Here is a 142,553-nt window from a genome sequence, read left to right on the forward strand (position 1 = left end):
AAGCTTGGTGTGGGTGGAGTGGGCATACCTTTTCTGCTACCATGGGTCATGGACAGAGTGATGGGAGTTACTACGTCACTGGGCCCCGGTGGAGGTCATGAGGCTCAACACATTTCTAGGCAGTAAATTTAATGTTTCAGAGAGTTTGGAGGAGGTAATCACAGTAATACAGAGAGAAGGCAAGACCCCAAGTCAGAGCACTGAAAATATGGATGGTGAGAGGATGGGTTTGAGGTAGAGACTGCAGAACCTAGCTACAGATGGAGTGTGCGGAAAGGCAGCAGTCATGGGTGACTCTGAGTGTCCAGACTGGGTGGACTGGGAGGCGAGTGGTAGCCTGAAAAGGAGCAGGGGGTGCTGGAGGCTAGTTAGGGGAAAGAGGAGTGAGTTAGAGTGATTTGGGGACACTCAGGTGGACATAACCAGGAGGTATTGGAGCCAAGGGACAGACTTGGTGAGGAGGGGTGACTTTGAACTCTAGGGAGTGCCGACATTTAAGGATGGCCAGAGGAAGAGGTATTCAGAGAGGGAGAAGGAGTGGAAGTGGAGGAAAAACAATGTTTCAGAGAGGGAGTATTATAGGGAGGACTTAGGCCCTTTTTTCTCTTTGTCAGGGAGAGGGCCAGTGTTTTGGAGGCTCTGCTGTTCTACTCCATTAGGAGGAAGCTCTGGGAGTTCAGCACTCACTTGCACATTCTGTATCTGCTGAAGAATTTCATAACGGTCTCAACATAACAACCCCTCACGGAGCTCTTTTTCTCCTTTAAACCTTACAAGGCATTTTTATTCCCTTTGAACCTCTTTGGTGGGTTTGGCAGGGCAAAAATCTTTACTTCTGTTGTGTAGACAAAGAAGCTGTGACGTGAGCAACAGAAGGAATCAAATTGGGACCTTCTACCCTCTCATCCAGAGCTGGTCCAGAGGGCCATATTGCTGAGCTGATGCGTTGGAGTGTTTCTGAGTGGATCATTTGCAGACATCTTCATCTTCCAAGTGCTTCTGGGGATCCCTGTTCTAGCCACAAGAAACATTGTTATTCAACAGGCACACACACGCACATGCCTTTAAATTGCTTTCTAATGCAATTAAATCTGGAAGCAGGAAGCAGGAGCAGCTACATTTCTAATAATCAATTAACTCAGTTCTGGTTAGGGAAAAAATGAACGTTGTTCATGTATACCACTTTAGAATTTGTTATCTTTGTACAGTGAATCATATTGACCAAATTCTGTTGTCAGAATTGTTGTCAGTGGTGTTTTTAAGGATCAACAGTAGACGCGAACTTTCTTAGATGTATTCAATGCCTACAGACAAATCCTGCCATTTTCCACCTGAACTTACTGGGGTGATGATTCATCTGGACTCCTTAGGAGGACACACTTCAAACATATTTCTACTTCAGGGAACGTAGGAATGATCTTCTGGAGCTAGAGTTCATTGCTGATATTTGGGCCCTAAGGAACATTTATCTAGAGGAAAAGTGCTCTGCCCTCTCACCATGGGTGAAGGTGGGAGCAAACACCCTAGTCCAGGTCGTTGGTGTCCTAGCAGAGCAGGCTTGGTGACTTTTAGTCAATATGCTTGAGAAACTAAAACATCCATGGTTCAGGTCCCCACTGGGCACAACCCCCTACCCAATCTCCCCACCCTCAAACTAAGTAATTTGCCACTGTGCCAGAAGGATCTTTACGAAACACAAATCCAACCTGCAACTTGTAACAGTTATAGGGAGTTTTTGTCTACCCAGCTTCCTTCCTCCTTTGGTAACAGTGCCTTAACTTTTTTTGTGGGGGAGGGTTGTTGGTGGGAGGAGGTAATTGCCTGTGTTCTCCTTGGAGCTATTGATCTAAAAGCCCCTGTCTTCCTTCACTGGAGCTGGGCCAATCAGATGTCCTCTCCCCGGAGTTTGAATCCTGACTGGACACCAACAGAGAAACAAGCTGGATCTGATTTGTTCTGCCCCCTGGAAGAGATTGTCTATTGATGCCTGCTGCCTAGAAACATACCCAGCCTTGGCTACTGGCCTCCCTGGTGGTTTGGCATTTTCTTCCATTCTGTGAGCTTCCCCATAGCCTTCCAGTAAATTTCTTTTATGCTAGAATTGGTTTCTGTTGCTTGTAACCAAGTAACTCTGACTGACACAGAAATTGATACTTAGAGATGGGTGTTACTATTAGCAGATTCTAAAATGTGGCATTGCCCAAACTCAGGCAGGATATAGGACACTAAGAGTTTCCTATCCCCAGATCCAAATCTGGAAATTTCTATTATGCTTGCTAGCTATAGCCTGTTGCATTTGGATACTGGAACCACCTGCCTCTTGCAGCAGGAGTTTAAGGGCCTTGATAGAAAACTCTAGAATTGGAAAGGTGTGGGCTGATTTTGCAGGCTTAGTAAAGTCACACAAAGAAACAAACTTTGTCTAAACTGGCCCATATGAAAGCAGAATGGGAGGGCTTTCTGTCTATGGCCAGGACCCCAAGATTTCTGCACCAAGCTAATAATGGTGGAGAAAAGGCAGGGCGATTGGAAGCAGTGGTGTGCTAGAGCCAGCTCACACTGGCTCAAGTTGGCAGTGCACATCTGTGCCCCATTCTGCCTCAGGGGTGTCACACTGGAACCTTCACACAGGCCATGGTGGAAGTATTTACACCGGATAAATCAGAAAATGCTACATATTAGGGAGTTTCGTTTTTCTCCTGAAGAGCTGATTGTCAAATGCTTACCAGTGCACCACTGGTTGGAAACATAGAGATGGGGGTAAGCATGGGAGCTGGGAGAAGCCTAACATCCCCTCCTCCTACCTCCCTTCCTCCCCTAGAGGATCTTGTTCCTGCACTCCCAGAGGGCAAAGAAGACATTGCTCCAGTGCAAAGAGCCGTCCAATGGATAAGACTGGGGTAAGAGGCAGGTGAACTGTGCCTCCAAACTCAAGCCTATTGTTTTTCAACAATATCTTTGTACAGTGGCTGGCTGAAGTCCATCCAGCTGAGGGCTGGGGGTGGGAAGGGCAAGAGGTCTATTGCTAAAAGGCAATAACGTCCAGGTTCCAAGTCTGGATTGAAGGACCATAACCCAACAAGGTCTGACAAGTTAGTAAAATGCAAGAGCTAGAAATCCTACTAGGGTTTTAAGGGAGTCATATCTCCAGAGAAACTTCAGTCCAGGCAAGTAATGGGCCATGATTGCTCCAACATAGAGGCAATTTCAGGGCCCAAGGTGCCAATGGAAAGTGCAATAAGCTGCCTATTCCCAAGGAGGAATCTCCTCCCAGTGCTCCTGTCTCTGGAGGAAGTAGGACAGTAGACAAGGAATTCTTCCAGAAAGTAGGACCAAGAAAACCTTCCACTGCCAGGTCAAGGAGTACACGCTTCAGGGGATGCTGTGGACTGGCACTTCTGGGTGTGGTTTCTCCTCTAGATAGAATTTTTAAAATTAAAGCTACACGTTTGTCCTATACTACTGTAAGTTGATTGGTTAGCATTCGGGTTTTGGGCCATGAGGAGCTACCTCTGGACTGATCAAAAAAGAAAGCACTTCACTTATTTGACAAGTATCTGTGAATTTACTTCGATACTATTCTAGTTGCTGGGAATACATCAATGAGAAAAATGGATAGAGTCCTTGCCCTCACAGAGCTCACATTCTACGGGGGAAGACAGATGACAAGCAAGTGCATACGTGATATCCCAGAGGGTGCTAAGTGCTATGGATGTGGCTGGTAAATAGGTAGGTTGGTGAAAGAAGAACTGAAGAAAGTGCAGGGACGAGTCATGGGGATATAGTGACTGAGAGAAGAGCAAGTTCCAAGGGCCTGTGCTCCGAGGCAAGGGCTGCCTGGTGTGTTTAAGAAACACAAGGAGGACCGCATGGCCAAAGCATGGTGAGTGAGGGAGAGAGTGGAGGAAGTGAGGACCAGGTTATGTAAAACCATTGTAATAATATCTACCCAGAGTACCATAGGAGCCATGGGTGGATTTTGAGCTCTGGCTGCTGTTTATTTTTTTTTTATTTTTAATCGCACTCTGTTGCCCTGGCTAGAATGCCGTGGCGTCAGCCTAGCTCACAGTGACCTCAAACTCCTGGGCTCAAGCAATCCTCCTGCCTCAGCCTCCCGAGTAGCTGGGACTACAGACATGCACCACCATGCCCGGCTAATTTTTTCTATATATTTTTAGTTGTCCAGCTAATTTCTTTCTATTTTTAGTAGAGAAGGGGGTCTCGCTCTTGCTCAGGCTGGTCTTGAACTCCTGAGCTCAAATGATCCTCGCGCCTTGGCCTCCCAGAGTGCTAGGATTACAGGCGTGAGCCACCATGCCCAGGTCTGGCTGCTATTTGAGAATAGACTGTTGAAGATGAGAGTAGAAATGGGTGGGGGACCTGTTAAATAATACTAGTGAGAGATGATGGTTACTTGGATAAAGTTTACAGAGTTAAAGTGGTAAGAAGAGATCAAATCCTAGAAGTATTTTGAAAGTCAAGTTGCCGGGATTTGCTGATATCTATTTTTGAAACATTCTCGACTTGAAGCAGAATGTAGTAATTGGACAAGGCTCTAGATTGCCCACCTTTGGGAAGAGGGAGAGTGTTGTTTTATGTGAGATAGTTTCATTACGTTAGGAAGGCATTTTTGATATTGCATGTCTGGAAAGAAGAATGTGTGCTGACATTGGGCAGTTAAGAGGTAGAATGTAGTGGGCAGCTATTGTTATAGCCTGTTCATCATCCACTTCTTTCATATGGTCACAGAACTCTTTTTGGGAACTGTTCTTGGCTGGGCTTCTGATTCTGAGGGTGAGCCCATGATCCAGGAATGGCCGGTGTGCTGCATGTTCTGGACACGACGTTTGTTTAGCAAAAGGGATGTGATACAGTCAGGGCCAAGGACATGCCTCCCTGGATTTTTTCTGGGATTATTGGGAAGGAATCAAGTTTCCCTTCTCAGATATGAGCAACCCACAGGGTAATTTTTGCCACGCTCTGGAGGCAGCCTGCCTGCGAATGGAGCCAATACAGAAGAAAGCACAGTCAAGAGGGAGAGATGATATCCTGATGGCATCACTTGAGCTCTAGAATCCAGCTATCCCTGAATCCAGCTGCATCTCTGGGTTTCCTGTTTAGTAGATGAAAATGTTTTCTTTTTTTTTTTTTTTTCCATTAACTAATTTGGGTTGGATTTCTATCACATGAAAGCAGGGCTAATATGTGGTCAGAATGCACAGTTTTGATGAGACATTTCTGTACTGATTAGTAAATAGCTGCTGCCTCAAGCCTTTCTAGTCCCCCCCCCCCACTGCCCCAGCTGTCCTGGTCCCTCCTTTGGGACCTCCCTTAGCCCTGCTCCCAGCTAACAACTAAAGGGTTAGTATTAATACTGAGCACAACAGGGGCTTCCGGAAGCCTGCTTCGGCAATATGGTCAGTCCTTGCTAATTGGCTGGTGCCAGACAAGTTGTTATAAATTTTATTATCACCATGATACCATCCAAAATAATTCAGAGGGAGACAAAACTTTGTCCCCGTTGTGAGCATATTCTACCCACTCCCCCACTCCCTGCCATGCTTGCTGCACAGCAGCCTGGTCACATTTCCCCAAACTCTTCACCCACGTGCACATCTCCTGTGTCTTTTCCAGTTGTTATTCTCTTTTCCTAGAATTTCCTTTTTTATCACCCACTATCGACCTATTGAACTCTTTCTCCTCCTTTTACAGCTCAGCTCAGATGATCCAACTCAAAGATACAAATGTCACCATTGAGAGTAGCGGAGAGTAACTACTTCCGTGAAGAGGGAGGAGAACCTAAGCTGAACCATTTAAAGTTTCTTTTTTTTTTTTAAATTGTGAGATAGAACATAGATACAGAAAATGCATAAGGAAAATATGTGCAGCTTAACACATAGATGTAAAGACAACACTCACAAAGAGAACCACGTGGGTGAGTAATTAGAACACCATCAACATCTAGCCACAAACGCCTCCTTCCCTCTAGTAGTAACCTCTACCCTCACTTGCTTTTCTTTATGAATCCCCAAACAATATAGTTTAATTTTGCCTGTTTCTGAATCTCATATAATAATGTAGTAGATATAGTTTTGTGTCTGGCTTCTTTCACTTAATATTATACTTGTAAGATTCATTTAGAGATGCATGACTGTATCTCATCTATTTTCCTTACTGCATAAAATTACATTTTAAAATACACAATTTATTAAATTTATTTTACTGCTGATGGACATTGAGTTGTTTCTAATTTGAGTCCATTATGAAAAATGTTGATAAGAAATCTTCTTGTACATGTCTCCTAGCACATGTGTGCATGGATTTCTCAGGTTTCATACCTAAGAATGGAAAACCTGATTCATGGGTTTATATATTCAACTCTTCTAAGTAAAGTCAAACTGTTTCCCAAAATACAGTCATGTGCTGTATAACAACATTTCAGTCAATGACGGACTGCATATATGATGGTGGTCCCATAAGATCATACGGAGCTGAAAAATTCCTACTGCCTCGTGACATCATAGCCATAGAAAAGGAGTAGCAGTGTATTATGCATGTGTTCGTGGTGATGCTGGTGTAGACAAACCTACTGCACTACTGTATGGAAGGATAGCACATGCAATTATGTTCAGTACATAATACTTGATAATGATGATAAATGACTATGTTACTGATTTATGTTCTCATTATGCTGTAGTTTTTTATCATTATTTTATTTTATTTTATTTATTTTTATTTATTTTTTTTTTTGAGACAGAGTCTCACTCTGTTGCCCAGGCTAGAGTGAGTGCCGTGGCGTCAGCCTCGCTCACAGCAACCTCAAACTCCTGATCTCAAGCGATCCTCCTGTCTCAGCCTTCCGAGTAGCTGGGACTACAGGCATGCACCACCATGCCCGGCTAATTTTTTCTATATATATTTTTAGCTGTCCATATAATTTCTTTCTATTTTTAGTAGAGATGGGGTCTCGCTCTTGCTCAGGCTGGTCTCGAACTCCTGAGCTCAAACGCTCCGCCCACCTCGGCCTCCCAGAGTGCTAGGATTACAGGCGTGAGCCACCATGCCCGGCCTTATCATTATTTTAGAGTGTGCTCCTTCTACTTACTAAAAAAAAAAAGTTAAATATAAAACAGCCTCAGGCAGGTCCTTCAGGAGCTGTTCCAGAAGAAGGCATTGTTATCATAGGAGATGACAGCTCCGTGTGTGTTACTGCCCCTGAAGATCTTCCAGTGGGACAAGATGTGGAGGTGGAAGAAAGTGATTTGATGATCCTGACCCTGTGTAGGCTTAGGCTAATGTGTGTGTTTGTGTCTTAGATTTTAACAAAAATGTTTGAAAAGTAAAAAAGACAATTTAAACTAGAAAAAAGCTTGTAGAATAATGATATAAAGAAAGAAAATATTTTTGTGCAGCTGTAAAATGTGTGTTTGAAGCTAAGTGTTATTATAGAAGGGTCAAAAAGTTAAAAAAAATTAAAAGTTTATAAATGAAAAAAGTTATAGTAAGCTAAGGTTAATTAATCACTGAAGAAAGAAATTTTTAAAATAAATTTAGTGTAGCTTAAGTGTACAGTGTTTATAAAGTCTATAGCAGTGTACGATAATGTCCTAGGCCTTCACATCCGTTCACCTCTCACTCACCGACTCACCCAGAGCAACCTCTGCAAGCTCTGTTCATGGTAAGTGCTCTACACAGGTGTACCATTTTTAATCTTTTATGCCATGTTTTTACTGTATCTCTTCTATGTTTAGATATACAAATACTTACCATTGTGTTACAGTTGCCTACAGTATTCAGTGCAGTAACATGCTGTACAGGTTTGTAGCCTAGGAGCAATAGGCTGTACCATATAGCCTAGGTGTGTAGTAGGATATGCCATCTAGATTTGTTTAAGTACACTCTTTGATGTTCCCACAGTGACAACATCTACTAATGACACACTTCTCAGAATGTATTCCTGTCATTAAGCGACACATGACTGTGGCTGTGCCAATTTACAGTCTCTCCAGCAGTGCGAGTACCTGGTGTTCTCCACCTTTGCCAACACTTGATATTTGTTAGACTCTAACATTTTTGCAGATCTAATAGATGTGTGGTGGTATTTCACTGTGGTTTTAATTTGCATTTTCCTGATTTCTCATTAGGTTGCACACCCTTTTAATAAGCTTATCAGTTATTCAGATTTCCTCTTTTGTCAAGTGCCTCTTCAAGTCTCTTGCCACTTTTTCTATTGTGTTGTCTACTTTGTATTGATTTACAGAAGTTCATAAAAATCTCCTCTCTGAATATTAGTCTTTTGTTGAATAAACCTGTTTTAAATATTTTCTTCCACTCTATGGTTTGCTTTTTCATTCTTAATGATATATTTTAATGAACCGATGTTCTAGATTTTAATGTAGTCACATTTATCAGTCTTTTCTTTATTCTACGTTCATGTAGATATTTTCCTCTATTATCTTCTAAAAGCCTTGTAGATTTGCCTTTCACATTTAGATACATCTGAAATTGATTTTTAAATATGATTTTAGGTAGGGTCTAATTTTTTTCTTTTTCTTATGAAAACACAATTGTCCCAGCACCATTTATAGAAAGACAATTTTTTCCTCACTGCTCTGCTATGGGGTCTTGGCCATATATTAAGTGTCCATATATATGCTTGGGTCTGTTTTCTTCTCTTATTGATTCTCAGCTAAATTGTATTATGTTCTGAAAACATACGCTATGTGCTTTTAATTCCTTGAACGTTTTTTGAATCTTATTCTTGGCCAGGTATATGGTCTATTTTTGTGAATATTCCCTAAGTACTTGAATATGAATTTTGCTGTGACTTGATTAATATTAATATTTACATGGTGCATTTTTTTCTATCCTTTTATTTTTACCGTTTTGGTAACATTGGGTTTTAGGTGTAGCTCTCTGTAAACATCATTTATTTGAATTTTTTAAATCTTGCCTGACTTTCTTTGTCTATTTCCTGGAGTCCATTTGCATTTCATGTAATTTATGACATATCTGTATTCAAATATACCACTTTACTCTGTCTTTTCTACTTGTTTCTCTTATTCTGTATTTCTCTTTGTCTCTTTCTTTCTTTTTTTTTTTTTTGAGACAGAGTCTCACTCTGTTGCCCAGGCTAGAGTGAGTGCCATGGCGTCAGCCTAGCTCACAGCAACCTCAAACTCCTGAGCTCAAGCGATCCTCCTGTCTCAGCCTCCCGAGTAGCTGGGACTACAGGCATGCGCCACCATGCCCGGCTAATTTTTTCTATATATATTTTTAGCTGTCCATATAATTTCTTTCTATTTTTAGTAGAGGTGGGGTCTCGCTCTTGCTCAGGCTGGTCTCGAACTCCTGAGCTCAAACGATCCGCCCACCTTGGCCTCCCAGAGTGCTAGGATTACAGGCGTGAGCCACCGCGCCCGGCCTCTTTGTCTCTTTCTTACCTTACTTTTTTGATTGGCTAATTATTTCTTAGCATATTTTCCCCCACCCTAGTTTGGAAAGGATATACTCTGTTCTTGTTAGTGGTAACCCTAGTCGTTAAGTCATTCATTCTTATCACAGTTTAATAGTAATAAAAACCTTTCTTTTCCTTCTTAATAATAACAACGTCTTAGAACCTTTATCCTATTCAAGTTCTCTCAACTTATATGTTTTTGTTGCCTGGTATTTATCCAGCATTTTCTATATTTTCCATGGGAGAAGTGATTTGAAGAATTTACCCTGTCACTACTGGAAATCTTGGAATTCCCTTTTTAACTTATTTTTGAACCTTCAGCCTGTGTTCAGCTCCAGACTATGGATCTGTCTTACACTGCGTCCCTGTGCTCAGGAAAGTGACTTAGTTTTGTATTAAGGCAAACGTTCTGGCACACCAGGGCTCTGCTTACACCTACCCTTCTGTGTTGACTGGGTGTTCCTGAATGTTCTTCACCATCCATGTCTGTGTGTTATGCAGTTTAACGGTGTAAAAAGTCAAGTCAGTGTTTATGGTAGAGGCATATTTTTGAGAACCTGCAGGTTCCAGATATTCATACAGTCAACATCATTGTTCTGTCTTATTTCCCTTCAGTGCTAAAGCATCCTCACATATTCTGGGCCAGAGAGATTCCAGTGCCATCTCCTATGTGAGAAGCGGAGAAGGTAGTTCTGGCCCTCAGGTTTGCTCCCCTAGAAATCTAATCCCTGCCTTGTAACTGGACAACCAGGTGAACTTTAAACTGGATCTAGTGAAATTTTCAAGAGAGAATCTTCCATTTACATTAGATACATTTCTGAAAACTCTGTGTAATGCAAGATATATGTATGTTTGTGTATGTATGAGTGCATATATATGTGTGAGTATATAAATAAAACATCCTTTTTCCAATGGCTCACATTATAATTTGGGAAATGCATCAGTGTGGGAAAAATGTGAAACCTACTAGTTTCCCAGGGCTCCTGTGACAAATTGCCACAAACCAGGTAGCTTACAATAACAGAAATTTATTCTCTTACATTTCTGGAGGTGAGAAGTCTAAAATCAAGGTATTGGCAGAGCTATGCCCTCTCTGAAGCCTCCAGGGAGAACCCTTGCCTTCCTTGCCTCCTCCTAGTTTCTGGTGGTTGCCAGAAATTCTTACCATTCCTTGGCTTGCAGATTCATCCCTCCAATTTCTGCCTCTGTCTTCACATAGCTGTCTTCTTTGTGCCTGTGTGTGTCTCCACATGGTATTGTCTTCTCTGTGTGTCTCTATCCAAATTTCCCTCACATTATAATGACACCAGTCATTGGGTTAGGGTCCATTCTTCACCTTAATTTGATTATATCTGCAAAGACCTCAATTTTCAAATCAAGGACACATTCACTGTTACCAGGGTTAGGACTTCAAAATATCTTTTTAGGGGACACAATTCAACCCACAACATGGGACAGAAGATGCAATAAGAATACCTTTGAGAATATTATCTACTTAATAAAACTAGTCTGATGGTTGGGTAAATTTAATTCTTCCACATCACATTATAAAAATAAACCAATGCCCAAGCTCTCTGTTCACCCAGCTATCTTATAAACACTTGGGGTAGTATCAACTCAGATGGCTTTTTCATTGACTGTGTAGGGTTTAAACATTGAAGAAACTGCACAGCTGCACAGTTAATGTCTGTGCTCCTTGGTTCAGTGGCACTAAGGGAGGAAGAGCCATGTGATTGAACTCTTCTTTTACATATAAACCAGGTATCCAGAGAATAGCTGGGTTGTGCTGAGATGGCCTGTGCCCTCTGCTATCCCACCATCATTTTATTAATCCATATCTGTGGTGCTGCCAAACCCCAACAAGCATCTGGAAAGCCTCTTTGACATCTGATGGGCCAGCAGTGACTGAGGAGGGAGAGCAAGGCCCCAGAAGATCTGTGTCCATGAGGCATGTAAGGTGGATCCACCTCTATGCTTTGTAATGGTACAAAAGGAAAATATTATCAAATGATCAAATATATATCCATTGAGTTGACCTGATCTTTGTGATTGTGGCTGGGAATGTCCTAAAAGTTAATAGAAGATCACAGCTGTCATTAAGATCCTTATGTCCTATGTTGTCATGTAGACTCTCTGCTTCCCTTCACCTGAAGACCTGCTATGTGCCTTTGGCCTGGATATACTCCTCCGCCAACCCTTACTCCATTCATTGCGTAACTCCGATTTGTCTTTTGGGGCTTAACTCCTACTTTATCTCTTGTTCTTGGAGCGGCACCTGTCATATAGTAGGTACTTAATAAGATCTGTAGGATGAATGAAAGAAACTATCTATTGGCCATACCTTTTATCTACCAGATCTTCTTTCTCAACATGCCCCTTTCCTTTTGATTATACTAATTATGTGGTCCTGGCCCCAGGGGAACGTAAAAACCCTCTTCCTTAAAGTCTGATTATGGGATGTGAAACAGGCTCTGGAATGTATCCACAAGGTGCCTCTGTAGCAACAGAGCAGAAAGGTCTGGCTATTGCAGCCTCTGAAGAGAGTGTTTTTCCCACCTGAACAGGGCAGGGCACAACTCACACCACGAGATGCGAGACATATAGAAAGTGTCCATTTCGTCACCCCTCCCACCAGTCTTACAAGGGGCAGGGGGGTACTGAGTTTTGAAGGGGAAAGACCATGGCCCCAATCAGCCAGGCAGTCAGTGGAAGAGTGAGGATTAGAACCTGCATCTTCAGGGCTCAGGAAAGTGCTCCTTCCTGCACCACCTGGCCTCAAGCTCAAACTACAAAACATTAGGATCCCTGAAAGTGAGTATTGTGTGATACACGTCAGTATCACACAATTGAGAAAAAAAGTGATGCTTTAAGATATAACATTGGTATTAACATACCTTTAAAAATATTAACTTTAATGGACATCTCAAAGGCCTTTCATGACATAGACCACAGTGTTTTCCTGGGCTTGAATAGTTGTTCAGAAGCTCTCAACATGCAGTCATGCAAAATCCTAAATAACATTGCTAGTCTTTATGTGGCACTTCACAGAGGACTACCTTGGACCTTCAGTGACGTCCTTGCAATATATCTTTGGAAGTTCTGGTTCTGAGAAATTTGTCTCAGTAAATATAATCTCTGGTCACAACTAAAATAAAAAGACAAGGGACATTGTTTGGAAAGTAAGAGAATCCATCATCTAATATTAAAACTCAGAAGGGAAGTCACAGTGGAGGTGCTCTTGGCTTCTGACTCCTTTTGGTCTATGGAGCCTTTTTCAAAGGTGAGTGCCAGTTGCATTCCCTGCCCAGTTTGACATTGTGACCAGTGGCATGCATTGGTGAGGGTGCCATCTGTAGTGGGAAAGAGTTATCACAGAGCAGAAGAACACATCAGAACAGGACATGTCCATGCTAGATTGTCCTCACTAGGGCCCAGGGGCAGTCACCTCCTTACTGGTGGCTTCATCTTCATTTTGCATTGAGCTAGATGTGCTCATGTTGACTCTATCACTAAGGCCTCTAGTGACACTGTCATAGGATGGCGGGAAAGATGTGGCAGATGCAGTTGCAGATTTGTCTGGGAGTACACAATTTTCATTTGCCATGAATGCAACAAAGCCCTCATCTGGGAGTGAGGCAGCCTCCTCCTCAGCCCTGGGCACACGTGGAGGGTTGGAGAGTGTCAAGGAGCGATGCCGCACATAGCTCCGATAGGCTTTTTGAATGACAGTGGCTGAAATGTCTTCTTGCTTCCACCGGAGGGTGGTTGCTATTGGTTCATAGGACGATTTTGAAAGATTAGTTGCCATAAACTTCTCTTCCATATTTGCTTTCAGAGAATCCAACTCCCCGGATTCTCCTAGCACGTTCTTGGTGAAGGCGAAAAGGATGTCCAAACAGTGGATCTTATCTCCAGGGACCAAGGGCAGGTCCATCTGCATTAATATAGTCCGATTGGGCTTTGGGATTTGCAGGGGACCAGAGAGAGTGTCTGCAAAGTCGGAGAGGGCAGAGAAGGTAATAAACTGGGTGGCCTCGGGATCGAACTTCTCCCAGGTCTCATAGAACATGTCAAAGTCGTCCTCGTTCAGAGGCTCGGTGCTCTCCTCTGTGGCCACATTGAAGTTCTCCAGAATCACTGCAATGTACATGTTGACCACGATGAGGAAGGAGATGATGATGTAGGTGGTGAAGAAGATGATGCCCACGGCTGGGCTCCCACAGTTCCCTCGGGAGCCATTGCTGTTGAGCAGATTGGGGTCGCAGTAGGGTGGGCCTGTGTTGAGGATGGGGCTGAGGAGGCCATCCCAGCCAGCCGACGTGGTGATCTGGAAGAGGCACAGCATGCTGTTGGCAAAGGTCTGGAAGTTGAACATGTCGTCGATGCCGGCCTCCTGCCTCACATTGGGAAAGCTGGACATGCCGAAGATGGAGTAGATGAACATGACGAGGAAGAGCAGCAGCCCGATGTTGAAGAGGGCAGGCAGGGACATCATGAGGGCAAAGAGCAGCGTGCGGATCCCCTTGGCCGCCCGGATCAGTCTGAGGATGCGGCCGATTCTGGCCAGGCGGATGACCCGGAAGAGCGTCGGGGAGAAGTAACTTTCAAGTGACTTGAGAATTGCAGAAAACACCAGGCCTTTAAGAGGGGGGAAATGACCTAATTAGTATCTCCAACCATGATCTCTGACGAAGTTGGCTGTGACCACACACCCTCATTTCTGCTTGGTACGGACCCCACTTGAGCAACCATGTGCAAGGACTGGGCCCTCCCAGCCTGGCATGGTGGTTGTCACAAAGTGGGGGTTTACTAAATGTACGTTGCCTAAATCCTCTCTACCTCAAGTAAGTCTTACCCTTCCTACCATGTTCTTATCTTTCTCTCCACCCAGAATATCTTCTCAGTCAACCTCTGTGATCAAAACCCTGTCTTTTGTAGCCTCGTTCAGCTGGAAGTGACTGCAGCACATTCCACATGCCCACAGTCCTTTGCCTGTTTTCATCTGTGACACAGACCCTGCTCCTCCCTGAGATGGCAGCCGGTGGGCCATGCCTTTTCCTCCACCCTGGTCCTGTGCTCTGTGACGGCCAGGACCCCCTGTGATTCATCTCCCTGTCTCCCACTGTGAAGATTGACTCAGTTCCTGGCACGTCGTCCCGTGGATAATTGTACAGCGCCTGGTGTGTTAATTACCAGGGGGCCTGAGGAGCGGGGCCACTTGCTGACAGCTAACGCAGAATGGCTTTGAATGGCCAGCTGTCTGCATAATGGCTTAATTCGTTTCTTTCATTTCCAGCTGTGTTTGAATTCTGTGTTGAGGTCTGGAGAGGGGCTTTTTTTAGGGTCAGGTACTGCCCCCAACCCCAACTACAAACAAGGTTGGAAAGAGGAAGAATGTGTATGTCCCCCTATATGATGACTAATTTGAAAAATTTTGAAACTTGGTCTTGGGGACCTGTGGAGACATATTGGGACCAAAGGCCTCCACCAAAGATGAGGCAAGGCCTTTGGGTGAGAGAAGTGAGGTGAGTACAGATGTGGTAGCAAGCTCTTGCTCTTCACAGGGCTCCCTTGACCTCTTCCCCTACCTGTCCTTTGTTGTGTGTATACAGGTGGTCACAGTATTGTATTGGAAGAAGGAAGGAAATGGAGGGGACTTGGAAAATAATTATATATAATTATAATCTTGGATTATAAAATCTCTGTGAAAACCTTTCTCTCTCTCTCTATTTTTTTTTTTTTTTTTTTGAGTCTTGATCTGTCACCCTGGATAGGGTGCAGTGGCATCATTGTAGCTCACTGCAATCTCAAACTCCCAGGCTCAAGTGATCCTCTTGCCTCAGCCTCCCAAGAAGCTTGGGACTACAGCACATGCTACTATGCCAAGCTAATTTTTCTATTTTTAGTAGAAATGTGGTCTCACTCTTGCTCAGGCTGGTCTGGAACTCCTGAGCTCAAGCAATCCTCCTGCCTCAGCCCCCCAGAGTGCTAGAATTACAGGCGTGAGCCACTGTGCTGGGCCGAAAACCCTTCCATTAAAGTCCAGTTTAACTGGCATATTTTCCCACAACCTACTAAATTTTTCTGCCAGACAACTGGTCTATGTCTTAATTTGAATTGCCCCAGGATCCTATTTCAAAGGAAAATGAGTCCTCATACTTGTAACAATTAGATACTCAATGTGTGTCTCTGGTGAGAAGGAAGAGAGGGAGACAAGAAGGGAGGGCAGAGAGGTTGACGTGTGGGTTCCTTTGCTTGCTTTCTAGCTCTCTCTGTAAGTGATTTCTGCCCCACGGAGAGGCAGAATGCTGCATAGGTCACAGGAACTGGCAGTTAAGTTGTTCCCATCATAGAACTAAGTATTTTGGATATATTTTATTTCTATATTACTTACACATAAGTGAGCTCCCTTCTCTAATATAAAATCAAAATGGCCTTTAGAGTTTCTGACTTTGGAAGACAAACAAAACAAAACAAAAACAATCAACCAATCAACAAATACTCCTGTTATGGTAAATGAAATAGGCCAGAAACAGAAGGACAAATACTACATGATCCCATTTATATACAGAATCTAAAATAGTCAAACTTATAGAAACAGAGAGTAGAATGGTGGCTTCCAGGAGCTGGGGGGAGAGGAAATCAGGGAGGTGTTTGTCAAAGGGTACAAAGTTTAAGCTATGCAAGATGAGTAAGTCCTAGATATCTACTGTATAGCATAGTGCCTATAGTTAATAATACTGTGTTGTATACTTAAAAATTTGCTAAGAGGGTGGATCTTATTTTAGGTGTTCTTAGCACCCAGTAAATAGATAGATAGATAGATAGATAGATAAGGCCAGAGGAAACTTTTGGAGGTGGTGGATATGTTTATGGCATTGATAATGGAGATGGTTTTATGGGTACATACTTACCTCTAAATTCATCAAGTTGTAGACATTAAATATGTACAGCTATTTATATATCAATCGTATCCCAATAAAGTGGCTTAAAAAATGCAACAGCAGCATGAAAACAAAACAAAAACAAAAACAAAACCTCCTGAGCAAATAAATGCAACCCAAGGTTGTGTTTCAGCACCAGGGTGGAGAGACTGATTAAAAGTTGTATTTAACAGGAAATTTTAAAAAAGGTAACACAATTTTTTTCCTTTTAGTAGTCCTTGGGTAGTTATGATAATAGTTTCCACTTTTTGTTTTGTTTCTTTGAACAGGGATTTTGGTCCAAAGTTTTGTTTGTTTCTAGTATCTGCTTCTGCCTCCCTCTCTATCAGATTGGCTTCCATAATTTTTATGTTCTTTTGGGGAAAAAAGTAAAACATGTTTAATTTTATTTGACTTTATGACATTGCTTTCAACAAGCAAATGTTAAATGTGTAAGACTTAACTTATTGTACTAGTGTTGTAATTTTCCAAGTTAAAAGTGTCCCTAAAGGCCACTTCCTATCTGATTTTTCCCAGTAAATGAGGCAAGCAATTCTAAGATTTTCCATAAACATCTAGCCATCTAAAATGGAGAGATGAATCAATCTGCCTATACAAACAAGCTAGCTATTAGAGGGTGGTTGGGTATGCTACTTCTAGGATTTCAGGGTGTCTTCAAACTGAAATCTCAATATTCTCAGTATGAAAAACCTGAGATCAAATGCCTATGTAAGGAAAGTACTATTCACCCAGTAAACCCAAAACAAATGGATAATGCTGGCCATATTTTGCCTTTCTGACATTTCCTTGGGAATCTGCAAGAATATCCCCTTTCCCCTCCCCCAGTAAGACCATTTAAGTGTATGTTAAACAACTACAGAATACTAAATAAAAAGTTTGGCCAAAACCAACCATGAAAAAAAAAAAGTTGTATTTAGATGCTATCAGCTTTTGATAGTAAATCAATGAGAAATTCAATCTATATCCGTGCCCTGACATGAAAAGTAAGTGGTCAGAATATAAGCGATCAGGGTATATTTATCATGCAAAGTGAAGCTGGTAAGCTGGGATTTGGCCTTCGTAGGGCCAAACTTTGGCTCAACCACAAGAAGTCCAGGGATAGTCTCTTGGCTGTTGGTGGGAGGCAGCAAGTTCATTAAAAGAACACAGCCTGGTCTAAATTCAGTTCCACCCCTTACAAACTCTGTGACTTTGCATACTTTTTTAAATCTGAGTCTCAATTTTAAATGTATAAAAAAAGGATAATAACACCTCCTTCCCAGGGCAGCTGTGAAGATTCACAGAGCCCAGCCCAGTGCTCAGAACTCAGTGAGTACTCAATTATGGCAGCTCTGCTCCCCACGTTAGTCTCTGACTCTATTAATTTTCTCTGAACACCATTGGGCCCAAAATACTGGGCCTGTCACTCAACAACACCCAGACTGGGCCTTAACAACATTGATCTCTTGGTATTGATCCCTTGAGTTTTCTATCACTTATATTCCCTAATAGGACAGTTATATAGAAATTGAACTCCAGAGCCCAGACTTAACAATATTCTTCTTCTTTTTTTTTCTTTTTTCTTTTTTTGAGACAGAGTCTTGCTCTGTAGCTCAGGCTAGAGTGCAATAGCATTGTCATAACTCACAGCAACCTCAAACTCCTGGGCTTAAGAGATCCTCCTGCCTTAGCCTCTCAAGTAGCTGGGACTACAGGCATGTGCCACTATGCCGAGTTAATTTACCAATTTTGTGTAGAGACGGGGGTCTCACTCTTGCTCGGGCTGGTCTAAAACTTCTGAGTTCAAGCAATCCTCCTGTGTTGGCCTCCCAGAGTGTTAGGATTACAGGCATGAGCCACTGCACCTGGCCAAGAATCTTCTTTGAACAATCTCTTCCTCAACTTTCCTCACTGTGATGGCAACCCACCTCCCTTTCCAGAACCTATTTTATGATTTATCTCACATCATAACACCAATCCCTGCTTTCAAGACTGTAAAAGTAAGGTCCACTGGAAATTCCATCATCTTATGGTCTCAGGTTCTCAGAAGGAGTGATTGTTCCCTGTCAGCCCCGAGGTTCTGGCCATGGGCTGTGCCCACGTAGGTACGTGAAAACACTTCCTGACAGCGTGGAGAAGGCCAGCAGAACCTCTTTATTGCACTGAAAGAGCATCCCAGGGGCACTTTAAATCTACTGCTCTTGGAAGGCTGCACATACAGATAAGATACATTTTTAAAAGTTTGTTGGTTGCCCCCTGGGTTTTGAAAGAGTAGCCAAAACGACCCTAAGCAGAGGCTAGGCTTCCCCACCAAGTGGCTGCCCGCTTACTCGCAATGGAGAGAACCACCACGATGAAGTCAAACACATTCCAGCCATTGGTGAAGTAGTAATGCCTCAAGGCAAACATCTTCATGACACACTCGCCCGTGAAGACAGCCACAAAGAACTGGTTGATTTTGCCAAGGACTTTTGTCTTTTCTTCACTCTGCTCATCAGTCTCCACCATCATGGTGATCATGTTGAGGCAGATGAGAACCATGATGACGATGTCAAAAGCTTGTCTGGTCACAATGTCAAAGACGAAGCCCTGGTACTTGTTCTGAGAAAACAAAAGATGGTAGAGTCAGAGCCTTTGGGCCAACATAAACCAGGCTGGAGGGACTGGGTACTCCATAGATGAGTTTTGTTTCCCTCATACTCCTTTTCCAAAATCTCACTTTCAGCTGATTCTACCTCATCGCCCCAGTTTAAGTTCTCATTACTTCTCCCGGCCCCTTGTTATCACCAGACCCTTCCTTTGTCCTGGTCCATGCTCATCCCTCCATTTGCAATGCCCTTCTAGTCCCCTATCTTGAGTATCTAAATTTCAGTAGCTCTGAGTAATCCATCTCTCTCAAGCCCCAGTGACTCCAGGGAGCTTTCTATAATCTCATTAAGCCAAATTGCCCTATTCCTTCTTTGGCTCCCACGGCCTTTTCAGACAGTTTTGAGTTCTAGCATTTCATATATGCTTCTCTTCTCCACTAGACTTTGGACTCTTTGAGGTCGGAGGCCCCTGGAGGGATTCACCATCTGCTGACTAAAGAGCCCTTGGGCTTTGAATAAACATCAGAAGTAGAACTAATGTCTTGGCCAACAGAATGTATGTCTCCCTAATTCATTTAGAGAAAGGCCTGCTCCTTTGTTGAAGGTCTTTGAACTTTGCCCTTGTGTGGGGAGGGGCTAAAGGATTTGTGCCACATCTTAGCCACAGAAATATTATGTAAAGGGACAAGATGCCAATTCCATTCACTGGACTGGATGGCTCAGAAATCCTTTGAAGAAGTTCAGCATAATTTCTGACATATCAACATCTTCACCCCCAAACCTGTTCGTCCCTTCCCAACAGGGGTGCTATCTTGGGGCCACCTGGAGGTTTGATGTTTTCTATCTCCTGGCAGAGGGCTGAGGTGGTATCATGTATGGTTTGGGTGTTGCTTTTAATGGAGGAATACAAGGGCATGACTCTTGAGGTCTTTGTGAAAAAAGGAGTCAGAGTAGAGCTTGGCCCTAATTTTTGTCCAATCTTTAAACTCCAGAGAGGGATGACATTTGGTTCCTATTAGGCCGTTTGACCATGACCATGACTGGATCTTGGATCCCAGAAGAGTTAGGCTTTGGCCATTTCCTCTCTTATCGCTCTGGAGTTTTGGAGTGGCATGCAGGGTGAGGCTGGTGATCCCCTGCAACCTAGATTGTGTTATACAACCACACAAACGGTTCATCTCTAGGCTCTAACTGCTCTTACTATCATTTAGCTTAATCTGCTTCTAATTCTGTGCTTGAACCCTAAAACTGTTGGGAGAACTCAGTATTTCCCCAAACAGGTTTGTTTGGAGCACCTGTAGGAGGTATGTTTACTCCAGAAGGCCAGAGTTTCTTCTTCTTTTTTTTTTTTTTTTGAGACAGAGTCTCGCTTTGTTGCCCGGGCTAGAGTGAGTGCCGTGGCATCAGCCTAGCTCACAGCAACCTCAAACTCCTGGGCTTAAGGGATCCTACCGCCTCAGCCTCCTGGGTAGCTGGGACTACAGGCATGTGCCACCATGCCCGGCTAATTTTTTTTTTTTCTATATATATTTTAGTTGGCCAGATAATTTCTTTCTATTTTTAGTAGAGATGGGGTCTTGCTATTGCTCAGGCTGGTCTCCAACTCCTGATCTTGAGCGATCCACCCGCCTTGGCCTCCCAGAGTGCTAGGATTACAGGCGTGAGCCACCGCGCCCGGCCCAGAGTTTCTTCTTTTAAACTTCTCATTCCTTGGGCTTGGGAACCTTCATCACCCTTATCTTCAAACTTGACCTGGATCTCCTCCTCCACAAACAGCACTGGCCAGGCCCCTACCTGCCACGAGTGGAGGCTGTCAGGTTGGATCCACGGACATGCTCTGCTGCTAGAGGAAAGCTCTGGGGCTTACCAGAGGACGTGGGATGGGCTTCTGGGGCTTCTTGGAGCCCAGCTTCTTCATGGCATTGTAGTACTTTTTCTGTTCCTCTGTCATGAAGATGTCCTGGCCCCCTAAGTGCAGAGAGGGCCACACTGTCATTGTTAAAACAACAGGAACACTCAGGGATACCAAAATCAGCACACACAGAGGAAAAAGACTGTCTTAGCCTTCTCCTCTCCTCTGCAGACAGACATGCCAAGCCCAGGATCAAGAAGTGTCTTGCAACAACCAATGACAGAGCAGAGGGACTGCGTTCCATCTCTGACTCCCTGCCTGGGTCTCTGAAGCAAAGCTGTTTTCTATTCTCTAGGAACCTAGAGATGGTGCCTGGACAGAGTGTGCGAGGGCTTGGGAACAGGACTCAAGGAGGAGTACATGTTGGTTCAGATCTGAGCCTTGGATGCAGCCTGTTCTTTCCAGTTGAATTCACTGGGCTTTTAGAGCCCAGTCCCTGCCAGGGGGTGAGGGATTTCCTCAGGGCCTCTGGAGCAAACACTCTGGGACATAGGCTCTCAAGCCTTTTCTGCAGAGGAGTAGCTGAGGAAAATTACTGCCTCATCCTTGGGTCCTTGGTCTTAGAGAGACATTTGATTGGTTCTCCTGAGGCCCTGCCAGTCATAATACCCTCTGCTGCTGTAGTACCAGAAATGGCACCATTGAAGATGTCTTCCTCCCTTAGGATTGGGTATTAGTTTTCTTTAGGGACCTTTGGACTTGCTTCATTCAGACCTCACCTTTCATTTCCTGACATAATTTGAAAGCCACCCATCTCAATGGCATGTTTGTGTAAATTAGCCTCTGCAAATGCTGGGAAAATGGGCTGAGATCTGTGGGGTTTGAGGAAAGATTTCAGAAAATTTGTAGACACAAAGGGCTTCCTAAGAGGATCATCTTGGTGGGAGCCGGGGGCAGTGGGTGGGGCCATGCTAAGAATTCTGGGCAAGGATTCAGCCCGTGCAGTTTCACGCCCAGCGTGATCACTGGCTCATCTCACTTAAGAACCTAACATGGCCAGCTCTGTCTCTGGGCCTCAGTCTCCTCCTCTTAAGATGGGAGAAAGGATTGATTGGATGATCTCCAAACTCCCCAGGGTACTGATCACACTTGTCCACTCTGTCTTGCTCCCACAGACCTGTCCTGCCCTCTTCTAATGCCCAGGACCCTGGCCGAGGAGTTCCTGTAGACAAGATGCCTGCCCAGTACATACCTATTCTAAATTATAATAGGAACGCTTAGCATCTATGCCCACTGCATGTTCAGCCCTAAACTAGGTACTCTTTGTACAGGGTTTTATTTACCTCTTACTACAATTCAGAGAGTGCTTATTATTAACCACATTGAATGGATGAGAAAACTGAGACTCAGAAAGGTTTAAAATATTGCCACCATCACCCATCGGGCAAGTAGTTGAGACAGGAATGCAAACCCAGGCTTCAAGGTTAGTGCTATGTGACTTGTCCATGTGACTTCTTTTCTCTCTGGATCTCAATTCACACAAATCTAATAGGGTGCCCTATCTACTTCAGAAGTATGGAGAGTATTAAGTGAAAGGATAACATGAATGTATTTTATATCTTTAATGCCTTCATATTCTATAATTAATATTATAAATGTGAGAAGTTATTTGGAATTAGGTTCCTATTAATCAGAGTCAGCACCCTTGGAGGCAAAAGCCTTCCTCCCCTTTCCAAGGAAGTTGGGATTCTGCCAACGCCGGGGCCCTGCTCTTCCTGAGGTATCCTGACTCAGTCCTCTGGGGTTCAGAGCCCCCAGCAGAGCAGCAAGTGCTGGAGAATGTTTCCCCCTGTTTATATTTCCCAAGGGCTAACCCGAGACACACCCAGCATACCTGGTTCCCATTGGGAAGACCAAGGTCACTTTGGGAAGAGGGTTGGGACCCAAGAGTGAGGATGGGAGGAAAGCACTCTACTGACAGAGAGAAATCCAACTCTTCCAGCAGCAGCCACCCCAGGTACCAGGAGTGAGGGTGGCAATCAGGGGGCCAAGGTGGGCATTGGTGTCAAAGGCCGAAATTGGGCTTCTGGTCAGGCATGAAGGGCTATGAGTAGTGTTGGCTTTAGCCATGAGGCCAGAGTGGGCCAGGGACAGGAAAAATAAGATTCACCTCTGTGGCAGAAACACCCGAGCTGCACTTATCTTTTTTTTCTGTTGATTGAAGTTGTCAATTATGACCCCAACAAAGAGATTCAGTGTGAAGAAGCCACCAAAAATGATGAAGATGACAAAGTACAAGTACATGTACACATTGTCCTCCCACTTGGGCTGCATGTTGACCTGTGACCAGACAAGGCAGAGGAGAAGGAGGATGGGTGTCTTAGTTTAGGTTAACCCTACAAGCCGGCCCTGAGACAAGGACCTGGGTGCAGGTAATTTATTTAGAGGTGATCCCAGGAAGCAGGAAGGAGGGGATGGGAAGAATAAGCAGGAACAGGAGAACAGCTAAGGAAGGAGATGAGGTTTGGCAGCCATGATTGTGGGCAAGGGGTGCTCAAGCCTATGGGGCCTCTGAGGAATTGCATAGAACACACCTTGGAATTGCACCACCAAGGGATAGGGAAACTGGAGTATTTATCTACATGCCCCTAAAACTTACTGGTAACGGTTGCCCCTGGGGACATTAAATCCCTTGTCCTTGGGTGAGGGGCTGCTGAGCAAGCTCAGAAGCACAGAAGACAGTCTTCAGACAGAGGATCAGAAAGGCAGCCTGTGGGTGAACTGGGAGGTGGGCTGAGGGGCAGAGGAGGGCCTCGACCGTGTCTGCTACAGTGGGAAGGGGTCCTTCCCCAGCAGCATCTCCTCACCTGGCTCTCAGGACTATACCTGAAATTCCATCTACTTCCTTCCCATGCCCCTTTATTCTAGCCACCACTCTCGATCCCATCCCTGTCCAGGGAGTGTCCTCACATACACTGTCCTTTAGAGGTTATCTGGTGCTTTCTTCAGTGGCAAACAGAGGAAGACCTTGAGAAGCCTGGGGCATGTATGTGGAAGGGGAACAGGCTAGGTGGGCTGGAACACCCAACAGAGGGCCAGCTGGACATTGCTGCCGGGAGGGAGAGTGTGAGGCTGCTGGGTGATCACCCCTTCTGGTACCAGGGCAATCTTCATTTCACTTTAAACACAGACTTACATGGGCAGGACACATGGAGGGGAAGGCTGTAGGCACAGTGGGCTGAGACTCACCTCTCGGGAATCGACAGCTGCGTACATGATGTCCATCCAGCCTTTAAAGGTTGCCTGGAGACAAGGAGCAGAGGCCACTCAGTGTCTGCTCATCCACCTACAGTGGAGCCTTCTCAAGCCATGGCGGCCCAGTGAGAGAGGGTAGGATGCCCACCTAAGAAGTCTTGAGGGGGAAAGGGCTTGGGCAGGAAGAATGAAAGTAAAGGCTCCTGGGGTGACTTGGCTAATCTCACATGATGATTTAAAGTAATTCCACAAGTGGCTGTTTCAGAATAGAGTGGCATTAAAGGCATGGAGTCTTCCAGAATATAGCATGGACTGGGCACCTACATGTCTGGCTCTGGTGCCAACTTCTACAAGGCTGCTCCGTGCACTTGATCAAGGCTCCCCCTCTTGAGGCTGCCATTTTCTCAACCACTTTCCTACCTCATACACATGACATAACAGTGGGGTATCTTCCCATCTTCAAGAGGGGGAAGTTGGGAATAGAAGACCTCCACATTCCTGTCTTCAGATTTAGCATTCTCGAGGTCTAGAAACTGAGTTGTGTTCTCCAGCATGTGCAGGGAGTGAAAGATGTCTCATGTCTTGCACTCCTAGACCTGTTACAGTACTTGATGGACTGTTTTGATTCACTTGTTCGTCTGTTTTTCTCATATAGTATCAGTGCCTGGAGCCAGTTCTGACTGTATCTCCCAGGGCTGAGCACAGTGTGTGGCACACCATAACTCCTCAGAGATTGTTTGTTGAATGAATGCATGAACACATGATAGAATGCAGGAACTCCTGGGTAACTGCATGGAAAATGTATAAGTAATTGTATCAACAATTGAATGAATAGAGGGCTGAATGAACAAATGGATGAAGGCAAGCGATGAATGAATGAATGGTGAAAGCAAATGTGAATATGTTTGACTGACATTATCTATCATTACAACAGACCTAATTTGACATAATTAATTATCATCTAGGAAATTATATGAAGTAGAAGACTGAACATGTGGCTACGCCATGCCTATTTTGTACAGGTAGTATGTTCTATGTCATCACCTGATGAAATCCCATGGCAACCCCATCCCTTTATTCTGTTCTATGAGCCCACACTTGTCTAACTGCACCACTGTGAGATCACACTCATTTAATAAGGCCCTCTAGCCTCGTGGTGTAGTCTGCAACAACAGGGAATGACCTCAGTTCTCACTGAGTGCTACTCTTTGCTAAGTCTCTATATAGCATCTTCTGGGAGATCCCAGACTCTCCATTTTATTGAGTAGCCAAAGGACTAGACATGGTTGATGTCACGGTTGACTCACCACCTGAAGAAGTGCAAGGTAACCCATTGCAACATTATCAAAGTTGACTTTCACATTGACCCAGAAGAAGTTGCTGGTGTAGTTTTGAATCACACAATCAGACTTGTTATTCACAATTGACAAAGGCACAAGAGAAAAGTCTTCCTTCGTGGTGTTGATGCACCTCCCAAACTTCCCTGCGAAGAGGTTCACGCCCATGATGCTGAAGATGAGCCAGAAGATGAGGCAGACAAGGAGGACATTCATGATGGATGGGATGGCACCCACCAGCGCATCCACTACCACCTGGTGGGAAAGAGAAAAGGACCTGGAACCCTCAAAATGTCCTAGTCCTCCCTGCTGGGTCCCATTTGTACACTCACTCAGGCTGCTTCATGAGCCAGTGGCCTTTGGATGCAAGAAGAAAAGTGGTTTAATTAGTGCAATAATTCAGCCTCAGAAGACTGAGAGACACTGGGCAGCTGAAGATGGGTTTAAAGCTTCTTCCCTAAACCTTATTCAGGGCAGGTTTTAGTGTCTTTCCTCAGCATTGAGGAGCTATATGAGTTTATAAGCACAAACATACTCATTTAGGGGTGTGAATATGTGTGTTGTACTTATACATACAGACTTCTAGAACCTTGCTTTATTCTCCTTAAATACAACACACAAAATACAGTTTAAAGAGTACTTTGATCAAGAATTACTGAAAACCTAAATCCATATTCACAAACTTGCTCATTTGTAAGTCTGCAAACAAGGACCCGGATATAAAATAAAATTAAGTTTAAACTATTTCAATCTTAAGCTCCTAGTTAATAAAGGTACCTGTTTGTAAAGGTACAAGTTAATTTCAAAAGTCCACTTTTGCTTATGAAGTGGACTTGCTTTGAACCAATGATGGTGGAACAAAGCAAAACCTCACTTTCTGCTCTGGGAGGCTTTTGTGATCATGAGGAAGGGACAGAGACAATCACCTGTCCCCTGACAAGGCTCAGGCTGTGGGCATTCATCCTGAGGGAGGGCATGAGAGCAAAGTGGAGGCTGATAGGGATGGATGAGGAAATGTGGATGGAAGGGAGAAATCCACAGGATCTGATGACTGAGACAGGTTGGAGAGAAAATGCATTCCAATGGGCAGTGGCTGAGGTGCTGAGCTGATGATGTCACTGCACTTCAATGGAGTGTTAGAGGAAAGACTCATTTGTCATGGAGAGACAGAGTACTTGGTATGTTCTGGAGATGCTGGGAATAAGAATAAGAGGCAGAATTGGGAGATTGAGATAATAGATGCTTGTGGAACCATGAATTGGAATCACTTCACTAAGAGCAAAAGTGAGGTCTGGGTCCTGGTGGCTGTGCTATTTATGGGTGACAAGGAAAGAGGGGCTCACAAAGAGACTTAAAGGAGAACTAGGAGAGTTAGGACGTGCAGCACCACCGAAGTCAGAGCAGGAAGTGAAGACTCACAACTGACCTTTGGAGGTGTGGCCTGGAGCTCGTGGTTGGTGGTACAGAGGGTGTTAAGTGGGCAAGGATTACCAAATGCTGCAGATCAGAGAAGTTTTCAGATTGGTCTTACCCTCATGCCTTCAAATCGAGACAGAGCCCGCAGCGGCCTCAAGGCACGGAGAGTCCGAAGGGCTTTGATGGGAGCTATCTCAGAATAGTCCAGGATCTTTGCTGTGAGGCTTGTCAGTGAGATCTGAGAGTAGGAGAGAGAGCAAACAAATCACACTAGGAGTCCAGAAAGGCAGTTGTGGTGGAAGGAGACAGGAAGTCTCTGCCCAGCCTCCCACCCCTACTCGTCTAAGCCTTCGTCCTAGCTCCCGCCTTATTACAAATAGCAGTGAGAGGTCTAGAAAGAGTTCAGTCCCTCTTTTATTAAATATTTCATTCATCTGTCATTTGAACACTGGACAAGAAAAACTCAGTCTCCCATGTCACTATTCCCACGTCACTATGTAGGTGGCCAAGCTCCCGGTCTATCAGATCAACCTTCCTTTCCCTCTCAGGGAACCAGCCAGGTCCCACCAACTTTGAAACTTTGATTGACTTTCAGATACTTGGAGAGATGAGGTCCCTTCATGGGGGCTATTGTGAGGGATGTAAAGTTAGTCTCAATTATATTTGCTCAGAAAGGTGGGGTGGAAAGAATCTTGGTCTGGGTGGGGTCTAATTCCCACTTGATCCTTGATTTTTCTGTGACCATGGGTCAATGCCCTGCAGGCTTAGGATACTTCCACCCCTTGTAAAATGAGGAAGTCAGACTAAGAATTCCAGAGTTCTCAGAGCTCTTCAGTTCTTCAGTAAGAGTGACTGGCATGGGTCCATGAGATCTGGCTTCAATAGATATCTGAGACAAAATGACTGAGTTATGAGCCCCTGTTGGTCTGTCAGTTTTCTTTAAGTTGTGGACCAAGAACTGCAAACTAATGTGGAAAAATGGTCACCCCTTCAAGGAACTTTGAAGGTGCCAGGAAGACACCATGTGTATACGCTTGAGCCTCATGAAGGGTATGCTGCAGTCTTGTGAGGCCCTAGCTGCACCATGGATGGTGGGCTGAATTCAGGCCAGCTTCTCCTGGCAGCTAGGTGGGATGTGCACAGGAACTTCAGAATGGGAGGGCTTTCCACTTGGGTTCAAGAGCCTCAAACAAAGCCCATTCTCTGAATGGGTGGCATATTCCACCAGCACAAATAATTGGAATGGGAGAGACCCCCTTCCCCTTCATTCATGCAAGGCTCCAGACACCAGCAGGTGGTGCCCAGCTTCCTGGCTGGCTGAGAGAAGGAGGTTCATGGCCAGTTCTATGCTGGACCCTATTCAGTCTTTTGCTAAGCCCCACAGAAGCCTGCCTCATGTGTGAAATCTGCAGCTGGGGCAGATAGGGGCTGGCACCTCTCCAGCAAAGCCCACCCACCCAGGTCCAGCTCCACTCCCATAGCTCAGGGCACTCGCCACCCAACTGGTTTCCAGGCCCCGGTATTGTGTCCATTCATCCAATCTCCACTGCAAATCTAATTATGATCATATCTCTCTCTCTTACTCCCAACCTTCACTGGTACTTTACCACCCTCAGACCCTCAGGGTAGGCTCCACCCTCCTTAGCCTGTATTATATGATTACAATCCAGTTTTCCAGTTATATTTTACCCATAAATTCTACCAAGTCAAACTGTTCCCTGGACACACTTGCATCATTGCCTTCGCTCAGGATCATCCTTTAGCCAAGATTAGCCTTCCCCAGTTCTTTTTGCACCTCTTTGCTTCTCCTCATTTATACGTTTTGCATCTAATGCCACCTCCCACGTGAAGCCTTCTCAACAAGCCCACCTCATGAGTGGAGGAAGGCTCATGTCTCTGTGTCCCCCAAGGCACTAATTGTCCCCAACAGTGCTCACCACATCCCTCCTTACAATGCACATATTTTCCTGTCTGTGTTGTGTCTGCAGGAAGACTAAAGTGTAAACACCTGGAGATAGGGAGCATTTATTTCGTGCTTTTGTCTCTTTTAGAACACTTCATAAGATAATCCTATATTCAGTAGTTATAAATAGATATTTGATAAATGGAAGAAAAGATAGAAGCATGTTGGGATAGACAGAAGGAAGGAAAAAAAGAAGGAAAAACAACTGGATGGAAAGTTGAAGGATGATTGAATAGAAGGATGGATTAAAGGATACAAAGATGGATAGGACAGATCTAACATACAACACGAGGACTATAGTTAATAATAGTATATTGTAGTCAGGATTTTTTACTAAGTGAATAATTATAGCTGCTCTTGCCACAAGAAGAAAAGTGGGTAACTATGTGAGATGATGGATATGCTAATATGTTCCACCATGGTAACCACTTATATATATATATAAATATATATTAATACATAATATGCATATCACATCATGTTATATACTTTAAATATACACAATAAAACTTATTTAAAAAATAAAAAATAAAGGATCACAGAGACAAATAAATATGGACAGGAAGATAGGTGAACAGAAGGATGAAAGAAGGAAATCAAAGAGAAAGGAAAAAGTATGGAAGTATGGAATAGTGGATGGATGGATGAGATGGATGGATGGAGGAAGGATGATGACTGGGTAAAATGACTGACAAAAAGATGAAGAGTTGGATAGAAGGGAGGAATGGAAGAAATTAGTAGATTATTGGAAGGTTGATTAAATGAATGGATGGATGAATAGAAGTGAAAGCGATGAATGAACAGATAAGTAGAGAAAAGGAAGGATAGATGAATGGGTTAAAGAATGGAAAGATGGAAGAATGGATGGATGGAAGGATGAATAAATAGAAGGATTCCTAGATAGAAGATGCATAAAGGAGGGACAGAAGGTTAGATGATTGAATAGTTGGATAGAAGCATGAATCGAAAGATAGAAAGATATAAACGTTAAGGACCAATGAATGAATGGATGGAAGGAAGGTTAGCATGAATGGTTGGGTGGAAGGGAAGATGGAAAGAAGAATGGAAATGGACAGATTGAAGAATGGAAGTGGAGAAGGACAGATGGAAGAAGGAAAGATGGATCGATATTTGTGAGGAAGAAAAAAGGAAGAGTGAATGTTGGCCAGATGGTAGTAAGGATATATGGAAGGAAGGACAAATGGTTGGAAGGAATAATCATCAGGAGGATGGATGGAATGAGCAGGTAACCATTTAAGGTGATGAGGACGGAAACTAGTGAGACTTACATAGGCAGGAGTGACTGTGCCCCTACCAGGGGTGGGGAGCCAGAAGAAAACATTTTCCCATCATTTATAAATAATTATTTTATATGCACAAAATTATCACCTGTGACTCAGATTTCAGGCCTCACAGCTAATCCCTCTGGTACAGTGGCCTGATGCTGCTAGTGCACTGGCATTAGGAAAGGAGAGAATTGAATGCACAGGCCTGCTGTGGAGGACTTGCCAACATGGGAGGCTGGACAGAATGTTCTGTACTGGACTCCATCCAGCTTCAGGAGGCCAGCACCAAATACAGACACATTTCCTGACACCTCTGATGTGCAGACCTTGGTGCTGGTGGCTGCTGGAGTGGGGGAGGCAGAGACAAACACAGCACAGGCCTCGCCCTGTTTGCAGGAAGCCTCTGCTACACTGCAGTGAACAAATAACCAGGTAGCCATGTTGCAAAGCCAAGAGGACAGAGGCCTACACAGAGATATAGCAATGTGGTGGTTAAGATAAGGGAGAAATGACTCCAAGGAATCACATGTCTAAGGGTTAATGTCCACAGGTTACTGTGAGTCTGAACACATGAGCTCCAGCTCATTCTCCCTTCAGAGGGACCCTCTGGTCCTGTCAGTGCCACTGGGGAGGAGCCAGTGGTACAAACTCAGTGGTTCTCAGCCAAGGCGGCCGCACATTGGAAATGCCTAGCCCCACCCGAGACCAATCAGATCAGAATCTCTGAGATAGTGCTGTTTGTTCATTGTATTTTTCAGAGCTCTTCAGGTGATTCTGAAGTACAGAGACCAAGGACTGTGGAGTCAGCAGATGGGCCGATTCTCTGTGCTCACCGGCCATGGCTCCCCTGGGTCCAGAAGCCCTGTCTTCGAAAGCAAAGCCATGAGACCCCCAAGAGCCTCATATGTCACCTCGCCTTGGATGTAAACATGCAGAGGACTGCAGTGGTCTTTCTGGATGGAGGCCTAAGAGCAGGGGACTGACCTGAGGGTCACCATTGTATCAGAATCATGTTCTGCCTGGACCTTTCTACTCACAGGTGTTCAGGGCTACTCTCAGACTCCTTGCTGAGTGCTCAAAGCTTTTCTCTGGAGTAGCCCTTGGGGGCCAGATCTCTGAGCTTCCTTTGCACTGGCTGTGGCCATTCGTCAGAAGTGAGGACCCCAAACCCACGTGTGCCCACTGAGCCACTCACGTTCACAATGAGGAAGTCCAGCCAGCACCAGGCATTGGTGAAGTATTTTTTGAAGCCATAGGCCACCCACTTGAGCAGCATCTCAAACACAAAGATAAAGGTGAACACCCTGTCGGTATACTCCAGCAACGCTTTCACCCTGGGCTTCTCGTCCAGGTAATAGTCTTCAAAGGCCTGGAAGAAAGGAGCAGAATGGCAGGCTGCCCAGATGCGCAGCACTGGAGCCCAGACCAACAGCAAAGGGCCCAGCCAGCCCTGCCGGCAGCCCTTGCGAGCGGCTTCGGTAGCCAGCTTGCCTGCAGCATTTTGTTTCCTCTGCTCTGGGGAGGTGAGTGGGATAGTGAGATACAAGCACGACTTCCTCAGGGCCAAGTGGGAAGTGCAGCCCTGCTGACACCTTGCAGGATTACTGAGTGCAAGTGAGAAAGGAAACCTTCTCGCATTAAATTTTGGAAGTAAACCAAAGGGATGCTAACAGTGACTCGGTTTAAAAATAAAAGCATCAAAAGATGTTCACAGGCAGTTCACACAAATGAAAGAAAGAATCACCAACAAACCTCTGAAAAATGTTCCATTTCACTGGTAATCAAAAAAATTCAAATTAAAGGAAGATGCTATTTTTCTTTTATCAGGGTGGTGAAGATGAAAAAGGATGGGGAAGCCCAGTGTTGGTGGGCAGCTGCCACTCCTAAGTGACCAGAAGGAGTGAAGACCAGGCCAGGCTTGTGGGAGGTCAAATTGGTGATATAACTCAAAGATTTCTGAAACTCAGAAATTCTGCCTTCAAGCACTTATCCTAAGGACACTGGACGCTGTTGGTGCCCACCCAGGTCCCCGTTAGGGGCCAGTGCTCTCATCCCCCAGCTGCTGGGAGTGTTGGCTGCTAACAGCTCATGGATGCAGATGTCCCCTTTTCCTGAGGCTTCCTTGGGCTGAAGGGAACTGTGTCCACCTTAGGAGACACTTGGCAGGTTATGTCCTTCCCTGGGCAGCCCTCAGCCGGTGACACTGACATGAAAGTTTTTAAGGGTCCTTTTAGCCTCAAGGTGGGACAACTCTGTGGTGCCCTTTGTGTCAGGGCTGTCCGTGGGATCAGTGATGGCTGGATTTCCTCTGGACCCACATATTTTCTTATCTTCCAGTTCTGTGTACAGCACTCGGACAGGAATCTGTCCAGCATCTCTGAGGGAGTATACACAGGGCTGTCCAGTGCATATTAGAAGCAAACCTAGGGATTGGTTGAATAAATTATGGCACATTCCTATAATGGAATATATTGTAGCCATTAAATCAGATAGCATGAAAATATTTACTGAGAAATTACAGAATACATAAATATGGCTTTATTTTTGTAATATTTACATACTCTGTGCATAGAAGGATGGGAAGGAGGTATACCAAAATCTTTTCAAAGTGAGCTTCTCTTTGAGTGATAGAATGGGTATTTTTTTCTTTACCTTTTTCTATAATTGCCAAGTATTTTTTTTTTTTTTTGCACTTTGTCATGTTATTTTTAAAAAGTACTCAAAGTAAAAGCATAAAGAAGACTAAATCTGGTGCCAGCCTGTTCAGTCCGTGGGGACAGAGGTGGGAGTGATGGGGAGAGCGGCTGGGGGGCTGGGATGGGCTGGAGCTGGAGCAGCTGCTGCAGGTCTGAGCTGCCCTGGGGAGGGAGGGGCAGCAGCAGGGGTGTGAGAAGGGGAATAGAGAGAGAAGGGAGGGAGAGCAGAGAAGAGGAACCAGGAGAGAAGGCCCGTGAGCCAATGAGTTAACACGCAAAGCATCTGGTCAGCAGACATGAGCATACTGTTTTTACTCAGAAGGACAGGAAGGAGGGGGGTAGGCGTGGAGAAAGCACTGCTCAGCCTCCCCTTGCCCCTACAATTTGGCCCCTGCATGTGCTACAGTCCAGGTGACATCTTCAGAGGCTGCCATACCTGCCCTCCTGCACCTGAGATGGCAAACCAGGCCCTGCCCTCTTCTCGCCTGGCTTTGTGTCATTCCACCCTTGTCTTTCACCTGTGCTCCTCCCTAAGGCTGAGGCTGCAACTGAGCAGTTGTGGCGCCCCTCCTGGGCAATCTGGCATTTAAGTGGGTACCCTGATAGTAGATTGTTTTCAGGGAGTAAATGCCACACAAGGGGCAAAACAAATGAAACCCCTGGGAACTGTGAGTCAGGAGAGCAGAGGGCTCTAGTCCTAACTAGCTGGGGCACCAGGCTCCAACCGCCTCATCTACAAAATGCGGACAAGCAGGGATGATAGGTCCCTTTCTGTGTCTACGCCGACCTTGATCTATGGGGATGAGTGGTAGGGACTGTGAAACGAGCCCAAGCCACTGTATAGAGAGAACCTTCCTTCTCTGTCCTACAGCGCCTGGCATTTGGCCAGAGGCTTAGAGAGTGTCTCCTAACTCTGAATCTTGCCATGAGACCTTGTTGTTCAAAGTGTGGTTCATGGACGGCAGCGCCAGCATCACCTGGGAGCAGGTGGGAAATGCAAGTTCTCAGGCCCCACTACGGAGCCACTCCATCAGAACCTGCATTTTAACAAGCTCCCCAAGGGATTAAAATTTAAGAAGTGCCATTATAATGACCTTCTGTGAGCTTTGAAGGAGTAAGAGGATTTGCATGTGGTTTGATAAGACAAAGAAGGCTTGTCCCCTTTGTAGAGGACTTTAGGGAAGGTCGGTGCATTTTAGACGGTGGAAAGACAGGGGCTTTGAGATCAAATGAGGGCAAAGTTAGCTTTTGTCACTGACAAATTGAGTGGCCTTGGAAAAGTCCTTTGAACCCTCTGAGGCTCAGTTTCCCCACCCCTAAAGTGCGATGTACACACTCAGTCACTCAAATGCTTACAGCCAGGTTTAGCAGGCTGCGACGTGGGCACGTTGGCATGCCCTGCTGCTGAGAGGGGCCCTTATGCTGGGCTGCAGCTCTCCCGCTAGCCACAAGCTGGGGACTTTCAGCCCAGGAGTCAGGAGAACCCGCTGATGCAGCTCCAGGGCCTTTGGATTATGGGAGATCCCATCTGGGGGGCTTCAGGGCAGGGGCTGCACCTCCCCTTACCAGAGAGCCACTGCTGAGCAGGATCATGAAGATGATGAAGCTCTCGAACCAGCTGTGCTCCACGATGCGGTAGCAGGTCTTGCGCACCTGCCAGCCCGTGGCCCATGGAAGCTTGGTGGTGTTCACTTTACAGCAGGGACAGTGGCGAATGCATCCTGTGGGGAGAGGTGGCTGATGGTGAGTGAGGGCCCATTGGGAAAAGGGGATCATTTCTGCCTGAGCCCTGCAGAGAAACTGCTCTGTTGGGAAACCCTCGCTACCCCTTTGGGAAAGATTTCTTTCCTGGAGTATTAAGGAAAAGGGATGTCTTCCAGGTGGTCCCTCAATCCAGCTCTTCAGGTTCCTCCCTGTCATTGGTCTGACCCACTCTGGGTCCTCCCCAACCATCCTCCTCGTAGATAGCAGTGGTCCCTGTCCTCATGCCCACCTATACCTGGAAGACTGACAAGCCACGGGGCATGGGCCTGGTGGTGTCCGAGGGACTGAGCTTTGAGCCCAAGCTGAATCGAGGGGCTACCACACGGCTGGGATGGGGCCTGAGTCCAGCCCAGCCCAGTCCAGCCCAGGGTCAAGTGAAAACTAGAAACTCGGCCGGGCGCGGTGGCTCACACCTGTAATCCTAGCACTCTGGGAGGCCGAGGCAGGTGGATTGCTCGAGGTCAGGAGTTCGAGACCAGCCTGAGCAAGAGCGAGACCCCGTCTCTACTAAAAATAGAAAGAAATTATATGGACAACTAAAATATATATACAAAAAATTAGCCGGGCATGGTGGCATATGCCTGTAGTCCCAGCTACTCGGGAGGCTGAGGCAGGAGGATTGCTTAAGCCCAAGAGTTTGAGGTTGCTGTGAGCTAGGCTGACGCCACGGCACTCACTCTAGCCCGGGCAACAGAGTGAGATTCTGTCTCAAAAAAAAAAAAAAGAAAAAAGAAACTCAATGAAGTGGTTTTTTAAAAAATTTCTATTTAAAAAAATTATCGAGGCCACAATTACCCTCATAGTATGAACTACTTGTTCATTCACTGCACAAATGTTTATGGAGAATGTAATGTGCCTCGCTGTTCTAAACGTTGAGGAAAAAAGAATAATAAGATACAGATTCTGCCTTTAAGAGTTACACAAAAGATGAGGGAAACAGACACGCCATGACCCTCCTCTGGGTCATTGATGGTCCAGATCAAGAGTTTTTGGTGGTGTGTATGGTGGTGACTACCTTCTCTCTGTCCAACCTCAAGAGGCCTGGTTGTAACTCAGGGTGATGAGGAAGGCACAGCACCTTCCTGCCATGTCTGCCACGGCATGAGATGCGGACACTGCAGCCAGGTTGCTGCCAGTTGTGGCACCTGCATCTGATGCTGGCACCCTCCAGCCTGAGACTGAGGCAGTGAGGGGCCCTGCTTGTCCGTCCCTGTGGACCCCAGAACAGGGCCCTGGACACAGAGGTGCACAGGTGCATGTTTGCTGAATTGGATTCTGGTCCTTATTAACGTCAGTGTGAGGAGGCCGGCGGCTGCCCCTTTACCTTCTGTGAAGCAGTCATCTGGTTCTTCAAGTTCATCTGCCAGCTCAGGGATCTTCCTCAGGATCTCCTCAGGGTCCGGGCAGTCCACCGTGCTGCCCTCCGAGGAGCTTGTGTCGTCCACTCCCTGCAGGGCAGAAGCCCAGGGCAGTGAACTCAGCTCTCCGAGGGGCCCGGGGAATCTGCACACGGTCACTGCAGGTCTGGCTGGCCAAGAGTCCCGAGGTGCAGGGGAAGCCCCTCGTGGCCTGGGCCCACCGCTGGCCCCATGTCTGGTGACTCGCCAGCTGAGGCCGGGAACACTGATGCTCTCCCTGGAGCCCCAGAGACTTAGCTGTGAGAGGCTGTAAACCCCCAGGCCCCTGATGGAGAGCTGGCGATGGCCCGAGACACCGTAATTACACCCATAACGACTCTCAGCATTCTCTGTGCTTGAATATTTAATCACGGAGCAATGCTGCAGGGGCCTGCTGCCCTCCTGGCAGCTCCAGCCCTATAATGTCTCCAGATGAATTCAATTAGGAGTTGAAGCTGCTCTCATATTAGTAAACCTGATAGCTTGGCTAATGGACCCAAATGGTGGGGCGGGTCCCCATCTGTCGCTCTCAGGTCCCTCCCTGCTTAGCCAGGGTCATGGACAAGAAAACAAAAACAAAACCAAAGCCAACACCCAGAAGTTGTGTACTGAAAACATTGAGTAGGGAAAACTAGCCAGGGAGTTCTTAGAACTCATAGAAGGAAACATGGCATCCACGTGCAGAACGGGACAACCCTCACTCAGTGGCAGCCAAGTGGTTTGTGTCCACCCCTCAGCCCCAAATCCCGTCTCAGTCCACCCTCTTATCCTACCCCGCTGTGGTCAGCTTTGCCTGGTCACGCAGCCAGTAGCTGACATTCCTCAGGCTGAAGAGCTTGATAAGTTTGGGGATGAATTACGGCTTCCTTATCTTTGCCAAGTCCAGTGCCTGTCACACAGTCAGCACTCAGCCGCTAGGTGTCAAATTAAATTCTTGAATTTAAGACAGCGATATTAAAGATACTAAACCTTAATAGACACCTCTTTCCCTATAACTTGTTTTCTTCAAAGATTTGTAAGCAAAACCGCAAAGTGTATTTTTACCTCTTACAAGATGATCCTAAACCCCAAATCTTCCTGCTCAGTCTCTGTAAAGCTGTCAGTTCACCACTCACCTATAGACAGCCTGTCCCCAGCCCCAGCCTGTTTTTGGCTAGAGAAAATGATGTGGACAAAAGAAAGCGAAGGAGAGTCACAAGGGAAGACTCCCTCATGTGCCAACACCTCCAACTTTTATCTGCTGGCTCTAAAAGATTTTTGACATTCTTTGTGTATTGTCTTTTGTTTCCTTTTTTCTTGGCTGTCATTTTCTGGGCACTTACTTCATTTTGGGTAGGAGCTAAATATTTGACAAGCAGCATTTCATTTATCCTCAAAATGATCGTACCAAATAGGCATTACCATTCAGTTTGGTAGGCGAAGAAACGGAGGCTCAGAGATGTTGAGGAACTGGTCCTAGGTCCCATGGCTTGTGGAGCCTCACTCTTTCTTCCCAGCCCTATCACCAGCCTGGAGTGAGATCGTGGTGATGGCATGATGAAAGCTAAAATCGTCCTGATTAGCCAGAGGTTGGGAGGGACTTAAACAATTCCCAGGATGAGAGATGAGATTGTATGTCTGAGGCAGTCTGAATTACCCCACCGCTACGCCCACCCTCCAGCACCTCCCCACCCGCTGGTCAGTGTCTGGCTGGCTGTTCAACCTCTCCAGGAAGCTCACATACCTACCTCTGCAGGGGCCTGGGGAACATCCTCCTCTTTCCACTTCTCACCCAGGTATGGATTCAGGTCCTCGGATGACATTCCAGAGCCTGGGCTCCTGGGTGGCAGGTGGTGCTCACACCTCTCGACTTTCTGCAGCTGTTCCTGCTAGTGTGAGAGTGTCCCACCTGGCCACCTGGCCCCAGCCTTAGATGACCAGTTCTAAATTTAAAGGGATCTTGCACATCACAGACTGCCAGAGCCAAGGACCTCATATACGCAACGAATACACATGCAACTAATATACACGCATACATGCACTTGTGTGAAGTGAGCACAAAGGCTCTAGCCAGATAGATCTGTGTTTAACTTTTGGCTCCATTACTCACAAGGTGTGTGACCTTAGACAAATTATTTAACCTCTCTGATTTTCATTTTCCCAATCTGCAAAATTGAGAAGGCAGGATCTACCTCATTCAGTTATTTTGATGACTAAATATGTTAGTTCTTGTAAAACACTCTGCATGAAGTGCATGGCTCAACAGATGTTAGCTATGACCACTATTACATGTCAAGAGGTCACATTAGTACTGAACTTGGCCATCTGGAGCCCCCTCAAGAACCCCAAAGTAACTGAAAATGCTTCTGAGTGGCAGACAGCCGTCACAGAGTTCATGTCCTTTACTCTGGGTTGGTGATGCCCTGCCCTCGGCTGTCACCCAGACAAAGGCATGTAAAATATGGCAGTTGATAACAGCAGCTGCTGGAACACAAGTGACAGCTGCAGGGAAGAAGGCTATGGACGAGCTACAGACTCAAAGCACAGCTTTCCGAGGCCACTTAGTGGCCTGGACAGCAGCTCTGCATGTCCCTGAGGCCCCACAGGGACGGCTGCCTTCCCACATTGTGCGGAAGTGCATGCCCTGAGCCACTGACAAAAGGTTAATGAGGGTTGGGGGTTAACATATCAGCTTACAATAGTAAGGAACAGTGCAAAATATTTAAAAACATGTATTGTCAATAGACTTAAATGTGCTTTAAATTTGTTGGTGTCAAAAGGAATAAGTGTCATTTTCCTATAACAAAACTCATTGGGAAAAGCTGGCTAAATGAGTCATGTAATAATCGGGACTTCTTAGGGTGCTGATGAACATTAGATGAGACTTGCTCTTGGACAACATCCTGTTCTTAGAGGAATCTCGTTAGCACCTCACACACAGAGCCTGAGTTGGGCAGCGCGAATGGGGCAGGTGTGTGAAAGATGATTCCCAAGGGCCTCAGAGTGGCCTGGGGCTCCTGCTGCCCCTCCCTCCCTGCCCTGTTGCCTGTGTGGGGAATTCTGACCTTTCTTCCAGGCCCTGCTCAAATGCTTCCTCCTCTGGAGAGTCTGGCACAGTCTAGGCGTCTTTATGTCAAGGACGGCTATGCCTGACTTGCCAGGGGCTCTTCCAGGCTGTGCCAGCCCTGAAGTTGGGAAACCTCTTTATCATAATTTCCCTTCCTCCCTGGGCCACTCCAGCCCTGGGGCCCCTTCCCACTTCCTGTGGCTCTCCCAATGGGAGAACTCTTACCTGCCCTTTGGGGATCACCTCCTGCTGGGAGCTCCAAGCATCCTCCTCACCATCATCCTCCAAGTCATCAAGATCAGATTCACCCTCAGCAATGGGCACAGAGACCCGCACATTAGGGTTGGTGATGAAGTCACTGTACTCATCCCTGGGGCCTCTGGGTGCCGGGAGCCCTCCCAAGCTCCCCAGGAGGGCATTGGCAGCAATGTGGTTCTCAGCTTTGGTGATGGAGAGGGGAAGCTTCACCACCAGCTCGGGCTCTACCTTGGGCCGGGGGAGCAAGCAGGGCCTACTGAAGAAGCTGCAAAAGGCCTGCCTGGTGCGAAGGCCAAACACCCGGATCCGTGTCAGGGCCACCTGCAGGTTGTTCACCTCCCCATCGTCCTCTGGGGCTGCCAGGTTGTCGGCACTGAAAGAGTTCAACAGCAGGGCGATGAACAGGTTAAGCACCTGAAGAGAAGGAACAGAGGGGAAGATCAATCAATCGATGAGCTGAGCCCCACCTCGGCCCACCAGGTCAGCAGCTGGATGGCAGGACAGCCACAGCCTGGGCCTCCCCTGCCCACCGGGACTGCTTTCCCTCTTGCGGGAATGGACACTCCAAGAGCAGCAGAGGGGAGCCTTGAAGATGTGCCGGAGTGCCCTGCCTCATGGGGACAAGGCTTGAAAGCACATTCTCCACCAGGGTGGAGGGTAACACTGCTGAGAAAAGGACATTCAGGGACAACAGAGAGGAGCAGGCATGGGCCTGCCCTGGGACCACCCTCATCTGCCAAAGTCCCAGCTTCTATTCCTGACTCCAGAATCCTGGGCACATCTCCTCGCTGCTTCCGGCTTCATACTCTTCACTTGTGAGCAGGGAGTAGGGACTCTCTACCTTTCAGAGTGACTGTGAAGACGGAATGATACGAGGGATGTAGAATAAGTGCTCAGAGGCAAATGTCCTGTCTGAGAGCAAGGGGCACCTGTGGCTCTGCAGGGGTGGTGAGCCCAGCCTGGAAGGAAGGGCTTTCAGGCAGCCCTGCACTCAGGCAGAAGATGTAGGCAGAAGGCATCTCTAGCTCAGGGGCCAAGGTGGAAAGACTTTGAAGGGTCTGGATTTGTTGTTTCATCACTTCTCTTGGTTTAGCTTTCTCCTCTCTGTAAAATGATTCTGAGAAAGGAGCCCAAGTTGGTTGACTTCCAGGGATGTGTGACAGGGGCTTCTGGAAGACCACATTCTCCCACACAGCCAGCCAGTGCAGGGAGGGCAAGGACCCCTGTGACCAGAGTGGGTGGGGAAAAGTTGAGGGTGGAGGGCCAGGCTGGGGCAGAGAAGGGTGTTAGGGCTAACTGGTAGGCATGTCTCCAGAGGGGATCCCCCCAAACTGGGGGTAGATGTTGCTGTTGTCATTGTGGCCGTGGATGTTCTCCATGACCCAGGTTCTCTCTTGTGTCTTGTCTAATTGTGGCCACCCCCATGCTCCTAGCTTGCAACTGTACAGCTTGGAGAAATCAGTCAGCTCTCACTCCCTTGAAGAAAAATATCATCTGAGCCCCTCTAGAGTGAGGAACGAAATTTTTCCTTTAACAACAACTACCATTTATTGAGTTCCTGCTGCAGCCCAGACACTGCACTAGGCAATTTGCATATGTCATCTCCTGTAATTTAATTCTTCAGTAAACCCATTGAGTAAGCATGATTTTCTTTGTTTTAGGGAAATCGGAGCTTGGGGAGATTAAGTCTCGTGCCCTGGGTCACCCATCTAGTAAATGGCGGGGCTGAGATTCAATACCAGGTCTTTCCGGTAGCATGTGCTTATTCCTGCAAGCCAGGCTGCCTCCTAAGACACACCTCTTATAATGTGCCCCACATGACTTTGAAAAGCTCAAAAACTCTTCAACCAGGGAGGTCCAATATGGGCATAAAAATGCGGAACAGCAAAGCTTTTTAGGATAACCCAGAAGCCTGGGCTATGCCCACAAGACAGTGGCCCCAGTGCGGCTCGCCACTCACCACCAGGTTTCCCAGCACCATCACTGTCAAGAAAAGCACGAGGCAGATGGATTTGTCGCCGACTTCCATGCAGGCCCACATGTTCTCAATCCACTCTCCACAGAGGATCCGGAAGACGATCAGGAAGGAGTGGAAGAAATCGTACATGTGCCAGCGGGGCCAATCTTCATCGGGCGCGGAGATTTTCCCCCGCTTGGTGCGGTAGTTTTCCCCTAGGAGCTGCTTGCCAACCAGAGCGAAGACAAAGACAATGATGGCCAGGATGATGGTGAGGTTCCCCAGCGCCCCCACTGAGTTTCCGATGATCTTGATGAGTGTGTTTAAGGTTGGCCAGGACTTGGCCAGCTTGAAGACCCGCAGCTGCAGAGAAACAGAAACTGCGTCAGGTCCGGGAGGCTGGGCTCACTACCTTTAATCTGAAGTCTTGGCTGGAAACCAAAGGTCTGGGAAAAACAAAGCATCTGTTAAGACAGGGCATTCCCTGGAAGTTGCTTTCAGAGCCCTTTTTTCCTGTAAGTTACTAAAAACTATGCTCAGCCTTCTGTGGTCCCTAAGTATCAATGTGCTCCACTGACTGTGGCAAAGTCAGGGGTCTTATATTGGGGTGGTGGTCTTGCCATCTTTATGCTGTTCTATAGCCTCAGGCCTGATCCCTCCTGAATGTGCCTATTCTAGGGGGTATGATAGGACTCACAAATAAGTGAGAATAAGCTCGCTTTGGACCTGAAGAGAGGCTGGCTAGCCTCCTTTGGGTAGGGCATGTTCCACTGCGTTGGATAAGTATTTGTGTGCCGCCTCTTAGGGCATTTCTCATCTTGGGGCAGTGGACAACCTCTGTTGTTCTGAAATTGCAAGTGTCTATGATTTCATGGACCCAGCATTCACATATTTATTTAACTGAGCAACAAACCTAACCCCCTCATTGCACGCCAGCCGCACAGGTGCACGGCACTGTGCTAGCCTATGAGGTGTATGAAGAAAGGTATCTGGGCTCCTTCATGGAACTAATGGCTTAGTTACTGAGACAAGACAAAGACTAAATGGAGTTTATTGTAAACCCAAATATTCTAAGTCCCACAAGAGAGCAAAAGCTCCATGCATAAAAACGTATAAACACTTAAAAATATATTTGTATGGTTTTCTAATTTGTTAGAAAGAAATATCTGGACTTGACTGTCAGTCCAATCAGCCGAAGTGTGTTTTTTGGAGCAACTGCTAAGAGCCAGGTGGTCTGGCTCAGGTACTGGGATGCCATGTTGAACAGAACAGTGCAGCAACAGTTTTATCACCCACCCAGCAGTGAGTAGCAAATCCAAGGGAGGTTTAATCCTCCTATGCAGTCAGTACCATATGCACCGCTCTATGTGATGGGGGTCAGGGGGGTCTATGTTCACCTAAGACCTAATCTGCAAGTTACTCTCCTCATACAAAAGCAGAGCTTAAAACACCTGTGAATTGGTCACAGAAACAGCTGATAAACACAAATAAAAACTGCCCATAGAAACTAGACCTCTTTTGTGGAGGGTATTGGGGGGATGCAAAATTTCTTTAACAACACAGTTAATAAGTCTCCATTTTCATAGTGAACTCTGAGCAAGAGCAGAAGCAGAGGCCGGTATCGGGCCTGACATGGGGTGACAGCCACCCACCGCACCACAAAGCCTTGGGGGCATGATTGGGGGCACGACTGGGGACAGTGAGGGGCACATGAACGTGCTCTCTGGCATCTGAGCACAAACAGTAGGCGTTGCCCCTTGCCTTAATCACACCTGGCTGATGGTTTCCACTGGCTCCTTAGTTGAGGGGGAGAGGAATTTATAAATTAATATTAGAGTCTCCTTATTTAATAGAGAGCCTTCTTAGACAGCAGTTTGTTGTCCATAACAAAGCTTACACTAAACTGGAAGCAAGTTGTGTACAATTCTCATTATAGGATATGAATTGAGTCATCTTCTATTTATTTTTTATTTTTTTGTCTTTGTAAAGGGCAAGAAAATAGGATCTCTCCACTTGCTGTTCCAGAGATTTCTGGGCTTGGGGACCCTACTCTTAGCTAGTCAGTCAACACACATTTGCACAGTGCCCGCTGCTGGCACTCAGCTGGCTCTTGCCGATGCCTAGAATGAGTGTCCAGGAGAGCGGCCCCACCTGCACTCATGCTCCCAGGTCCTTTGCCTCTGCCCCCAGCCACTTGCTTTCTGTAGTCTTTGCCCAGCTTAGCATTACATCTAAAGAATGTCTTCGTGTTGTTACATAATAATTTATAAATAATTACTTTTAGCAGTTGCTGAATATTCCTTCACATTTAACTAATTATTTCTCTAGTGAATCTCAGAATTAATATAAAAACTTCTATTTAGTGGGAAAAAAGACTGAAAGGAAATAAACCAAGTTGGTAACTGGATATATTTGGATAGAAACTGCCTTGAAGTCAATTTCTAATCTTAGAGTTGAACCTTACTATATTTTCAACTTCAGTGAGAATGCTTTACTTCTAGAATGGAATAAAAAGAAAGTCTAATATCTTTCCTCTACTGGGAGGTCACCACTTGGTGACGAAATGGGCTGTGCATTGTAAAATTTCAGAAGACGGGGTAACATGGCAGAGCATGTTGGATCCCCTTTGGGGCCCCCTTTCCATCATCTAAAAATGCTGGGTAATAAAATCTTAAGTGCACTGATGACCTGCCAATAAAGTAAGCAATTTTTCAGCCAAAAATTAAATAAATATGGGAATTCAGAGAGATAAATAGATTGCTGAAGCCAGCTTTTTCTCTGAACACATTTGCAAAATGGAATGACTCTAAGTGTAGTTTTTAATGGTCTCATGAGGTACGGGGAGCAGGAGACAGTCCAGGGCTTGCCCAAGGTAGTGAGTGTAACAGGAATTTCTCCCCATATTAAGACTAGATCCCAAAGAGCTATACCCTCCATGTAAAGAGAAACTAGGCAGAAGCCCAGGAGAACGCAAGGAAGCTTGCACGTCTCTGTGCTGGATACCAGGTAACGGGAGAAAGTTGACGCTGAGGATCTGGAACCACCAAGCGGTGCTCACACAGGATTTTAGCTGGAATTCACACTGTGTAGGTATCTTAAGCTGAGAATTTAATTTAGTACAATCGTACAAAGTGCCCTGCAGAAGTAAATGCCAATACTCTCTGGAGGAACCTGCCTTCATCCTAGGTCTCAAAGCATTCCCTCAAAACGTGCCTAAGAGTTGCACCAAACAAAACAAACAGACAGAAAGACAAAACCAGAAAGAACGAGGCACCAGGAGTGAGTGAAATCCAAGAGAAACCATACGTGTGGAAACAGCTATCCAGTGTCTCCAGATAATAAAGTTATTAGCCAGAGATAAGAGTATAATTAGAGATCATATACTTACAGAAGGAAAATAAAAACCTGAAGATATGTATAGAGAATAATAAACCATAAATAACAATAAGAAGTTTTACAAAAGAAACTTCTAGAAAAGAAAAATAAAATACTTAAAACTAAAAACTTTATGGAGGAGTTTCACATCTGATTTGACACAGTTTAGGAGAGAAATAGTGGGTTGAGGATATATCAGAAGAAATTATCCAGAATGCAGCCCAGAGAGACATAAGACGGAAAATATCAAAATGGTGTTAGAGACAGAGGACAGACTGGGAGAGTTTAACACACACCTAATCAAAGTCCAGAAGGAGAAGAAATAGGATGGAGTAAAGGCTATATTTGCCCCAGTAACTTCTGCAAACTTTCCAGAACTGAAGAAAATCACAAATCTATAGAGTTAAGAAGTCAATGAGTCCTAAGCACTATTAAAAAAAAAAAAAAAAAAAAAAAGAAGGAATCGACATCTAGACACACTGTAGTGAAATTGCAGAGCACTGAAGAGCAAGAGAAGATTTTAAAGCTTTTAAAGATTTTAAAGGAACAGCCATTCGTTTCTCTTGAGTAATGTAGAAATTGGTGTATTGCAAAGAGGTATTGGGGATTGCCGTCTCAAAGGCATCAAATGTGTGGCAGCAGCTTAGTGATCCTGTGGTGAACAAGGAAACTGATTAAGGTAAAGTGCTGATATGTGTTATTCAGTGGCAAAAGTATTGTTTGCAATGATTCTGGGGCAGAACATGAGCCTTAGGAACAAGCAGCCCTAGGGGAAGGGTTTGTAAAACCTTAGTATTGTGTGTAAGTTTATGTTCGTCAAGAGTACAAGAAATAGATAAGCCTAGGAAAGATTTTTCTGGTTTGTAAGAAATAAAAGGAAATAGAATCCAGAAATTTATAGCTTTGAAGATTTAGGCAAGTGTTCTGCTTCTAGATCCCGAACAGTAAGCGATGGGATTAAGTCTTCGAGCATTGAAGACCAGTTAAATATTCCAATGAAATGAAGCAACTCTTAGCCAAGATTATAGTAATGGTGCAGCCACTATTTCTCTCAAGCAAGAAAGGCAAGGGGAAAGGAAAGCAAAGAAATAAAGAGTTGAGAGCTTTTGTTAAAGAACACACTTTGCGTGAGTAGCACAAGAGAGGTCTGAAGCCATCTAAATTTTTTGAAGGAATTGTATTGTAAAACAAACCATCATCTCTAACTGAAAAAGGCTTTGACTGTTAAAATTTTAAAACAAACCTTGGATTTGCATTTTTCCACAAGGAGGAGGCAAAATGTGAAGGCTACACAGGCCTTCTTCAGATGTGGCAAAGTCACCTCTTGGAGTCTCACCTAGAGCTCCTGGCTTGCATCAGACTATGATATGAGTGAGAAATAAACATTTATTGGGTTAAGATACTGAGTTTGGGGGATTCTTTTGTACAACAGCTAGCATTATTTATCATTGATTAGTAAAAAAATGTTTTAAAACAAGATAAAATTAAAATACTTAGCACAAGAATAAGTTGGGGAGGGATAACTGAAATGAAAAGTTGTCCGGGAAGGTAAAGATTTTAGCTAACTTTTGACTTTAAGTTAACTATTTATGCTGTAATTTCTAAGGTAATTACTCACAGAATAAAAACAGAGTATTTAGTTTTCAAATTAGTAAAGGGGGAAAATTAGACAAGAAAAAAATAAACAATCCAATATAAATCAAGAGAGAGCAAGCACAAGAATGAGCACAGGTGAAACAAACAGAAAGCCTCAAATATAATGAGGGACACATATCCAAACATATCAGTATTCACCATAAAATGAGTAGACTAAATGCTTTGGCTAAAAGACAAAGATTGGATTGTCACAAATAAATAAGAATCCAAAATCTGATTGTATGTTATTTGCAAGAGACATACAAAAACCCTAAGGATACACGACTGTAAGTAAATTCATGAGTAAAAATATATACGGTGAATTCTAAACCAGAAGAAAGCAGGGTTATTTCATGAATATCAGGCAAAAGAGACCTTTTTCAGGCAAAAAAAACCATTTCTAAAGAAAAAGAAGGTCAATCTTAATGCTATAAATTTCACTTTTCTAGGAAGTTATAACAACTTAAAATATGTATAATTTTATACATAATATTATTAAATATGCATTTAATAATACAGCCCCAAGACAGAACCACAGGAGAAACAGACCACACTATAATCATAATAAGAGATATTTTTATACATCATCCTCTCAGTAATTGCTAGAACAAGCGGCAGACAATAATAAGCAAGGATATAGAATGTAAGTCCCATAAAATGAACTTTCTCTACCTACTAGTTATATACAGAGTATTGCACCCTACAACTGCAGAAGATACATTCTTTTCAAGTACATAGGAACTTTTTCAATATACGGTGCCAAAAGAAAACTATCAATACATTTCAAAGCATATGTTCTCTGACTATAATACAATTAAGCTAGAACTCAATGGGGTGAAGATAGCTAGAAATATCACATATGTTTTGAAATGAAAAACCATGCTTCTAATTAACCTTTGAGCCAAAGAATAAATAAAAGTCTAAATAAGGAAATATTTAGAAAAATAAGGAAATTCTACACATTAAAGTAGTTCTTAGAAGGAAATTGAAGTCTTAAATAAATATATTGGAAAATGAAATAGACTGAAAATTCCATCTTAAGGAGTAAAAAAAGAACAAACTATGTAGAATGGAGGATGTAATTAAGATAAGATGCACGGTTAATTAAAATAGTAAAACATCAATGACATAGAGAAGATCGACAGCTAAAAGTTGGTTCTTTGAAAAAACTAATTAAGTTAATGATCTTTGGCAAGACGGATGAGAAATGATGAGAGAAAGCACAAATCATTATTAATAAGGAGGAAAAAGGTGACATAAGTATAGGTGATATAGATTCTCAGAAGATAAAAGCATAGTATGCACAACTTTATGTCAATAAACTTAAAAGTTTAGATAAGAAGGAAAATTCTTAGAAAAATATAACTTACCAACATCAATTTGAAAAATAGAAGACCTGACTAGTTTTATAACCATTAAGGAAATTAAATCAGTAGTAAAAAACATTGACCTGCAGATGGCTTTACTAGTGAATTTCACCAAACCTAAAAGGAGCAAATAATTCTAATTTTACTTAAAGATAGGGTATAAATAGAAAAAGAGGAATATCTCTCAACTCTTCTTATAAAGATTAGCATAACCTTGATACCTTGATTTCAAAACCTGGCAAGGACAATGCAAGTAAAGAAAATTATGGGTCAAATATTACTTATCAATATGGATGCAAAAATGTTAAGCAAATTATTAGCAAACTGAGGCTTCAAATGTTTTAAAAATGCATCATAATCAAGTTGGATTGATTTATCTCAGGAATGCAAAGTTGATCTAACATTTGAAAATCAATTAATATAATTCACCACTTTAACAGATTAAAGGAGAAAATCATGTCATTATCTTAATACATGCAGAACTATTGTCTGATAAAATTAAATAACCATTCATGATAAATATTCTTAACAAAAGAGAACTTCTTAAACTGATAAAGGTTTTCTTTCTTTCTTTCTTTCTTCTTCTTCTTCTTTTTTTTTTTTTTTTTGATAAAGGTCTTTTTCTTTAAAAAAGCCTGCCGTAAGGCTTGGTGAAAATTTTGAAAGCATTCTCCTTGCCACCAAGAAAATGGTAAGGGTGCTTACTATTAATACTTCTTTTCAACGGTGTACTGGATATCCTCACTAGCACAGTAATGTAGTAAAAAGAACCAAATGGTATAACGATTAGAAGAGAAGAAACAAAACTCATTATTTGCACATGATATGACTGTGTTCAAAAATTTAAAACATTATATGAATAAATCATTAGAACTAATAACAGACATTTCTGCATACAAAAATATTAACTCTAAAAATGCTAGCCAAAAAAAGTTAGAAAAGGACATTTAAATAGATATGCAAGAATCCTTACGAGAAAATTATAAAAACTATGGAAAAATTATAAAACATTATTAAAAGGCTGAAATGAATGGAGAATATACTACCTTCACAGATCAGAAGACCACATAATGTGAAGGTTATATTTCTTCCCAAATTGACCTCTAGATTACAGTGATTCCAATGGAAAGAAACAACAGGTTTGTGTGTATGTGGGTATGTCATTTGGCAAGCTGATTCTCAAGTGAGTATGAAAGTGTGCAGGCCAATATATTCTTGAACAAAACAAGGTGGATGACTTTACTTCCAGACACAGACATATTCAAAGCTGCAATAATTAAGACTGTGCTATTAGTACAAGGATAGCCCAGTGGACTAATGGAACAGATGGAGCAAGGAAGAGAAGTGATGTCATTTTTTTTGGAGGAAGGAAAAGCAAGACGGAAGACATGGAATCTTCATTTCTTCCTTCCCTCCACCCTGTTTTCCTTCCTTCCATCCTTTAGTTGATCAACAAGTGTCTGTTGAGTTCCTACGTATGTGCTGGGCCTTGTGCTGAGTCCTTGGGATAGAATGGTAAAGAATGAAAATGTGGTTCTTGGCTTGTGGAATAGGAGGATAATTGTAAACTGTGAAAAACAGGTTAATTTTATGAGGTTTGGATATGTGGTTTGGGAGGTCCTCTCGAAGGAGGTGACATGTGAGTTCAACCCAGAGGTTGAGAGTAAGTGAGCTAAGTGAAGACGAGAGGAAAAGCATTCTAGGCAGAGTGAATAAATTTACAAAGGCTCAAATCCAGGAAAAGCTCTGTTATGTGTGAGGAAGAGGGAGGAGGCCTCTCTGGTTGGAGCAAAGTGGGCAAGAGGAGATTATTTGGAGAAATGGGCTGGGTCTGATTATGCAGAACTTTGTACACCATCATAAGGACTCTGGATTTTATTCTCAGAGCTGTGGGAAAGCATTGAAAAGTTACTTGTGACAAATGTACAGTCTAACATAAGATGCTGACAATAGGGGAAACTGTGTGTGTGTGAGTGTGCGTGTATGTGTGTGTCTGTGTCTGTGTGTGTGTTTTGTGGGGAGTGGGGGTTGGTATAGGAAAGCTCTCTGTACTATCTGCTCAAGTTCCCTGAAAATCTAAAACTGTTCTGAAAAATAAAGTCTGTTAATTAAAACCAAGAAACTGACCAGGGAAGCTGTGTGATTTTTCTCCAGTAATGCCCACAGCTCAAGTGCAAGCATGGCAGAGAGAAATATTTGACTTCAACTGTAGGCTAGGGTTCTGGCAAACACAAAAATGCAAAAAGGCAGAGGGGAAAGGTGATCGAGTTTGTTTTCAAGGCCATAATAATATCAGTGGACCATGACCTCTAAGCCAGGTCTGAGGGAAATGGAATAGACCCTAGGAAAGTGTGTGGTTGGTGGGTGTGGTTAGGGAGTTGTGAGTTGATCAGCATGCTAAGATCAGGAAGATGGGGATGGGGAGAGAGGTATGTGCCTGGAGAAGTCTGTAGGACCAGGTTGTGAAGTAAGCCTGCCTGGTTTTGATTGTCTGAGACTTTAGGCTTTGGAGGATAGAACAGAAATAGCATGCAGACCTTAAAACACCAAGCCTCTGTTTCCCCCAGTGTACCAAAAATGATCTTATTTTATTAGAAAACTAACTGTGGGCCCTGCCAGGGTGCAGGAGGTGTGGAATCTTGCTCCCTGGATGATTGTGCAGAGAGGTCTTACATTGGCCATCAGATTAGGTGCCTTGTCATCATTTTCTAGCTACTTAGAGAAACCTCCCCTTCTAAAAATGTGATTTAATTCTGATCTTCTAAAATTTCCAGGCTATGGATAGAGTCCTGAAGGCCCCCTCTGCCCTTCTCCCCCCTGGGTTGGTGAGGGCAGCATCAGCTTAGGCAGATGCCATCAGCTAGCAGTTCATGGCACAGATGTGTCTCGGGACATGCTTTAGAGTGTTTTATTAAAAAATTGAATTAGTAGTCAATATTAAAATATTCACATAAAAGTCTGGATTCCTGTTTTTTAATGAAAAATTGGAAACTCTGACAATAATGGACAGGCCACCTCTTTGGCATCAGTCACATTGGTTTCTATATACATCCCCCTCCCTGGAGTTGTGCACTGTGTTGGGTCTGCCTAGGTGGGACTGAGTTATCTCTGCCTGTTTACTGGGGGCAAATAGCCAGTGCCCAAGTCTCTTCTTCAGCCAGCTTGATTTCATTGCCTGTAGGCATTTGACTTTGCTGCCCCTAATCCAGTTAAACCAAGTCCAGGGGCTCACTGGCCCCTGAGTAGGGCCCCGAGCAGACATTCTGTCCTGGTGTCTCTCTGCTCCCCTGCACCACGTGACCTTCGACCTCTGGATTGCCCAACACTTGTCAGAACCTTTCAGCTGGCATTTGGTGAGACTGCTGGACACTGTCTCCTTCATTTTGTCACCTCTCTCCAAAGCTGGACACTGGGCTCCCAGTTGACGCTGGGAGAATCCTGAGGACAAGGGGTTTGTGCTAACTAACAAGTCATGACATTTCTTTAGGCCTCTTGCCGCCCCCCAAGAGTGGCAAGATGCCAGACTTCCTCCAGATGGCCTGGGGACTTGGGAGAGCCCAGAGACCCCAGACTCTCCTCCGGGGAATCTGACAGATTTGGCTGACAAATGTGGCTCTGACAAGAGGGTGGCCTGTAAGGCAATGGGGCACAGAGACTTGGATAGGGGAACTTCTCCTGTAGAGGGTGGTGTCCCGGAGCTGAGTTTGGAGAAGGGCCCGCATGGCATGTGAGGCTGGCTGGAGGCAGATTTTGGGGTGCGTGAGATGTTGGGGCTGTGATTTGGGGCACCAGGGGATCAGAGAATGATCTCATGGAGGCAGGAAGGAGCTGGGACTCTGCAGTCGGGCAACATGATCTGAGATACGAGTCTGTGGTTTGCTCGCTTGGCAGTGGGGAGACTCTGGGGTCATCCTTCAGCCATTCTGCCTCAGTTTTCCTCATCCACCCAGGGGGATATTAAAAGCAACTGTCTCTCTGGGTTGTTGTGAGCATAAAATGAGGTACACTGTATTGAGGGTTTAGCACTATGCCTGACACATTGTAAATGCTCAATAAATGTTAGCTGCTAAGGTTATTGCTCCCATTGTGATGCCCTAAGAGAACTTGGTGCAGATGAGGGGTCCAAGGCCCAGAGAGGTGAAGGCACGTCACCACTTTGTGTCAGTGAAAAGCTGGGACCAGAGACCCTAGTCTCCAGGCTCCCAGGAACTATGTCCTGCCTCCCTCCCACAAGGACTGGGGGGTGGGGCCCCCTAAGGACAGTGTCTGCTCCCAGGGGTGAGCTTCCCTGGATCTGGCTGGGAGTGTCCCCAGGTCACCAAGGGAAAACATTACCAAGCGGAAGGTCCGCAGCACAGACAGGCTCCCCTTCTTGACCACGCTCAGCTCCAGCAGGCTCACAGTGACGATGATGCAGTCAAAGATATTCCATTTCTTCTGGAAGTAATAGTAGGGATCAAAGGCAATGATTTTGAAGACCATTTCAGCAGTGAAAAATATGGTAAAGACCTGGGGATGGAAACAAGTTTTCATCACAGTGGGGTCTTTGGGGTCTGGGGCAATGACAAAAAGGGCGACAAGGAAATGTTTTGTTTGCAAAATAGCAAATCCTCTCATCTTGCTTTTGTTCATTTCCATATTATCTGTGGGCTCCTGAGGGTTGGTTATGGGAACAGTCAGTGTGACAGAATAGAGAAATTTCTGAACCAGTGCTTGGGGAATGTGCATTAGAACCCACACTTCCGTTTTTCCATGTGAGTGATGGTAAGAGTGGAGTAAGCAGACAGTCATTCAGATAATTATTATCGTATAATTGTGTCAATGATGCGTCAGTCTGGTTCAGTAGTTAAAAAGTATGGGTTGTGAGACAACACAGACCCAGATAAAAATCCCAGCTGAGCCACTCCCCAGCGTATGTAAGCTTGGACAAGTAATGCATCCTTCTGGTACCTCGATTTCTTCGTCTGTCTGATGGGCATAAAATGAGCTAATGCATGTGCAATTCTTAGCAAAGGGCCTGGCAGATGGTAACTCATTAATAATTAATAGTAATTAGCAAGAACAATACACATTGTCTCTAAGATTCTTTTCAGCTCTGAGTGTCTTTAGTTGTCACAAATAGGGCAGAATTCTGACATTGAGAGAGGCCAGGACCAGACTCAGGCCACACAGCAAACACAGGGAAGGGAGACAGGGGAGGAAGAAAGCAAAGACGGGAGTCAGGTGCTTCTCCTTCACATGCTGTCATCCGAGCCTCTCTCCAGCCTGGGAAACAGGCAGTTGCGTCCCTCCTAAGGTAACAGGCTGAGAGTTTAAGTGACTGGCCTAATGCCACCAGACAGCAGCTGTACGACTGAGAGCATCCGTGTTGAGCGCCCTCTGTAGGCAAGTTGGTGTGGTATGGTGGGGTGGGGGGTGGCGCTGAGGTCCTGCGTCTTCCAGAGACCTGGGTCAACCCTGACTCCACCCTCACCAGCTGTGCAACCTTGGGCAGAGTCCTTAACCTCTCTGAATCTTAGTGCTGGCTTCTGTGACGTGAGGGTGATGACCTCACAGTGCTGTTGTGGTGCCGAGGTAACATTCGCAAAGCACTGACTCATCACAGGTATGAGACACAGGCAACACATGCCTTTCTTTCTTTCTTTTTAAAAATGGCGCCGAGCTCTGACACTGGGAGAAAGGCCCTTTCTCTCTCCTGCCCCAGCTTTTCCAACTGTAAAATGAGGTTGTGGGCTCCAAGATCTTTTCCATAACGTCCTCTGTGGTCCAGGCTGACTTCTTAGAAGTATTTTCCTCTATTTCCACTTTCCCTTTTCATATCAACTTTAAATAGAATGTGACCTCTTAGCCTAGGTGCTGCCAAAACGTAAGACATACTGATTCCACAGTGTTCTGGAACCTACTGCTGTCCCTTTCACACCGGTAGGTTATGGGGGAGGGCAGGTTTCTAGGGAAAAGTAGTCAAATTTCCTCCAGGACCCCTCACTACCTAAGCCTGCAGCTAGAAGGAGCTGGGCAGGAAAGCTGGGTGGTCCTGGGAGACCAGACAGGTCACCTCCAGTGCAGTGCACCCTGCTGCGGTGGAGGTGAAGGCAGGACCCTGATCCTTCTTAGCCTCTGCTTATCATGTGTGTGTATGCGTGCACACACACGCACACACACACACACTCACACACATAACATAGCAGGTTCTGTGAGGTGGTTTAGCTTAGGGGTTAAGAAGTGTGGGCTTGGGAGCCAGTCTGTCCGCTTCAAATCCTGGTGCTGTCACTTACTCACCTGTATGATCTTGGACAAATTATTTAGCCTTCTGTGTCTCAGTTTTCTCATCTGTGAAAGGGGATAATACTAGTACCTACCATATAGGGTTGTTATGAGAATAAAATTAGATAATCCGTGGGAAGCATCTAAGACCATGTCCGGCCTTGAGTAAGTATTCAAATAAAATTGGCTAATGTTATTCCTGCGGATGGGGCAAGGTTGGGGGCAGTTGCTCTCCCTCTGAGTCAGACACTTTTTTCAGCATGTAATGAAATCCAGTATGGACTGTATCTTGTTAAAAGTAAGTAATACTAACAAATAATGGAGGCAAATTTAAAGTAGCATCATGTCTAAACTAGATGCAAAAGAAAAGTTCTGACTCCCTGATGCTTTTGTTACAACTGCAGACATGGTGCCATGTTCCCTCCCTTCCACTATCTTCCCCTTCCTTCCCCCACTCTTTCTGTACTTAAGTGACAGCGCTGAAAATCATGGCCACTGTTAATTGCAGTAATAAAAGTAATTAAGCTTGGAGGAAGCTTACAAATCCATAGATTATCTTTAGATGGGAAAGTGACATTTATCCTCATTTCAAGGCAAAGGCAACTGAGACCCAGAGAATTCAAGTGGCTGTCCTCTGTTCTGCAAAGAGCACCGAGCTGCCTGTGGTTCAGGGCTCCTCAGTCCACTTTCCTGTGCTTTTTCATCCCAAAACAATTTCCAACAGCTCAGCCTGTGTCTTTCAGACTTGACCCCCTGAACCCAGTGTCCACACATCTCCCACACTGCTGCTCTGCTCTCAGCTAGCTAGCTCAACACACCGACAAATGAGGGCATGCCCCACCCCCCAAAATGCCCAGCCATGACAGTGCGGCAGAGCACTCACAATGTTGCCTGTCTGGAGCATGGCTTCAAAGGCGGGGCTCATGCCATGGTGTTCCATGGCCATGAAGACTGTGTTCACCACGATGCACAGGGTGATGGTGAGCTCCGTAAAGGGGTCCGTCACAAGCTCAAAGAGAATTGTCTTTAGCTTCACCCATGTGGGGCAGCACTCCCAGATCAGATACTTCTGAGCCAAGCTGGTCAAGCAGGGTGGGCACCTCTGTTCAGACTCCTCGAGTTCTGCATTACAAGGGTGGTCAATGACAGCTGTCAGCCATGTGTCACCTTGGACTCCCATCCCGTGGTCATCCCCTAGACCTTGTTCTTAATAATAACTACCATCTCCAACGTCTTGATTTCAGCCCTCCCTCTCCACGGTTACCATTTCCTACTTTTTTTTTTTTTTTTTTTGTTTTTTTTTTGTTTTTTTTTTTTTTTTTGAGACAGAGTCTCACTCTGTTGCCCGGGCTAGAGTGAGTGCCGTGGCGTCAGCCTAGCTCACAGCAACCTCAAACTCCTGGGCTCAAGCGATCCTCTTGCCTCAGCCTCCCGAGTAGCTGGGACTACAGGCATGCGCCACCATGCCCGGCTAATTTTTTCTATATATATTTTTAGCTGTCCATATAATTTCTTTCTATTTTTAGTAGAGATGGGGTCTCGCTCTTGCTCAGGCTGGTCTCGAACTCCTGAGCTCAAACGATCCGCCCACCTCGGCCTCCCAGAGTGCTAGGATTACAGGCGTGAGCCACCGCGCCCGGCCCATTTCCTACTTTTGAGCTCCTTTAGTCCTGCCACTCCAATCTAATCTCTGTCCCCATCCAGTCCTTCAAACCACTGACCTTACACATTTTTACTGCCCATTACCTGTGTCATGTCCTTACTTCATCTTCTTCCTCCCACTAAGTTTCCAACATGTCTGCAAGTCCACCCCACATTCTGTCTTCGTGTTCCTCACAGTGCCTGAGTTGGCCGACCCCTCCCACTGTGTGGGGCCCCTTCCTCCTCATCTACTCAAGGCCTGTATCATCTCCTTCTCTCCCTTCCAGACCGTTCCCATCAGCATGTAAACATGCTTTAATTATATCTCAATTTTGAAAAAGGTCTTCCTGGACCCCATGTTCTCCTCCATCTATTGTTCCCTCAACAGCGAAATACTTTGTAAGAGTTTTCTACGCTTAACCTTCTTCACTTTTTCACCTCCTCTTTTCCTCTCTGCAGCCCCTGGCATCTGGCTTTTACCCTTTCTAAATGCAAATCATCTATTTGCAGCCCTCACCTTATTCTGCCTCTCTCTGATAGCATTTGACAGTTCAGAATGCTCTCTTTGAAACCAGAGTCCATCCGGCCCATAGGACACCATGATGTTTTGTTTTTCTCCTGTATCAGTGCCTGCTTCCTCTCAGTTTCTCTTTCTGTCTCCCTCTTCCTTTCTTGTCTCTAAATGTTGGAGAGCTCAAGCATTCTCACTGTGGTCTCTCTTTTTTCTCTCTCTCTAGGTAATACCACTGAACCCCATGGCCTTAAAAAACCATCTGTATGCATTCCCCCCAAATTGTATTTCCAGTTTCTGATCTAGTCCTTGAGCACCGGGCTCATCTCTCTTGCTGCCTACATTAAATCTCCACCTGGATGTGTACCTGGGGCCACTCTATGAAGGACAATTTCATAGCTTTGGATTTATCTATAAATTCCACTGCAAGACATGCATCTTGTAGATATATATCAGTCCATGTGGGCAAAGAAATATGATGTCCATTGTTTACAATAATAATAAAAAAGAAACAACTGGTAAAGTACATTATGAAAAAGAATGAGGCAGATTTATTTGTGGTGATGTAGAAAAGTGTGTGTCTGTGTGTGTGTGTGTGAGTGCTTACATATGCACAGAATATGGCATGCAGAATACAAGAGAAACTGGAGGGGATGCATCTGGAAATAGGGGAGGGAGCAGGGAGGGTCTTTAGTACATACACATTTGTAGTGTTTAAATTTCTTTTTACCATATGCATTTTTTAAAATTAGCTTGCAGAAATAATCACATGCTCTCAAATTTTGCTAACAGTCCCCTTTCCCCATAGGTGATTAAAAAAATTTGTATATGGTCAAATTTATCCATGGTTTTCTTTGCTTTCTTATGCTTATATCTTGCATATGAAGGGTTTCTCACTGCAAGGCTTGAGAAATACCTATGCATGTTTTCTTTTCTTCTGCAGCTTCACTTTTTACATTTAAAACTTAAACTTTGATGCATTTGGAGTTTATTTTGGATAAGGAGTAAGATATTGATCAAGTTCATTTTTTCCTATCTCTGGTTACTTATACCAACATTACTTATTGAATACTCTCTCATTTCCCCAAGGATGTGAAATGCCATTTTGTCATAAGTTGTTTCCATATATGTCCATATATTTTCATATACATGTGTCCATTTCTCTTCCACAGATCAGACTATTTTTTTTTTTTTTTTTTACTATTGTGCTGTTTCAATTACTTACTGTGGATTTTGGAAACTACAGATGTCAAAACTGGGAAAGCATAGTTCTCTGAAGAAGTTGGCACACCAGGGAGCGAAATCAATAATCTCTAGGTGGAACCAAGGAAAGAGCTTCCCTAGACCCATTTTTGGCACTAGAGAGAAGCATAGGAAGTAGTGCTGAATGAGGAAGCTTGTAGACATGCCATTTTGGCAGGAGGCAGTCTGTCTGTGAGGCACCATGGGAGAAGAGGCTCAGCTTGGTAAGCAGCCTCAACACTGCTGATCTTGATTAACTGGGCAGATACAGAGGCTAAGAGTATCACACATGCTAGCTTGAAACATGATTATGCCTCCCTCAAAAGAATCTGCTGTAAAAAGTTGATCCAGAAAGAACTTCCCTCCCTTCTTCCTGTTACAATTAAAGAGGTGCCTCTCCTGTTAACGATCAATGTCTCCATTTGTGCATCCTCTCCTGCCACTGCAGGAATCTGTTGAATAGTCACTCTCTTTTCATAATCTTCGATCTTGCCCATTCTCCCGGGGGTCCTTTCCATTAGCATGTAAATATGCTGAAAACAAACAAAAACCCCTAAACCACACAAACAAAAAAATCTTTTAATTCTACCTATTCTCTAGTGTCATCTTACTATCTCCTTCCCCTTATAGGTAAATGTCTTGAAAATGTTGTATATATACAATATCTGCATTTCCTCATCTCTCATACATTCTTCAAGCCCCTTCAGTATGGCCTCTTCCTATCCCCCTACTCCCCCAGTCCTCTTTTGCTCAGTTAACCAAAGACATTCCTGTGACTAAAGCCCCTAGATACTTTTCAAGCTTTGTTTTACAGGACCTTTCTATAGCATTGTCTCTCTTGGCCTTTCTATTCTTCCTGAAGAAATTTAGACTCTTGGCTCTGCCTTGTATTTTCCTGGTTCTTCTCCCATTTCTATGCATTCCTTGTCAGTCTCCTCTGCTGGCTCCACCTCTTCTCCTCAAACAGTAGACATTGTAGTTTCTTAGACCTCTGTCCCGGGCCTTCTTCCCTTCTTACTTGATCCCTTCTATGCCATCCTATCCACTTGCACCTTTTCAAAATTACCGTCTATATTCAAACTGCTTTCAAATACATATCTCTGGACCATCCTTGTCCCTAAGTCCTAGATCCATTTATTATAAAGCCAACTTCCTAGTGGACATCTCTACCTGGATGTTCCAAGGGCACCTGAGACTCAATATGTCCCAGACTCAGTTCATATCTTCCCTTTTCATCTTTCCCCAGTGAAGCCCCTGCTCCCCCAAGTGCTCCCTTTATGAGTTGCTGCACTTGTATGCCTTTAGTTGCTTATAGCAGACCATATGCATCATCAGGTCCTAAAACTTTTGCCCCTTAGGTAGCTCTCAAATCCTTCCACTTCCCATCATACCCATGGCCACTACCACAGAGTCCAGGCGCTGCCATCTCTCACCTGGTTTCCTCCTAACTGGTTTCCCTGCCAACGCACCTCTTGTCTTAATTCCATTCTTTGTAACTATTCAGAATAACCTTTATAAAATGCAAATGTAGCTCCCCTGACTCCAATCCTTTAATGGCACCTCAGTCTCTTAGGATGAAGACCCACATCCTCAATGTGGTCTAGGAGGTTCTTTGGATCTAGACCCAGCTCATGTCTTTAGCCTTATTTTGAGCCCTTCTCCTTGCTCTCTAAGCTACATCAGGCTTTTTCATTCCTTCAAATACTATGCTCTCTTCTGCTTCAGGAACTTTGCAGTCCTTTTAGCCCCAGGCTAAACTTTCTGTATCTCCCTTACCATCCCACACTTCCCTTTTAAGAAAGAACTCAGCACTCCAGTAATGACTTGTCCATTTCCTTCTCTCCTGCTAAGCATGAGGGCAGAGACTCAGTTGTGCTCGCTACCGTGATCCTGCTTCTGGTCTTCTGGTTTGGACAATTGTCGAATCTCAGTTTTTATGCCAAGCATATAGATAGTTCACATGCCTTGAGCTCAGTGAATTGCCAAGGTCATACTGGCTCAGGCACAATCACTTTCAAAGAGGTGGCCTTTGTGAATTCTACCACAACTCTGACAGCATGAAGCATGCTTAATGTATCCCATGGATATAATGGATATAACATCCAACCAGAGAATATTATTAAATATGTGCCTTATGCTAAGAAAACCTGGACCTCTTTAACCTAACCTAAGGTCACTTTTACCTAGGTTTTCTTTAAAATGTCATTGTTCCTCCTGCCTTTCCTAGTCTACTCTTCCCTAGGCCTGAGGGGAAGTCTGTCCTAACCCAAGATATCTAACTATTCCTTATTTTCTTCCTTTTTATCAGTTCACATCATTTTAAATTAGCATCACTCTCCAAATATCATCTCTGTGCATCACATTCATTCACCATTAATTCAACAAATATTTGTTTAGTGCCTACTGTGTGCCATGCATTGATTGCTCTTCTAGGTACTGCAGATCCAGCTGTGAGCAAAACAGACATTTTTCTGCCCTCACGGAGCTTACAATCTAGTGAACAATAATGGCCAACATGTCATAAGTATTTACTATGTGCCAGTCATGGTTCTAAGCATTTTGCTTGACCTAATTCATTTAATTCTTGCAAGATTCTATAAACTCAGTATATTTTCACTACTTTATAGTGAGAAACCTGAGGCACAGAGAAGTTAGTGGAGCTCCAAGGTCACACAGATTACCACAAATGGTGGAGCTGGGATGCAAACCCAGGCAGGTGGGCTCCAGAACAGTGTCTGAGCTCCTGCCTCTGTTGCCTCTCACTCACCCCAAGAACTTCTTTGGCCTTACTTACATTGGGATGTGTGTAGGACACATATTTTTCTCATTTCTATTTTATTCTTGCAAAATGCATTGTATTTGCTGCTTACACCTGTGGAACTCTCTCCCTACAAGGCTCATTCCCTTGCTTCATTCAGATTATTTCTGGTCTCCTTAGAGAGAATGGCCTTCCACAATCCCCTTACCTAAAATAACCCCTTTTAAAACACCCAACTCTTCATCTCCTTTCCTACTTTGTTTTTACCCCCACTTCTCATAACCAGCTGAATATTTATTTGTGTTTATCATCTGTGGCCCCCCTCGTGCTAGGAAGTGGATTCTGTGAGAGTGGGCTTATATCATCTTCAGCCCTGAATCCCCAGCACCTGGAACAATGCCACACACATAACAGCTGCTCAACAAATGTTTGTTGATAAGTGAATAAATGAAAAAAGAGGGAAGGAGGAAGCTTAACAGTTTTGGAGAATAAATGAAAAAAGCAAACCATATTTAACATTTGCTGTTTGATGACTAATAGCAAAAAAAAAAAAAAAAAAAAAAAGAAAAAGAGAAAAAAATCCAAGGAACTTACCTGGCCAATAAAAAAAATTGTGGACATAGCAGCTTGGTGAAATTTTATGCAGCCATGAAAAAATGTTAAGAGTGCAGATGCTAATACAATGAAAAGTGATTATTAAATAATTATCAATGAGGAAAAATGATACGAGAGAGTCGGTACATACTGCTGTTGAGAAATGGGTACACACTTCTCAAAACACAAACTCAGGTATGCAAAAAATGTAACTTAAGGGTGTTTTTCCCCCCATAGTTGAATTCAGTTTATACTTCAGGTCCCCAACATGGGAACTTTCTTTCGGTTAATTCAATGCTTGATATTATTTCATTATCTGAGGTGGTATCTGAGTTTTGCAGGGCTCAAGGCTGGTGGAGGGCCCTTAGCCATCTCTAAGTGTATTTTACTTGAGTTACAGTTCCCCTCCGGTCTCTGGTTGGAGAGTCTGTGAAGGTGGCTCCACCTCTTGGCCTCTCCAGATTCCCTTTTTGGCTCTTACTTGTTTCCTTCCATGCCCTTCACTGGGGTGAGGTCATCACCCAGCTACCCTGCTGCCATCATGGAGCCACAGGTTCTCTCTCAGGCTGCCTCGGAGGTTCTCTACCCAGCTGCGTTACCAGCCAGCTCTACTCTACAGCTCTGTGCCGTGCTGGGCATGCGAGTCTCCCTCTAAGACTCGCCACCTCTAGCTTCACCTAAAAAGTAAAGCACAGATTGGCTGCTTTCAAATCCTTCAAACATTTTTTGGGTCTCTATTGTTTATCACAACTTTCTCTCAAATGAAGACTCAGCCCAGAGTAGGGAGGAAAGCACTCAGGGCCCCGTCTCAGGAAACATTATCATCTAAGTTCCCATATCTTTCTTCTATCCCAGCACAATTTGATTTGTCTAGGGGAGAGAGAGAACTGGGTATAACTAAAGTCCTATTCTCCATACCCTGAGGCAAAGGATTAAAAGGATTAAAGGCTGGATTAGAACAGGCCTCGTGCTCAGGGTGAGGAGGATGCACTCATGCTCTCTGGGAACTTGTGTGGACAGGTGGCCATGACCCATTGCTACTCTCTTCCTCTACTCCTTGGCTTGGAACTTAGAATCAGCCCTGGGGAGATTGAGTGGATTCCTCCTTAATTGGCAGAACCCTGAATGGACAACGATTTAGTTAGATTGACTAATTCATTTACTTCAACTCTCTTGCAGTGTTCATCATAATGGGGGCTTGAGACAGAAATTAAGTTACAGCTGTGAAAGTTACAGCCATGAAAAGTGTCAGGACAAATTTGTCATGTTAGAAAATTAAAGATGGTTAAATTTCTTGCATACCTGAGAAGTGGTCTGAAATTCTCTGGTGACCACCAGATCACTTTTAAAAATCTAGTTTTGTAAATACATACAAAGCAGATGAATTAGGGAATTTCATTCTTTGGATTCTACTGTTTTTGAAAAGTTATGCACATAAAAAACCACATTGATTAAGGACAATGGGTTCTAGGGCATAAGAAGGAGGAATGTTTAGGATGCCAGGACACAGATATGGGCCCATTGACACAGGTTAGGTGCACTCCTTTTGCTGTTCACACAGGGACTCCCAATGTCACAGTGGGTGGACATTCCAATGAGCAGCACTTACCCTCAAGGACGGAGGTTATGATACTGACAACACTCATTGCCCTTTGGGCTCGGAAAGGTTCATTCAAATATTCTGCTGACAAGAAAGTCTTCTTCTGTCCTGCATCGAATGCCTGCTGAGACACAAACAGAGTCAAGACACTCCCCTAACCTGAAATCTTCAGTGGCAAAGACAGATCATTCAGTCTCGTATTGGCCAGTCTCATACATAGTCATGTGTCACTTAACAATGGAATATGTTCTGAGAAATGCATCATTAGGTGATTTTGTTGTTGTGTGAACATCACAGAGTGTCCTTACACAAACCTAGATGATATAGCCTACTATATATCTAGGCTGTACAGTATAGTCTATTGCTCCTAGGCCATAAACTTGTACAGCAGGTTAATGTACTGAATATTATAGGCAATTGTAACACAATGGTAAGTATTTGTGTATCCAAACATATCTAAACATAGACAAGGTACAGCAAAAATACAGTATTATAATCTTATGGGATCACCATCGTCTATGTGGCCCATTATTGAAATGTCATTAGTGGCTCATGACTATAATTGTGAGGTTCCCAGTAAAGCCACGTTCCTCTGCATTCAGGCTTAGAGAAACAGTGCCAGTGCTTGAACTTGGGGTAAGAGCTCAGGCATGAGGACCAGAACATACATAGAGTTAGGGTGGAACCAGAGCCCAGGTTGGCAGCTAACAGGGTGACGTAGGCTCACCTGAGGCTCTGCAAACGCCAGGACAGAGCCTGGGCACCAGGGTGGGGATAGGGTTGCCTCAAGGTTCTCTGGGGTTTCTACCAAAGGTAGGTGAAATCTGTAGGAGCAGTGTGCCAGGCAGTCATTATAAGACTGACTCTGGGCAGTGCGTGTGATGTCTACATAGAGTTCCTACTCCACAATGAACTTCCTGACCTCCCGCCCATTTTCTTCCCCAACATACAACCCAAATCCAGTTCCACACAGTCTTTCTTTCTTCAGAGAACATTTGTGTGTCTTGATTGTTCAGTTGTTACTTGTCTGCAATAGACAAAATATTTGTCTCCTACCGAAAATTTATATATTGAAATCCTAACTGACAGTGTGATGTTATTTGGAGGTGGGGCCTTGGGGAGGTGGTTAGGTCATGAAGGTGGGGCCTTGATGAATGGGATTAGTGTCCTTATAAAAGAGACCCCAGAGAGCTCCCTTGCCTCTTCCACCATGTGTAGACACAGTGAGACAATGCCATCTATGAACCAGGATGTGGGCCCACACCAGACACTGAATCTACAGAGGTCTTGATCTTAAAATTCTCAGCCTCCAGAACTGAGAAATAAATTTATGCTGTTTGTAAGTCAGCCAGGCCATGGTATTCTGTTATAGGAGCCTGAACAGACTAAAACACTGTTTGACACAATCTTTTTGACCCTTCCTTCTTTGGACCTTCACTGGAGTTCTGTCTGGGTTCTAAGCCAGGCCCTTAACTATAGTCACACACATATCCTGGACTTAGGGAGTCCAAGGCCCACAGCAGCTGATTCAGCACTGCACAAACCATTGAGTACAAATTCAACAAGCATTTATTGAGTACCTACCAACAGTGAAGCTCCTAGGTATACAGTACACAATGAATATAAAGAAATTTTCCAAACATGAGGACTCAGCAAATTATACTAGTAGCTATTACACTATTTATTTATTTGTCAGACATGTATAAAACTGTAAGTACTTTATTATTTCATTTAACCATTCTGATAATTAGAAATCTTTTTATAAGTTGAGACAAGGAGGCTTGGAGAATTCAAGGGACTTGCTAAAGGTGACTCAGTTGGCAAATGGAATAGCTGGGCCTGAAACCCTGGTCCATGCAACATGGAAGGGCTTAAAGAGCTAATCTTTCAGTAGCATAATTTAACTAGAATGAATCAAGCTCAGAATATCTAGACATGTGATAATCTCAGGAATAGAAGAAAAGGGTGAGGGGCCTCTCACAAGAGAGGCACAAAATGCTTCCAATGAGGCACCTCCCAGAGAGCCCTGCAGGCTGGCTTTGACTTTAGGAATCTCTTTTGGTGATTCTCTATTTGCCCATGAGACTTTCTTTCTACCTTCTCTGCCCTGCTCTGCACCCTGTACAAAATGCATCACTCCCAGCCTCTGGTTCCAGTCAAGTTTGGCCAATGGGAGGTGCAGACAGGACATCAGAGAATGGAAGCAGAGACAAGTCAAGCATTTATCCCTTGGCTTCTTCCCCACTGGGTCATGGCTGGGGAGTAGATGTTCTCCTTTGCCTAAGGCCACAAGGTCTATCAGGAAGCCTCTGACACATCGCTCCAGCTCCTGCTGCATTCTGATTCTGGTCCTTCGCTTTACCCCTGCAGCATATGTGTATCACAGCTCCCTACTGTTGCTAGTTTCTAGGTGATTCACTGTCCCTTATTAGTTCCCTGAGCCCAGCCCGCACCTCTGTAAATATTTCACTAACCTCTCTCCACTTGCCTATTGGAGCGGTTCATCTGTTTCTTGCTGAGACCTTGAATAACATGGCATCAAATCAAGGCAACTCCATAGGACTTATCTGAGTCAGTAGAACCATATATTGTTCTCTTTACAATTCTTTTTGCAAATTTCTCTGTATCCCTGGCTATCCAGAGAGGGCAAATGAAAAACTCTAGAAGCATCATTTATGGAAACAGGAGGGAGAGCTCAAGTTAAATCATAGCTCCCAATCCAATGAGGAGTCCCTGTTTTTCCATTGTACTCTGTAATTATCCTATTAATGAGTGCTGGCCAGTTAGTCACAGTTGCCTAATTTATACATTTGTCAAGCTATTTCTTCTTTGACTAAAGCATGGGTGACTTTGCTTCTACTAAGATCTGTCCTGAGAACCTCTCAGAATTTTTCTGGGTCCCATTTGCCCAGCCTAGGGTGGTTTGCACAGAATTACAGGCAGGAATAGAAGGCTTTCAGTTTTTCTCATACTCATCTAGGGAGCAAAAAGTCCCATTTCTAAAGCTGTGACGAGGAGTGGGGACAGGAAAACACTGAGAAGAATATGGGGTCAAATGCAGAATAATCTGTATCCCTGTATTGCCGGTCAATACCTGAGGTCAACCCAATCTTTCTCTCTGGGTCTCACCTGCCCTGTCTGTAAAACTGGGTAGGTTGGGAAGTGTTGGACAGAATGCTGGCTAAAGAGCCTTTCCATTGATGACACTCAGGGCTTCTTGGCCCATGGCCTGTAGCTGGAAGGCAGCCCGAAAAAATCTGGAGAATTCACAAACTCACCGAGACTTCAGTGGCTCCAGGGACAAGCTCACTAGTGGGCAATGGGGGATGTCCATCTACTCCATGCCTGGAGCCAGAGTTGGGGGGTTGAGGCAGTGGGCTCCTAGGGTGAGGGCCTTGCTGGCCAGCACCCCCACCCAGCAGCAGGGAGCCTCGATGGCTTTCATGGTCTCCAGGAAAGACTCCATCATCTGTGACTCCATCGGGGAGTGAGATATCTTGTCCAGGGGCCCGGAAATGGAACACACTGCCATGGCTAGCCCGGCGTCTTCCAGAGGTGAGGCCTAGGAAAGACTGGGAATTGCCCCAAAGGAAGAGGAAAGATGGTAAGTTAGAATCTAGTCCTCTGCCAAATCTAGAGCTCAACACTTCCCTCCACCCAGCTCCATTTCCCTGCCCTTATTCTCATGACCTTCCAGTAACTAGATAAAGGCACAGATCTAAGGGATATTTTAGGTAGACATGGGAAGGGAACAGGGGAAAGGAGATTCTAGACTGATCTGGTGAAAGGCCAAGAGAGAGGAGAGATTACTGAGTGCATAAGTTCACCTTGGCCTTAGATCATCATGGCCAAGAATGTGTCAAAGGACAGCCTTGTCACCTGGATGGATCAGCTGTTTGCCAGCCTTAGGACATGGGCTACACAAATCTGTCCTAAGTTCCCTTCTCCACATGCAAAGTTGTGACCTAAGGAGACTATTATGCATACCAGTACTGGAACAAACTTGGTGAGTGGTTGTTGAATGAATGAGTGCACTTCATTGTCTGAAAAATTAGGTTGTACAATTCATTAAATCCAGTCTGTATGAATGTGAGAGTTTGTGTTGCAAAAAAGGAGACAAGAGCTTTACAGTGTAAAGCTTCCAGGATCCCTCAAGGCAAATTTTAAATGGTCAACAATGGAAAAATTGAAGAAAGAGTTGCAGCCTAATTTCTTGGAAGAATAATGCTGTTCCTCCAAATCAATGAACATTTCCCATCAAAATCTTCCATTGAGGGAACTGTGTGGCTTACAGTTGCCAGAGAAAAAGAGCTAATTCATAGGCCCAGAGCCCTGAAAGAGTTAGTGTGCTGGGTTAGCGAATTCCCATGACCACTGTAACAAGCGGTCAATTCTTTAACAAGCCATCAATTCTGTCCTTAGGTCATGTATAGTATTTCTAAAATCTAAACATTGACTTCATACCAAACTCTGATTGTACCGTTTGACTCCTCCCCTCCTTAATTCTTTTTATTTACTAAAGTATGAAAGTGGAGTGTCTTGCTAATCCTTACTTATCCACTTACACTACAGAACTGAAGTTTCTTTTCTTGATGATTTAAAGCCCAATCCTGTTTTGTAATAATTATTGCAAGTCTAGTATTATTAACAGAGCACTCTTTGTCTAGAATACATGTCCAAGGACTAAAGAACTCATAGAAATCTATTATACAAGTCCTTCCAACTTTTGAAGCAAAGGAGCAGAAATGACAAATACATATTAAAGATGAAGACACTGAGTTATTTTCACTTGGACACCAGGTAAACCCATGAAGAAAATGGAAAGAAAATGTTGGTACCATATTTAAAAGCCAGTGCCTCCTTGGACACCAATTGTTTTCAGAATTAACCTATTTGACAAATGATGGGCAATGTCCTCTGAGTCTAGGCATTTGAGTTACCTTAAAATGCATCATCCAAGAAAGCCAGCTGGTCTCCTGTGGGTTCCCGGAAACTCTGCTATGTCTCTTCTATATCTTACCCCCAACCTTTATCTCATTGCTATTGGTCAGAAAATGGTTTTATATAAAAACTGCCTAAGGTCTATCTACCAGATGAACATAACTGGGAAAAGAGGAAGGGGTTGCCTTCTTGAATGGGCTCTAATGAATCAGTTAGCATTAAAGAACTACCCAAGCAAGGCCTTCCTGTCTTGGCACAAATATGTTCTTCTTTCTTCCTGGAAAATACTCCTCCCCAAACTCTCCCCAGTCTTCAATTACTAGAGGAACCCCTACACACTGCTTATTATACACCTCACTTATCCCCTCGTCCAGGAAGACTTTCCTGATACCCACCCCCATAAGAGTGAATGTTTCCTCCTCTATTCCCAAAACACTATGTATGTATCTCTAATACGGTATTTAACACATACCTGTTTTTATATCTTTCTCCTCCCCCCAGATGGAAATCTTTGAGAAAGAGATGATATTTTAGTCATCTCTTTATACCAAGCATCTAGTATTGTTGAATGAACAATAAACAGTTCCCTTTTTTTCCTTTGCAAGGTAAGCTTCACTGGAGAGAAAAGAATATGCACCAAACAATTATTGGACAACCAGGTGCTAATCTGTGTAAGGATGACTGAATGGGGAAAATTAAAGTCCAATTCAGAGTGTCATTCACGTTTTTATACAAGCTGTAATTCATCCTGTTCAGTGATTGCCAGAGCCCTAGTCAAATCTCCTTTGAAACATTGTCTAAACTGTGGCCCATGCGTGCCAGGTGCTGTGCAGAAGAGGCAGAGAAAGAAAGAGAAGGGCACAGATGCAGATAAATGAGGAAGTGTGGGTATGTCATCGAGGTCTGTGGGCATGCAAGTGTGTCTTTGTATGTATATGGACACATAAATCTGAGGGTTGGAAAGATGGTGTTGCAAAAAAGCAAAACATCCTTCAGGTGAGCACAAGAAAAGAGATTGAGAGGGACCAGAGACCTGAAAAATAGCCATGCGGATCCCCTTTTCCACACTATTATTGTGGGAATCACCCTCCCACAAAGGGGTATTATCTCTCAGTCCTATGGAAAGGCAAATTTGGGGCACTCAGGACTTTCAAGGGGCAGAGAAGTGTTGGAGAAAACTTGGTGAGGGAAGTTGGAGTGGAAATCTTGGAGTTGGAGGCATAAAGTCGTTATGGGAGAAACATAATTTCTACAGGGTTTGAGGTGAGGTACTGAAGCCATTCCCAGGCTGGATTGTGTCACAGACGAGTGCTGTGCCAACAACAGGTGACAGCTTGAGCTGCAGGGCCTGAGGCATGAGGTCAGAAATTATACTCCATAAATATGTACAGTTACAATGTATCCATTAAAAATAAACAAACTAAAAATACTTGATGCCTCAGGGAGAAAAAACCAAAAGTTTGTGACTGATTTCAGCACCACGGACAGGGAAGCCCCAGGCTTCAGAACTGCAGATCAGCATGTCAGAGGCCAGCTGACCTTTGATGTCCACAGACACCTCAAGGTCAGCATATTCAATATGGACTTCTCACCTTCCCTAAAAACCAGGGTTCCTCCTCCAGGGCCCTTGTCTTAGAATCACCACCCATCAAATTGCCCAGTCCTGAAAGCTGGGAGGCATCTTGGACTCCTCCTTCTTTTTCCATATTCCACAATCCCAATCTTATTGGCCTTTCCTCCTGAATAATTCTTCTGTCCTAGTTGAGGCCCCACTGGGGAGGGGTGTCTGGATTACTAACATCCTCCTAATCTCCGTGCCTCCATCTATCTCTCTGCTACCAATCTCTTCCTGCTTCAACCCATTGTCTATATCAGCTGCAAAGGTGGGTAATCTTTAGAGCACAAACTTGAGCCCCTTACCATCCTGCGCTGGTTGTAAGGGTCAGGTTGGGGTGATTTGTTGTCGTCTGTGGAGCACTCTGAGACTCTTGGCTTCATTCTGTTCTTTCTCTCATTGGCATTTTTGGAGGTTAAAGGTGATCCATTGTGGGAACGGAGAGAGGCTGTGTCAACCCCCAGTGCTGCCAGCACCTGAGGAGAGGGAATAGCAGCTGCAACCAACAGCAATTGTTTGGGCTTAGTACAAATGTGTCCCCAGACGTTGGTGTCGTGGGAGTGAGGGATCTGAAACAGAGAAGGTCAAGGCTAGGACCTGGCTGGAACAGCCACCTTCGTATCACTTCCCTCATTCAGACCCTGTAGTAGACTCTGTTGGTGCCCCACCCAGGTCCCTTTTACTAGCTCTGCACGCCCCTCCCCAGCTGCTTGAGTGGTAGCTTCTAATGGCTCATACCTGCAGCATTATGCAGAAAATTTCTTTTGGCTGCCTGCTCCTGGGCAGGTATGGGAGTATGAGAAGCCAGCCCCCTTGCCTCAAGGTAGGGATAATGTGGCACAAGTCATAGTCCAGAGCTCCCCCTGGGATCAGGCTGAAGCTAATCTCCAGCTGAGACCACTCCTTGTTTAGTTCCACCCCCTATTTCCTTCACTCACCTTCTCCTGAGAGCACTCCCTCAATAAATCACTTGCACAAGAATCCTCCTGCAGGTTCTTTTTTAAGAAAACCTGACCTAAGATGATTCTTGAGGTGATAAAAATCCTCTTACAGTTCCCTAGGATGGCAGCCTTAATCTAAGTGGCCAGTCCAGACTTCTGTTTGAGAACACACAGGCTGCAACTGACTTCGCAAAGCTTCTGCCCCTCACAAACCTCCTGCTCCTTCCGGAGCATCTCAAGGGCCTCCTGGAACTTCTTCTCCTTTGCTTCAATTTCATCAATGGTGGCCTGGTTCTGCTCCTCATATGCCATGGTGACCACAGCCAAGATCAAGTTGACCAGGTAGAAAGATCCCAGGAAAATGACAATCACGAAAAAGACCATATAGATTTTCCCAGAAGCCCTCAGGGTCTGTGGATTCAAGGGGAAGAAGAGAGACCTGTACCCATAGCATATGTGCCCCAGTCAGGCTCCTCAAGGAAAAATGTAGTCATGCAGCCAACCCACCAGCCTCCAGCCAAGTCTGTGTGGGGACATGCAGACAGATACCTGCTGGTAGAGGCGTTCCCAGGAATCCTGCGTCATGAGGCGGAACAGTGAGAGGAAAGCCCAAGCAAAGGAATCAAAGCTGGTGTAGTTAAAATCTGGGTTGTCAGAAGTTTTAAGGCAGATATAGCCGTCAGGGCAGTGGCTGCAGCAAGAACAGAGAGGGCCATCTATTGCACAGTTCCTACTTACTGGGGGCAAAGCAGCCTGAGGGCTGCGGAAAGACCAGAGGGTTTGAAGTCAGAGATTAGAGTTCAAGGCCTGGCCTTCCTCTTATTAGCTGAGTGACCTTGGACACTTAGACTCTTTAGGTCTCAGTTACTCTCATACATAAAATGGGAATGCTAATACTTTTACTTTAGAATTTCATGCACAGGGGAGTGGCCTGGGGAAGGCCAGCTGACTGCACAAACATGATCCCATAAGGTGTCGAGTTCTGCCAGTTCACACTAGGGAAGGGAGAGCCAGTAGCAATAACGCAGACTTGAAACCTGAGCCTGTGGGCACCACCTGCAGAGTTGTCTATCAGAGGAGGACTCCCATTAGCCAAGTTCACTGACAAATTATATAAAACAATGAAAATAACAGTTTCCATGTACTGAGCACTCACTGTGTGCCTCTCTCTCCCCTAAGAGCTTTACCAACACTGTAATTTAATCATCTTGACAATCCTTCTTTACAGATGAAGAAGCTAGGGTTCAGAAAGAAGTCAGTTGCCTAAAACTGCACAGATGCAAACATATTTGTTTAAAAGGAGAAATATAGCCATTAAATAGCCCAATACTTTGTCAGCCCAGCCTGCTCCTAAAGACTGGCCTATGAAGACAGGTCAAACTCAAGATGACTGCCTGGCACTAAGATGGGGAGTGCTAGACTCTCTCTTTCTCACAATAAGGAGATGAGTCGATGTCAGGAAGTGTCTGTCAACCCAGAGCATGTGAGGTGCTCTCACCCAGCCCAGTGGAGAGGGCCCCGTCGAGGCAATAGCAGTGCCTTATTTGAAGGTCAGAATTCCTCCACCAACACAAACTCCTGGGGCTGTCCTTATTCCTGACACCCTTGAGAACACATTACCCCAGGACCCATGCAATTGATTGGAGCTCCTACAATTTCATTATAATAATTATAATCAACTCCAATTCTATCTCCACAATGATTGAAGATTGCAAGTTCCCTGACTCTGTAGATCCACATTTAAAGGCAGTCTCTTGGTTTGCTCTCCCAAGGGGCTAGTCAACCCATAACCTGTAGGTTTCCTAATTAACTCTGAGGGCAGCCTTATTTCTACGTCTTCTGTAGAACTCCACTGTGGCTACTAAATATGAACAGCTCACTGCTCCACGTATCAACAGCTAACTGCTCTGAGGATTAGATGTGACCACTGTGCAAAGTTTCTTGCATGGTGCCTTCAGCATAGTAAATATTATATTAATATATAAAATGCAAATTAAAATTCTTGCTGTTTTTAACTTTAGAGGCTACTGAAAGGATGGACTGGAATAATATATGTGAAAGAATGCTGAAAATAGTCATCAAGTATTTTCTAGCATGCATTCTCCACCTTGAGACCCCAGACTCTCCTCCCACAGTGCCATTGGTCAGTGTGGGCCTTTGCTCATGTCTTGGGCTTCTCAGCACAGGACCTGGGGTTGGCACTCACAGCACGTGCCTTCAGGGCTCACTCTGCCCCTCGTCCTGGGCTGGCCTCTCCCTGCCATCCCAGCCTGGTCCTCTCCTCCACTGCCTGTCTGGGGCCTGCTCACAGCAGGCCTGGCCTCCCTGGGAGCTGAGGATTCTAGATGGAACCCACAACTTTACCACAGAAAGTACTTGGGCTGCTCTGGATCGATTGCCTTGAGAAACACCATCATCTAAACAAAAAAAGGACATTGAAGGGGCTCTTGGTTTAAATTTAAGTCCAGAGCAAATGAAAACCGATGTTAGAACAAACCTCTCAGGGAGTGAGGGCATTGTGAGTTCTGGTCTTCCAGGCTCCCGGCCATGGAGGTGGGAGAAATGGGCCTTTCTGATCTTTTGCCTGAACGCATTCTGCTCACATCTTGCTCCAGTGCTAAAGCAGCAGGCAGAGCTGAGGGGTCCGCACCCCTTAGCTTTGTTTTACATTCTCCTCCGCCACCTGGAATGACCTCCATTGAAACTATCTCTTATTCATCCAGCCTGGAAACATCTTACCTGCCTCCAGGAAGCCTTCCCAGACCTTCTCCTGTGCCTCACACCATCACCTTACTGTGTTTCCCCAGCCCGTGGAGCCTCCAGCCCAGTGCTTTTCTCCCCAGTGCAGCACCTTCGTGTGCTTGTGGGAGAAATTGCAAACTGGCAGCCTGCAGGCTGGATTTGGCTTGCAGAAAGAGTTTGTTGATCCAACAATATGTAGATATTTTTTGGAATTGGTAGCCAATGTTTATAGTTGGGAGATTTTATATAAAAGTCTGTATTTCTTGTTTCCATTTTAAAAGTTGGAAGAGCTAAAAGCAATGAACCCACATTTCCATATGGCAACCAAAAGCTGGACTGAGCAGTGGACGCCCCCTTTAGATGGGGCACGAAGTCTCAGTTGCCAGACTCCCACCTGGCCCGTTCCACTCATTTGTTGTTTTGTGTCTGGCCTCTGTAAGAACTTGAGATTGCAATGTCTGATGCATATGTTTCTTCTTCTGTTAGGTGAGGGCAACAAAACCTACAGGATGGAGTTAGCTGTGATGACTAAATATAGAAATTTAGACACAAATAGATTTGATAAATATTAGTTCCTTCCTGGAGTAATTTGCAAAAATCGCCAAATTTTTCCCCCTTCTGTATCTACACCCCTTTGTAATATGACTTTGCAGTTCCTTCCACTGAGAGGGGAGTCTGTTTTCCCACCTCTTGGATCTGGACTGCCCTGTGACTTGCTTTGGTTAATAGAATATAGGAAAAGGGACACTGTGTCAGTTCTAAGCCTAGGCCCCAAGAAGCCTTGTACAATTCCACTCATTCTCTTGGAACCTTGTCTCTGCCATGAGGACAGGCCCGGGCTAGCCTGCTGGAGAAGGAGAGACCACACAGAGCTGAGACAGGGCATCTGGAACAGCTGTCTTCCAGCGGATCTATTCACTGCAGATGCACGAATGAGCCCAGGCAATTCCAGCCAATGTCCAGCTGATCCCAGTCCAAAATGTTGACGCACAGAATCATGAGCTAAGTAATCGGTTTTTGTTTTAATTTACAAAATCTTGGAGTCATTTGTTACACAGCAAAAGCTAACTCGTTCACTCCCTTCCCATGAGCTCTGGGATGGCAAAGACCATGACTTATTCATTGCTATACCTCCCTCAGGACCTGTAACCCAGTCTCTGCCCAGGAGATGCTGAGGACAAGATGGAGAAAGGACTGCTGGGCACTGGTGCTTTGTCACGGGTTGGGCACTCACCCTGAATCAGATCCATTGCCGCACAGTAAGGGATCAGAAGTGCCTGGCTTATTAATGTAGAGATCTGTCAAAGAAAAAAGAAACAAAAGCCTCACAGATGGTTCTGAACCCTCCAACCCAAGCCTTCTGTGGCAAAGGCAACACTTCTTCAGTCTTCTGTCTGAGGCAGGTGAGCTGCCTTTGCTATGTGCCCTCAGTGGGCACATCCCTGTGCTTTGCACACACAGTGGGCACATCCCTGTGCTTTGTGCACACAGTGGGCATGTCCCTTTGCTATGTGCACTCAGTGGGCACATCCCTGTGCTTTGCACACACAGTGAGCACATCCCTGTGCTTTGTGCACACAGTGGGCATGTCCCTTTGCTATGTGCACTCAGTGGGCACGTCCCTGTGCTTTGCACACACAGTGGGAACATCCCTGTGCTTTGTGCACACAGTGGGCATGACCCTTTGCTATGTGCACTCAGTGGGCACGCTGGGCCACTGGAAGGGTTAAAGTCACACCCGAGAAGAGCTGAGCAGTGACTTCAGCTCTCAGCCTCCTCCAGCAGAGGCAATGACTTGCCTCTGGATTTATAGCTCATTTCCTTGCAAAAGGGACGCCGGACAACAGGAAATGGGGTACCAAAAAGTAAAACACAACTCGGGAGAAGCATTTCAGCAGGAAAGAGGAATCAAATGTACGTCCACACACACATGTAGGGGCTTCACATCCCTTGTCCATATGGTCCCAAGGTCCCAACCAGACCTTGGTCCCTGTGGCATAAACCCCACTCACTTTCTGTGTGAGATGAGTAGTTGACCACCTCGTTGAGAGCTGTGTGATTCCTGACGCATTTGTTCTTGAGGTTGCCCTTGAAGAGTTGCAGACCCACCAGGGCAAAGACACTTAGGCAGAAGATGGTGAGGATGGTCACATCAGCCAGCTTTCTCACCGAGTGGATGAGGGCCCCCACAATGACCTTCAGCCCTGTGGGAAGATGACAGCAATGCTTCGACATGGACGCAGCAGCACGAACAGAACACACGCCTGCATCTTGGCCACTTCCACCCTCGCTCGCCACCACATATAGGAAGGAAGTATTTCCACACTCCCGGGCAGTTCCAAGCCCAGTTTCTCATCATAACCTTGCAATTACTTTGAGAGGCAGGCAGGGACTACTCCTTTTATTATAAGAATGAGGCAACTGAAACCCAGGCAAAACATTTCTTATCATCTTAAGGCTAATAAATTCCTTACACTGGCAATTCAATTAAAAAATACTATTGACTATCTACTGTGTTCCAGGCTCTGCACTAGGCACGAGGCTACTAACTATACTCCAGTCATCTGACATCTGTCTTTCTGCACTCATCTTAATTCTGGGAGGCAGCCTGAGGCCTGGAGCACATAAACCTTACTCTGAGCGTGCGTGTGTGCAGGGAGAGAGATAGAGATGCAAGGGAGATAGAGTGAGACGGCGGGGTGGTTGGGGGGAGAGAGAGAGAAAGTGGTAGAGACAGAGACAGAGACACAAAGGCACAGAGGGTTGAGTTTAGCAATAGAATGGGACTATGAGAAGCAATGAAAGAGCCACTGAGGCAGAAACAGAGAATCTACACCAAGCACAGCTGGCAGCATAGATGAGACTCCTGCTTGTTTAAGGAGGGATAATTTGTTGCTCTGGCAAATGAAATCAACTTCTTTGGGAGAGCAGCTTCACAGACAGCAGAAACAGCTCTGATCACGCAAACAGTCTGGGAGCTGTCTTTGGCTTGTCACTCTGGTTGACAAATAATCCATTGAGCACCACCTGTGTCCCTCCCCGGGCTGGGAGCTGAGTGGTGCTGCTGTCTGACAGCTGAGGGGAAACTCCTCATTATTGAGCGATGGACACACAGAGGAGAAGCCCTTAACCGAAGCACGGGGGTGGGAATGGGGTGCAGGGAGCGTGTGGAAGTTGGGAAAGAGCGGGGAGTCTCTTTGCGGAGGTAAAACCTCAGCAGAGCCCTGAGGAATGAGAATGAGTTGAGCAGCGAGAAGGAAGGACGTGCTGAAGAAAGGGGCGGCAGAGACAAAGGCTGGGAGGTGAGTGAGAGCGTGGAGCACCGGTGGAACTCCGGGTGGATTCTGGAACACAGTGCAGGTGGGGAGAGAGAGTCTGGACAGGCCAGGACTGGTAAGCAAGACTCAGGTCTTCCTGGCTGAGAGCAGGTGAGAAAGACGCTAAGGGGCAGAACTGTGGGTCTGATCACCAAGGAGTTCACCCCGTGGAAGATGGCACAGAGTTTCCCATCTCTCCCTGCACAGCCAGATGTGGAATGGTCCAAAGGGACTTCCACTCTGGCCTGAGTGCTTCTCTTTTACAGATGAGGGGACGGACGCTCAGGGGTGGGGGAGATCACCAGCCAGGCCACAGAGTGGAAGCTTTGAGTCCCGTTTCAGGGCACTGACCTTGTCTCTGGCCTCACCATCCCCACCATCAACCTCATGGAGGATGAGGAGCAGTCACTGGGCTACTGATGACAACACAGACCTTGGAGATCCAATAAGATGAACTTTGGTGGGCTAATTTTTGTTTTGAATTCACAGTAATCAAGAATTGCCTAATTCTTTTCTCCTCTGAGGATCCAAAGACAGGGCTGCGACTCAAGATTTTTGAACTTTAAAAATGGTGAAGACACCAGAGTCTGGGACTGCTTTCTTCCTTCTTCCCCATTTCAAACTTTAAACCTTCAGTTTAAGGTAAAATGAGAATCCAACCGGGAGACTTGCCTGAATCCTGCAACAAGAGCCAAATGAGGACATGACCTGCTTGTCATTTATTGACAGTGAGGCCGTGTGGTAGGTGGACAGATCATTGGCCCAGGAATCAGGATGTTAGGCTTCCAGGTCACTCAGCCTCCTATTAGCTACAGAGCCTTAGCCTTGTGTTTTCTACACTCGGGGCCTCAACTTCTTTGTCTCTTAAGTGGGGACAATAGTCCTTGCCCTGGAACCTTACAGGGTTCTTGTGAAAACCAAAGAAGGGCATTAGTCTGGGAAAACTCACATAGGCTCTGCGAATAAACGTGCTGGTTAAAGCAGCTCACCTGGGATCACAGAAACTGTTTTTAAAGCTCTAAGAACTCTAAATGTCCGCAGGCCTGAGATTCCTCGGAGATCTGTCGCTGCACCAACATATCTGTAGAACCAGAAGTCAAGTCAGCATCTCTGCAAGGAGAGGGTCCTATGAATGCATGCAGCATGAATAAGGACAACTTAGGGTAACAAGAGCCTACTAGGGGCCAGGTGCGGTGGCTCATGCCTGTAATCCTAGCACTCTGGGAGGCTGAGGCGGGAGGATCACTTGAGCTCAGGAGTTCAAGATCAACCTGAGCAAGAGCAAGACCCCCTTCTCTACTAAAAATAGAAAAAATTAGCTGGGCAACTAAAAACAAAAACAAACAAACAAAAAAATTAGCTGGGTGTGGTGGCAAGCGCTTGTAGTCCTAGCTACTCAGGAGGCTGAGGCAGGAGGATCACTTGAGTCCAGGGGTTTGAGGTTGCAGTGAGCTAGGCTGATGCCACAGCACTCTAGCCCAGGCAACAGAGTGAGAGTCTGCCTCAAAAAAAAAAAAAAAAAAAAAAGCCTACTAGGGACCCAGAACAGACACTGAGAAGCTAGTGGCACTACTGTCTATAGACTGACACTGAAACTGATTTAATTATTGCACTATATCTTTCAGAATGGGCCATTTGAGAAGATGCATTGCAATCTAGGTGGCTCTGTGTGCATATGGATGGATATTCAAACATGAGGGCTTGGCCAACCACTGTCCTCAGACACTGGTTCCTCAGGGAAAGACCTCCATGTCAGACAGGTACAGGCCGAGCCTTGTCTGATCCACTTTGACAGCCATTTAGCAGCTCAGATTTGAGTCTTTGACTTCTCCCTATGGGCGTGGAACTAACCCTGGAAAGTGAGCCCCAAAGCAACCCTCTGTGGCAAGAAAACCCCAGGCCATACAGCTCCAAGTAAGGGAGGGGAACTTAGATGAGGAAACATCCCCAGAGTGTGAGCCTGGACACACCCATAAGCCCCACACGGACATACACACAAACCAGCATGGAGAAATACTCACGCCAAGGTAATGACGCTAAAATCCAGCCAGTTCCAAGGATCTCGCAGGTAAGTGAACTCATTTAGACAAAATCCTCTCGCCAGGATCTTTAACAAGGCTTCAAAGGTGTAAATGACAGTGAAGACATACCTGGGAAGGAGGGTGGAAAAGGAGTGTTAAATGTGCCATGCAGAGAGCACAAGTGGTTCCTTCTGCTTCCAGGAGGAAGGAATGAGCTTCTGGGATTGTCCCAAGGGCACAAGTGCACAGAACATCACCAAAGTGGTGACAGGGAAGAAGGTAAGGCAAGGAGACAAGACACAGGTTGAGGAACACAGAGGAGCCACACAAACGAATGGTGTGGATGCATGTGTGTGGCTGGGCAGCCGGCAACCTCTGCTGCTTTGAAGGTAGGCAGAGGGCAGTGGCAGATGAAGAACTAGGATCCTCCTATTCCATGAGGCTCCCAGAGGCCCCCTGACCTGCAGGAAGCTAAAGGCTCATTTCCCGACCTGGTGATGGTGGAAGATGTGGAAGAGGGACAAGGCCTGGCTACATGTCTCCTCTCCAAACTTCTCTACCTCTGACTGTCTTTTCTTTTTACGCGATGCCTGGCCTGTCTGCATTCCTTGCCTAGGTGTCATGGAAGAATAAAGCATCTAAATCCACAAACATTTTCTTAGAAGGATGGATCCTAATAGAGGAAGTTATCTCACAATAGCTCTTTTATTCTGCATGGCTCCATGTTGGGTTTGGATTTGAAGAGATAAATGTGGAGCTGAGGTTAGGAGTAGGATAGTGTTTCTCAAACATTCAGAGTAACAAGTTCCCAGCTGATACTAATACTGCTGGCTTGGGGAACTACCCTTTGAGAACCGCTGACCCAAGGAATTCAGGTGCACACATAAACCACAGTAATTTTGGATACATTAATATTTTTTAAATTTTAAAATTATAAACATAAGCTCTAGTATTAAAATAGGAAGACTTTTTTGATTAAATATGGTAGGGAGTATACATGTAGTTACCTACATTCCTTTTGAAACCCATCTAAAATGTCAGTAAAAGAAAATTTTTTAAAGGCATAAACCCACTAGGTTACAGATGATGGAGAACACAACAACAGCATTTTGGAAGCTAGAGTGCAGACGGATGACCAGTAACTGACTGAGCAGACCAAGGAAAGCTGACAACTGGCCAGAAGTGGGGAGTGCCCAGAAGCGAGCCAAGCTGTACTGCAGAGCCTCAGAACTCAGAGATGCTAAACGCCTCTGAAAGTGGGGCTTGGGGGATGGTGGCAAGTGAGATTGAGGGGACTGTTTGAAAGTTTTTTTTACAAGACTCAGCTGGGCTTTCTAGACCCCACTTTATACCATCCATTCAGTGAGAAACTGCTTCCTCTCCTCTGGAGACGGATTGGATGTTCATTCTCTTAAGAGTTGAACAAGAGGGAGACAGTTGTGCACTGAAACATGTGTATAAAGGAAAATTTACATGCTGAAAGTCAAGCAACTCCCTTCCCTCCTCATTTCTGTCCCTCCTCATTTCTGCCCCTCATTAAGGTCCTAGAAGCTGGTCAGGTTTATAGCCCATGAAGATGCTACACTTTTAATACGAATAGCCAGCCAAAGAGCATCAGGAATTTGAAAGATGCTTCTAACTCCAAAAACCAAAGGAACCAAGTGGGGGTGGGGGGAATAAACAATAAAAAAGAGACAATGCAAGGAGCATAAAAAAAGTTAGAAGAAGAAACCTTACTAATATTTTTAGAGAGATAAGAGGGGAGAATATGCTGCATGTATAAAAGAACAGAAGGCTATAAAAATTCAAAGAACAAAAAACATAATTTTGAAAACAAAAATATGATAGCAAAAGTAAAACATTAATGGAAGTACTGGAAATTAAGTTTTGGAAATCTCACAGAAAGTGAAACAAAAGGCAGGAATGGATAAGAAGTGATAAAAAGTATGAAAATTAGAGAATCAGACCAGTAGGTGCAATGTCTGACTAATAGGAGGTCTAGAAATAAATAGAGAAAGAAATAGACTTGAGAAAATTACTAAAGAAATAATTCAAGAAAATTTCCCCAAACTAAAGGATCTAAGTATTCTGTTAAAAATGCCCATAAATATTCAGGAAAATGAATGAAATAAAGCTTGTATCAAGGCATAACATCACAAGACTTCAGAATATTGTACATAAAGAGAAGCGCCCAACTATTTTTGAGGGAGGAAACAAAACAGGTCACATACAAAGGATTGAGAATCAACAAATCATCAGACTTCTCAATAGCACCCTTGGGTATTAGAAGATAATTAGCAATGCCTTCAAAATTTTTAGGAAAATAATTTCTAATATAGAAGTCTTTCCCCAGCCAAACTGTCAAAGATGAAAGCAGAATAAACAAAATTACAGATAGATGAAGTCTCAGAAAATTTACTTTCCAGTTACCCTTCTAAGAAAGTTACTAGAGGATGTGCTCCACCAGCACAAGAAAGCAACCAATAAAAAGAAAGATATGGAATACAGGAGAGAGGCAAAAGGAATCCCCAAAAAAAGATGGAGGGAGAAAAATGCCTAAAGAAGACTGTGCTTCAGGCCTAGAGAACATCTAGGTCAGAATGAGGCAGGAGATAAAGGACTTCAGGAGTGATTTCTGTAGGAAAAATTGGAACAGATGGATAACCTGATGTGGCCAAATAAATTGAACAAAGAATTAAACATCTGGAGAAGAGTTTGGGAATAAATTAGGGATAAATATATGTATACCATGGGGTATTATTCAGCTATAAGAAATAACGGTGATATAGAATCTCTTTTGTTCTCCTGGAGAGAGTTGGAACCCATTCTACTAAGTGAAGTATCCCAAGAATGGAAAAATAAGCACCACATGTACTCACCATCAGATTGGTTTCACTGATCATCACCTAAGTGCACATTTGGGAATAACACCAATTGGGTATCGGACAGAGGTGGGTGGTGGGGGGAGGGGATGGGTGTATACCTACATAATGAATGTGATGTGCACTGTCTGGGGAATGGACACGCTTGAAGCTCTGACTCGGGGGGGGGGCATGGACAATATACATAACCTAAACTTTTGTACCCCCATAATAAGCTGAAATTAAAAAAATTAAAAAAAAGAAAACTGAGCAAATAAAAATGAAATCCTTATTAACTCCAGGAAAAGCAAAAACATTGTGCAAAAAGGAAATGTAATCAAAGTGTACTGCATGACACAGCTGTAAACAGTATTTGCTTAGCAGTACTTTGATGTAATCATATACTGTAATCAGACACTGTACATATTATCTGATGATCTAACCAAAAATTATAACAGAAAGAGGAGGGTGAGAGGAAATGAGTGTGTGTATGTGGCCCTAATTTTTTTCCATAATAAAAAGCCAATAGATAAAATCTGAAACAGAAAGCTAAAAAAGTAGTAATACGAGTATATTATTGGAGATAGGGAGCTATCAGAAGACAGAGGTAAAAAAAAAGCTGAAAGTGCTTGCCGCTGGAAAGATGAGATTCAGGGTAAAGAGATGAGGAAAATAAAATTGCTATTCTTTATTAGAATCCTTCTAGAACTAAGTGACATTTTAAATCATGAACATATGTATCTTAAATAAAAGTAAAAATCAAATTAAAAAGTGAATAACAGTAATTTTTTAAAATATTTGTGAGAGGAGAAATAGTGCTTGAAACCATTCATGAAATAAATCTGTATCTGGCTGCATAGCTGCTTGAGCTGTCAGCGTCCATATCCTGTTGTTTTTTTCCCCCATTCTTTACGTTTTCTAAATTAGAAAATTTTAACTCAGAATTATAGGTTGTTGGGAAGCTTTGACGGATATTTCTGGCTTGTCAGATCAAACACAGACCCAGAAATTATGGAGCAAGTTCTCTCTAAAGACTATTTTCAGTGTTTCACCAGAGGACAAGTGGCCTCGCTTAACTGCCGCTAATGCAATCACATGCTCTCTTTGGTGGGATTTGGCTCTGCAAGGTATTTCTTCATCTTCGCTTGCAGAATTGGGGTGTGATTTTTTAATATGCTTAATGTGTCTCTTCCTAAATGCTTTTTCTGGTGAATGAGGAAAATTTTGGGGGTGTTGGGAAAAAGTCAAACTCTCAGCCATTGAGCCATTTGCACCACCATTCTGTTTTAAGAAATCCTGATGTCTAATCATTAAAAGTCCTGATATTTAGACACTGAAGTCAAAGATCTATACTACCCAAAATCCCAAATGGAACACTGAGATCTACAAGTTGTATTCATAAAAATGGTAATTAAAAAAATTTCATTCCTTATTTTTAAAACACTGTGCAAGCTTTGTTTTTTTGTTTTTTTTTTGTTTTTGCCAGCCAGAGCAATTCAGTGTGGGAAAGCAGCATCTCTTACTCACTTTTCCGTTTCAGCCCAGCATGCCAAGGAGACATACACTAAGTGGCCACAATCAGTTTGTATTCACAGTTTCCACTATGTGCCTCAACAGCAAATCAGGATCTGGAGGCATGTTATAGACCCCCAGCTGTTTTCTGGGAATATGGTATGTACTGGCATTTGGAAACAGCCTCTTCTGTTTACATAGTGATGCCTTTCCTTGCTGACCACGTGGCTGGAGTTTCTTCAAGTCAGTTTAACAGCCTCCCCTCTGTCTTTTTTTTTTTTTAAGTCAGAGCCTCGCTCAGTTGCCTGGGCTAGAGTGCCATGATATCAGCCTAGCTCACAGCAACCTCAAACTCCTGGGCTCAAGCAATCCTCCTGCCTCAGCCTCTGGAGTAGCTGGGCTGGGACTACAGGTGCATGCCACCATGCCCAGCTAATTTTTCCTATTTTTAGTAGAGAGCAAGAGCAAGAGTCTTGCTCTTGCTCAGGCTGGTCTCAAACTCCTGAGTTCAGGCGATTCTCCCACCTTGGTCTCCCAGAGTGCTAAGATTACAGGCGTGAGCCACCGTACCTGGCCAACACTCCCCTCCTTTTAAGAAATTTTTGGTAAAATATACATAACAAAATTGACCACTGTAACCATTTTTAAGTATACAATTTAGTGGCATTAAGTACATTTACAATGTTGAGGAACCATCACCCACTATTCATCTCCAGAACTTTTTCATCATCCCAAACAGAAATGTACCCATTAAACCACAACTCCCTATTCTTACTCCCTGGAGACTTCAAATCTACTTTCTGTCTCCATAGTTTGCCTATTCTAGTACCTCATAAAAGTGGAAACAAACAATGTTTGTCTTTCTATGTCTGGCTTATTTTACTTAGGGTAATGTTTTTTCAAGGTTCATCTATGTGTGGCATGTATCAGAATCTCATTCATTTTTAAGGCTGAATGGTATTCTATTGCTTATGTATATATCACATTTTGTTTATCCATTCTGTTGATGGACATTTGAGTTATTTTCACCTTTTGGCTATTGTGAATAATGCTGCTGCAAACATTGGTTCACAAGCCAACATACCTTTTAAAGTTTGTTTCATAGTTTAAAACTAATCTTTAATTAAATTATTCTTTTAAAATTAGCTTCATGATAAATAGTACACAAAGTCACTGAAAACTTCTCTCTCAAATACATAGTGAACATATGCTGACAACTAATTTATTCATAATTTTGTTCAACTACAAAGTAAAATGTCTATTTGTTCACATACAGTAACAGTCATTGATTTTAAATGCCAATCATATTATAAGGAATACAATATATCTGATTGAGAAATTCTACCAGTTGTTTTTCTTGTTTCCTTTCCAACCATAATATTTGTAATTGATTTTGTAGCTGGTTTCATATCTTATCATCAAGAGTGCAATTGTACCTGTTTTTGATATGAGGATGAATGATGATTCTATAGTTTTGCTGTCCTTTCAACATTTAACATCAAATTTTGAGAATTTTATACTGGAAAGCCTTATTTTGAGCTTGTACTAGAGACAGTCAATTGGCTTAAAAGTGAGGTTGATAAGCTTTATTGGCAAATAATATGGAAGTTTTGATAGCTTTATTTCATTATGTGACAAAAATGTTAACAGATAATAAACTGGGTACTAGGACCAAAAGATCATTGGTTCAATAAAATTCAATTGTCATTATTCATTGTCATGATTCCTATTTTTTTTACACATTTTTGTCTGTTTTTGTGAGATTATCCACATCCATTGTCCACTTGTCTCATGACAGACAGATTTATGCTTTATATTTATGATGGAGTCCATTCATTACTTGTAGTTGTGACTTTATTTCATTTTGTAGGATTTATATTTCTATTTTTGTCATTATTGTTATACTTCAGCAAACCACTTTTGAAATGATTATTCATTTTTTTTGAATTGTGATATCATGCAATGCAATAGTAACAATGGCAAGTGCAAGTTTAACAAATATAAATAACTATCAGATGTCAATAAAATACAGTAGTCAAGATAAATGACTTATTGTTAACTCCATGTTAACTAGAATGAACTAAGTCAGTACTTGAAGCATATACACTGCTATTGAGAACACAGAAAGTCAGAAATTCTATGAAAATCATAATCTTACATTTTAGATTTTTAAGTTAATATCTGCGCATAAAATTATGGCATTGCTTTTCCTTCTGAATCTTTCAAATGATTTAGAGGGTATTGAGAGATTTATGGTGGCCAATAGAGATCCTTAGATCACTTGTTGAGAAACATTATAGGAAATGGAAAGAGCTGAATTGCTCTGCAGAACAAAGTAGTAATAATTTGGAGTTCCCAGGGACAATGAAGGAAAGAAGACGGTGAGGCTGAAAGTTGAAACATCCCAAAGGGACAGTTTATAAAAGAAGATTATAGGCTAGCCTCATTTAGCAAAATAGGTAAAATGAAACACTGGCAAATTGAATCCAGCAAAATGATCAGCTGGAACCATTAAAAATAGACTAGCAGATCTATTAATGTAACCTACTATATTAACAGATGAAAGACTATATAATAATAAGCTTAATAAATATAGAAATATTGATGGAAGTCAACACACACTTATAATGAAAATCTTAAAAACAAACCAGAAATGAAAATATATTTCCAAAACTTGATAAAGAATAATTATGAGAACCCTACAGACATCATGATAATAGAAATTAGAACCACACTTTTAAAAATCCAGAGCAAAAGAAATATGTTCACTGTTATAGCTTTTATTCAGCATTGTGCTAACGGTCATGGAAAATTCAATAAGACAGGAAAAATAAACAAGTAGTATAAAAATAATAAAGGAAGAAATAAGTTCATCATTAATTGCAGAGGATATAATTGTTTAAATAGAAAAGCCAAGAAAATCTATAGAGAAATGTAACTCTGAGGAGCTCTGCAAAGTTGATGGATGCAAACTCAATAGTTAGAAATTAATAAGATTGAGGTTTTTACAATAAAAATAAACATTCAAAAGGACTGCTACAATTGCAATGTACCTAGGAAGAAGACATTATAAAGTGTTATGGGACAATATGTAAAAGAAGACCTGTGTAAATTAAGAGATCAGCCATGCTGATGTGTGGGAAGGCTTCATATTGTAAATGTGGTAATCCTTCTGGAGGTAATAAATACACTCAGTGCATTACCAAAGTTTCAACAGAGCTGTAAGAAAAGAGCTTGAAAATGCCCCTTAAACTGGTAGGCAAAGTAAAGAAACAAGAAGAACCAAGATAATTTTCAAGAAGAAAAACAAGGAGGGGCATAAAAATCAACCATGTCATTTTTTTTGGAAAGCATTTAAATCAGTGTGCTGTTGATGTGGGGAGTAACAAATAGGTTACTGAGAGAAGCAGATTCAAGTAGATGTGGGAATCTGCTGCATGATATGGGCAGCAGTAGGAACCACTTGGGAAATGATGATCTATTCAAAATGATGTTGAGATAATCCCTGTGAAAAATGGACTTTGGAAGCCTATCTCGTACCGTACACACAAAAAAGTAAATTCTAGGAGGATAAAATACCTAAATGTACAAAGAAAAACTGTGACTTTTAGAAGAAAATGCAGGAGAATACCTTCGTGGAATACTATATAGCTGTAAAATATGAATGACTTAGGTCTGCATGTATTCATTTAGACAGATCGTGAAAACATAATCAAAGTTTTAAAGAAAGCATCAGATAAAGCATGCATATGATATGATAGAGGGCATTCACATAAATTTGAAACCACACAAAGCAATCCTTTGTGCGTGCAGCGCCAGGCACCCATTGTCCTGTTTGCTATAGGTTCAGCTTCATTTCTTATATTCTTTTCCAGATGAGAAAACATTTATTTTTCCACTGTGGTTTTCCCTGAAACCAAATTGCTGTAATTTTTCCAGTGTTTTCCCAGAATCTCGGTATGGTTAGTGGTGGGTGCCCTAGGGCCATCAAAGTGCTCCTTTAATGATTCTCTGTGAGCCCAGGACAGGGGGATAAAGGGAAAGCTCTGCTCTGGACACTGTTAACACCCTACCCCCAACACTTTGCATCTCCTCCTGGTGGGCAATCTGGCATATTCTTCCCAACTTTGGCCTAATGAATCTCTGGGGTTTTTTTCTGAACACAAGAAGAGATTGAAAATGGAGTATAGATCTACAGTATCTTCCCACAAGCAGACGAATAGGCAGGCAGGGAGAGAGGCATGGAGCTACTGTTATCAGCAGGTAATAGTGCAAAGTTAATGTTTCAGGGAGGAATAATGGAAGGGAGGGAAGATAAGTGATAGGAAATATTTCTGTCTAAAGATTTCTATCAGGAACATGATGATAGGATTGGCTTCTGATTCCTCACTGGCTTTAATTTAATTTTTTTCTCAAAAATATATGGCATGATCTTTGGAGCCCCAGTCTATTCCAGGGACATTTACTCTCTTCTTCTGTGCTCCCAGCAACAACAAAGCGCTGTTATCAGCTTGCATTTCAAAAAGAAAATCTAGTCTGATCATTTCCACAAGGCCAAGGATGCTCAGCGTTATTCAAGTCCTGTTACATAAATTCCTAGAACTAGGGCAAGAAAAATAGATTTGTATGTACATTTTATATTTTTTCAAAGTATGTTTGTAAAGGAAATTGTGTCAACAATGCAGTTAACACAAAATCTGATCAAGAATGGATGGATTTAATAATTAGTGGGAATGGAAATCGATCCAACTTTGGAAGACAATTTGGCAATATCTCAAAAATTAAAATGTACATCCCTTTGACCTGGCAATTTTACTTCTGGAAATTCACCCCTCAATTTTACACACATATGTGTGCAAAGGTACGTGTGTTAGGATATTCACCTGAGATTTAATAGTTATGGCAAAATATAAGGATTATGTTGATTAGGATCAATATGAATGTCTATTAGTAGGACAATAGTTAAATAAATTTTGCTTCATCCATGTAAGTCAAATCTATTCCACCAATTTCTACAAAACAGATGCTGCTGGGATTTTTACTGGAATGTCATTGAATCTATAGATTAATTTGGGTAGCGCCGACATTTTAACAATAGTGAGTCTTCTAATCCATTAACATATGAGATTCTTAAATTCATTTAGGTACTTTAAAATTTCTCTCAATAATGTTTTGTCATTTTCTGCCATGAAGGTCTTGTGCATATTTTTTACAACAGCTTTTGGATTTATTAGTTGTACTATTTTTCTATTTTCTAATTTATGTCTTCTCTTATAATTAATTTCTTCTTTCTGTTTTTCTTTCATTTAATTTATTGTTCTTTTTCTAATTTTATATTAGCTACTTAATTTCTTTTCAGTTTTTACTGATATAAATAGTCTATGCTTCTATGCTGTGAATTATTCCCTGAGCATATCTTCAACTACACCCTGCAGGTTGTTATTAAACTGTTTTTTATCATTTCTTCCCTAGAAATTCTATAATTTTAGTTTGTAGTTTGTCTTTCATCCAAGAATTCTTTAAGAGAGGTTTTCTAAATTATTAAGTGGAAAGGCCTCTCATTTTTTTTTATTTTGTTATTATTTTCTAATTTTATTATATTATAATTAGAGAATATTTTCTTTATTATTTCTACTTTTGGGAGCTTATTGAGGTTTTTGTCATGGCTTAATATTTGGTTGATTTGTGTGGTATTTTAAAGAGGAGTTGTATTTTCTATTTTCAGGGAATGTAGTTTGATATATATTAATTATATATCATAATAATTATATTATGTAGATCATCTATAACTTTCCATTTTTAATACATATGATCTGTTATAGACTGAAAGAAATTAATTAAACTTTCCTATTCCTACAGTGTTGTTATTTACCCTTATACTCTCATAATTTCCAATTTATGTATATTGTTTTTTTCCTCTTTAATGTTTTTTGTACTAAATTCTACTTTCTCTGATATTGAGGTCAGGGCTCCTGTTTTCTTTCTGTTTGCCTTTGCTTATATCTTTTCCCATTCTATAATTTCAGCCGTTCTGTATCACTTTAAGGAATATCTTTTTTGGTTTTTTTTTTTTTTTTTTTTTTGAGACAGAGTTTCACTCTGTTGCCCAGGCTAGAATGAGTGCCATGGCATCAGCCTAGCTCACAGCAACCTCAAACTCCTGGACTTAAGCGATCCTACTGCCTCAGCCTACCCTACATGCATGTGCCACCATGCTCGGCTAATTTTTTGCATATATATATTTTAGTTGGCCAGATAATTTCTTTCTATTTTTAGTAGAGATGGGATCTCACTCTTGCTCAGGCTGGTCTCAAACTTCTGACCTTGAGCGATCCACCCGCCTCGGCCTCCCAGAGTGCTAGGATTACAGGCGTGAGCCACCTCGCCCGGCCAAGGAATATCTTTTTTATTCAATATAGAGTTGGATATCGCTTTGTAATGTAATATAAATTTTTTTAAGTAGGTGAGTCAAATCCATTAATAGTTATTGAAATGACAGATTTGCTTAGCCTTAGTTTACTTATATTACTTTATGTTATGTACTTGTTTTTAAAATATTTCATCATCTGGTATGTTTTATTTACTTTATTTTTTGTGTACCATTCTTCTAATATTTGGAAGTGTTTTATTTTGGGGAGTTACCTTTGTAAATATAAACTTATTATTACCAATTTATAATTATAATTAAAATTACGAAATACATTGCCCTGAGTGTGCTATTTTCTTTAAACAGTATCTCTTATTTTCACTTGGTACTTCTCTTTCCTTTCCTGCCTGTTTTACCCATTATCTGACGGTATTTAATAATATCTTTTTCAGCTTACCTTTGTACTGTTGAATATAATTATTTTTCCATTCCTTGATTTATCAACTTGAAAGAATGCTCTTTAATTTCTTGCTATTGTGCTCCCACGTTCTTTCCTCTTTCTGCTCTCATTTTTTGCTATTTGTATCATGTCAACATTTCCAGGGCCTCTGGGCTGTGTAGGGGGTAAAGTGCTTTTATTCTCATTTTTATTCCCCTCTGCAGGTACTGTGGTTTAACAAGCCCTGATCTGCTGAATGACTTACCACTCTTCCACCCACTTTTGGTCTTCCAAGATTGTTTTGACATCATTTGTCCTCTGTGTTCTCCTTGCTCCTTCTCTTTGTTCATGTGTATTTATACTGTTCTTACTCCCATGCTGTCATTGTATTGGCATTTTGAGAGGGTGGAAAACATATGCATACTATCTTCCATATTTAACCAGAATCCCCAAATAACTCCCAAATAACTCGTTTTGGACAAAAATGTTTTGCATTAAAATTTCAGAAGGATAGAAATTTTACGTGCTGTATGATCTCAGTCATATTAACTCTGATTTCATAATTTTATGACTTCTCTACCTACTTAATAGCTTCTGATTTATATTTCTCAGTATGCTGCATTTTGTGAAATGGCCATTTACTTTTAAAAATTTTTTTTAAAGCTTTTTATTATGATATGTAACATGCATAATAAAAATGCACATAAAACATAAATGAGTTGTTTTAAAATAAATGCTTGTGTATTAGTCAGCTCTGGATGCCATAACAATACCATAGATTAAGTGGCTTAAACAACAGAACTTTATTTTCTCACAGTTCTTGAGGCTGAAATCTGAGATGAGTGTGTCAGCATGGTTGGGGTTTGGTAAAGACCCTCTTCCTGGCTAGGAAGGTAGACAGCTATCTTCATTCCTGTGTCATCCCATGGAGGGGAGAAAACTCTTGTCTCTTCCTCTTAAAAGGGCACTAATTTCATCAGATAAGGGTTTCACCCTTGTGACCTCATTTAACCTCAATCACCTCCTTAAAGGCTCTATCTCCAGCATAGTAACATGGGTGGTTAGAGTTTCAACATATGAATTTTTGAGCATTCACAATTCTGTCTGTAGCAGCTTGTGTGACAACTACCCATGTCACAAAATGGAACATTATGAGCACTTCAAAAGCCCTTCCCCAGTTACACTCTCTCTCCTCTGCCCTTGAGGCTATGATTCTCCTAATTTTTGGAACTTTTCTTGCCTTGCTCTATTTATATTTTTACCTCCTAAAACTAAACTAAAATAGCTTAGTTTTGCTTGTTTTCTAATTATGCATAAATGAATCATACATAATCCTTTGTGTTTGGCTTTTTTGGTTTAGTATTATGTTCTTAAGATATCTTTGTGCAGAGCTAAGGTTTATTCATTTTTGTTGCTGTACATTATCTCATTTTAGAACACAGTTAATGTATTTAAAGATTTATGGACATTTAGCTTGTTTCAGTTTTTGGTTTTTATAGACAATGTTCATAAACTTTCTTGCAGCTGTATTCTGGTACCCACTGGTACATATTTATGTTAAGTACAGGTCCCAAGAGTACCCGGTTAGAGGAACGCAGTGTATGTGTGTCTTCACCTTTACTAGATGACATCCACTGCTCTTCAAAGAGGTTGTCCAGATTTACATTCCCACCAGCAGCATCTGAGTTTCTGTTGCTCCATGTCTTTCCCAAGATGTGATATTGTTACACTTTAAAATTTTCCTCATTTGATGAGTGTGTAATAATCATTCAGTGTGGTTTTAATTTGCACCTCCTTTAGAAAAAAGATGGTTAAGAATACTTTCATATGTTTATTGGCCATTTGGATTTCCATTTTGTGAAGTGCCTATTCAATTTTTTGCTCATTTTAAATTGCTCTGATATTTTTCTAATTGATTTGTGGGCATTACTCTGCATACAAGCATGTTGTAGATACATGTGTTGCAGGTGTCTTCCACTCAGTAGGCTTGCTTTTTCACTCTCTGAAAGTTGTCTTCTGATTAACAGACATTCTCAATTTTAGTACACTAAAATGCAACCATGTTTTTCCTCTATGATTAGTGCTTCTCGTGTCACATGTAATAAAGCTTTCCCTAACCTGAGGTCATAGAGAATTTCTTCTTCTTTTTTTTTCCCCTTCTGAAGCTTTATCTCTTTGAATTTCACAAAGAAAGTTGGGTGTTAACCCACCTAGAATTGATTCTATGTGTGGTGGAAAGTTGGATGTTCATTATAGTTTTCCCATTGGGATTCCTAATCCTTCAGCATCATTTACCGAAGACTGCCCCTTCCCCACTGTTCTGGGGTGCCACCTTTGTCACAAATTAAATGTCTGTGTATGCATTGGTCTGTTTATGGACTGTCTATTTGGTCACACTGATCTGACTAATCCTATACCAATGGCATTCTGTTTCCTTATTAGATCTTTATAGCAAATCTTGACATCCAGTAGAGTGAGTTCTTCCACTTTGATTTTCTTCCTCAAAAATGTCTTGGTGGATGTGAGGGTGATCTGGCTGAGACATCTGTCACTCCATTGATCACCAGGGTTGGTTCGGCTGATCTGGCTGGATAGGCGGGTGTCTCCTTCCTCCCTCACCACTCCATGTGTGTGCCTCCCGAAGCTGCGCGCTCCCTCAGTCCAAGACGATGAGCTTCCCTGCTTCCTCGATAGAGGAGGACTGTTCTTCAGTCAAGGGTATTCGAGTAGCTGCGCTCCCCTGCTAGAACCTCCAAACAAGCTCTCAAAGATGTCTTGGCTACAGTTTGCTGTTTGCATTTTCAGATGATTTTAGAGTCAATTAATTGTATTAATTAATTCTTGTATTAATTCTAATAGTTGCCCTCTGGATTATGTTGGGTATCTTATGTACCCAATCTTAATATCTGTAAATCACAACATCTTTGATACTTTTTTGCACTTTTTATTTGTTTTCCTTGCCTTATTACACTGGCTAGGACCTTGTTTACAAAGTTGAACTGAGACCAGACATCTTTGCTTTTTTTTCTTCCGAACTCAAAGGGAAAGTTGTCCATATTCACAATTAAATATGATGCTTGCTCCTTTAAAAAATGAATGCCTTTTATCAGAACGAGGCAATTTCCTTGTATTCCAATTTTTCTAAGAGTTTTGAATCGTAAGTGGAAATTGAACTTTATCAAATGGTTTTTCAGCATCAATTAAAATGACAACATGAGTTTTCTCCTTTAATCTATTTACAGAAACAGAAAATGTTTTTCGTTGTGGCGTGTATTACTGTTATAGTTAGCAAAAAAAAAATTTTTTTGAAAAAAGGGAAAGCTTTGCAGAGCTCCTGTTATTACACTCAAAGCTGTTAGACTGAACCTGTGGTAGGGCATCTCTCCAGATGTGTTAGTACAGAATGTTTTGGGGAAGCCCCCACATTCTGAAACTACAGAATTTTTATCCACTAACCTAGGTTAGAATAACCTCAGGCATATTACCGGTCACTTTGAAGCATATGAGCCATGATAACTTAGCTTCATTTATGAGTTATTTTCTGAATGTATTCCAGAGCCATTTGTTCCTAGTTCTATCTCAGTTTTGCTTCTGCTTCTCTTTCGGGTAGGCCTTCCCTAAACTTCATTCATATTTGCATCCAGCAGGTGAGAGTGTGTGTGTGTCTGTGTGTGTGTGTGTGTGTGTGTGTGTAGGAATTGGAGGACTCATCTGCCAAAAGCCACCCAGACCAATGAAATTAGACCCTCTAAGGCTGGGACTCAAGCATCAATATTTTTACAATCTCCCAAGGGAATTCCAATGTGTAGCCAAAGTTGATAACCACTAATTTGTATCTCCTTTTTTTTTTTTTTTTTGAGACAGAGTCTCGCTCTGTTGCCCTGGCTAGAGTGCCATGGCATCAGCCTAGCTCACAGCAACCTCAAACTCCTGGGGTTAAGCAATTCTCCTGCCTCAGCCTCCTGAGTAGCTGGGACTACAGGCATGCGCCACCATGCCCGGCTAATTTTTATATATATATTTTTAGCTGTCCATATAATTTTCTTTCTATTTTTAGTAGAGATGGGGTCTCGCTTTTGCTCAAGCTGGTCTCGAACTCCTGACCTTGAGCAATCCTCCTGCCTTGGCCTCCCAGAGTGCTAGGATTACAGGTGTGAGCTACCGCGCCTGGCCTGTATCTCCTTGAAGCTGAAAATCATGTGTGTTTATGAAACAAAGTCCATAGAAGAAGAGACCTAATTATTATTAGACAAAGACAAATAAATGGTAGGATTCAGCATTACTCATGTGAGACCTGGAAGGATTAATAAAAGACAAAGACTGTCAAGTGAAAGGAGAAAAGAAGAAGATAAAAAGAGGATAAGATACAATAATGATAGCAAATCTACTCACTCAACTCCATCTGGAAGATCATTTTGGGTCATGCACACACAATTGACCAAAATAGTGACTGTAATAAATAAACTGAACCACCTGAGAGGCCTGTGTTAAGGAAAAGCTAAGAGTCAACGTGTCTCCCTGATGTCATCCAGAATCACTTTGATGCCAAATGATTAAGTTCGGAACTCTTAGCTAACATCAGCTTTATACAGTCTTGTCACGTAATAACCGCTAACATTTACTGAGTGCTAGGCTGGGCTGAGTACTTTGTCCACATTATTTCTAATACAGTTAATCTACAGGTGGATGTTATTATCTACAATTTGGAGCTGAGAAAACAGGCTGACAAAGCTTAAATAACTTTCAAGTTCATACAGCTAGTCAACCATGGTGCTGAGAAGTGAACTCAGATCTGTTTGGAAATGATCCCCTGCACAAGATGAAAGGAAATAGAACCCCTTTTCCAAAATGTTCTTCTGCCCTAAAACCTTCATTTCACTATACAAGGGGGCCTGAAATTTCAGCTGGCAAATGTATCTTTTATTCTAAAAGACAAAGAGAAGTTAGAGAGAAGTGGAGGAGTACAAGCTTTTGTGGGCATTGTTTTAGTCAGATTGTTTTCCTGACTTAGCTGGGATCACTCTCACTGAGGAAATGGACTTCTGGCTCAGGATGGTGGAGGCAGGCACAGGGCATGAAAATACTGGCTCAGGGAGAAAATTCCAAATGGGATTAGGCTGCAGTGGAGAACCCTGAATAGCCAGAGTGCAGAATATTAGGAGCAGAGAATGGACAAAGGGATCAACACAGGGAAAGGAGACATTGAAAGGAAGGTGAGTGGTAAATAGATGGAAAGAAATGTTGGTGAGGAGAATCCAGAGATAAATTTCTCCCACTTGGACATTTTTTTCTCAGGACTAATTGGGCTCCTAACAATACTTTCTAAGGAAGAAGGCTGAAGATAAGCTCGACCTACAGGGAGAGTACAATAGTCATCTTTCATAATTTCAATTTGAGCAGAAATATGTAAATATATTTTAGTTTTTGGTAAATGCCTTGAATGTGCCTTGTTTTATAGTTACTTAAGAACACATCTGTTTTGAAAAGGGAAACTCTATTAATTAAACCACATTTTCCTGCTGACTTACAATTAAGAAATATGTTCACATGGGGGGAAATGTTAATCCAAGGATTAAATTAAAATCATATCCCCAATTCTATAAACCCTTAAAAGTAATATGATATCTTATGTGTACTATTACTTATGAAAGCATTCATAAAAAATGTGATTGGAATTATATAATTTTGATGAAAGATCAGTAACAGGACCCTGAGAATCCCCCATCTTGAATAATATCCTTTGGGGCTGGAGTTACCAAATTCATGAGATTGACATGCATACTTTTGTGAGAAGGAGACCCCTCAACAGCTTTTCTGTTCAGCTGTGACTCCACCAAGAAATTATTTACTCATCAAATCTCAAGATGGAAAGAATATTCACTGGTCACTTGGTTCTTTTAAAGGGATTTTATTTCAAATTAGCTGTTCCTTAGTTATCTAGATGTAATTCAACCAGGGTCCATAAAGAGGAGTTTGTATGTTGCTATTTCTCTTTATTTGTAATTTCTCTGTAATTGCACATATTTTTTAAAAAGCATCAACTACCCAAGTAACAATGACACATTGAGAGAATAATTACCCTAATTCATGTCCATCGACTGCCTACTTCCTCACTGCAGACACTGCGCAGAGCAAGATGCAGGCTGGACCTCTTAACTAGCTGTGTGACCCTGGGCATTTACTTAACACCTCTGAGTGTCAGTTCCATTATCTGTAAAATGGAGATGCTAATCCCTGCTTCAGAGGCTTCTGTCCCCATGGCAGTGTTGACACTCAGGAAGTATTGAGCAAGTGGGAGCCTGCTATTATCACTACATATTCTTTGGTAGAATTTGGAAATTCAATATTCAATTCATAAAATGTAATGCTTGCTGGTTAGCCATAAAGAAAAAAATCATGGAAAAAGCAAATGCAATGCAACTTCATCAAGTGATTTCATGTTGAGTGTGCAGAGTTACTGGCTATATGAGAACTGTCCAGCAGTCCACCAATCCAGCAATCCAGCAAGCTGCCTCAGAGTTGGGGGACGGGGGAGAGCTCCTTTTTACTGGAGCCAAGAAGAGACTGGCTACCAACTTTCAGGCAACTGAGGCAAGGTTGTTCCTGCACATCAACCCTTTGGGAGCCAGGGCTGAACTTGTCATTATGAACTTTCAATCTGGACAGTCACCAGGGAAGATCCTTGGAAACCAAGCCAAAGTTTCTTTTCTACTAGTCTGGCTTGTAGTAGGAAAAAACCTGAAGGCAGCTTATAATACTACCTAAAACTATTAGTATAATACAGATATGTGACTAATGTGTCTCTAATCACTACATTCCCATGTGGCATGAACCTCAGAATATTGACATTTTTAACCTGCTGATAGTTTTAGAGTAACTTGTGACGTTGGCAGTGCTCTGTGGCCAATGAGGTCCCACTGAGACAATATGTGCTATGCCCACAATGGTCTATGTTCTTTGTCCTCTGGAAAGTATTGCTCTTTTGCCCAGTAAGCAGCACTCTCCAGTGTGGCCATGGCATAGAGCAACAACCCATGCCTATCTAATCTGCCCAGAGAAGCCTTCGGGTCCTCTTATTGTTATGTTGTGGTGACAGCAAACCACATACCAGGGTGAGAATGTGCTTGGGGACATCAGCAAACCTCCCCTCATAAGGAGGACATTTCTCAAGTTGTGCATCCACAGGTGTGTCCAGATTAGTCTGAGGTGAACTGCTTTGGGGCATTGGACACATTAAAACCACAAACAATTTTTCAATTTAATGACCTCACTGTCTTGGGATTCAATGGGACAAAGGCTCTATTGCTAAGCTCTAAAGAAGGTACTGGACGAGGCCTGATTCTAACATGTGGAAGAAGCAATTGTGCAAAGGATATGAGTGGACAGACATTTTGATGGCCGTTCTTCTGATCAGGTTGAAAGGACTGAATAGCCACAGGGCCCGAGTGGCACTAAACCGGGAAATGGTCCTCCCTTTGTTCAGCACCATAAATGTCTAAAACAAAACAAAACAAAACAGAAATTGGACCTCCAATGAAAAGCAAGAGTCCTTACACAGCCATGTTTCTGGGTGTGAGTAGGATCATCTCGGGCTCATGATCAAGGTCTCCAGGGGCAATAGGGCCCTGGGGAGCCACACAGAGGTGCAGGGAGCTGGAGAGGGTCCAACATGAAGTCATGACCTCACCCTACCTGCAAGACCCCAGGCTCCATGGCTGACTGTGCACCACAATGAGCACTGAGAGTGATCTAAGGGACAGGCAGCTGCCCCTGGGGCTGGTGCGATGCCCAGAGGAGGATCCTGGCAGCAGGATGGTGGAGTTCTGGTTGCATTTAATTTCTCTTCTGACTAGAGGATCATTCCTGGTCCTGTAATATTCCTTCTGCTCTCCACCTCCTAGGTCTCTGCCACTTAAACTCCCTCCTGTTTTCTTTCTCTGAACATTTAGGAGGATATAGGCTCTTGGCAGAGGAGAGAAGGGAGAAAGATATTCCAGTGCCTTTTCCTGTTCTCTACAAATCATACCAGAGATGACTGATTTCTACCCTTCCTAATTCTCAAACATGTATTCACCACTTTTTTTTTTTTTTTTTTGGCTGTGAAGAACATTTAAGATATAATACAGGTGAAGTATTTGTCATGGAGAAGCTCTTGTTTAAACTAGTGGTTCTCAAATGTTTTCATTTCAAAAATTTTTACTCTCAAAAATTATTGAGGACCCCACATATAATGTATATGTATATATACATATTATATATCTGTGTGTGTATATATCTCTTTTATAAAAGTAGCATGAATAATATTTCATAAACAATAACTATATTGGAAACCAAGATTCTTGAAATTATCTAAGAAAATTAAAAACATAGGAAATTTTAAAACATAGGGACACATTCAAGGGAATTCCAGTAGCTGTTAGAGTGAAAATGTCATCTTCCATCAATAGCTCACACATTCACCAAAGTATGTTCATAAGAGAGTGAGAGTGAAAAGGACGAATGATATCAAAGTATTGTTTTGAAATAGTTTTGATTTCAGGAATCCACTAAAAGGGCTTTGGGGACTCCATGGATTCCAAGATAATACTTTGAGGACCACTGGCTTAAATCATCCTGTTTTTTGTTCCCTTTGCCTTCATTCCCCTCTTGCAATCTCAAGATCTCTGTTCTCCACCTGCAAAGAGAGCCAACATCTTTGGAGGCCCTAGGCCAGAGCTCATCCAAGGGAACAGCCAACTTTCCCCACAAGCTCTGCAGCAGTTGTCTGCTTATGAGGATTTGGATTTAATTAGCTTCTATCAAAATGTCATAAAGACTCAAAAAGAGCATCAAAGAGGTGAGTTAGATAAATTTTTTAACTGAGTTTTTAGCAGACTGCCATGTCACCCAGGGTTCAGGAGGACACCCTGGGCTGGGTGGGACCAAAACTTCCTCTCCAAGAGCTGAGAGCAGACATTCCCACTGGTAGCTTACCCGGTGTGTGCTGTAGAAGGGGTCTAGATCCTCCAGGGGCTCCCCGACCAGTTCTTCTGGGAGGTCGCCGTAGAACTTGGGCAGCTGGTTGCAGGCTTTCAAGTCCAGCTGAGGCCGAGGCTTCTCTTTTTGGTCTTTCTGCTCCCTGTGCTTTCCTTTGGCTTTCTTTGCTGCCTCATGGGCAGCAATTTGCTTTTCAATCTCCACCAGTGACTCTGGAGTGAACCGACGGAAGTTGGTAGTTTGCAGGATCCCAGAAGGGAATTCCATCTTCTCATTCTTCTTCAAGAAGTATTTATGCTTTTATGAAAGTGGACATAACCAAAGAAAGGTGACAGCTTGCCCACTGGCCCTGTCCCTACCATCTGTCCCACATTGATTGCCAGAACATTTCCTCCCCATCTTCCCTGGCTCTGGCTCATCCCTTAACTCACACTGGGCTCCTCTCAGAAACTCATTCTTCTGAAATGCTCTCAGGGTAGGCTGTTTATTCCATCCTACTCCAGCTGCTTCAGCATCATGTCTTTGCTCCCTGTGCACTTCTAAGTCATTGCTTCTTTACCACTCTGTAACATCCCACCACCACTGCCAGATTCAGCCATACTGCCCTCTTCCCTCATTTCTAGAACCATTGAGCTCCAGACACTCTCCCACATTCATCGAAGACTTTGGTTCATGATCTACTTTATCTTACTATCTGACCATAACCTTTTATTTATTGACATTTTCAACATCTCTCTCTCTCTCTTTGAACTTCATTTGGACCTCCAGGTTACTTTCTTCATGGTGAACACTTCTCTCCATAACTTGATCAGATCCATGGCCCACCCACCATTTTAGCCACTCCATCATCCTCATCCTAAATCCCAAACCTAGGTCAATCTAGAGCACTCTAATTTAGGTTTCTTTGAACATAGACTACTGCTGAGGGGTCATGGGGGACATCAGTTCTGCCTGGGAATGATACGGTTTCCCTCATCAGCAGGTTCCAGTCGAGATTTCAAATATGCTCCATCTTTTCTGACTATTCCCAGTCTCGTCTTGCAGTAAGGCAATGACCATGTGTCCTGGTTCATGGAGAAAAGCAGAATTTCCTCAACTTCATACCACTAAACCTCCAACTTAACTGCATCTGCACTTTTTTTCCTCCTTCCCTCCTGTCACAACAGGGGATTTATCATCTCTCATTCTGGCTAAGGCCAATCCTTTCCCTCTGCTTAGGATGTTTTCCTCTTGCTACCTCATTTTTCCCTCACCCTTTGTCTCCTGGCTCCTTCCTGCTGGCATTTAGAGATGTTTAACTTTCCTCTGGTTTCAATAACTTTCATGTGATGCACTGCCCATCCAGATCTTCTCTCTTATCTCCCCCCATTCTCTGCTGGATCTTATAAAGAACTCATTTCCACTCCCTGTCTCTGGCCACTCTTCAGTCCTTGCAGCTTGGCTTCTGTCTCCTACCTCACTAAAATTCTTCCTTTCTGGACACCAGAGACCTTCCTGTAGCTAAATTCAGGGAGCCCTTCTCAGTTCTTATTTTGATGGCCCTATTGGCTGTTTTGTCCACTTCCTCCTTTTAATACTCTATCTCTTTGGCTGCTGTGATACTCTTGGTTTTCCTAACTTTCTGCTCCTTCTCAATCTCTTCTTTCTCACATTTTCCTACACACAACTGTAAATTTTGGGGCTCTGTATGTTATATGCACTTCTTTAAAAAAAAAAATAACAATAGTAACAACCTCAACAGCACTGATATAATAGCTAACATTTACTGAGATTCCACTATGTTCCAGACTCTGGATTAAGTAATTTGAAGGACTTATTACATTAACCATCACTATATCTATGAGGTATTATCTCTAATATACAAATAAGAAACCAGAGCAACAAAGTTAAATTTTCCAAGATCACACTACTTGTAAGTGGCAGAACAGTACTTAAACCCAAGTCTGCTGACACAATCTCCTAGGAGCATCTCATCCATTCCTATGTCTTCAATTCTCATCTATGTGCAGATAACCGAGCCTTTATTTATAGCTCCCCTATGTCCTTGGGGCTCAGTTCTTCATTTGACATCTCCACTTGAGTGTCTCATGGGCACCTCAAACTCAACATGCCCCAAATTAAACTTACTATCATCTCCTCACTCTTTTCTAATACCTGCCTCTCCTCTATGGCTCTCTCCCTCTGTTGGCCCCAAATAGGTTGTTTCTGTGCCTTCCCACAACCTAAGTATCATCTTTATGTCCTTTCTATTCCATTCCCATATACAATCAGACATGTTAGTGCTGCTGATTCTATCTCTTAGTAACTTCTCTCCATGCCGTTCCAACCTCTCCATCACACCACTGATCCAGCCTTCCGAATAACCTCCTATATGCCCCTTTGAAACCCCTTTAGTCTTTTCTAAACTATTCCCCAACTGTGACCAAATGATCTTTCTAAAATGTAAGTCTGGTTATGTTACATCCTTATTTAAAATCCTTCCAAAGCTCTGCATAGCACTCAAGATAACCCACACTGTGTGCTGCCCTCTCCAGCACTGTAGTTATCAGCCATACTTTTTACCTTGAATTTGACCCATTTGTTTTACGTTAAGGCCTTTCCGTGTTCCATTTCCATTGCTTGAAATTATCTTCCTACTTTGTCTGGCCTGGCTAACCCTCTCTAGTTCTTTAACTCTAGGCTTTGAGACAACTCTTTCCATTTCTGACCCTATATGAAGTCTATGTTAGGATTTCTAACTTATGCTTCAGCAACTCTCTGTGCTTTCCCTATAAACCTCTGATTTGTAATTTCTCTTTGCCTTTCTATTTCATCTACTAAATTGTAAGCTCAGTGAGGGTTGGGCACGTATCTATTTTGTTCAGCATTGATTCCTTAGAGCCTAGTACAGTGCCTAGCATATAGTAGATATCCAGTAGATATTTGTTGAATGAATAGTGGTAACTACAAAGCTCAATAACTAAAAATCTAAAGAATATTTTGTTTAGAAAGATGCAGCAAAAATCACAGATCCATTCATAGGAATATAAGGAACCAAAGAGATTATCAAATCCATTGACTTTTTAAAGCTAGCACACCCCAAAATCAAGCAGATGGTGTCAGAGGCAGCACTTGAATCTAATACTCCTATAGTGGAGATACTGCTTGCTCCAGCCAGACCTAGAGGCAACTCTTGAATTCAACACCCCTGTGATGAAGAAGCGGTAACTCTTGTACCCAATGCCCATTTGTGGGAGACCCTGTTGACTGTCACCAGTCCTCCCATATACTATAGTTGTAGGAGGAGCTCTCACCTCTCTAACGCTATTCCTCTTCCTTAATGTTCTCCATTACTTTCTCCTGGAAACTTTCCCTGTTCCTTTCCTCTTCTCCTGCCTATTTGTACTTGGTCTGTCTCTTAGGGAACTTTTCAAAGTCAATTTACATTGAACATCTGTCTTGTATTTCCTTCTATCCTCAAAGTTCTATGTGCTGTATGTTTTTGTCTTGATTAATGTGGTATGTTTATGCAATGGCCATTCAAACACAATTGATTTCATCAAATCCAATCGGTATCTTTAATTCTTCCCTCAAGTAACAAGGACTAAATTAACTTTCTCTTCCCTGTCTGGGGGTGAAGAGCTGTTTATATGTTGGAACCATATTTGATCAGTTGTAGAGGAACAATTCAGGGATTCCCTCAGTGATACTGGAATGCAATGTTGAGGCTTGAAAACAGGACTAAGCCAGAAATCCAGGCACAAGAGTTGGAGCTTGATGTCAAAGCAGATTCAGCCATGAGGCTGGCTAAGTGTCTAAAATTCTGTTCATCCACTGTAAATCCCTCTGGCCAAGGACAAGTTTGTTGTCAGAGCTGGAGGTGGAACTGTACTCACAGGTGAGAATTGTAGTGGTACAATGCAGGTACAAGGGCCTAGTCCTTCTCTCAAGATTTCCCAATCAGAAGAAATAGCTCTGGACTTGGGATCCCTTGAACAAAGTGGTTCTCTTTATTTCCATCTATTGCCCAATGTCTTTATTGGGCACCCTGAGACAAACATTTGGTTGCAAGTAGTTTGTCTGAGAGCTTATTCTAGGAATGTCAGTCATAGAAGGTGGAAAAGTCAGGTAGGAAGGAGAAAGCAGTATTTTTATGAGAAGATTATTCTTATGGGCACCCAGGGCTCAGAATTGTTTTACTGAAGGAGAAAAATACAGGGGTTTTACTTACCAGTCCTGTCTCTCATTTGCTGAGAGTCACACCAGGGATGTTAATTCTATAGAACTCACATCAGTGGCCAGAGAAAGCCCTAGGCAGAGAGAAATGTAGGAATCCTACACGTAGGGGAAGTGTCTGCAGGTGAACTTTGGGCTAGATTTCTGGGATATGAGCAAGGTGCGGATAGTGACTGCTACATTCCTGGACTATGATGCAGCTGCTGTCAACCCTAATTGGGAATCCTTATTTGGGGGTCCATTTGAATGCAGTGAGGAAGGCATATCCTTTGTGAAGTAGCCATATCAGAACTATGTGTTACAGGATTAGTCTAGGCCCTGGATTTACTTCTTGGATTGATGGCTGGGGAGGAGCCAATCCAAGAAACTTCTTATATTCTGCTTTAGTCCCAAGCTCAGCCCTGGATTTTAATTAGTCTGCATGAGTAGTTGCAGGTATATTCACTTTAGTCCAGTATCTCTTCCTGCTGAGCAGGAAGTGGCCATTCAACCCTTCCAAGGTGAGCCAACAGGGATGTTTTGTTCCCTTTGCCTTCTTAATGCAGGTAGGAGAGGGCTTTCTCTATTGTTCTCCTCTAAAGATCCCATATCTTCCAGAGCCTTTAGGATCTCGGAGGGAAGGTTAAACTTCCTTAATGCTAACCTCTATTATGGACAGAACAGATTAGCTACAGGGCCAATCCTTTCTTCTCTGTAGTGGTGACTCTCTCTGGCCTTAGCCCTCCCAAGGGCCAGACCCAGGCCTACAGAAATTCCTCTCGCAGGAAGCCACCCATCACTCACATTGAGTGATCAATTATAGGGGTTTTGGCTCAGAGCCTTCAGAGAGGGTTGTCAAACCTTGCATTTACCCCAATGTGTTCTGCAGAGTTTTAGTGCATTGTAAATAGGTGTTCTGTGGGAAAAACAATGTTGGTAAAATTTTCCCATTATAATGTATTTGTTTAAAAGTGTGGAACGCACTAACATATTGTATGGTTACTTTTATTATATAATTGTGTGCTTTTAAGAGTGACAAGCATTCCTGAATGTGGCGGAGAGACAGAGGAGAAGAGCCAGCTTCTTGACTTCATGGCTGCACTTGCCAACTGAGAATGTGCTTCTGCTGACACCCCACAGCTTGGCAGCATATTTGTAATTTTTTTGTTCTTAATAAATTATTTAATTTCCCTAATTGGTTACTTTTCTTTCAAATATACAGTTTTTCTTTAAAAAATCATATGAATAAGATTTTGATTATTTCTTCATGTGATTTATTCATGAGCCCATTTTTGCTGTTTACTTTAATTCAAGTGCATCTTACATCTCCTGAGAGCCCACTGATGACTTAGCAATGCATAATGATTTTAAAGTTGTTCATTGGTCTTATAAGTTTGCAAAATACTGACCTCAGACATGTTCTCTAATGCTGCTAGAAAAGATCTCTGGGATCCCTGGTCCACCACAGTCCATGCAAACCCCGAAAGCCAGTCCAATAACTTTCTAGGTTTTCTACAGGCCATAATGTTCTCAGGAAGCTGTCACTACTAGAGCTAGTCTGGGCATAAACAGGATGGCTTACCATCATAGATAGCTGGGGAAGTGTCATGTGGCATTTTCCATGATTTCTCTAGGGAAGCTAGATCTGGAGCTGCTACAATAGGCATGCATCCTCTTAATTCTCTGCAGGAACCACTGGCTCTGTGGATAGCATTGTTTTCCTGCCTTCTCTGGTACAGGGATTTTTAAATGCCAGTCTACAATCTAGTGCTGGTCCAGCTGCATCACCATCATAGGAGGAGTGAGTTAAAAATTCCTGGACTCCACCTGCAAAGATTTCCATTGAATAGGTCTGAGGTGAGGCTTGGGGCACTGTATATTTTACAGGCTCATAGCTGAAGCTGCTGAATGTGTTCTCCCTTTGAGAGGCACTGAAAGTCTCTGCAACTGTGGATGTGAGATGGAATGCAGGTCAGGGTCATAGAATCCGGTGTAGCTGTGACCTCCTTCCACAGTTCTAAAGCCTGGATGAAAATCTTCCTGGATTTTAAAGGCAGGTCAGAAGCTACTGTTGGGTGTGTTAGGGGAGAAGAGACCTGGCATCAAGTGGCAGGTGTTCTTGTTGAGTTACCATTCTAAGAAACTCTAACTTTTCAGAGGTTTTGGTGGGGCTGTCCTTGAGACTTCCTCCCTTCTGTTGTCAGAATCAGGGAAACTGCTGGCCGGGAACTTCAGGAAGCTTACTCTCAAGGAATGAGAATAAATGGTGTAATTTTGTTGTTTCTGAGGATCAAGCTCCAAAGATATTTACCCTATGTTGGGGATATCTGGGCTATAAAAGGACCAACTGGGTCTCCTCTTCATGGGCCACAGAAGCATCTTGACTTGAATTTCTGAGACCTGATGAGTGAGCAGTTTCCAAGAAGGGAATTAAAGGTGATTGAACAGATAACAGATGTTTCATGGTTGTCATTTTTCTGGTGATGGAAATAGCTTTGGTTCATCTTTGGTTAAGACCTATGGTCTGGGAAGGCAAGCAGACTCAAGGCTGCTCAGTGGAAGTGGATGCAAATAAGCGTGCCACCGAGTGTCTCTCTGAGATTACAATGGGCAGGATAGGACAGACGGTTCTTTCTATCAGTTTCTGTGGGTCCTAGCAGGAAGAAGATTTCTCTGATAATACAGCAAGCATGAACTCAGCTATCTCCTGAGTGTGTACTAAATCAAGTCTGAGTTGATCTCAGAAATGCCCAAGCCTTATGAGAATTACTCAGATCTTTAATTCACAGTAACATCAACAGTGCCTTGCTTATGTTCAGTGAGTTTACAAAGTGCCTCTGTGCAATCATCCCTTTTCGTTTCCACGGAAATCCTGTAAAGTAGGTAAAAGGTATTCTCTTAAATATAAGAAAACTAAGAACCAGGGAGGGTCTGTTTTTATTATAGCTTTTAAAGATATTAATTGAACTAAGCAAGTTTGTCTCAGTGCCCTCCCATTCCTGGGGTGGGCATGGCTGGCTGGAGCAGTTCTGGCATCCTACTGACTAGTGGATCATTGAAGGGGTCTGGGACTCGAGAGAGGCAGGAACTGATCTGAATATGTTAGAATTGATGAGGTTTCAAGGGGCTTCAGAAAACAGCCTGTTTGTCTCATAATTCATTGAAGTTCTTAAGAATGTAGCATTTGGCTCTGTATGGCAGATATGATGTGGACAAATAGGTAATTATAGTTTTTCCAGAACTTAATTAGTGGATAAAATTGTCAGACCCTATCGCATGTAGGATTGTACTTTTTCATACTTCTTATGGTTGCTCTCATCTATGTATATACATTTTCTTGCAGGTGACTCCCACATCTGGATCTTTCTTCTGAGCTCCAACCACAGGAATCCAAGCCTTTGGACATATCCCCTTGAATGCTCCATAGACACTTCAAAACCCTTGTCTTCAATGATCTCATCAACTTCCTCCACCCAAACTCAGCTTTTCTTTCTTTCTTTTCTTTTTTTTTTTTTTTTTTTTTTTTTTTTGAGACAGAGTCTCACTCTGTTGCCCAGGCTAGAGTGAGTGCCATGGCGTCAGCCTAGCTCACAGCAACCTCAAACTCCTGGGCTCAAGCGATCCTCCTGTCTCAGCCTCCCGAGTAGCTGGGACTACAGGCATGCACCACCATGCCCGGCTAATTTTTTCTATATATATTTTTTAGCTGTCCATATAATTTCTTTCTATTTTTAGTAGAGATGGGGTCTCACTCTTGCTCAGGCTGGTCTCGAACTCCTGAGCTCAAACGATCCGCCCACCTCGGCCTCCCAGAGTGCTAGGATTACAGGCGTGAGCCACCGCGCCAGGCCTCAGCTTTTCTTTCTGTGTTTTCTATCTCGATAAATCGCATAGACATTTTTCTAAGATGGAAACTTAGGGGGCCTCCTTTATACCTCCTTCTACCTCGAATCTTCCTCGCTTACGCCAGATACTATTTTAGACTCTGGGGATGCAGCATTAAACAAGCTATAGGTAGATAACCTCCGGGGGCTTAAGTGTTGTTCTGGGCCTCAGCCAACTTATCTGGCCAGCTTCCCAGACCCTTACTTCCCAGAGGAGAAAAAGACTGAAGTTATGGTGACAACATAAGTAGTCTAGAGCCACATTTGAAATATGAATCTAAATTTATGTCTCCAGCCCAGGCCTTTCACCTGCATTCCAAATTCTTGTATTCAATCATCCACTCATCGCCACTCACCTACATGTCTGGCAGATGAATAAAGTAAAATTATAAATTTCTTTACCTTAAACATACTCTTTCCTTAGTCTTCCCCCATTACAATACATTGAAATTTCATACTTCTAGTAGCTTGGGTTCCAAGCCTTGAAACTTTGTAATTATCCACTACTTCTCTCTCTCAAATTTCAAATTCAGCCCCTCAGAAAACCCTGCTTCTGAAGTGTAACTGTCTGCTTCTCATCACAACCGCCACTACCACCATAGTCCAAATCACTATCACCCACTTCTACTGCTACTTCTATGGTCCAATATATCGTCATCTATCGACTGGACTGGACTGCTATTATGTCTTCCTAACTTGTCTCACTGCTAGCATCCTCTCAACCCCTTGAAGCCTATACTTTTGCAGCAATTAGAGTGATCTTTTAAAAAAACATACCCTGTGGTATGTTCCCATTAACCTCATATCTGAACTCATTTCATATCATTCTTTCCCTTGTTTACTGGAACCCAATCCCACAGACTGCCTTACTGTTTCCTGAACACACTAAGCACACTCTTGCCTCAGGGGTTTTGAACTTGCTGTTCTCTCTGCCCAGTATTCTCTTCCCATTTTTAAAGACACGGCTGATTCCAATATCACCTTGCTAGGGAAGACTCTCACGACCATCTTTTGCCAAACAACAGCCTCTGGCCACTCTCTATCCCTTTACTTCTCTTGATTTTTCTTCATAACACTTTTCACCACCTAATATTTAGCATTTTTATTTATTAATTATTTATCTCCTTCAACTAAAATGTTTGCCCCTGAAAGTATGGATTTGTCTCTTTGGTTAACTGTTGCACTCCTAACACTGAGAACAGTGCTTGGCACATTGTAGGTGATCAACAAATATTTGTTGAATAAATACATATTCAAGGAATATGGATATGGGTATGCATCAGATATTTATTGAACAGAGCTTTTCATCTGACACTAGTATTGAGTTTGGGGAAAACAGTGAAGAGAAACCATATATACCTGAACTGCTAATCCAGGGTGACACTGAAAAAACAAGTGTCTTCTGTTCGATAATAACTTACTAAAACCCACCCTGATTTGGATAAAAGTTGTTCTCCAAGGTGGGAGGAGAACAATGAAGGCTGAAACCTGGAAGGTTGTGAGGGTGGAGAGGCACTGAACATTACAAAGATGCAGTAGCCAAAAAGGAAAAAGAATAAGGATATGTCAGTGTCATAGAAACAGCAGGCAGAAGTTTTAAGAACTGCTTAGCCTTATTTTAGTTGTGGGAATGACTTTAGTCATGGGCACTCAAGGGAGTTTGAATAAGTACTTTGGAGTGGAGAGGATGTAACTTGACTTCTTGAGTTGCTGGAAAAGGGTGATTGGGATATTGTTGTAAGAGAAAACATGACTAAGCTAATTACAAGAGATACCAAAGTGGGATGGTCATGATAATGAGCTGTTTCAGGTTTTGCTGTTATGACTTAGCTTCCTGGTGGAACAGTGAGCATGTTGTAAGGTTGTTACTAGTACTGAGGATGTGGTTGGACCTTTCATGGTGCTGGGTTGAGAGTGTGACTGAGCTGGTGCTGAAAAATAGTAGCCGAACATTGGTACATCTGAAAGAAACTGCATGGTGCATTCTGCTGAGAGCATGATTAGGTTCTCTAGGTTCATGGAACAAATAACTAAGCTAGCTTTAACACTGAAGATAATGCCATCTCTCCATGGCAACAGAAGCGTGGGATTAAATGTTCCTGGTTTAGGAGATGGGTTGAAACTGGTCAAGACTTAGAGAAGATTGTCCCCAAGATGTCAGCATTTTATATAGTCAGTAATACTGGCATGTGTCTAATTAAGGAGTCCATTGCCCTGAAAATTTTAATCTTTAGACATCTGATTAGAACAATAGGACACTGAAGACGTAAGTAAGTTATCCTGGAAAGAAATGGACTTTGAAGTAGTTGTGACACTGAGATAATGTAATAAACTGTTTGTGATGATGAAAGTGAGATCACACTATCCATGATCCTGCCCAGTCATCAGACACTGAACTTTGGCTATCTGTGGCACTGGAAAGATAGCACTGAGCCATCTTCAAAGTTGAATAATTCTGAGTTGCCTTTGGTACTAAAGGAATGTATCTAGGGGGATCCTTGCTGAACATGACTTAACCTCTGAATGATTTCAGTGGTAATAGCTAGCTAATCTGTCTGTTGCTGAAGACCAAACTATTTACAGGGCAGAGAAAAGTGTGTGCGCTATCCATGGTTCTGAAATAGTGAGGTAGCGTCTTGTGCATGCTTGAGCTGTCCGTGGTGCTGAACGAGAGAGGTGGAAATGGATGAGAGCCTAGTGGGACTGGTTTTCTGTAAGGTTTGGTAAGTGATTGATCTGTTTGTACTGCTGAATGAGTGTACCGGGCTGAAACGCTGAGAATAGTTGCATTTCTGTGGGAGCTAGAAGGGAATAAGGGAGTAATTCAAGAGAGAAAGAAAGATGAGAGTTTGGGGGAGAAAGTGCCTAATAAGGCACTTAATCCAAACAGCTCTGCTCTCCAGAATGGAGATTCAAATGAAGTTGAGGAGGAGGAGTGTCCCTTTCTCAAGAGTCTTTGACTCCCTAGAATCTTCCCCAACCTATTAAAAATGGTATCAGAAGGAAGGAAGAGATTTTTGTTTCTTAGGAAGAAAGGAAGTTCCTCATCACATGATCTGAATGTGTTCTGGACCAAAAAACTCAGGATGGTGAATCGAATCAGCTCCAGAGAATTTGAGTTATAATTATTAAAAAAAAAAACTCAGAGAGGTTGTGTGGTTTTGTTGAAACATTCACTGGGCTTGAAGATAGGAGGCATGAGTTCTGACACTGACTGGGCCTTTTGAATTGTGACCCTCATTTGTATGATTTGTAAAGTGAGAATTATTACCTCTGCCCTACTCATATGACACTATTGTTGGGAGAATCAAATAACGTATGTGAAAGTACTTTTTAAGCTAAGTGCTGCACAAATGCACAATGTAGACAATATTTCCATTACACATGTGATTTGAGAGCCAATAGTCACTTAGCCTGTTTCAATTCCACAGCACTAGCTCTCAGCATGCAAACTAAACAAACATGTGAGATCATTTGCAATTAAATTCAATATAAAGAAGTTGCAATGTTCCACTTTATTTCTCCATACCCTATCTTCAGTGTGTGAATGTTTTTAAATATGGTTGGTTCAACTGCTCAAAAATAATCAGGTAATTTAAATTACAATAGACCAAAGAAGTTGAAGGGGATTCGTGCTGTGGATAAGATTTTTTATTTAAAACATATAAAATCTACGTCCTTTCTCCTACTCCTAATCATCCCCTGCCCCCAATTCCTGTCCTATTCAACAGGACCCTGACAGAATATATCATGAACAGACCTTCAGAATTCTTAGAGGAGTGGGCCTGGCAAGTAGTGTGAGTTCTTATAATCTTTAAAACTGTAGTTTAATACTATCCCATATATTTAAGTAAGTCAAAGATTTTGTAAGGATAAAGCATAAGCTTGATTCCACAAGAATATTGAGATCATCAATGTAGACAGTTATTTGGTATTTGTAAAGTCTTGGTGGACAGTAGAATTTAAGCAGTCAATTTAATAACTGGTGAAGGTTTTCTAGGGATGCTGGGGTCACGGGATTAGCTAGGTGACATAATATCACAAAGGACATAAATGAAAAATGCATCAATACATGTTGCCTCTTCTCAACATGCTCTAATATGTCTCTCCCAGCCCCTTTTACCAGAGCTTTTACTAAGTTGCAAATGACCTCCAGACTGCCAATTCCAGGCAGACTTTTAGACCTCTATTTACGTGATTTCTCAGCAGGATTTGACACAGTTGAACACCCTATTTTTCTTGAAATCCTCTCTCTTTTTCTGTTCCATCTGAGGCTTTGCTGAAGGCTTCTTTTCTACTGGGCCATTAAACTTTGCAGCACCTTAGAAGTCTGTCATCAACCTCTTTTCCACCCCCTAGTGTTGGGAAATAGGCTTAGAAATGTGAAGTGTCAGTAGTTTTGCAGGGCTTTGCCTTGAAGGAATCTGTGGACATGTTAGTTCACAGAATAGAAGTTGCTTCCAGCAAGGAAGGCACTGTCAGAGGAATTTTGCAAAGCAATGTTTCTTCTTTGCTGCTGGACATTGCCTTGAGCTTTTTTGCAAAGCAAAAGCTTGGTTTGGTCCTTGGCGGAGAAACTGATTAAAATGCCTGCCCAGCAGATAACGTGCAGCTGGAACTATCCTACACTTCAAGGCTATTCCTGCTTCACTCCTGACTACATGTCTCTGTGCTTAGAAGAAGTAGATTAGAGTAGTATACAGATTGAGTGTTCTCATTTTATACATTTCGTCTTTAATTTGTATGCTCAGCTAGGTCTGTTTCTAACTTAGGGCTTACCATGCTTATCTTAGAAAAATTTTGTAACTGTCTATTCTTGTAGACAGAATTAGGTAAGGTTCCCCTGGAAACCTCAAGAAATGAGCTGTACACATAATTCTTTGACAAAAGACAACTATTTGCTGTAACAATAAATACTGATGTGGGATTTCATTCGGGGCCTCACAGGTCATGGGAATGCTGGAGGACCCATAACTCCCCCATCACTTAAACTGCACTTTGTCTCTGTCTCAATCATTTCTCCGTCTATATTATTTCTTTATTTCCTATTATTTCCACATCTCTTGTGAGGATCCTGCCTTGGGGCCTGTTTTGCTGGGAGAGTAGCTAACTCCTGGCACCATAGCATCAAAATCTAAACTTCTCTCATGGTTTTAATTCCCACTCAAACCTCTCTTCTGTGCCAGACAGACTATCCACCTGTTCTTTTAGGATATTTCCCACCTCTAAATTGGCTTCTTCTTCTCTATTCTCTATTTGGTTAATTGGCATCATCAAGCACCCAGTTGATCACATCATAAACACAGACTTTCCCTTTATCCTATTCTCCACATGGATTCCAACTACTAAGTCACAGCCATCTCTTATCTGGCCTCTACGCTTACTTATGAACTGGTCTCTGCCCATATTCTTTTTGCCTATATTCATAACAACCAACATGATCTTTCAGAAGTACAAATCTGATCATATCGCTCCTTTGATTATACCTTACAAAAGCTTCCTGATCCCTTCAGACAATGTCTAAATTCACTCACATGGCACATAAGTCCTTCCTGTTACCTCCTTCTACATCTCTCTTTCCATTGTTTTCCCCTAGAGGTTACCCTGGTCTTCTTTCAGTTATTAAAATTTACCAAATTCCTTTCTGCTTTGATTCTTTCACACATGCTTTTTTCTCTCTCTCCGTGATGCTTTTTCCATCCTTTTCCCCTGGCTGACTTCTATTCTCTTTCACTTTAGTTTAAATGTCACTTCCTCAGAACAGTATTTCTTGGCCCTCTGGACTAGACAAGTTTTCTTTATTCATCTGCATAGCAGCTTGTATTTCCATGTTGGCCATTTATTTCAATAATTATCTGTTCAATGTCAGTTCCTATGCTAGAAAGTAAGCTTCCTGATGCCAAGGACCATGTCCATATCTTCCTCTGCTGCATCCTTGGCACATAGGACAATGTGACACATTTAAGTGTTTGATAAATATTTGTGGAGGGAAGGAATAAATGAATGAGTGATGGTGGCTCTCTCAGAGACAGACTATTATAGGGAAGCATCATGAATGTGCACTACGATTGATTAGTCTAGAATTTCTGCTGTCAGTGTGCCTGGTTTGACCTTAATATGAAAGAGTTTGTTCCCAACCCCCATAGATGCCAAGCATGATTGGGCTTTTCTTGTGAAGAAAGAGTAACCTGAAGCTGAAATGTGAAGGCAAGAAAACTGAAATAGGAGCAATGACTGAAGGAGAATTCAGTGACATTTCCTAAGAGAGGTTCACTGGGATGCAGTGGAAAGGACTATGATTTGGAAGTGAAGTTAGCCCTGGACCTTCTCCTGACTTGTCTTCTGATGTTGGATATGGTGTGTTTTTTTGGTTTTGTTTTTTGTTTTGGGGTTTATTTTTTTTTGTCTCTGAGAAGCAGTTACTACACAGGAAGATGAAGAAGTGTTTTGAGGTGACTTCTACAAACATTGGTGCCTTATGACTCTGAAAGTAATATTATAGCTCTGACTCATTCTGATTACGATTTTGTGAGGAAATCAAGTCTTTGTTAAATTATGGGCTAGGCAAGTCCCATGAAGACAGATTGACTTTGCAATAGCAGGCATCAGGACAGGGTTTGATCATGCACCTGGCAGTGGTATTTCTCCCAAATGTGATTGGTCTGTTCAGTTGCCTTCTGAATGCAACTCTTGGAGGAATAAGAAGACTGCTTTCATATTTATTTTGGTTCTTGACTCCCTAGAGAATGAGAAGCAAAAGATCTATGTGCTCTTGGCTACAGTAAAATGTGGACATTGTCACGTGTCTTTAAGGTTCAGGGGCCTCTCTCTTGAAATGGTCATAACCTGGAAGTAACCTGGAAATATCAGCTGAGTTGCTCTTGGTCATGGGTTGTGAGAGATACAAGAGAAAGAGACAGCTCTTTCTCATTCTGTCAAATATTATTAAAAAATGCTTTCATTATCAGTAGTTGCAGAAAGTCTACCATGCATTTAGCACTATCAGGTGTTGCAGAAGATGGTGTGGTGTAGTGGGACAAGCAATGGGCTAGTAGTTAGGAGACTGGAGTCCCAGCCACAAGTCTGTAAGAAACCATGTTCAGTCTTTGGGCATCTTCTCTCTCCATGTCTTAGCTTTACATCGGTACAGTGAGTGGATTAGTTTAGGTATATAGTGAGGCTCTTCCATCTTGACAAGAAGGCATGTTCCTTATTTTGGAGGTCTTTGAGTCTACCCAAGGAGAAAAGAAGCCCTAACAAACCAGGAAATCATTAGAAAAATAAATAAGGGCTATATTATGTGGTTCTGACCATGGAGTTTTAAGTAATAAAGATAAGTGCCCCCAGGTATTGAAGAAAGAATGGGCCAATATAGATGAGAGAAGCTGGTGAAGGCTTCCTGGAGGAAGCTGTTGGTAGAGTGTTTTTATGACTGCATGTGTCACAATATGAGTGCCACATACTCTAGCTGGGAGGGGCACCATGTAGTCTGGGCTCTGGGACCCTGAAGAATACACAAATGCATGCCTAGACTGAGGGTCCCCACTGCGGCACTTTTTCTCTGTGTCTGGCCTTGGTTGAACACCTACTAAAAGCGGGGGCACCTGTATGGGACCCCTGTCCGTGAGGCAATTCTGTGGTTCTTAATCTTCTTAAACATTAATTATTTTAAAACCAAATATATTTCTCATGAACAATAATCCCCCTTTTTCTTTGCTAAGTTTTTAAAGAAAAAATATGCAAATTCTAATAAAAATTGACAGGTAGAAATTGGTTTTGGACAAGGTTCTAAGGCAAGAGCACTGTGAACATTATGTAAATGCCAATCATTATAATGCAGCCCATTGGTTTATTCCAGGGAAGCAAAGGGTACTCAGAAAATCCAGTGCTGCTGCACAGCTCCTGACATTGAAGGAATCCGTCTTTTGTTCACAAATCGCATTCTGACTTGGCCCTCAAATTCTGCTTCCAAATGGCAAATTCTGACAAAAATAGTGCATCTCCTTTTAGGCCGAATCTTAAATGTCACTTGCTCAGGGAGGCCTTTCTTGATCTTGCCTGTCTAAATTAGGTGCCCCCAAGATGATCTCCCAAAGAATCCAGTCCTTTTCTTTTCTGGCACTTATTACAGTTTATAATTATATTTATCTCTGTGTTTGCTTAATATCTGTCTGCCCCACCAGACATTAAATTCTATAAGGGTAGAAATGAAATGTATTCTGTCCACAGCCCCTGTGCCCCCAGTGCCTGGCATGCTGAACAGCATGTAATGGATGCTCCGTGTGGGTTCATTGAATGTCTGCATGAAATATTGTCATTAGGTAAGGATGGGGTCTTGGTGAAATAGTCACAGTTTTAAAACTTTGTGGCATATGCTTAGGGTTTCAGATTTTTCAAAATGTATTCAATTGCATCTAATGTTTGAGTCCTCTAAATTTTTTTTTAATTTTTTTACGCTTATCATATCTCTAGAAAACAACAAAATATTTTCCATTGGTTAAGAAACCAATGTTTAGAGAGGCAGCATAGTGTAATGGTTAAGTTCTTGGATTCTGGAGCCAGACTATCTGGGTTTAAATCCCCACTCTACAAATTACTAGTTGTGGGACTATGGGAAGATTATTCAACTTTTTTGTGCTTCAGTTTCTCATCTGTAAAGCAGTCATAATAATGGTACTATGAATTAAGTACTCATGAGAATTAAATGAGTGAAAAAATATATACAGTGCTAAGAACATAGGAAGCATTATATTAATTTGACTATTAATATTATTATTCTCCAAAGTAACGTAATTATTAAGTAGTTGACTCAGAAGTGCTGCCAGTCTGTCTGATTTCTCATCAAACCATACCTTCTCCCTAATGTGTAACTGTCTCCAACCAACAGCTACAGAATTTGAGACCTAGGTGGATAAAGGATCTTGCCTAGGACTCCAGCTAATAAGCGGCAGAGCTGGGACAACATCCCAGACTTTCCAGGGCTCTTTATACTCCAGCACCAATGCTGTCAGTTTCCCCGGGATTCCCTTTCTCTGGTCTCACAGTGATTTCCCACAAAGCTAGGACTGGAATCAATGGCAGCAGGAGATACAGGGCAGTGTCTGTCAGCCATGGAACCAGTGGGCCACCAAGGACATCTGAGCCTTCTACCTCTCACTTGGCTTATAGCAGGGCAGTGAGCCAAGAATCCAGTCAATGCTTTCTGAGCACCCCGATCCATGGTGCCTGTTAATAAGCTCTGGGGCCGCCAGTAGCCCAAACGCTGTTGATGCACGCTTGACCTATGATCCTCCACTGAGCCAGCTAGCACGTTTTACAGAAAGTTTCATCACAGTTTTATTTGTTTAAAAATTTAACAAAAAAGGATGATTATCTTACTAATAAATATGTCTTCTTGCTTTCTATTTGCTGGGCATAGTGCAAAGAATTTTATGCACACTGTGTCATTCAACCCTCACACAGTCACGCATAGTAGACCCTATTATTAACCCATTTCCACAGATAAGGCACTAAAGCCTTCAGGCTGACCTAGCCAAAGTCATAGCTTATCCAAGATCTAAGGCATTATTGTCATCTCTTCTGCCCAGTAGGTAATGAATAAAAATATTAACACTGATTATCCTTGGGAAGTGGTATTACTGGTGATTTTTTTAAAATTGAGGAATAATATACATACACAAAGTGCACAAAGTTCACTAATCTTAAGTTTACAGCTTGATGATTTTTATTAAAAAAAATACGCAAACACCTGTGTAACTACCACCAAGAACAGGATGTAGAACGTGTCCTGCACTTCAGAAGACTCTCCTGTGCCCCTTCCCAGTGGCTGCCCCTCTCAACCTAGGGGGAACAACTATTCTGACTTCTATCAGCAGAGGCAGCACTTTCTAGGTGTTTCTGGTTCTTTGCCTACGCCGCTGCACTCTGGGCACAGTAACCTTGCCTCTCTTTTCCATCTATCTAAAGTCCATCCACTTTTCATGGCCCCCCTCAACCCCCCTTTCCCTGAAGCATCCTCTGATTTGTGCTGCTGGTCAGCTCTGTGAGCACTCCAAAATAATAATAATAATAATAATACCATGACTCATTCCACCTTCTCTCCCGAAGGACTGTCTAATGCAAACTCAAGCTCACACCTGCTGATGCATTCATGCCGGGCTTTGAATACCTTGGCTCCTCCCTACAGAGTATGAACAAAGTTTCTTCTACAGGGCTCCCTTCTTGTCACCTCACATTGAGGGCAGGGGACTCGGGATCCTGCTCTTTACACCAGTAACCAGCTATGTGACCTTGAATAAGTCACTAAAACTGAAATTCCAAGTCTCAGTTTCTTTCTCTATAAAACGAGGGCATCAGACTGAACAATGACAGAAGGAGGAGCTGACAGACTGGGCTGAGTCCTTCCTGTACATCTCCCTGTCTCATCTTCACAATAGTCTTGTGACGCAGGTGTTATTATGGCCATTTCACAACTGAGGAAACAAAAAGAAGGGGAGTGATTCACCTAAGGTGTTGATAAGTGCCAAAACGAGAACCGTAACCAAGGTCTGGCTCAGTCCACAAGGCCTGTGCTCTTAGCCACTGTACTCTATACCTGGCCTTGGTCACTCTGACCCCTTCCAGCTCTCGTGAACTAGTTCATAAAACATGGCTCGAGTTATCTTTGAGAACCAGAGAAAAGCACAACAAATGAATAGCAAGGTAAGAAGAGTGACCATGGATCTAATGGGCAAGATGGACCACAGTGACATCCTCCCTAAGAACAAATGGTTCTAAGCCTCTCAGAACTGATGCTGGAGGGCAAGGGAGAGGACTCATTTGCTTGTGTGGGGGCAGGGAGAGAAGGTGCTGTCATATTTGAATCTTATTCCCCCATGATCCAGGACACTAAGCCATGATTTTTATTCGGTAAACAATAAAGCCACCAATGAGTGCAAAGTTTTGATGGGGTATAAACCTCCAGGAGAGTGAACCCCTGCCCCTCACAGACTCACATTCTGGTGGGGAGAGAGACAAATACAAGCAGCACTCTGAGACATGCACCATATAAATAAACATAAATAAAGAAAAAGAGAAGCAGAGAAAGGGAGGGAAGGCACTATTCCTTGTGGGAGCATGAAGTCTATCCAGGAGTCGGAAAGGCAGGTAAGATTTGGGCAGACAGTTATTATGCAGAAAGGGTGAGCCCAGTGGATGCAAACTGAATGAGAGAAGGGAGGGCACAGCAATGGGAGGGCACAGCAGTCAGAAGGAATGCGCTGTGAACGCCAAGCTCACGGCATTGTTTGTATCTGGGGATCCTGGGGCCTGTCTTGCTCTGAGAGAGGGGAGCTAATGGGAGGCTTGGGCCTGGTACTGAAGCCTTCTTGATCTGACTGGGCTCCGACACAAGGGAATACATGGCTGCACATGCCCAGAGTCAGTGATTACTTGTTTTCTACTCCTGCAATAGCATTTCCTTGGTTATTTGTGAAAAACCCTTTACTGCCATTTACCATTACAGACCATTCTCAGGTTTCTTTTTCATTTCCTTCTGATGATTATTATCTCAGAACCATCTTTGTAGTTATGTGCTCCTTCCTATGCCTGGAGCAAAAAAATACTGATGTTTCCATTTATATGCTTGTTTATTATTATTATTATTACCACCGTTTTTTGACTGAGTGGACAGGGAACTAGGAAATTACTTTTTAAGACCACTCTAAAACCTTCCTAACATTTCAAACCAACTTTACGCCATTTCAAAACAAATTTTTCCATCAGTCTAAAAGCAATTCATTTCTCTGTGTCATTTCAACCTTCCTCCCACACCGTGTGGCTATAAAGCCCAACCTTTGGCTTCTGTTACTCAAAATATATACGTGTGGTTGTTTCTCCCTGCTTCATTTTGCAAGTTCACTAAAGCTGACTCAAACTACATTTTAAAACCATAGCAGACTTTTTTTCTGGCTCCAATCCAATCAGGTAATCTCAAAGAGCAAAATTACGATCACGAATCAAATTTATCCTCAGTGCACAAGAGCTATGGAGAAAAAAAGCCAAACAAAGTCAGAACCAAAGAAATCTCTGAATGAGCCATTCTTCTGTATTGCTGTTTTAGGGCTGAAAATAAAGTATAGGTTGGTTTGGTCCTATCTGTTGTCACCTCTCTGAGCATGTATCAATGTTCCACTGCAGGTGGGATAACACCCTTGGCCACCTGGGGTTGCCTTTTTTTATATGTATATATATCATAATATCTTAAAACAGGGGTTTCTCAACCTTCTTGTCCATCAGAACTTTTTGGAGGGTGTTGAAAGAATACAGATTCGTGCTGTCACCCCATTCAGATTCAGTAGGCCTAGAAGTGGGGCCCAGGAGTCTGTGTTTTTGAAAAGTTCTCCAGTTTGTTCTGATGTGTGACCAGGACTGGAAACCACCGCTCTGACCCTCACCCTACTTCTAACAAGAGAACTTGTGGCAGCAAGTTTGAGGCACAGCTTATATCTGAAACTGTGTATCACCACCTCCCACAGACCATGGATTCTCTGCTTTCTGTGTCCATTTTTCTTTAGTCTTAACAACTTCAATAATATACTCCCAGGATATTTGACCTCTGTCATCACAGTTTTGGTAAAATTTCTGAAATCACACCTGCTAATAAAGCATCTTTTTATACCAATTTGCTTCTTTGAAGAGCATAAACTTGACATTGATGTGACACGTAGAAATTAATAGCTTTTGGATTTAGCTATAATCTTTCCCCTTATTCTTCAGAGGAAGGGAAGCAGTGGGAGTTTTCTATACAAAGAGATTGATAGTAAGCCTTTTCCAAGAACTATGGGTGTTTTGAGAAGACCATATATTCAAACATCCTACAAAAAGTGCTTCATTTTTGGTTCATGAATAACGTCTGTAACTCTCCCCATAATACCCCAAACATATAGCTTTACACCATTATCCATAGACTGGCCCCTGAGTCCCACAGCCAAACCTTTGCTGCTCAGTCTTGCTTGTCTTCTAGGTAAGAGTTCCTCTCTTCTATCCCAGATTGCCTCCACTGGAACCCATGAGCTCCTGGAACATATATTCAGCTTAACATTCAAGCATGGCAAGAAGAAACTCCATCTGACATCTGTTCTCCAGCCAAGAGGCTAGCGGGTGGCTCTGGCAGGGCAAGCAAGTCTGCGATGCCCAGCTTTGCAAAGACTTACACTTGCTCGTCCCCCGCAAGGAAGGTGGTTCAGCTTGTCTGATGGGAACCTTGCTGTCACTCACGAAACTACAGGGAATCTTCCTTTCTTGGGTGCCATTCTCATTTCCCGTCACGAGTTCCACCCTGGCTGCTGGTGCTCCAGAAAGTGTACTCCTAGGATGGAGCAGGGCGGGAGTGGGGGGAATTGCAGGGAGAGGCTTATGTGTGATTAGATGGTAAAGTAGCAAATGTGATTTTAAATGATCTCATGGGAAATGCTGAAACCTGAGGAAGCAAAGAAGCTGCACTTAGATAATGATGCCTCCAACATCCACGATAGACTCCCAGCCTGGACTAGGCAGCCTTTGTAGTGGGATGGGCTGTTTGCTATCATTGACCCCACAGAGCAGAGCTGCATCCATTCGTATGGTGCCTTCCTTGTCTCTAGGTCCCTGTTCCAGAATAAATACTCATGTTTTCTGAAACATTTTTGTGTCCCTTCATCAACTGAAACCTAAAAATTTTATTTTTTGCGTCTTGAAAATTTCATTTAAAACATACTTAGAGCAATTTTCATATTCTTCATGCATACTCAGTAGTAGACTAGGTCTCATAAAACAATAGTTTGAAATAAAATTATAAGAAAAAAAATAAAGGAAAGTTGATGAGGGAGATCCCAGCCCACGCCAACTGCTCTGGGGCTGCTTGATTCACTTTGGGCTGGGATGAGAGTTGTTCTCCAATGCCAGTTGATGGTGCAGGAAATTGGCTAGATGCTTTATTGCATTGCAACTCTGTTTATTTAAATCCAACCAAATCAAACAAAAAATAGCTTCTTAGGGTCAGGGTTCCACCCTTATGAAGCCTTGGCCTCTGTAAGGACCACAACTTGTAAGGGAAAGGCCAAGGAGAAACAATACCCCTGCCCAGCAGAAAGGGTGGAGGTCAGAGAGTGTGGGCCCCAGAACAGCTCCATAGAGGGGCAGGGGAAGAGGAGAAGAAAAGCCCTTCCCCACTCCTGCAACCTCTTTAAAGTGATTCTGCTGGTGGTCTATCCCAACAATGGCATCTGAACTGCCTCGAAAGATGATGATTCTGGAATACTTATGCGTGGAATGATATGATGTCTGGAATTTGCTGCAAAATAATCTAAGGGGGAGTGGGGCGAAAATGAAGCAAGATCAGCTTTGAGCAGATAATTGAGGAATTGGACTAGGTAAGGATTTATTGTGTTATTCTTTCTACTTTGGTATATACTCGAAACTTGTTGTCACAAAAAGTTTTCAACATGTGATATTCATGCAAAGGCATTAACACTAGGCTGGTCTGTGAAAAGTGCATTATGACACTCTATTGAGCCTAACTTTGTGAAAAAAATTCTAGCTATATGCAGAGAATATTTTCTAGGAGAAAAGACACTCAAAGTTTGAGTGTTTATATATATGTGATAGAATTATAGGTAATTCTAATTTTCTTTTTTATCTTTTTTGTTTTACTTCTATCTATATTAATTTTTTTCTATAACAAATTCAGTCATTTAAGACAATATTTATTTATTTAGAGACAGAGTCTCCCTCTATTGTCTGGGCTAGAGTGCCGTGGCGTCAGCCAAGCTCACAGCAACCTCAGACTCCTGAGCTCAAGCAATCCTTCTGCCTTGGCCTCCCAAGTAGCTGGGACTACTGGCATGCGCCACCATGCCCGGCTAATTTTTTTCTATTTTTAGTAGAGACGGGGTCTTGCTCTTGCTCAGGCTGGTCTCAAACTCCTGACCTCAAGCGATCCTCCCATCTCGGCCTCCCAGAGTGCTAGGATTACAGGCGTGAGCCAGTGCTCCCAGCCTGAAGACAATATTTGAAGAGCAAAGTTAGGGCTCCTTCTCTCAGGATCTCTGCTCTCTGGTGAGTAAGAGGGAGAGACTGCTGGGGGTGTTCTCTGGGAGAAGAGAATCCTTTCACCCAGAGGGTGTTCCCTGAGCACCCCTCGGCACACAATAAGCCCTGTCGTCATCCCTTGAACGAATCTGCACAAGGGCTGCTCTCTCCACCTTTTCTACCTGCTCTCTCTTCTCCTCCAATTCTAGAACGAGGGCTTCAGAGTTCTCAGAGGTGGCATTGTTAGGGGAAATAGCCCTGGAGTTGATGTCAGGGAGGGTCAGTGCTGCCACCGGTAAGTTTTGTGTCTTAATTTCTCTGGGCCTCATTTTTCTGTGAAATGCACAAGTCTGGCAAGGGGTCCTCTTAGCTGCCTTTTGGCTCTGTAGTTCTGTTCAAACTTAGAAATATCATAAAAATCCTTAGCCATCTCTTTCCTTGCAGAAGTTCAGAAGCCTCACCACGCTATTGGTATGGTGCGATCTTTCCCCTCCTGTAACTAATTACCACATTCAGGGTTCATCTCAATATACTTGCAGATTGATGTTTTGGGAGAAGCTGCCAATTTTTTAATGTGGCTGTTCTTATGGTGGTTCCATTTAGTTGGAAATACTTTTGCTCTTTGGCGTGCACGGTCTGTGCCAAATGCCTCTACCATCTGAGGCGGAGTGGAAGGCAAGGGCCCAGAGAGTGAGCGCGTGTGGGGAAAGTTACCTCCTGGAACTCCATTTCAACCCCCACAACCCCCTCCTCATCCTTGGGCCACTTAGAAATGCCGTTTAGAGTCATGGGTGCCACTGACAGAGTGAAAATAGTCATTCCCTGGGACTTTGTATGTCTCAGAGGAGGAAAATCTCGCAGCTCTGCACCAGGTTCTCATTCAAAAATATGTTGCTGGAATATTATTCAGCCATAAAAATAAATAGAGTACTGATACATGCTACAACATGGACAAACCTTAAAAATATTACATTAAGCAAAAGAAGCCAAACACAAAAGTCCACATATTGTATGATTATGTTTATATGAAATTTCCAGAATAGGCAAATCCATGGAAACAGAAAATAGGTTAGTGGTTGCCAGGGGAAGGGAGGAAAAGAAGTGATTGCTAATGGATATACAGTTTCTTTTTAGGGTGATAAAAATTGGATAGTGGTGATGGTTGTGCAACATTGTGAATATATTAAAGAGGAGGAGGAGAAAGGAGAAGAGGGAGAAGAAGGAGGAGAAGGAGGAGCAGGAGGAGGAAGAAGTAAAGGATATGTAAAATCTGATGCCTCCCAAACAAGGCTTATACCTGAGTTAATAGTATTGTACATGTATCAGTTTCCTCATGTTGTCAATGCACTATGATTATGGAAGATACTACCATTGGAGAAAGCTGGGTTAAGAATACATGGAAACTGTAGTATTTTTCCACCTTTTGAGGGTCTTAAAATATTTCAAAATAAAATATTATGTATTTTAAAAAGTGTTAGGGCAAACCTGATAGCAGGTGGCGGTGTGGTGGCATGGAGTGACCGGAGGTGAGCCCTGGATTCATTGAACACCATCACAAGTGTCCTAATTGCTTTTAGTGATGAATACTGATACTTATGGTTCTGTCCCTAGGTTCCAGGGCTCCCTGGTTTGTACAATGCCATAGACAGCTCTAGTCAGACCTCCTTCCCCAGTGACCCACTGTTGGTTGGGTTGCCAAATCTTAAAGAATGAATCTCTTTAAGCTATCCAGAAAAGATCAGGTTAAGGGAAAAAAGAGAAAAGGAAGTAGGCATTTAACATTCTGATGGTATCTGGCCTGGCGGGTATTCGGTCCACTCTAGTGAACCCGTTGGAGGCAGAAGGAAACCCATTTCCGAAGGGTGCAGCTTCTTATTGTTAAGATGGTGGATCTATAGCAGAGTGATGGTATTGGCTGTACATGTGATGGTGAAGATTATATCAAGGGATTTTCAATGTGTCACCAGCTGCTCACGCCTCTCAGCAAACTCCAGTTAAAGGGAGAAATGGGCTGAATCTGGAATTCCTGTCTGGAGGGAGCAAGTGAAAGAGGGAGAGGAGTGGGTATATCCAAGTAAGGAATAAACTTTGATGGTGGCCGGGTGCGGTGGCTCACGCCTGTAATCCTAGCACTCTGGGAGGCCGAGGTGGGCGGATCGTTTGAGCTCAGGAGTTCGAGACCAGCCTGAGCAAGAGCGAGACCCCATCTCTACTAAAAATAGAAAGAAATTATATGGACAGCTAAAAAATATATATATATATATATATATATATAGAAAAAATTAGCCGGGCATGGTGGTGCATGCCTGTAGTCCCAGCTACACGGGAGGCTGAGACAGGAGGATCGCTTGAGCCTAGAAGTTTGAGGTTGCTGTGAGCTAGGCTGATGCCACGGCACTCACTCTAGCCTGGGCAACAGAGTGAGACTCTGTCTCAAAAAAAAAAAAAAAAAACTTTGATGGTGGACCCAGCTCTGAGACCCCCCCAGAATTCTGAGGAATTTCCATTTTTCTCCCTGTGGAGTCATAAATCTCTCAGTTGATCACTACCATTGGTGTTGAGTACAATTGGTCGCATTCTCCTTGCAGAAACCTTCCTTTCCCTTACCTTTTATTACCAGAGGATCCTCCTTGGCCTCCTTTACTGTCTCCCCATCCTCTCACTACTGAGTCATGGAATTGCTTACAGGTCTGTCCTAGCCCTCTTTCTCGTGGCTTCATTCATTCCCACAGCTTTAATTACCTCCCACTCGAGATGGCACCTAAACATTTATCTCTAGTACAAATCTCTCCCCTGCGTCAGACTCACATAGCCACTTACATGGCAGAGTCCCAGATGTCCATGTATGGGTACATCACATGCATTTCAGATTAAGCATGTCTACAACTAAGCTGGTCATTTCTCTTTCCATGCCCCACCCCAAAATGGTCCTCTTCCAGAGGTCCCCAGCCAGTAGTGTCACCGTCTACCTGGACATTCAAGCCAGAAATCTAGAGATTATCCCAGAGTGCCCCCTCTCTTTCAACCCCACATCAATTCTCCACCAAGTCCTTTAACTTGAACTCCTAGAAACACCCTGTTTCCATTGGCTTCTCTCCATCTCCATGATCTAATTCATTTGAATACAGATTATATTTCTAACCTGGGTAGTAACCATCACAATATGGTCACCATCTTCTCTCCCAGGTGACCTCAGTGACCTCCTCACAGGTCACCCCACTGCCAGTCTACCACTCTCCAGTGTGCTCCCCACAGAGCTGGAATGTTCTTTATGAAAACAGACATCAGGTCAGAAGAGTCTCTACTGAGAAGCCCCAAGTGTCTGCCCATTGCCGTTACAAGGAAGTCCCACATTCCAGAAGTAGTATGTGAGCTTTCCACAATCTCCGAGCTTTACTTTGAAGATGCTCCTCCCCATCCCTACCTCCATGCCCCAGTGATACTGGGCTGCTGTCGGGTGCTTGAACACAACACATTCTTCCAAATAGGAGCTTTTGCAGATGTTGTTTTCTCTTGTTTTCTCATATTTCATTTGTTCCCTCCCATCCACTTACTAATTTTTAGTCCTCCTTCACTCCTCAGACTGAACATCGATGCCTTGAGAACACATTCCCTGACCCTCCAAACCAAGGTGAATACTCACGTTACACTCTCATGAATTCATTTATTCACTCATTCAATATATATTTGTTAAATACTACCTATGTGCCAGGAGCTCACAGTCTAGTGAAGAGACAAAAACTGAACAAATATTTAATAATTCTGAAAGTGATCACATTAGTGTCTTGTGATGACATTTCCCAGAATAACGCAAATTCAGACAGACAGCAATCGGCAATTGGCTCTCATCCGTGGCAGCTGGCTCACCCTGGTCACTTCACCAGGCTCATGACAATGCAACACACATTCTCCACAACTGAACTTTTTGGGCTGCACTTAGGGCATCATGGCAGAATTGCAATTTTACTACCAATTGCAATAGAGGTTTTGGAGAAAAAATAAAGGGAATGAAGTGTTTATATAATATCACTGTGGATATAAAGCACTTCTTTAAGCCACTTGTTGAATGCCTATCTTCTCTACTATTTAATTATTTATGTAGTGCTTAATAAAAATCTACTATGTGTCTATGCTGAGTGCTGAGAACACCAAAATGAAAAAATGAAGTCCCATACTCATGGAACTTATATTTTAGTGGTGGGGGGGGGGGGGAGGAGAGAAAATAAGCAGCTAAATGAATTAACACATACATTTTTTTTTCTTTTTTCTTTTTTCTTTTTTCTTTTTTTTTTTTTTGAGACAGAGTCTCACTCTGTTTCCTGGGCTAGAGTGCAGTGGCATCAGCCTAGCTCACAGCAACCTCAGACTCCTGGGCTCAAGCAATCCTCCTGCCTCAGCCTCCTGAGTAGCTGGGATTACAGGCATGCACCACCATGCCCGGCTAACACATACATTTTAAAGAATAAGAATTATTTTTTCAGAAAGAAACATATTTTGAAAAGATTTTTTTCTGTTTCAGCAAACCAAAGAATTTTATGATGCAAGTAGTGTTCTCCCCTCTTTGACTCAACCTCTTCTTTCCATGCTACATCCCAGGAGCCTTTTTACATCTACTAAGGACATCATTAAAGTCTTCTTCCCCAGTAAGTTACAATCGTCCTTCTCTGTTTCATATGTACATGTCTTGTGTTCATCTCCCTAAAAAGTTTTATTTGTGCTCTTTAAGAAAAGGGTTGCTATGCCTATTCTGGCATGCTAGGCACATAGTAGGTCGACAGAGAACACTTCTGTGAGGCTAGAAGTTCCTCCAGAGAAGGGCTCATGACTTTTTTTAAAGATCTCCAGCCCCTAGCAGCAGGCCTGGCTAGGTAGAGAGGTGCTGAGCTAAGGCTTATCAAAAGAATAAAGGAATTACTCTTTTAAATAATCCATCAGCATTTGACATACATGCATTGATCTAATTCTTTTGAATACAGATTATATTTTTAACCTAGATAGTAACAAGGGCTTTATACATACAAGGGCTTTATAGCTTACACTTTATATTTAAATAATGATACCTGATGACTATCTGGTGGATGAAATGGCCCTTATTTTATATTTGGGGAAATGGGGCTTAGAGAGGCTGAGAAGCTTCACCAGTGACACCCAGCTGTGAAGTATTAGAATGAGGATGAGAGCTCAAGGTCTCCTGGTCCAAGGCTCCTGACACCAAAATTTCCCAGAAGTGACTCTTGTCTTCCTTGGTTACTGCCTCTTGAGTAAGTCAACTCCTTTCAGGGAGTAACCAACCCTGGGGAATGTGGCAATGGTTAGATGAGGTGGAAGGGAGAGAATCATGGCCAGTTTCTTGGTTCCTCTGCTTTCCCTGCTCCTCCAAGCCCTGACCCATCTCTGTGCTCATGATGTGCCCTGGACACAGGCTGAGAGGCTGAGGAGGAGCCCAGAGATGAGGACGCACTGGTGGATTCTGGCCTCCCTGTCAGAACGCCAGACATCAGGGAAAGATGAGCAGCTTGGTTTCCATGGCAACCTGCCCACCCAGTCCCTGCAGCTGCAGCCCCTTGTGGGCCCCTGAGGCGGGGGCTGCAGGTGCCCTGCTGGGCTCCAGGGCCACACAGGCAGGAGGGAGTTCAGGCCCAAGGCAGGCTGCTCACTCCCGAGTTGGAGCTTCCCTTGACACGGTTCCCATGGGGACGGCTGTGGGCATGTGCTGCCTGTGGTCAGATATCCAAATCAAAACTGCCCTGCAATTCAGGCAGCTCCTCCTGGACTCAGAGCCTTTGGAAAAAAGACTGAATTTTGAGTGCCCTAGTCCCTCAAATCTCCCCCACCCCAACCAAAGGTGGATTTAAGAGCTTGGGACTATGGGGCTTTCTGTATCACATATCAGGCATTCCTCTGTGCCAGGGCCTAGAGACACCAAGGTGACTGAGGCACAGTCACCACCTTTAAGGAGGGTGAGGAAGAAAGGCCATCAATCAAGCTGATAATTACGATGCAGCATGGCCCAGCAACAGTCGAACTCAGAGTGCGAAACAGAGGAGGGCTCCGTCAACTCTGGGAAAGACGTAGAGTTGGAGGGGGAGGCATTCCAGGCAGTGGAAGGGGCTTCTACAAAACATGAGATGAAAGAACATGCTCTGTGAAATCACAAAGTTTGGGGTGGACTGGAAAGGGAGGAAGAAGATGCAGCTGGGGGATGGGCAGGAGCCCCAAACTGCAGAAGGTGTGGAGCTGGGGGTGTACCCCATAGGGAAGGAAGGTCATTCTGTGCAGGAAAGGCAGCAGCGTGGCTGGATTAGGGATTTAGAAGGGTCGCAGGGATGCTGTGAGAGAACTGATTTAAGGAGGAGGAGGCATAGCTGCAAAGGGGACTCATGTGAGACCCTTCAGGACCTTAAATGGCCATTATTCTGGGAGAAGGTATAATGTGATACTTTTGGGAACCCTGGGTTTCTGTAGGCAACAGATTCATTGACCCACCTCCCACCCCAAACTCCTGAGACAGAAAAGTTGCTGGGATGAAAGAGGGGTACTCTGTCAAAGAGTCACAGAGTCATCTGGGAGGATATGGATTGATCCCTTGACTTTTCCCCTGGAGTTCCAAATTACCAGGACATGGATGGACCGAGTTCAGTGAACTATTAGCATTCTTGAACTTTGCATGAGCGGTGGCAGTAGGAAAGACAGACACCCTCACAGTGAACAGGAATGAGCTTGGAGTTAAATTAATTTGAATACTAAAAGAGATGTGATTTTGTTTTGTACCCCTAGCTCCTAGCTACAATAGGATTGGATGGGGGAGGTGCCGGTGAGAGAGATGCACTGTTGCTCACATTATCTTTGAAATGGATTCACATTCATTTAAATGACAATTGTTTTAGAGTCATAACTGATAGCTGTTTTCATAATTTCAAAATAAGGGAAAAAAATAGGTAGAAGAAAAGATGCCTAAATCAGCAATGGCAGTGAAATCTGAAGGCACTGTCCTTAGACAATAGCATTTCATTTTACAGAGAGCTGTCCAAAGAAAAATGCCTGCCTGATGTGGTTTCAGTGCAAGCTGGATGGAGAGGTTTTTATAACAAGAAAAAACATTTGGGATCTCAAACCTCTTAGCCTTCGGCTGGAGGAAAAACTCAGAGATGGGCTGAAAGAAGCAGAATGTGCTCTAAGAGCTATGCCATGCCCAGGAGAATCAGGAGCTCGGAATACGACTTAATCTAAATGGACAGAGGAAATACGGAATGGATGTTAATGGGCATTTCAATCCAAGAAGAAATATGAGTCGAAGGGAGTATTTCAATATAATATATATTTAATTGATATGAACTACACATCTTAAATCAAAAATGATGTTAGCAATTCCACGCAGAGTGAGAATTACTCTGTGAACTTTATTTTCTCCCTCTCTAATGCTTATTTGGGGTGAGAACTGTTAGCTCAAATATTTGCTGAATGAACAATTGCGTGAATGAATGAATGAAGTCGAAATTAGCGATGAGAGTTTTAAAAATGTACTTTTAATAATGCAGTTAATTTCCTATGCTTTCCAGGTTTTCTACAGTGAAAGATATTACTTTGACAAGTAGAATAAGATTAAAAACTGGGTTGGGGACTGGTTAGGACTCTGTTCTCTTGGGGGAGAGTTTCCTGAGGGGGCCAATGAAGTGCCCACTCTCCCATGCCAGAGATAGTGCCCTCCTGACCCATGAATCAACCATGGGTGACAGAGGAAGGCAGCTGCTGGTCACAAGGCCCGGGCAGTGAACCAGCTGGGATCATGTTTCTCTGTATCAGAAGTTGTTCATGAAGCTGGCATTCCAGGGGAGGGCTCTCGGACGGCCTCTCCTGCAAAGAGCTCACAGTCTGGCTGGAAATCTTATGCACTTGGTACATGTAAGTCCAGAACAACCTGTCTGTGCTGTGGCCAATAAAGACAGCAGTGGTGGAGGGGGGCTGAAGCTGGTGAGCTGGCAGCTAGGTGGGTAACGTGTCTATTGGGAAACAATTGTGGTGGCAGAAAAGTGGGCACCTGGCCCATGACCCCTCTCACTGTCAGCTCTCCCTAGTTACGCTTCCTGGCACGCATCCAAGGATTTTACTGGAGCGGGTGTTGGGAGGTGGAACTTTCCTGGAAGGGGCCAGGCTGTATCTGGACTCCTTGGGATGGGGAGTGTGGAGCGGGGGAGACCCAGCAATGGGACGGTCAGCAGCAGTGTCCCATCCAGCAGTGCCTTCTGAACTTCAGACATGGCCTGGGGTGATCCTAAAATTCATATTCGGGGGCCCCATTCCTATCTTTCTTCCTTCCTCCCTCCCTTCCTTCCTTTCTCTCTCTCTCTCTTTTTTTTTTTTTTGGTAGGTTTGAACTTGGTTCCAAGAATCTACATTTTCCACAGGTACTCTGGGTGGTTCCAAGGCAGAGGGCGAAGCATTACAGTTTGGGAGCTGTATCGCTGACTCCAGGCTGCCATAACAAAACACCGCAGACTGTGTGGCAGAGAGATCTTTCACGCTTCCTCTTCTTCTAAGGCCACTAATCCTATCAAATTAGGGCCGGGTGGGGAACCTGTGGCCTTAAGGCCACCTGTGACCTTCTAGGCCCTTAAATGCTGCCTTTTAACTGAATCCACATTTTACAGAACAAACCGTTTTATTTTTATTAATACTTTTTTATATTTTATATTTTAATTTTATTTTTAAAATGAACGTATTTAAAATATCAAAGAATAAAATAAGTTTCAATGAAATAATCCTCCCGGATTGACTGGCACAATTGGAACTTAGTGAGCCATAAGTGCTAAATTGACAGCTGCTACGCTCATGATTTAGTTCTAACTTCCCACGTTTGACTGGTGCCCCTACCACATGAGACTGGTTGTCCAGAGTTTATGGGGGTTGAGTACGCCAGTCTGTTATCAGCTATTGACAATGGTGCACTGTGTTTCTGTTTGAAGTGGAATTTGTGAATAGTTGCACAGCTCTACAGTATTTTTTAATTCTGTCTGTTTAATAGCCCATCATGTCAAAGAAGACCGAGAGAATGCTGAAGGAAGAAAACTGATTTTTTAATCAGAGTTGGGAATTGCAGTATTATCTTGTTTCTGCTAAAATAAGATGATTTGCTTGCTTTGTGATACTGCCATATCGACATTAAATAAATTCAGTGCTCATCAGCATTATAACACTCCTAAGGGCCACAAATATTTTAAATTAGAGGGAGAGGAGCAGAAGTTTTATTGCAGAAATTAAAAGATGAAAAGCAAATGAAAAGACAATTCTTTGAAGCAGCAATATGAACTGGAAATAATGACACTGAAGCAACTTATAAAGTAGCTTATATTCTTGGGGAAAAGGGGAAACCACTCAGTGATACAGAAATTGTGAAAGAATTCATTGCCAAAGTTGTAGGATGCTTAGAGTCCGATAATGTTTCAAAGTACAAACAACTCCTCTTTCAAGGAGAACCATAACTGTTGGCAGCATGAATTAGCCTTCAACTTAACAGAACAATTTCATGCAATACCTCAAAAGGAAAATATATATTATTCAATTGCTTTGGATGAATCAACTGATACTACTGACTCGGTGCAGATTTATACTTCTTTTGGATCATAACAGAAGATTTTCTTTGCTACGAAGAGTCACTCTGGGCACTCTTGTGAACAGAACATGGGGAACAGATGTCCTCAACAACTTTTAAGATAAATGTCATGAAGTTGGACTGAATTTGGTAAATTTAGTGAGTGTATGTATACACAGTGCACCTTCCGTGACAGGAAAACATGAAAGGTTTATTGCACAGACAAAAAAAGTATTAACAGATCCAGATGCTCTCATTTCTTTTCATTGTATCTTGCATCAGCAAAATCTCTGTGCTAAAGCTACTATTTGAAGTGACACTTTGCAACAAGTTATAAGATTGTTAACTATATTCCTGCAAATGCAACATGGTATCCTCAGTTTCATAACATACTAAAGTTGAACAGTGAATTATTCAGTGTGGATTTGCCTTATCATTCTAAAGTGCATTGACTATCACAGGGACAGTTGTTAGCCAAAATTTATCTCTGTAAGAACAGATTGTTAAATTTTATGAAATACAGAATCAGCAATGTGAATTATTAAAAGAAGATTTCTATAGGAATGCAGCATTTCTGGGTGATATCATGTCAAATCAAAATGACTTGAATATTTCTTTGCAAGGTAAAACTAAGTCTATATATGATATATGGCAAAAAAAAAAAAAAAATTTCAAAAAAAGCTATCTTTTTTCAAAACACTTCTTCAAAAGGAAATTTTGGATGAACATTTTCCCCAGTTAGCAAAAGTCGTTGATGAGCAGGATGATATATGTGAACCATTTGCAGAATACACAGCTGTTATAGACCTATCAATTGGAGAACACAATGAAAGATTCATTGACTTTGAGAATTGTGACATCACACAAATTAGCATTTCAGCCTCACCTAGTTGATATCACCAAGGCACCTGAAGAACTACAGATGGAATTGATTGAGCTCTCAGTAGATGACATTTTAAAGTCATTATTTGAGGCTAAGGAAGATCCAATTGAAATAAGGAAAAATGCAGTAGAACACACACGCCTTTGGCAACATGCCCGAAAAATGCTTTCTTGCTTTTCAACCACTTATTGCTGTGAATCTACATTCTCCTACCTAACCCAAATCAAGATGCCCTTAAGGTCACAAAGACTGATACCCATCTAGAGGATGGACTGAACCTGCAGACCTCCACGCTGCAACCAAATATTCAAATGCTTTCCAACAAAAAGCAGACACAACAAAGTCATTAAAAGGTTAGTTAACTTTAAAATTAACAAATAGTTTTAATTTTTCGAAATTATTAAGTACATAGTAGTTAGATTTTTACAAAATAATGTACATTTTTAAGTATATTTAATTGAAGTTTCTTGATTGTGGCCTTATTTGATTATAGCTGAATTAATGAGGCCTTCCAACGTGATAAGGTTCCTCACCTCTAGATCAGGGCCTTAGTCTCAAGACCTCGTTTAGCCTTAATTACTGCTGAAGGCCCCATCACCATGTACTATCACTCCGGGGGTTAGGGCTTCAATCTGAATTTTGGCAGGACACAGTTCCTTCCGCAGCAGTAGCACTCCTGTAGGAGAGTGGGGCCTGAACACCTGGCTGAGGGTGGGGGGGATGTGAGAGAGAGGGCCAGACCCCTGGTGAAGGGTCTTGTGCAAGGAGATGCTGGATGTCAATGTTACCACCTGCTTTAGATCATCTGAAGATCTACTGTAGCAAGTAGGGATTTTATTTCACCACAATGCTCTGGTGCAAGTAATGCTACATTACTTTATTTTTCTAACATTCTATGTCTGTCTGATCACCCATTCCTCTAGGGGATGAGAACTCGCTCCAGTCATCTTTGAGGCTCTTCCTCTCTCCACCTCCTCTCAGGGGCAAGTGAAGGGGTGGGGGCAGGAATGGATTCTTCTCATTCTCATTTGGTGTGGGTCTGGTTATTCTGCTCTAACTAAATCTTGTCATTGACTTGGTTTTGCTAACTTTAAAGTGACCATGCATGTCATTAGAAAACTCACAATACATCTAGAGCATCTAGAAGCCTTAGGGAAACACACACACATGAATACACACACTCCTCACCACCACTCCAAGGTAATTGCTATTAGCACTGCAGGGCATGTTCTCAAAGGACATGGAAAAAGCCCCTGACCCAGAGCTTTGGGGGAAGCAGCTTCACATTTCACTGCCTCAGCATCCTCCCACCTGAGAGTGTGAACCGCTGCATCTAGCCCTCACCGCCAAGCTTGGGTAATGGGTGTCCACAAGAGAATGCTGTCAGCCCAGCCCAGAGTGGAGGGAGAAGATTCAGAGACTACCAGTGTGTAGTCTCTTACTGTGCTCTGCCAAGAGTCCATGAACCATTAGGAAAGGCACTTAGTGCATTTCTGAGAGACCTGGCAGCCACGCATCCTGACCTGGGCGTGCTGCAGCCCAGGCAGAGAGGGTGAGAGACCTGGGTGTGGCACCAGTTTCCTTAATCAACAATGACCTGCAATAAGCTGTTCTGTCCTATGGAGGAAAGTGAGGCCACACAGGATGGTGAGAGCAAGGACTAATGCTAAGGGCAACGCCAGCTGACACTGGTGCATCTTATGTGCGGAGAGCCTCACATGGATTATCTCATTTAATTCCCAGAGTGAAGTGTGGACAAGGGTGGTAGACCTGGGGGTGAGGAGAGGGGCTCGATGTAACAGGCATGGGTTGACAGAGCTCACCAATGGATCAATGTGGAGCACAGGGAGAGGGAGGGGCAAGGTTACCCAGGTTCCTCTGATGTCACGTTCTGGGCCTTCCCCTGAACTCACAAGCTCTTCTGGAGCCACCCTGTCTGGCAAAGAGCAAGTGTGTCTGTGTCCTGCTGGCCAGAGCTCTGAAGTGAGACGAGAAGGAGGGTGAGGAAGGAGGCTGCTCGCAGGACCCCTTCTCTGTCTGATTCTGGCCCCCAAACCCACATTCTCCCCTCCCGACATTCCTGACCGGGGCTTGTGTCAGGACAGGCAGCCACCGGGAGTTGGGGACAGAACCAGTCAGCTCTCTGAAAAGAGAAGGGAAGAAAGGCTCACTTGTCTAGTTCTTTCTCTAGAAAGCAAGTTCTGGGCTGAGCACAGGTAGGCCTCAGGCAGTCTGGCCTCAAAGGCAGCTGCTGCCCTCGCGGCTTTGCAGAGCACTGACTCATTGATTCAGATAAATGGCGGTTTGCCATAATTATTCGTGGGGCTCCCTGTCTTCCCACAACTCCAGGCCCAGCACCAGGAAGGATATGCCAGTTCTCCATAAACAGCCCTCTGCAGTGAGTGGGGCTGGCAGGTGGACCTCTCAGCACAGAGGTGTAGACAAGGGGTTGTGAGTGAGGCTGGGACAACTGGTGGGCTCCATGGAGGGAGGACAGAGATGGACCCGGTGACAGGCAACATGCCCAGCCGCTTCAGCTGCCAGCCCTCGCTGAGCTCTCCTGCAGCCCTGGGAGACGACTGGCTCTATCTTTCTCATTTTAATGCCAAGGAAACCGAGTTAGGGACATACTTTTTCAAGAGAAATGCCAGGCAAGGTGCTGAGATGGCCATTTCCTTGAAAACCTCTGCATTGTTGAGTGCCCTGGAGAAACCCATTTAGAACTTACCCTTAGAGCCCCCAGGGGCCCTTGGAGACTGACTCCAGAGGGTGGCAGGGGCTGGGTACCAGGATGCAGCCTCGCCTTCGGGCTTGTTTCTTTGGTAGCATCTGAATGATTCCTGACAATCAAAGGCATGAAACAACCCTCATCAAAGAATGAGATTGGGAGGTCCTCAAGGGAACAGGACTGCCCTTGTCATCTTTGTATCCACATCCAGCTCTTCAAAATTTAGCAAATATACCTAAAATAAATATTTAATAAATAGTAATAGTGGTCAATGTTAATTGAGCTGTATGTCATTTAAGGATCACAGCTACCTCGGGAAGTAAGTATTGTCATTACTGTCTCCCCGAGCCTCAGAGAGACTGAGGAGTGGGTTCAAGGTCACCCTGCTGCTCTTTGGTAGAGTGGATGAGACTGAAACAGCCTCTCTCTCTGTCGGCCACGTTTTCCATCCACAGAGAGCAACTGCATCCTTGCAATGAGGATGATATAGACCCGGGAGCAGACGGTCTGCACCCACTCATAGATGCAGTGGCGCTCTCTCCAGCTCATTCCATCCAAATTTGTCCATTCTTGCTCATTTTAAATCCAATTTCAATTCCACTGTTTCATTCTGGGAATGGAATACATAAAGATATGTTGCATCACTCTTTAGGGTTGATGACAGAATCATTGTATCAGTTAGAAATTCTCTACGACGGCTTGAAGCAGAGGCTCACAAAAGAATGGCTTAAAGAATATGTGGGTCTCTTTTTCTCCAACATAATGTGATATGCGGAATTAGGTGATTTAGGGCTAATGCAGGAGATCCAAAATCCCGTCTGGTCTCACATTCTTTCCATCTTTCAACTCTGCCATCAATCGGCTACGGCTTCCATTCTTTAGAGTACCTCATGATCAGAAGATGGCTGTTGGAGTCCCACCCACACATCTGAATTCCAGAAAACAAAAAGGAGGAGGTGGTGAAGGATAAAAAGCCATTTCCAAACTGATTTAGCCTTTTCTTTTAAGGATTTTTGTTTTCTGGAAGCCTCATCCAGCAATGTCCACTTAGAATTCATTGGCCAGAACTTAGTAAAAGTCTACTCCTAACTTACAAGGGAGAATGGAAATTGTATTTTTTTAAACTGGGCACTTTGATGTCTCCAATAAAATCAGATTTCTTTTTTTTTTTTTTTTTTTTTTTTGAGACAGAGTCTCACTCTGTTGCCCAGGCTAGAGTGAGTGCCGTGGCGTCAGCCTAGCTCACAGCAACCTCAAACTCCTGAGCTCAAGCGATCCTCCTGTCTCAGCCTCCCGAGTAGCTGGGACTACAGGCATGAGCCACCATGCCCGGCTAATTTTTCCTATATATATTTTTAGCTGTCCATATAATTTCTTTCTATTTTTAGTAGAGATGGGGTCTCGCTCTTGCTCAGGCTGGTCTTGAACTCCTGAGCTCAAACGATCCGCCCACCTCGGCCTCCCAGAGTGCTAGGATTACAGGCGTGAGCCACCACGCCTGGCCCAGATTTCTTTTAATAAAAAGAAGGAAGGAGTGGTTATTAGGTGAGTACTCCACCATCTTTGCCACAGCTTTACTTTGCTTTGGCCTGGCTTTGGTCTATGTAGCCAAAGACAACCCTGGGGACCATTTTCATGGGGACTAAGCTGTAACTGACTGCCACTGTCGGAAACCTAAGGTGGGTGTGTCCCTGCTCTGAACTTGTTGCTCTCTCCAACAGCAGCCTCAAAAGCACAGCCCCTCTCTGGGCTGGCCTCAGGTAGGAAACACCTAAGTATGGGGAGAATAAATACCTTTGGCTTGGCTCTGCCCCATGGCAGCTGAGAGCTTCAGGGGAGCTAATGCATGTGACAGCTGGGCATAAGCTAGGATGACTCTTCCTGATGTCACCAAGTCAATGTTATCACTGCCTGTCTTAGTCTGTTTTGTGAGGCTATAACAGAATACCACAGGCTGAGTAATTAATGAGAAACAGAAATTTATTTCCCCACAGTTCTAGGGGCTGAGAAGTCCAAGATTAAGATGCTGGCATCCGGAGAGGACCTTCTTGCTGTGTCATCACATGGTGCAAGGGCAAATAGAGAGAGAGAGAGGAAAATTGGGGCCAAACTTACCCTTTTATAAGGCCATTAATCTCCCCCTTGAGGGCAGAGCTCCCATGGACTAATCACCTCTCAAAGGTCCTGCCTTTTAATACCACTGCGATGACAATTAAATCTCAACATGCATTTTGGAGGGGACAAACATTCAAACCAAAGCACTGCCACTGTCCAGGACCTCACTATTCAAATGGGGTCCATGGACCAGCAGCACTGGCATCACCCGGGGGCTGTTAGAAATAGAGACTCAGGCTCACCACAAATCTGCTGAATCAGAATCTGCATTTTAACAAGATCCTGGGGTAATTCACGTGCACATTCAAGTTTGAGAAGCACTTCACTAAAGAGCTGTGGTCCTGTATCACAGGAAAGGCCAGGTGACAGGAGGCAGGTGAGCCCACCTGAGACACTTTCTCCAGCCTGATTGGAGTATCTTGAGAAAGTCATTCTCCCACTCTGGGCTCAGTTTTCCCACCTGCAGCATGAAGGGTGCGCATCAGACTCCTGCTCTATAAAATGGGATCTTGGGCCAGCAACAACAGCATGGCCTTGTTAGGAATGCAGACTCTCAGGCCCCACTCCAGGGTGACCAGATAAGAGTCTGCATTTTAGCAGGCTCCCTGGTGATGCATCTGTATGTTAAAGTTTGAGAAACCTCTCACCCAATGCTCTGTGTGCCCTGAAATGAGAGAAATAAAAGTAATTCAGACAACTGGTTCCAAGTTCCCAGACTGTGATGTGGATGATGAGAGATGTTTGATTCTTGCAGCTCCATGAAGTGGGTTGAGTGGAGATAAGCTCCCTTTGAAAGCTCAGTGGCTGGCAGACCACGGGGTCAGGGTAGCGAGTGTGGCGAGCCCCACCACTGGAACTGCAGATGCCTGCGCTGGGTCTGGAGTGGGGATTGGGCTTGGGGGTTCCTCCTCTGGCTCTTCTCTGGAGCTGGATGGGTACCTGGGGAACGAAGCAGGAGCTGCAGGGCTCTGGGGATGGCTTTGGACCATGCCCCCCATCTTCCCTTCTCACTGTCCAGGGAAGGTGGGCACCCCTGAGGTACATCAGCAAGCCGTGAGCACACCACTGAGTTCATGCCACCTGCATTTTCAGTAGCAGAAGGAAGCGGAACCTACTTCACCAGTCTTCTTGCCGCTGAACACTTGGTTGTTAAAAAGGATCCTTTAAAACTGATGTTTTGGACTAAATAAAGCAACGCTCCCACTCCAATTGAGCTTATAATGGAGTCTAATTTTATAAAGAAGCCAATTAATGGCTTTGTAAATATGAAAGAAAGGATCCCTGCTTTTTCTCCTGACCAAAAGGCCCCAGAAGTTAGTCCTGTAAAAATGTCAAATTTTGCTCTAAAGAATGGCAGGACTTCTACGACGAGAATAACAGGAAATGACTCACTAAGGGCACCCTGAGGCCGCTCAGCCACACAAAGGGGCCCCCTGCGCAGTGAGGCCTGGCTGCTGGCCCCAACCGCAGGGAGAAAAGTGCCCCGCCCACGAGGGGGGATGCTGCCCGTCTTCTCTAGGCAGGGGCTGCTCTGTGGGACCCCAGGGACTGCTGGCATGCTGGCTCGCAGAGACGGAACAATGCTGTGAGGCTGACAGCTGGACAGAGTCAGCACTTGGTGCCTCAAGGAAAACTTGTCCACTGAATTAACTGCACAGAACTGTCAGTCTGGGGCCTCTTACCTGTACTGGACTCTCTCTGGCTCTCACCTTGGTCCCATTGTATGAGTTGGGTGGAGTCCATTACAGAGCAGGCAGAGTCCTAGAAAATGTCTCTCCTGATTTCTTGTGGACTAACTCAGGCCTGAATCTTTTATTCTATCATCTAGCTCCTGTCTGTCTCCCCTTTACTTCCCTTCTCCCTTTTCCCTTTTTTCCACGCCTTGTCCTATACCCTCCTCAATTCCTGGGTTTTGTCCTGTCCAGGGCCCTCACTAAGCATGAGGGTTCCCCGCAAGACTTCCCAGATCTTCAAGTGATAACATACCAGTATAACCATAGTCTTGTTAAGATACCAGACTTTTTCTATACCAGTGGTTAAGAGGCTACTGTATTGAGCCCCTGTATTAGTCAGAAAGCAGAAGCCACCTCAGATGATTCAGGAAACTTTAATGGAGTGACTATTTACAGAGGTATGGACGGAGTTGGATTAGTGATCTACTGTTGTGTAACAAATTACCCCTATACTTTGCAGCATAAACAACAAACATTTACTATCTCCCACCATTTCTGAGGGATGAGAAGCTCAGTGTGGTTTTGCTGGGTGGTTCTGGCTCAGGGTCTTTCACGAGGTGGCAGTCAAGCTGTCTGCAGGGGCTACAGTCATCTTCAGACTTTCCCAAGGCTGCAGGACAATTTCCATGCTCATTCAGAGGGTTGCTGGGAAGCTGCAGCTCTTTGCTGGCTGTTAGTTAAAGACTTCAGGTTTTTGCCATAGGGCTACTCACAACCTGCTTCCCCTAGAGTGAGCGATCCAAGAGAAAGCAAGCCAGAGGGTACCCAAGACAGAAGTTGCAGTCTTTTGTAACTTAATTTCAAAAGTCGGCATATTATCACTGCTGCTCTGTGCTATGGGCGATACCAAATAAACCAGGGGTGACTGGGAGGGACTACTCAAAGGGATGAATACCAGGGGACAAGCAGCAGGAGGGCCAGTCTGGAGGAGGGCTACCCTGGGAGTTAAGACGTTGAGGCATCAGTGACTAGCACTGGCAGAAGCCATCTCCATCCTTAGACCCGAAGAGGCAAAGGCAAGATGGTGTCACTAGGGCCCATGGAGAGCTGGAACAAGGGACAAGGAGGGCATGGCAGGAATTGTGGCATTAGAGGAGTAGAGCCACTGCTAGAAACACAGCCTGGAGCAGGGAGAAAGCAGCGAAGAAATACCCTGATTCCTCTTCCTTCCCTTCAACCTCTTGCTGGTGCCTCTCACTGACGGAAAGCAGCTGGAAGTCAGACAGTAAAGGAGTCCAGTTGGCGCATCCTGAAAGGATTCGTCTCCCTTGACACAGATCAAGAAAGAAAAGGGCAGAGAATGGATCTGAGGTGGGATGTGGGTCAATGGATTCTAACCAGCACTCCTAAATGTCCCCTGGCTGCCCAAGCTGCCCTGGCTGCTGCCCTGATGCCTCACCCCTAATACATCCAGGGATCCAACAATTAAAGGGTTACACCTGGCTGTACCTCTACTCTAGCCCCTCACTACCTCCCCTTTGGCCAATCTCAAGGACTCTCTCTGGCACCCAGTGACATCCATGCTGTCTGGCCAGTGCCTAACCCTTGCCACATATTCCCTTTTGAATATCACTTTTGGCCAGAATAGACAGCAAAGAAAATAATTTGAACCAAAGCAGATGGCCCAGTGATGGCCCAATGAGAGTTGAATGAGAGTTCAGTCTGGAAAGGGGAGAACCTATGGTTCACACACTGGTCCACATTTCTGAAGCAGCCTCCACTTGGGGCAGAAACAGGCTCTATGTCCCATGGGGAAGGGCTCCCCTGGCTCAAAAGAGCTGCCATTTTGGATTTGGAATTAAATCTCAGGGCCACCAGCATGCTGCCTGTTGTTTAGCATGCTTTGTAGGGTCCCAGTGTGGGATGGGGCAGGGGACAGATTAGGGTGCAGCAGACTAAGCCTATGGCCCCGGACAGAACCTCCTCCATACCTTTGTCCAAGCTGTTTCCTGCACTGTGTCAGGTTATGCAGGGTTTGAGGGCTGACAGGAGTCTTCTCAGACAGCTTGAAAGGAAGTTAGGCAGAGCCGCTTTCCCCGAGATTGAGTCCAGGGCTGCATTGGGAAGGGAACAAGAAGGGGAGGGCATTCCAGTGGAGGGGATTGGTGTGAGGAGGACGCAGAGGCAGGAACCACCAGGATTAAGCAAAGAACAGCCTAGGGGCTGGCAGGGCCTGAATGGGAAATAATGAGTGGGTGGATTAGCAGAAAATGTCCATCATGGCCTGCAAAAGACAACCCAGGTACCCTCATTCTTTCTCCCCCTGGGAGCTGCCTGAACCATTGAGCCCATGCCTGAGGCCAGCTGTGGCACATCTGGGCCAGCTACTGAAAGGTCTGTGATGGTGGGAGGAGTTGGATGCCATACAGGAAAGGTGGCCAGGTCACTATAACCTGGACTGTACTTTTGCATAATTCTTTGCATGTTGATTATAATGTGTTTGCTCTCTAAATGAGCAGAAACCCGTCTAGAATTTCTCTCTGTTTCTAACACCTCTGGTTTCTGGCATTTCTGCCTTTGACAATTCCCTCACAAACTTCCAACCTGGCGTGTGTGCCGTGTTCTTGCTCTGCCCACCCAGATATGAGACCCTGTGAGGACGAACAAGCCGAGCGCACACCTGAGTCAGTCCTTCCATTTTGTGAATGTCAGAATTAGGCCCAGAGACGGGCTGGGCCACACAGCAAGTAGGTGCTAAGGCAGGGTCAGGCCCACTGCACTGTGAGAAAGGGGAGGGAGGCTTTCTCAGCATCGAGGGGAGGGAGCAGGAAAGTAGCTGCATGCCCCAGTGGCTCTGAGAAAGCTGTTGTTGGGCTCATCAGAGCACTCTTAAGTGTAATTGACTTTTAGGCATTAAACTTTTACCAGAATGAGCTCACGCATGGTCTGTAGGGAGAGGGAAAGTGCCTGGCGTTTCCTGCCTCCTGGGGCAGCTCTGGGGGTAGAAAGTCCATCCTCCTGGCTGCAGAATGGAGCCCTCTCCTGGGAGGGAGAAGAAGGGTGAGGTCCAGGGAGAGGGTGCAGGCCAGGTGTTCAGTGGCCAACGGGTCCTCACCAGCTCTGGGCAGGAGGGGACAGGGGCTTTGAGCACCCATTCAACAGCCTTCAAGCAGTCATGCTCTGTGCAGTGAGTGACTGCAGGAGTCGGGGAGAAGAAACAGAGAACTCAGACCCTGCTCATAGGCTGTACCCCTTCCCCTAACCATTCTCACTCACCAGTTTGTCCCTTAATCTGCCCTACCATCAACCACGAACCTTGTTTAAATCACTGCCAACCTCTGGGCATCAGTTTTTTCATCTGTATAATGAGGGGCTGGATCATACGATGTCTCGAAGGTTTCTGAGCTTTGGCATTCCGTAATGAGAGAGTTATCATAATTCTTAGGTGGGCAGGTGCCAAGGCTTAGCAGCTATCCCTAGAATAGCTGCAGCCTCTCCCTTCAGCTTTAGTGCTAAAATGAGGGATCCAGAGGCTTATTGAGACTTCCATTTAGGCCCCTAAACTTCAAGGGCTGGATGTATTTTACGGGGTTGAAGTTGACATATCATAAACTGCACGTATCTAAGGAGTACAATTTGTTAAATTTTGACATATATTATTCACTTGTGAAACCATCACCACAGTAAAGATAGGTTTCCTCTTGCCCCTCTGTCCCCCCTTCTTATCAACTCTGCTCTCATCCCTAGGTTACCATAGATTTACTTTTTATCACTTTAATTTACATTTTCTAGAATTTTATATAATTGGAATCATACAGTATATACTTGTTTTTGTCTAGTTTCTTTCATTTAGCATAATTCTTTTGAGAATCATTCATGTCATTGCATGTATTAATAATTTATTCCTTTGTGTTTGCTGAGTAGTATACTATTGGATGGATAATGCACAATTTATTTATTCATTCACCTATTGATGCACATTTGGGTTGTTTGCAGTTTTTGGCTATTAAAACTAAAACTGCTATCAGCATTTGGGTACAAGTCTTTGTGTGGGCATATGTTTTCATTTCTATTGAGTAAATACCCAGGAGTGGAATGGCTGGGTTGTGTGGTTGCTAGGTGTACATTTACCTTTATAAGAAATAAGGAAACTATTTTCTAAAGTGGCTGCACCATTTTACACTCCCACCAGCAATGTATGACAGTTACAGTTGTTCAAAATCCTTACCAAAACTTTGTAGGACCAATTTTTAAAAAATTTTTACTGGATAAAAGCCCAGTTTATTGCTTTTATTTTTCAAGGATTGGTGCTTTCAGAGTGGTATAATGGGGACCCATTGGGGAGAAGAGGCAGGGGAGAGGGGTGATAAGGAAAAAGTACCTATGGGTACTACTTGAGGGATGAGTTCACCAAAAGCCTAGACTTCACCATTGTACAATATATACATGTAATGAAATTCAACTCACATCCCCTAAATCTATTAAAAGAAAAAAATAAATGCTGTATGTGTGTTTTTAAGAAATT

At 43.5% G+C, this 142,553-nt stretch overlaps 1 protein-coding gene across 4 annotated transcripts; it reads right to left on the reverse strand.

Moving 5' to 3' along the window:
* Window positions 1-12,881: 12,881 nt before the first annotated feature.
* On the reverse strand, window positions 12,882-98,181 carry SCN10A (sodium voltage-gated channel alpha subunit 10). 4 transcript variants are annotated; one of them, XM_069473457.1, is made up of 27 exons: window positions 97,912-98,181; window positions 96,306-96,433; window positions 93,331-93,411; window positions 77,760-77,888; window positions 76,728-76,819; window positions 74,425-74,625; window positions 73,656-73,719; window positions 70,229-70,370; window positions 69,893-70,090; window positions 69,044-69,214; window positions 65,461-65,754; window positions 62,192-62,303; window positions 54,720-54,958; window positions 51,908-52,081; window positions 41,199-41,558; window positions 39,206-39,652; window positions 37,662-37,799; window positions 35,862-35,985; window positions 34,340-34,494; window positions 31,273-31,446; window positions 26,944-27,066; window positions 25,383-25,667; window positions 24,070-24,123; window positions 23,023-23,160; window positions 20,836-20,940; window positions 18,711-18,981; window positions 12,882-14,095 (listed from the first exon to the last, which is right to left on the reverse strand). In XM_069473457.1, exons 1-27 carry the CDS (start codon window positions 98,179-98,181, stop codon window positions 12,882-12,884), a joined length of 5,883 nt encoding a protein of 1,960 aa, XP_069329558.1. The 4 variants fall into 4 exon arrangements, with proteins under 4 accessions (XP_069329558.1, XP_069329557.1, XP_069329556.1 ...); XM_069473456.1 differs by having other exon boundaries at window positions 37,662-37,802; XM_069473455.1 differs by having other exon boundaries at window positions 74,404-74,625.
* Between the last annotated feature and the right edge of the window lie 44,372 nt (window positions 98,182-142,553).

Source organism: Eulemur rufifrons, chromosome 7 (genome assembly GCF_041146395.1).
Source record: "Eulemur rufifrons isolate Redbay chromosome 7, OSU_ERuf_1, whole genome shotgun sequence".
Classification (NCBI taxonomy): domain Eukaryota; kingdom Metazoa; phylum Chordata; class Mammalia; order Primates; family Lemuridae; genus Eulemur; species Eulemur rufifrons.

What these genes read in the sequence shown, in the direction of transcription:
- SCN10A (XM_069473455.1), bottom strand. Translation starts at nt 98,181, where the DNA reads ATGGAATTCCCTTCTGGGATCCTGCAAACTACCAACTTCCGTCGGTTC. An exon ending in CAGCTGTCGATTCCCGAGAG is followed by an intron (nt 23,161 to 24,069) that starts GTGAGTCTCAGC and finishes GTCTGGTCACAG; the next exon opens with GTCAACATGCAGCCCAAGTG. An exon ending in AGCCCATCCCACGTCCTCTG is followed by an intron (nt 18,982 to 20,835) that starts GTAAGCCCCAGA and finishes TTGTTTTCTCAG; the next exon opens with AACAAGTACCAGGGCTTCGT.